Source organism: Nicotiana sylvestris, chromosome 8, assembly GCF_000393655.2.
Source record: "Nicotiana sylvestris chromosome 8, ASM39365v2, whole genome shotgun sequence".
NCBI classification, from domain to species: domain Eukaryota; kingdom Viridiplantae; phylum Streptophyta; class Magnoliopsida; order Solanales; family Solanaceae; genus Nicotiana; species Nicotiana sylvestris.
Genome location: NC_091064.1, coordinates 101,702,749 through 101,829,476, shown reverse-complemented (window position 1 = coordinate 101,829,476; position 126,728 = coordinate 101,702,749). Strand labels below are relative to the sequence as shown.

Sequence of the window (126,728 nt, the reverse complement as noted above, 5' to 3'; positions counted from 1 at the left end):
CTTTAGTACACCTATAGATGCCTAGAGGGACATCTTGTCATAGTCCTGTATACATTCACAAAGTGAGGCCTAGAGATTGGCTAAAAGCTGGAGGGAAAAGGAGAGAAGAGTCGCGTAGTCACACATACAAGTACATGGTTGTACATGATGCATGACAGAAGGTAACAACAGTTACGAGATTGGAAGAATTCTTTCCACAAGTCATGGTATGAGAAAGAGGCCTAAAAGGGGGAATACCCTAGCCCATGGATTTATTTATAGAATAGTTTCCTAGATGTCAAGGACAATATTAAAGTATTCATAAAAGCTACAAGTTATGAGACTGATAAATGCATCAGTCAACATTCAAGGACGAATGTTCCAAAGGAGGGAATGATGTTACATCCCATATTTTCGTACGTGAGAATACGTCGTAAGCCAATTGATGTAAGTTCGGAAATGAGATCATTTTTGAAGGTACATAATGTAAGTTCATCATTTTATCTTGGAGGTTACAAATCTTTAAGATCATGAATAACAAGTACCAAAAGGCTTGAAAAGCTTAGACGCTAAACGAATTGAAGAAAATAAGTTTAGTCGAAAATTGACAAGTTTGGAATGTTATAACATATACTTTTGGTGTGAAATTAGGGTGATTAACATGATGAGGATGTTATGTTATGAGTTATTTTAGTCGTATGATATTCGTGTGTTATGTTTTTACATCAAGCGAGTTGTGGAACAAAAAGTTGGCAAAGGTCATCACAAGTTGCATTCATAATGTGCTGAAATTTAGGTCAAATATAGCTGCACTTTTCTCCCAATATGCTTGGAATCTAGGGATGATCTACATATCAAATTGAATATCTATAAGTCTAGTTTCCAATACATTAAACCGTTTGTCAATACGATCTTGGAGTATAGAGATATTCACATTTTTGCGAGACTACGCAGATTGGTAGGTGACAAGTAGGTGCATCACCTACTTGCCAAAATGAAATTAAAAGCCCCAAAGTCGAACAAGAGGGGACTTTTAAGGGATTATAAACTTATTTATTTCACCCATATTTCAGACCATGAAAACCTAATTGAACCCCTGCAACTCCTCCCCAAAAATCCCACACAAACCCTAGGGTATTTCGGGTGTTACGACGTGATTCTAGTGTTGAAAAGTCCGGACAGCATGCTAGTTTCTCTTTCTCCTTCTTGTAGCCGCATTGAGGAACTGATTTTTGATGAAGAAGGACCAGGTTTTGTGGGTTATACTCAGTACAAGGTAAGGTTATGCTTCTCCTTCCATTATCTATGCGTTTGCGAGTTGTAATTCGATCGTAAAGAAAAGACTTATCGAGTTTTGAAAGAATGGTATATTGTTTGTTCTTATGTCATGGTTGGCTGGTTGTGAACTTATTTTTAAGTTGAATTCATGGCTGTTTTATTGGATAAGAGGTATAATTATGTACTTTTGGTTTTGCTTCTCAATTTGAAAGAAAAGACAAGTCGAAACGCGTTTAAGTAAACTGAAAAAAATTAATTTTGAGTTGCTGAACTTGTGGGACTGTTTTGTGGGTTGTTTCGTATTGCTATTGGGTTGTCTATTTTGCTACTATTTTTATGGAGTTGAGAGGATGAAGGATGTGGATAAACACCACATAATGGCAGGATTGTTTGTTGGTCGTTCGTCGTAACATTTTCGGATTGTTTGACACTATTATTGTGGTCATGTTATGTATGAAGTGATAGTATGTTGGGCTTTTTGGTGATTGTTTTGACTTGTGTGAAGTCATATATATAGGGGAGGTGTTGTCCGTTTCATCGTAAAATAGGTTGTGGTTGATACATAATAGTTACGACGCTTAAACGATAATGATAGTGTCATTTCTCTTACTGTAGACTAAGGAGTCGTGACATTTGCATAGCTTGAGGTTGGGCAGTACATATACAAGGTATGTGAGGCTATCCCTTTCCTTCTTTTGCATGACTTCGATTGTACATAATGCAATGAACGAGCTTCCAAAGGTACTCTACTCTTAGAAGCTACCAGTACTTACATTGTTTCCCTTCTTGTGGAACAATTGATGTTGAGGTTGCTTCTCTTATCCTTATGTTATCAATGTTGTTGGTACTTCCTGATTCTTATAAGATTCTTGATGAAGAGTTATTCCTATCAAGGTGTACGGAGAATATCGACCTTACGTCACTCCGAAAGGTTCAGAATATGATTCCAATGAGTCATACATGCATTATATATATGTATCTATTTTACTCTACCGAGCCACGCTATAGTCGGCCGGGTACGACACTTATTGTGCAACTACTGATCAGTTGGGATTACTGAGCTCCACGTGACCGGGTACGATTCTACCGAGCCTTATGATGGCCGTGTACGTTTTTACCGAGTCCTCTTTGAGGCCGGGTACGATATGATGATGATGATGTCCACAGAGGCGTATGCTTTTTAAAAGTTTGCATATATATATATGTATTATGCATTTCATGCCAGTATCCCCCGGAGGCACTCAGATGTTACAGGTTGTATCTTTTCTATCTCTCTTTACAATACTGTTCTTGTTTATGTTTTTCTGCCTTACATACTCGGTACTTTATTCGTACTAACATCCCTTTTGCATGGGGACGTCGTGTTTCATGCCTGCACGTCCCGATTGATAGGTGGATAGTCCAACAAGTAGGCTATCAGCTCAGCAGAAGGTGTTGGTGCACTCCACTTTCTCCGGAGTTGCCTATTTGGTCAGTATGCTTTGGATATGTATTGATTGGTATGGCGGGGCCCTGTCCCGAACTTTAAGATATTATGTACTCTTAGAGGCTTGTAGACAAATGTCAGGTGTATGGATACTTGTATGGCCTTGTCGTCTTATGTTTTGAGTTTACAAAGGGTCATGTCGGCCTTATAGGCCCATAAGTCACATGTATAAGTTTGCATATCATGTTGGGTCGTCATATGTTGAGTATTCCCTAATGTTTCATTCTTGTTATCTCATGACGGGTTTTCTGGCTCATTTATCCATGATAGTATGATCAGAAAGATATGTTACATTGGTACTCGGTTGAGTAAGGCTCCGGGTGCCCGTCGCGGCCCCTTCGGTTTGGGTCGTGACACCAAATCATAAACTAGATATTTCTTCTCATGAATCTTCAACTGTCGCGAAGCATACACAATGACCTTGTCATTCTGCATCAACACCGCACCAAGTCCAATACGAGATGCATCACAATAAACTATATATGGCCCTGAACCTGTGGGCAAAACCAACACCATCGTCATAGTCAAAGCTGTCTTGAGCTTCTGAAAGCTCTCCTCACACTCGTCCGACCACCTGAACTGGGCACCCTTCTGGGTCAACCTGGTCATCGGGGCTGCAATAGATGAAAACCCCTCCACAAACCAACGGTAATAGCCTGCCAAACCCAAGAAACTCCGGATCTCTGTAGCTAACGCGAGTCTAGGCCAGTTCTTGACTGCCTCTATCTTCTTTGGATCCACGTGAATACCCTCTGTTGATACAACGTGACCCAAGAATGCAACCTAACTCAAACAGAACTCACACTTCGAAAACTTAGCATACAACTGACTATCTCTCAAAGTCTAAAGAACAACTCTCAGATGTTACTCATGCTCCTCCCGGTTGCGGGAATAGATAAAAATATCATCAATGAAGACTATCACGAACAAATCCAAGTAAGGCTTGAACACTCGGTTCATCAAATCCATAAAAGCTGTTGGGGCATTTGTCAACTCGAATGACATCACCAAGAACTCATAATGCCTATACCGAGTGCGGAAAGTTATCTTAGGGACATCTGATGCCCTAATCCTCAACTGATGGTAGCCCGACCTCAAGTCAATCTTCAAAAATACTTTAGCACCCTGAAGCTGATCAAACAAATCATCAATCCTCGGCAGTGGATACTTATTCTTGATTGTCACCTTGTTCAACTACCGATAATCTATACACATCCTCATCGATCCATCCTTCTTCTTAACAAACAACACCGACGCACCTCACGGCGAGATACTAGGTCTAATAAAGCCTTTATCAAGCAAGTATTGCAACTGCTCCTTCAATTCTTTCAACTCAGGCGGGGTCATACGATACGGCGGAATAGAAATAGGCTGAGTGTCCGGAGCCAAATCAATGCAGAAGTTAATATCCTTGTCGGGTGGCATACCCGGCAAGTCTGAAGAAAATACCTCAGGAAACTCACGAACAATAGGCATAGAATCCATAGAAGAAACCTCAGCACTAGAATCACGAACATATGTCAAATAGGCCAAACACCCCTTCTCGACCATACGCCGAGCCTTCATATATGAGATAACCCTATGGGTAGAATGTCCAGGAGTCCCTCTCCACTCTAAACGAGGTAAACCCAGCAAGGCTAAGGTTACCGTCTTGGCATGACAGTCCAAGATAGCATGGTAAGGTTATAACCAGTCCATCCCCAATATGACATTAAAATCAACCATGTCCAAAAGCAACAAATCTACCCGAGTCTCAAAACCCCCAATTACAACTATACATGAACAATGGACACGATCTACCACAATAGAATCAATCATCGGTGTATACACATATACAGGAGCACTTAAAGAATCACTAGGCATGACCAGATACGGTGCAAAATAAGATTACACATAGGAGTACGTAGATCCTGGATCAAATAGAACTGAAGCATCTCTACTACAAACCAGAACAGTACCTGTGATAACTGCATCGAAAGTCTCAGCCTTAGGCCTGGCTGGAAGAGCATAACATCGAGGCTGGGTCCCACCACTCTGAACTACGTCTCTAGGATGGCCTCCTACTGGCTGGCCTCCACCTCTAGTGGCCTGACCTCCACTTCTAATACCTCTACTTCCACCTATAGCACCTCTACCTCCACCTCTAGCTGGCTGAATGGGCGGGGTAACCCTTGGTGCCTAAACCATGGCAAGGGAACCCTGATGCTGAGAGCTACTCGGTGCTCGAGGACAAAATCTAGCAATATGCCTCGTATTGCCACAAGTGTAACAAGCCCTCGACTGCTGAGACTACTGACCCGGACGGCCTGAATAACCACTCTAAAAACTCTGGAGCGAAGGTGTACTAATAGGAGCTGGCGGTGCACTGTAGGGCAGCTGATCAGAATACTGCATATGAGAACCACGACCACCTGGCGCACCGTGAGAAGCCTAAAGTGCTGAATGAAACGGCCTGGGGGGATGGCCCCTACCGAAAGAATTTCTACCACCAGATGAGGCACCACTGAACCTTCCCAGATGACGAGGCCTCTTGTCAGACCCCTGACCACTCCCCTGCGATAGAACCATCTCAACTCTCCTGGCCACATTAGTCGCATCCTGAAGAGAAATCTCGTTCCCCGTCTCCCTACCCATCTACAATCAAATAGGCTAAACGAGTCCCTCAATGAACCTCCTCACACACACTCCCTATCTCTCAGTGGGAAGTATAAGAAGAGCATGACGGGCCAAGTCAATGAATCTGGTCTCGTACTAAGTGACGGTCATAGAACCCTGCTGGAGACGCTCAAACTGCCTCCGATAGGTCTCCCTCTGAGTGATAGGAAGAAACTTCTCCAGAAATAGCTGAGAGAACTAATCCCAAGTCAAAGTTGGTGACCCAGTTGGTCTAGCCAAACAATAATCTCTCTACCAAGTCTTAGCGGATCCAAACAAACGAAAAGCAGCAAAGTCGACCCCATTGGTCTCCATTATCCCCATGTTCCGTAGAACCTCATGACAGTTGTCCATATAAACCTGGGGATCCTCAGAAGATGTACCACCAAAAGTAATAGTGAAGAGCTTGGTGAACCTGTCCAATCTCCACAAGGCATCAACAGACATAGCTGGCCTCTCACCGGTCTATGCCATAACACCAAGCTGAACTACCCCAACTAGCTGAGCTGTTGGAGTCTCAAATTGGGGAGCCATCGTCTCTGGAGTGCGAGTAGCAGGAGTCTAGGCTCCTCCTCGAGCCTGAGAGACGGCTGGTGCTACAGGAAGCAAGTCTGCCTGAGTGACACTCTCCATAAGGCCCATAGACGGATTAGAGCATCCTAAAGTACCGGGATGGCGATGAACCCCTCTGGGACCTGAGCTGATCCTGCTGGAACTGTCTGGGCTGGAACCTCATCGTCAAACTCAACATGAGGCTCCACCACTGGTGTTGCTGCTCGAGCTCTAGGCTGAGCCCTGCCTCTGCCTCAAGCCCTAGCACGGCCTCGACCTCTGCCCCTCGCAGGAGCTACTACTGGGGGCTCGGGCTGCTAGTCAGCTGATGAAGCGGTACGTGTTCTCACCATCTGCAAAAGAACAGAGTGGAAGTTCAATTAGCATTGAGAAATCAAGTCGCACGGCAGAAAAGAATAGATGTGAAGTTTTTTCTAACTCTGTAGCCTCTGGGGAATAAATACAGACATTTCTGTACCGATACCTCAAACTCTACTAAGCTTGTCCGTGAATTATGAGAACTAAGTAACCTAGAGCTCTGATACCAACTTGTCACGACTCGGATTTCCCACCCTCGGGAGTCGTGATGGCGCCTACTAGTGAAAGCTAGGCAAGCCAATTATTCTAATTATTTAACCCTTTTTATTTTTTTCCCTTAACAATTTTGAGTTAACATTTTATAAACAGCGGAAATAATAAAGCGGGAGAATGAAATGTAACAATTTAAAATAATACCAATACAAATTCATAGAGCACGAGCTACCTAGAACTGGTGTCACAATCTCACAGACTATCTAAGAATACTACAAATAGGGGTCTGAAAGGTAATTACAAAGCTGTTTCTGAAATACATAAAAGAAAAAGAAGGGAAAGATAGAAGGAGACGCCAAGGCTTGCGGACGCCTGCAGGACTACCTTGGTTCGCCTGATGGACTAAAGTCAGCAACCTCACTATGGTCCAAAAGCTGCAGCACCGGGATTTGCATACAGTGTAGAGCGTAGTATCAGTATAACCGATCCCATGTGTTGGGAAGTGCCTAGCCTAACCTCGGCGAACTAGTGACGAGGCTAGGACAAAACTACCAAATAAACCTGTGTAGTTATATCATATACAGCAAGTAATAATGATAGAAACTAGCAGTTAAAGATGGGAAGGGGAAACATGCTGCGGGGAATATCATGTACAAACAAATCTCAGTAAAGAAGTGAAAGGAACACGAAAATTCAACTATAAGCAAGATTAAGGAAATCAAAGACAAGTGCACGGCATCACCCTTCGTGTTTTTACCTTACATAATCATGACACGGAATTATCCTTCGTGCATTGTCACTCATATCATGGCACGACATTTTACATCGTGCGGCACGGCATCATCCTTCGTGCTTTTACCTCACAATATCGGCACGACATCACCCTTAGTGCATTAACACTCTCAAAATCATGCACGACATCACCCTTCATACTTTACACTCTTCCTCACTCAAGCAACAATCACAAAACAATTTGGGCAAATGAATCAATAATATCACAATAAAATCCTGGCAAGGGAACAATAGCATAACAACAAAATCCCGACAAGAGAAATAATATCATGAGTAATAACATCCCGGCAAGGGAGATAATATCAAAAGCAATAACATCCCGGCAAGGGAGACAATATCATAAACCTCTTCTCTCTTCCACAATTACTTCCCAACTCAATTATCAACTTGAGCCAACGCTCTACAATGTTCAATTACCAATAATACTTCCACAAGCCTTGTTCAACAATAGAAATCATCATATAAAGCATGAACAATACGAAATGGAGTCGCATTAATCATAGTATAAGACTCACGGCCATGCTTGACACCGACGTATAGATACTCGTCACCACACGTATACGTCGTACTCAACAGTTAACATATAGAAAATAAGACACAACTCCTAATCCCTCAAGATAAGGTTAGACCAAACACTTACCTCAAGCCACGAACACAATTCAAGCCTCTACTACCGTTTTACCTCTTGTTTCCACCACCAATTTGCATGTATCTAGCCACAATTTACTTAACGATATCAATAAATGTTAAATGAATCAATTCTAATGCATGAAAATAGGTTTTCTAATGTTTTCCCCAAAAAGTCAAAAATCGACTCCGGGCCCATGTGGTCAAAATTCGAGGTTCGAACCAAAACTCGATTACCCATTCACCCACAAACTCAAATATATAATTTGTTTTGAAATCGGACCTCAAATCGAGGTCCAAATTCCCAAAATTTGAAAATTCTAAGTTCTACCCAAAACACCCAATTTCCTCCATGAAAACCCTTGCTTTTGAATTGAAATCATGTGAAAATATGTTATATATTAAAGAAAATGACTTAGAAATGACTTACAATCGATTTGGAGAAGAACTTTTCTTTGGAAAATCGCCCAAGAGAGCTTGGGGTTTGAGGGACTTTGAAAAATGAAGAATTTTCGTCTAAGTTTGATTTTACACAGGCGCAGATATCGCATTTGCGATGTCATGTTCACAAATGCGAACTCGCAATTGTGTCCAAACCTTCGCAATTGCGAAGGAAGACATGCCTCTGCTTTCTTCGCAAATGCGAACAACTATTCGCAATTACGGTGCCTGCTAAGGTCGCATTTGCGACATAAGCCTCGCAAATGCGAAGGTTCCTTTCCCCAGCCCATCATCGCAATTGCGATGTTTCTTCGCAAATGCGAGCTCGCATTTGTGAGCCAGGCTTCGCAATTGCGAAGCCTGCAGACCTGCAACACAACATCAGTTTTCCAAAGTCAAATTTCACTCAGTGGCCTATCCAAAACTCACCCGAGCCCTCGGGGCTGCAAACCAAATATGCACGCAAGTCTAAAAATATCATACGAACTTGCTCGTACGATCAAATCATCAAAATAACATCAATAAATATGAGTTGTACCTCAAATTCATGAAATCACTCAAGAACATCAAAATTACCAATTTCTCAAATAAAGGTCCGATTTATACTAAACGAACTCCGATTCTTACCAAACTTCACAGATTCAACTTAATTATTATTTCAAACTTGTACCGGGCTCCGAAATCAAGATACAAGCCCGATAACATCAAGAATTTACATTAATAAAAGCCTTTATATTTTTCAGAAAACAATTTTCTTTAAAAAATTTATTTCTCGGGCTTGGGATCTTGGAATTCGATTCCGGACATACGCCCAAGTCCCATATTTTACTACGGACCCTACGAGACCGCCGGATCACGGGTCTGGGTCCGTTTACCAAGAATATTGACCAAAGTCAACTTTATTTAATTTTAAAAGTCAATTTCCTTATTTTACTTAGTTTTCACATAAAAGCTTTTTGGAAATGCGCCCGGACTGCACACGCAAATCGAGGTGAGACAAAAGGAGGTTTTTAAGGCCTCGAAACACAGAATTTTCTTCCAAAACGAGTGATGAAAAGGTCATCACAAGAGGCCCCAGTCCATCATCGCAATTGCGATGTTTCTTCACAAATGCGAGCTGCAGACCTGCAACACAACAGCAGTTTTCCTAAGTCAAATTTCACTCCGTGGCCTATTCAAAACACACCCGAGCTCTGGGGCTCCAAACCAAACATGCACGCAAGTCTAAAAATATCATACGGACTTGCTCGTGCGATCAAATCATCAAAATAATATCAATAAATATGAATTAAACCTCAAATTCATGAAATCACTCAAGAATGTCAAAATTTCCAATATCTCAAATAAAGGTCCGACTTATACTAAACGAACCCCGATTCTTACCAAACTTCACAGATTCAACTTAATTATTATTTCAAACTTGTACCAGGCTCCGGAATCAAGATACAAGCCCGATAACATCAAGAATTTACATCAATTCACTTCTAAAAGCCTTTATATTTTTCAGAAAATAATTTTCTTTAAAAAATTTATTTCTCGAGCTTGGGATCTCGGAATTCGATTCCGGACATACGCCCAAGTCCCATATTTTACTATGGACCTTACGAGACTGTCGGATCACGGGTCTGGGTCCATTTACCAAGAATATTGACCAAAGTTAACTTTATTTAATTTTAAAATCCAATTTCCTTATTTTACTTAGTTTTCACATAAAAGCTTTTTGGAAATGCGCCCGGACTGCGTACGCAAATTAAGGTGAGACAAAAAGAGATTGTATTTCCAATAATTGTGGAGTGGGAGGGACTACCAAAATTTCTACCGCAGACGTTGGACATAGGAGTGGCATATTGTTGTAGAAATGAAGCAAGTGATCTTATTGATGATAGTGATGAAATACGAGAAATGTGTGACAAATGGGGCTAGATTATGATGCCCTCGGTGCGGACGGATGCGAACAACACAATGACGAAGAAGATGAAGAAAATGACAATAAAGAGACTAACAAAAGCAACGATGAATTAGTGCCCGATAGTGAAGATAATGCCGAATGAAAATCCTTATTTTTTTTCTTCAAGTTTTTTTAAGTATTCTATTGAATCTTCAATGCTAAGTGTCAAATAGAGTTAACACTATTTGAAATATAATTTTGTTCATTAATATCGCAAGCACACACCATTACAAACACTTATTCCTACTAAATATACTATTACAAAAAACTAATCTTATGCTTGAAAATTGTCAATATTGGATGAACTGCCACCAGGAGCTAAATTGCCACCGCTTCCCAAATCGACTGTAGGAAATTTATGGTGATTGTGTCCTGTTTGAGAACATATACCCCATTTACGCACATATACGGTATCACTAACATCTATTTGGTTCCATATCTGCGTTCTTTTCTGCACTTTCTTACGATGCAAGAAATATTTGTTACAAACCATTTTAAATGATTCTGACGGCCAATAATGCTCCGAACTTACTGGTTGGAAGTGGCCACTATAGGTATTTGCATATGCAGCCACACTATATTCTTTATCAACATACCTGTAGACATGTGATTTGACCCTCCCCAAGATTTTTCACATTTTAGCGTAAAATATTTAATTTAGGCCTAATATAGCTATTTCAACTCATTTTTACTTTTTTACTTTATTTTATTACAAGAAAACGAAAATTACAAAAAAATAGGTTCATTAATGTTTTGTAGTCATTTTTAATTTTGGAAAAATACCAAAAAAATGGTTTTGTTTTAATGGTCAGTCTTATTTTAATAATTATTTTTACTTAAGTAGAGCTAATTAATATTTTTGATAATACTTTTAGTTAATTAAGCTAATTTTAAACATAGCTAGTCACAAAGGCCCAAGTTTCTAGCCCATTCCTTAAGCTCAATATCCAATACCCATTAAGCTAATCCTAGGGACCCTTCTAGACTCTTCTTTGGAACAAAAATAAAAAAAAAAAGACCCTAAGGACCTAATACACAAAAAACCTAGGGACTAATTGGCAAAATACACAAAAAATAACCTAAAACCCTAAACCTATAAAAGGAGGCTAATGCTAGAGACCAAGAGTCAGCCATCTTCTTCTTCAAAACACATAATAACTCATCCTAGTATCCCAAGGACACCAGCACAAACAACACTAGTAGTCCCCACACCAAATGACCCCATCTCCGCCAGCAACAGAACCAACATCGACCCCTGAACCGCACACCAACCATGCGAACGACACACCTCTCACACCACCTGGAACTCACCGGAGACAGCAGCAGCCGCTGCTATTTCTTTACTGCCGGAATCCAGCGAGAACAAACCCAGTCGTTGCTTCTGCTTCTTCCCATTCACAACAGCTCGTCAGAACACGCACACACAGTAGAGAACACGGACAAAACTTGGACAGAAGCTAAAAATGGAGTTTGCCGGAGGTTGAGGTGTTCGAGCTTTCCGGTTGATATTTGCGGTCCGCATTGCTGTTCGAGATTTTCTATTTTTCATTGTTTAGCTCTAAAATTTTGGCAGTTAAAAGGTCCGTTCTTTCATCATTTTAGCAATAATGTTTACAATAGTCCAATTTGGTCTTCTATCATTGATGTCGTAGGATGATTGTCGCCTAAATTTGGTCTTTATTGGCCTTTCCACTCTTATTCTGATTTCAATTATATCTTGGCATATGACCCAATGATGAGAGTGTTTATGTTACAATGTTGGAAAATTTAACATAGAGGTTTTACGTCATTTTAATATCTCTCTCATTTAATACTACATGTTATGTTTACTATTTAAAGAGTTAATTAAATAGGTTAAAATAATTCATAAACCATCGTAGCTTGCTTTAGGCACGTAATAAAATCATCACAACTACAGGTACGGTTCCCGTGGTGTAGTTGTGAGGCTTAATTTCGAATTAGTTTTAAATATTAATATACGTAGTTCATTTAGTTGAATAGTTTTGAGGCGTGCCATTCAAACATTTGAATCATATAACCTATGGCCCTCGTTTAATTAATTTTGTTTATCCTTAGAAATCGAGGTGTGCCATTTAGAGAATTTTCATGGCCCTCGCAAAGTTGCAAATTCGTAGTTGCTTTAGGTGCGTTATTTTAACAATTTACCTCCCTAAACTCGGGTGCGCATTTATGTGACCCAAATCCAAATCTCAACAATGTTATATAAAATGCGTTGCGGACTACGGGTGCATTTATGTGACGTGGTTCAAGACATATTTTAAATGACATTGCAATCTTCCTAAAATGAATAAAAACGGTTGAAAAGTTTAAAATTACACATAGGTTTAAGAATGTTCTAAAATCAGATAATTAGGCCAATAATAACAGTTGAGCGACCGTGCTAGAACCATGGAACTCGGGAATGCCTAACACCTTCTCCCGGGTTAACAGAATTCCTTATCCGGATTTTTGTGTTCGCAGACTGTAATACAGAGTCAATCTTTCCTCGATTCGGGATTTGAACCGGTGACTTGGGACACCATAAATTATCCCAAGTGGAGACTCTAAATCTTTAAATAAATAAATCCCATTTCGATTGTCACTTTAAGTTGGAAAAAGCTCCCCTTACATCCCTTTACGCCGGTATAGGTAAAAAGGAGGTGTGACAATACCTCATCGCTGCAAACCCAGCACGTTGAAATCATTTTATGGCAAGTGATAAATCGACCATTTCCCACATGAACATAATCGCGTGGATTCATTAATTGTGTGGGTATTATTACCACGGTTTTGATGCAAACCGGTGCAAACTTCACAAATATTTTGATCGCTGCAACATTGCAAATATATATGCCACTGTGCCCGCTTCCTATATAGATCAAATCATTTCATCATTGTGGAATAAATTGAATGCCCCTTTCCAACAAGGACGATACACTGCAGAATCTTTCAACAAACCTCTCTGCCAGCTGCTTGAATGACATTCGCACAATGGTAGTGACATGCAAACCACGGGAAGACTTCAAAATCCCGTTGAAAGACTCTGACACATTTGTCGTCAAAATTCTCCATCTTCTATAATCATCTTCATGCAAAGTCCACTTATCAAGCTCATGTTGCATCAACTAATGATAAGCTTCTTCGTCTTCTTGCCTAATCAATTCTATTCGTATCCTGAATTTATACTGTTGATGGTCTGTTGTAGTCATCCACATTAAATCATGTAAGCTCTTGTTCAGATAAGTCCGCTGGAAGTTGGCCTTCAAGTGCCTAACACAGTAACGATGGTAGGTGTACGACTCTTTTCATGCATCCAAAGTATACGCAAAACTTAAAATCCACCGTGCCGATCAGATATTAGACAAATACCTTAACACTGTCTCACAACGTGCTCCTTCAAGTGGTTTAAAAATCATGTCCAAGTCTTTTGACTTTTATTGGCACAAATAGCAAATGCAAGAGGAATTATGCTTCCACTAGTATCTACTGCAACGACAATCAACATCTTTATATCATACTTCCCATATACATATGTACCGTCTTTGGAGATTACCGGTCGACAATGAACAAAATCATTAATGGATGGTTTAGATGCCCAGAACACATATCTGAATATATATTCTAGTAAATTGGGACTCGGATCATGCTTCCATTCAATAATTGTCCCGGGGTAAAGTATTGCAAAGCAGACATGTACCTCGGTAGAGCCGCACATGACTTATCCCAATTACCACAAACAATCGCAAACGCACGTTTACGCCCGAGAAATGCCTTTCTTTTGATAATGGTACACACATATACTTACGCAACTAATGTTATACATTCTTTCATCTTGTACCTTATGGACGTCAATGTGTGGAATCAAAACAAGGGAATTCAAGTTAAAATAATTCTCATTGAATGTGTCCATATCACAAGTGTGCTTGCTAATGTATTTCCCCACGATCCACATATTAGTTTTTAACTTTCTTGCACGTCCGCTTATAACCTTGGTCCCATCTACGACAAACAAACATATATATTTTCTTAGATGACTCAACAACCTCGATCTCATGGAAATTTTTTATGTTGTAAATTTGCACCGCCCTGCTAAAGCGCGACTTGTCACCAAAAAACATATTCTTATAGAGCTCTGTTGGTCTAGATTTATCCCATATTGCTGTACAAATATCATCAAGATCCCTTGTGAGGGCATCCACATCCGGCATAATGGCAAGTGATCAAGGTAGGGAATCTCCCTTAAATAAAAGGGCATACGGGACTCGTACACTGTGGGTCTAATGGTATGTGGAGTCTGTATATATGGATCATGCTCAGTTGTGGCATCACGCTCCTCATCAAATCGGATTGCTCATTCTCACTCTTATCTGCGAAGTGTGGTTCCTCATGGTCGTTCTTATCAGGGAAGGGTGTATCATCTCCAGACTCATCAACGTTGTTGTCATAATCACTGTCATCTTCCTCACTCTGTGCATTTTCCATAGCCTGGTTCAATATATCGTGATCGTGCAACTAAGCTAGGACAAGATCATCATATGCTCGTTTTCACTACATGGCCAATAAAATAATGAGTTTCTCAGAGTCAACCCAACATAATATATTAACTTTGTCTCTTAACTTATAATTCATGATCTATAAATGGCTCATGATGCACATTATCGAGTTATTGATGACTCGCGGATGGACCAACATGATCCAAACCTCCAAGATTAGGTATGTTCCAACTATTAGTTGGTTCATAACTTATAAAATTCATATCAGACCGGTAACCCCTTTGAAAGATATAAGTGTTAGTACGGTTATGATATGTAAAAGAAATCATTATACTACAACAAGGAAAGTTAAAATTTACCACTCGGCGTGTGAATTATGTAAACTTAGCGAGCATCTATGCTGCTGCATTGGGGAGAAATTATGTCCTTGCTCCTCATTCGCCCGTGGAGATAAGTTTGGATCTGTCCAGACTCTTTCATACGGAACTTGTTTAGATAAAACTGCTCCAAGAACACCACCAGATGATTGAGTGTTATCCATATTTTGTGGAACATCAATATTGTTGACGTTTTCAGACCTGACGTACATTTCCAACATTTTTAACACAAAGAACATCCTAGAGTTCATCTGGAGTCCTCAAAAAATCTTGTAGAGTTTCATCGTCTTCGATGTTAAAGTCGGCGTAACAAGCAACCCCTTGCGGAGTAAGCGAATAAAGATATATTTCGATTACCTTAATATTAACTGAACGTTTACTGACACTCATTATTTTACAAATCAAAGATACCAATATGTCGTACTCCAATGTGAGTAGAAACTTAACAATACTCTGTGCAAAACAACTAGTGTACCCAGTTATTCTGCACCACAAACTCACCACCCTAATATAATACAATCCTAATTTTTCACTCTTCAGACATTGTAGCAAAATTCAAAAAATATTGATGAATATGAAGTGATACGACGGATACTGAAGAATGAATTTTTCAAAATGATTTTTTGAAGAACGAGTGTTGGAACTTAAGTAAGCAAATATCCAATGCGAGGGGATGGCAATTTGTATGGATAGTGCATGTGATATATGCTATGTATGTATACCGCATATAATACAAGCGCTTTACTCATCAATTATTATGGGTCAGCAAATAGTAAGCAAAACGCATGTATTTCATGCGCTATATGTTAATGGGGTAACTGGCAGTTAAGGTATAGCGCATTAAAAACATGCGCTATATACAAAAAAGTCATCAATAGTTTTTTTCACCTATTTTTGTGTCTTGAGTCCAAAGATGCATAATTTTGGTTCCGGACTCCAAACTTTTCTATCTTGAACTAATATCCCTTTGTGACCATGTGAATGAGTTAACCTTTGACAAAAAAGATGGAAAATCAGTGTTCTAAAAAAGCGTAGAAAATATGTATTTAAGAAAAAAACGATAACTAGTAATTCAAGTTATACTAGTAACGCAACTAGGAATTTACTCAAGTGTATTCAAATTTGAAAGAAGTGGGAAAAAATGGGATAAAGAGTGTTCAATATATGTTGTTGTAACGACCCGACTGGTCGTTCTGAGCAATTGCATCCGGTTTGGCAGTTTGAAGTCACAAGTAGCTTCTTATTATGTGTATCGACTTGCAAGCATGATTGGATTCTGTTTCCGAATGAATCGGAGTTGAATTGGAGAAGGAATCTAGTTTTGGAAGCTTGAGCGGTGAGAATTTGATTGGAATGTTAAGTAAACGGCTCCGAAATGAGTTTTGGATGATGCCAATAGCTTCGTATGGTGATTTTAGACTTAGGCGTACGTTCAGATTTGGATTTGGAGGCCCGTGAGGTAATTTGAGGTATTTCGACGAAAGTTGGAAAAGTTGAAGTTTGGAAAATGAAGAGGTTTGACCCATCGTTGACTTTTGTGTTATCGAGGTCGGAATACGATTCTGAAAGTTGAAACAGCTCTGTTATATCATTTGGGACTTGCCTGCACAATTTGGTGTCGTTTGGAGTTGATTTGATATGGTCCGGACGCTTGGTTGCAATTCTACAAGTTCTTGAAGTTCGTGGTGATTTTCATGCGTTTTGGCATTTGATTCATGGTTCTAGATATTATTTTGGTGTTCTGATCGCGCAAGCGAATTTGTATTATGTATTCAGACTTGTGTGGGCGCTTGGTTTGGAGCCCCGAGGGCTCGGGTGAGTTTTGAAGTGGTTTCGGAATAGCTCTCATGAATTTTGATTTTTCTGGTTCTGGTTTCTTTGCATTTGCGATGTTCTGGTTGCAAATGTGGCCATCGCATTTGTGAAGAACCATCGCATTTGCGATGCCTGCGCGGCTGGGCATTTTTCGCATTTGCGATGAGGCTACCGCATTTGCGAAAGCCGACCTTCGCATTTGCAAAGATTCTGTCGCAAATGCGACCTTAGCAGGGTAAGTCTAAGCTTCGCATTTGCGAAGCTTTCTTCGCTTTTGCGAACCCAGTGTCGCAAATGCGACATCTGCAGCCTGCTAAAAGCTGGGTATTCCGAGTTTTTGCTTCATTTTTCATATTTTTGAACCCTAGAGTCGAGGTGAGGCGATTTTCTGAAGAGATTTTCATAACAAATTATTGGGTAAGTATCTCTAATTAATTTCTAACTATATTTTGTGATTATATCTTATTTTTAACATCAAATTCAAGAGAATCTAAAGGAAAAATTGGGAAAAATTGTAAAATCTTTCAAAAATGTAAAATGATGATTTGAAGGACCAAATGGTATCGGAATTTGATAATTTTTGTATGGGTGAACTCGTATCGGAATGGGTATTCGATTTTTATAAATTTTGTCGGGTTCCGACGTGCGAGCCTAGGGGGTTGACTTTTGTTGACTTCTTGCAAATTGTATAAAAATCATAGCTTTGTTAACTAAAATTATTTTCTCTTGCATTGTTTGATGTATTCAAGTTGTTTTTTGCTTGATTGAGCCGAGCACTGATGAATTGGTAAAGGAAAAGCTAAATTGAGTGTTGAATTGGCCGGATTGAGGTAAGTATCTTGCCTAACCTTGTGTGGGAGACTCCCCCTATTTAAGTCTTCTATGCTAATTGTAGTCCGTGCACGCGAGGTGACGAGTGTGTGCTCGGACTTATTTGTGGAAAATTTATCTTTAGGGTTCGTAGGTCCTTATGTTCATTAAGTGGGAAGTATTCCGATATGATTGAGTTTCCTAATTGCTTGATTTACCCCTATATGCTCCATACGACGTTGTTAGCTTTCCTTTAACTCTTACTTGTTACTTGGCCCTTATTTGCCTTAATTGAAGTGATTGTCCTCATTATCGTTTTGTTATTTCTTAAATTGTGAATTCCTCCGTGACCCCGTGCATATATGTTATGTGTCCAAATTGTTGTGGTTGCCGGTGTAGTTATCATGTGCCTTATATGTCTTGTTATTTTTGTAAAGGTTGTTGTGCTTCTTGGTTTTTTCGTGATTCTCTTGTTGTCGTGTACTCATACTCTTAGTGGTAGAAATTCTTATGATTGGGTTGTTGAATTGTTGTTGTTGTCAATTTTTAAACTATGTTTGGTTGTTGATATGTTGAGGAGGAATAAGGGAGAATTGTTGTTGTCTGGTGGGATCGGGTTGCACACCGCAACAAGGAATAATAAGGGTGGACAGGTGGGATCGGGTTGCACGTTGCAACAGGAGGAATAAGGGTGATATATATTGAGGAGTAATAAGGGTGGACTGATGGGATCGGGTTGCACGCCACAACAAGGAATAATAAGGGTGAATGATCATTTTGTTATGGATATGGTGATGTATATATACTATTTGCTTTTATTGTAATTGTTACGGAGGAATAAGGGAGGATTGGTGGGATTGGGATGCGTGTCGTATCAATATAAATATGCTTATGTATTCCCCTTGACTGTACAAGTTATTTGGTGGTTTTACATTTTATTTAGGATTTGGTTATAGTTGAATACTGAGAAGACTCTAGTTCATTTATTTAAGACTTGACAATTTATATTTCGGGTTTCATTGAGTTGTGAGGATCGGGTTATTGGCATTGAGTTGTTGACTTGCCATTGTTCCTTGAATTCTTTCCCTGAAACTATTACTCTGGTAAATTAATTTTCAAAGTAAATTTACTACGTTGAATCATTTCCTCCTGTCCTGTTAAGTTATTAGTAATATCGTGATTTTAAAATAAAGGAACTAGTATTACGCTGCTATAAATGACTTTTAAATTTGAACTCGTCATGTATATATACACCTTTCAGTAATTCAAATTCCTATAAATGTTATGTTCTATTTCAATTAGTTTCTCAATTAAATTTCCTTAACCCGATGATATTGAATCTTACTTAAAAAGGAATTTCTACAAGTTTTAATTTATTAAATCCTATATTAAAGGTAATAATTCATTCGGTGTTGTATTTTAATTGAAAAGGGTATTTTCTTTATTCAAATAATTTCTAAAAATAACTCCATCTTTTCTTGCTGATTTCCTAATTGGTTTAGAAGTTGTACTCTACTTTATGTTATATATATGAGACTCCTTAAACATCTTAATTACATTGGTTATGGACCATACGTACTGAGTAGCATGAGGATGACGTTATACAAAGTGAGCTAGAAATATGTGGGCACAAGGTGTCGTGTGTGCTAAAAGTTTGGAATTGAGGTTATGATATGAGACATCGAGTTTTGAGATGGTTGGAATTGTGCATCAGAAATGATATGATTGATTGAGTTAATAATGTCTTCCTTATTTGAGTACATTTTACTTGCCTGTGTCCCAGCTATGTTGGTGTTAATTTACTTGGCTATCTTGCGTTACCATTCAGGTTCCCTTTTATTGTCTCCACTGTTTGTAGTTTGATTTCTCCCCGTTATTGGCATTATTTTGTTACCTTTACCATTGTTAGTTTATTACTATATCATGTTCAATTTATTAGACCAGTAGGTGTCTTGACTGTCCCTCGATCCCACCGAGGTTAGTCTTGATACTTACTGGACACCGCTGTGGTGTGCTCATACTACATTTCTGTACATTTTTTGTGTACAGATCTAGGCATTTGATCGGTGGTAGATGTGCAGATCGTCGCGGTGGAGACTCAAGGTAAACTTGTTGCTGCGTTCGCAGGCCTCAGAGTCACCTTCGTTTGTACTTATTTTCATTGGTTCCTTTTTGTTCTGGAACCGTGACGTATTTATTTTGTATAACTACTCTTAGAAAGGCTTATGACTTGTATCACTGGTTTTGAGAAACTATAATTGTTTAGAGTTATTTAATTTAAAGTTAGTGAATATCAATGTTATTCTGTTAATGTTAAGCTTACCTAGTTTAGAGATTAGGTGTCATCACGACTCCTTCGGAGGGATTTTGGGTTGTGACATTCATATAAAGTAAGACTTAATTTTTTTTCTATATATAAAATGTATTTTTTCGGTAAAGAGTGATCAATTGACCAATGTTTAAGACATGTAGTTTCGCCTGTTATATTCAATTTCTCGCTTATCAAGTAATAGTAGTAGTAGTAGTAATTCAAGTTATTACTCGACATATTAATTTGTGAACTTAGTATTGTTTCAATTATTTCAAAAATATCAAGAAGGACATGCAAATACTCAGCTTACGGTACTAAGTAGGCGTTTGGACAAAAAAACTAGTATTTGGAGTTAAATTGAAAAATAGTATTTAAAATTTGAAATTATGTTTGGACATGTATTTTACTTAAAAAAATATTACAGTTTTGTGAGTGGGGAATTTTTTTTTTTTCTGAAAAGAGTGATTGAAAACTCATTTTTGATTTTTTTCCAAAAAACTTACAAAATTTTATGGACAAACGCATTAGTTTGGAAAAATAAAAAAAATAATTGGTGGACAAACGGGGCCTAATATTAGTCGGTCATGTATTTGTTTTACTGAAAATTGATTATAATATACCGTGAGTTGAGTGTTTCTACTTTTAGATGGAATTTTTTTATCACATACATTGATAATTTTTTCCATATTATTCCAATTTTCTTCCACTATGTTGGTGTTTGTTTAACTTTTTATTCTGTGGTTCGTTTGCTTCTCTCTAGCTGTCCTTGATTTTGCTTCTCGAGTACCAGGTGTTCCTTTGAATGTCCTTTGTTTCTTCTCCTTTTAGTACCTACCGGTGAATGATTTTGTTTTAGCCGTTAAACTCTTGCAACTCTTTGCCATCTCCTATACTATTTTTTGAGAAATTATATTCTCAGAACTTGGTAATAAAGAGATGACTCATTCTTGAATCTAATTGGAACTCTACAAAGATTTAAAAAAATGGTACGGTGAGGCTCTAGAGTTTTCAATGCATTGAGACATGATGAATTTAGAATTTTCTCTGTTTCTTCTTAGAGACCATGTCAATCTTTTGTTCTATTTCTTTAGAGACTATCCATTTAAAATTTCATTTTGCCTATGAAATTCTTTGCCTTTCTGCTTTATTTTCTATTTTTAAAGTGTTTTTGGATAATTTGATGTATATTTATATTTGTTTTTTTTCTCGTTATTCATGTTTTATTGGTGAGTTTGGACATGAATTTGGTTATTTGTTCAAATGCCTTTATGAAAACTTCTTTCTTAGTTGCACACGTTGCTAAATTACTTAACACACAAATAACCAAAAACAACAATGGAAAAAGGAAGAACTTTTACGTTACCAAGTTATTCGGCGAAATGTCCAAAACAACTAAGTAGTTTTTTTGTTCCATTTTTCCCCTTAAGGTTTCTATTCATAAACATATGTCATTAAGCACTTCTTAGGGTATATTATTGACAACTAAAAAGAATTATGGATTATATGTATCATATTTATTGTAGAAATATTTGTATGAAGCATTTACGTAGATACAAGTTGGGTCAAGTGATGATTGCATAATTTTTAAAGGAAAAAAAGAATGTAACTTTTGGAAACTATACAAAATAAAAAACTTTCCCAGCTTCAAATGCCTCCCTAAAAATTTTCTTATTAGGTGCACAAACTACTACATCACTAAATATATTAAATTTTCATGTGAAGATAAATATTAATGATAAGGGAAGAACTTTGACACTACAAAGCTCTTTGACAAAATCTCCAAAATAACTAAGCAGTTTTTCTCTTTCCAGTTCCATAACATAGACATCTTCCAAGGCCCAAGGGTACATTTTTAACATTCACGAGAAAGAATTATTAAACAATATATTATGCGTTATATGTCATTTTTGTTAAACAAGTATTTGTTTAAAATGCATTTACCTAGATATGAAATTGATCATTGACGTTCAAGTTGGATCAAGTGATGATATTAGTAGATCGAAATGTAACGACTGACTTCGACAAGTAAGATTTATTATGCAGAGTTGTATAATAAGCAACTTGTGTGAACAAAGTTTTGTAAATCCTTGGATATTCTGCAACTTTGTAATGTTTTTGGTTAGCTGCATTATTTTATTTGTAAAAAAGAAAAAGTCGTTCCTTATAGTTCATAATTTTTTGAATAAATGGTGGAACTTTATTTTTTTAGTAACTGCAGTTCATAGATAAAAACTAGTACAATTTAATTGCTACTATGTGAACTTCGCTTTTCGTACAATACTGAATTCTTTTAATTCCATATTGTAGAACTTGACAGTTAAATAATGTGGTATTCACATTTATCTGTATACCTTTCAAACTTACACTTTATTTTTTCCGTCACCAAAAGTTGCCCATCTGTCGGAACATTGCAAACTTTTAGATTGTGTATGTGCTAATTGTTTGTGATACAACTTGTTCTTTCTTACAATTTTCCTTGTAGCTTCATATTGTTGGTAAGGTTAGTCTCTGACTAGGGATAACCCTACTGCATAACATGTCCTTCATCCCTATTTTCATTCATCGGTCTTCCACTCTTTATTCTATATTGAAAAGCGCCATTTAATGACAACTTTATATTGATGAGTATGCCTTCTTTTTGGTGCAGACAACCAAATATTGATTCATGTTTCCAGATTCTTAACATATGAACAATATATTCATCTCAATCTATAGCCTTCAAATTTTTCGATTCCAACAAGATTTTTTTTCTTCGGGAAATGTGGTTCTCAGTTCTCAGTTCTCTGTTTAATTAAGCTCTTAAATTATGTAAAGTATCATTCCATATATTTATTTGTATATGTTGAATGTCCTAGATTTCCTGGGATTTTAATTCTTTATGGTAAAATTAGTTCATAAATTAGGATGCTCCAGTGTAATTTTAACACATTTAGCCATGAAGTAATGCCTTAATGGGAAGATTCTGTGTCATATTCGTGAGTTATCTCAAGAGAGACCGGTTGTTTCATGTATTGTAGATATATTTTTATGGTATCGAGCTTCATTTAGCTTTATGTCAAAGATCCTTTCATTGGTGTTTCGTTCAAGAGAGAGCATGTATTGCAAAAAGAGGGTGGTTGAGGCTGGGTTAAGCTATCAAGTTTTTAATGTTCGTAAAGCAGGAAAAGTTGATCAGAGCAAAAAAGATCTTGAAAATCCTATTGTTGGTTTAAGAGTTCTTTACCTTTCTCAGTGAAGAAATAATAGATACTTACACCTCTTAATTAAGATCCAAACTTAGGATCGAGTTTGCACGTGTAATGCTCTCTGCTGAATTCTACAGCAAAAATAAGTAGGGCATGATGCTATGTTTAACATGTAAAAGAGAACGTTATCACAGCTTCAAAGAATAAAAACAAAATTTTAGAACAACATGCTAATACTAAGGTGTCGGGCCGGGGCTTAATCCGAGCCTATCTTTCTAGTTTAATATAAGTTGGGAGTGTTCTCCATATTTAAGTTTTTATACTAATTTATTTCTTTGTTATTCTTAATATTTTAATTTTAATTCTATAAAGATTATTTCATTAGTACAATGAGGCTTTTTACCATTGCGCAAGCAAATTTAACAAGTAATTCAAATTATACTCAATTCCTGCTGACCAAATAGTAGTAGCAATTAGTTGGGTAAACGCAACAAACTAAAATTTGTTATGAAATAAAGACTATAAAGTAAAGACAAGTATAGAGAGAAACTGATATATTATTCGAATTCAAACTGTTGTACATAATGAACTGAAATCTCTTCTATTTATAGAAGAAAGGAAACTGTTCTGTAAGCTGTTACTACAAGCTGCTGTGTAAGCTGCTACAAGCTGTTGTGTAAGTTGTTGATGTACCAGATATGGATAATCTTCTACTGAGAGCAATATTTATCCATAACGGAGTACTGAATGGATAAGCTTATTATATCCGGTATGGATAATCTTCTACCGGGGTAATGTTTATCCATAATCGGGTACTGAAAAGATAAGCTCATTATACCCGGTATGGATAATCTTCTACCGGGGGTAATGTTTATCCATAACTGGGTACCGAAGTGATAAGCTTCTTCAGGAAGCTTATTTCCAATATAGTACTAAATAGATAAACATATTTACGGTGGATTCCCATATGGATAAGTTTCTTCAGGAAGCTTATTTACAACGGAGTACTAAATGAACATCCATAATATAATATATTTATAACATTCCCCCTTGGATGTTCATTAAAAAGATAATGTGCCTCATTAAAACCTTACTGGTAAAAACCACGTGGGAAAAAAATCCCAGTGAAGGAAAAAGAGTACACATATTTAGTAAGACGCATTGTTAGGTGCCTCATTAAAACCTTATAAGGAAAACCCCATGGGAAAAAACCTTAGTAAGGGAAAAAGAGTGCATCGCGTATTTTACTCCCCCTGATGAAAACCTTGTTTCAAATATTTGAGTATCCGCATTCAAATCTTGTATACCATCTTCTCAAAAGTTGAAGTTGGCAAAGATTTAGTGAATAAATCTGCTGGATTATTACTTGAACGGATTTGTTGCACATCAATGTCACCACTTTTCTGAAGATCGTGTGTGTAGAATAATTTTGGTGAAATGTGCTTCGTTCTATCTCCTTTTATCAATTTTCCCTTCAATTGGGCTATGCATGCAGCATTGTCTTCGTATAAAATTGTGGGTCTTTTCTCACATTCCAACCCACATATTTCTCGAATGAATCACTGATCTCAATCATATTCACTCCCTGCTTGCCGGTTTGAGATCGAGCTTTATGGGTATCGGATAAATAATCTGCATCTGCATTATCAATACGATCTGCACCACTTTTGTTAGCATTAGCAAGATAAATAAGTGCAACATCTACACCGAGATAGAGTACTTCAGGACCAAGGAGCTCCTCATCCTCTTCTAGAGGTTGGAACAGATCCTTATTCACTTCAAGTGATTGAATATCCAATGGTGTACTTAATGGGTACACTTTGTCCATGTAAAAGCATTTTTAAGACCCTCTTGGAGCTCTTCTGGAGTTCCAATTTATGTCACCAACATAAACAGCAAGTGTAACAAAGTCTGATGACATTTTCTTTATAAAAATACATAGACAAATAACATAATTTATGTAACCTTCTTTCAGCAAATATTCACTAAGGCGATTATACCACATGCGCCCAGATTGCTTTAAACCGTACAAAGATCTTTATAATTTGATCGAGTACATTTCTCAAGACTTTGAATTATATGCTTCGGGCATTTTCAATCCTTCAAGGATCTTCATATAGATTTAGCCAAATAAGTCATATAGGTTAAGACTTGTATCTAAATGGTACGACATCTTCAAGTGTCTGGACTGCTAGTCCGATCCTCACAATCGTTTACAATATTGTGCACTATATTGTATTAAATGTATCGTCGACGATCATTTTGTGTCAGTTCCGAAGCGACATAACTTGTGGAGATCTCATCACTTTCTTTATTTTCAGGTACCTGAACTTTTCCGGGAGTTTCATGAAATGTTATGTCGTGGGCTCTTCTAGAGCATATTTCCTCCTCATTATGATCATTTTGATCATTAGCTCCTACTATTTTTCAAGGATTGTTACCTTTGGAACCGATTGGTCTACCACGCTTCATGCGTACAGTAAACTCTATCCTTCAGGGACTTTAATTTTAATAGGAGCATTTGCAGCTGAAATATGATATTTAATTTTAGATCAGCAAATGCTTCTGACATTCGACTTGAATTATCTTCTAAGTGAGGATCATGATAATTCGATTCATATAGCATATTTTTCAACTGCTTATTCCATCCCCCAAATGTTAGAAAAACTAACATATATCCCCAATCATCTTTGGGAAACATATCTTTGTGTATTATGGTAGAGAAATTAATCATATACCACGCAACAAAAGATAGTAAAAATATTTGGTTTCTGATCCTAAACCAATTGTGAAGGGAGGACTTATCATATATTGTTGATCTGATGCATACAAGTGCTGCTATATGCAATTTAGAAAATCTTAGACCAACACATGAAGCTTTGTTCTCATAAGCAATGGTTTAGACATTAATAGGAGGTATTCAATGCTAAACCAGCTTGGATATAAACCAGCATTATCAAGATGAACTGTCTTGATTTCATAATCTGAAAATTATGCTCTTAATCGAGAAAAGCAATTCCAAATGCCAAACTGCAGGTTGACAATAATTACACATGTAACCATCTCATATATGCACCTATAAGTGGTTCACATGATAGGTGAACGGGCCCATATTCACCTTTTATATATTTCAGAATCAGGGGTCTTAGTCCCAACTTTAGCTGGTATAATCAATTCATTATGAGAACAAGCAACACATGAGAATTCCTGAAGAATCTTCTAGTTATTTAGTATATGCTTATTTGAATTCTCAAATAGCTCATTTAAAAATGGCAAATGAAAACTTCAAGTTTATCATGTCATGTGCTATCTCTTAGTAAATTTCTGGTTTACTATGGCATAAACTTTTGCTTTAGTAAACTTCTGGTTTACTGTGATACATGATATAGTACAAATTAAAGAATAAGGCAGGTAACTTCTCACATACATATTATTTTACCCCCTATGATTGTGGAAACATGAAGATTATCAATCTTCCAATCATTTGTAGTCTCAATATGATAGCCATTTGTATTAGTAAACTTCAGGTTTACTACAACATATGTTTTGACCATAATCATATAATATGAATGACATATTTGTATATAAGCTCTTCGAGAGCCTTAATTTATTATCCACAATCTAATATTTATCTGGCACTACTGGTGTCATGTATTCTTTAGGCAAACATTTAGCTCTTCAGGAGTTATTGATACATTTTGTACTATCAAATATTGCTCAGACACTGCTGGTGTCATGAGAGAAAATCACAATCAAATAAACAATGTAAAACAATTGTTTAAGCACACGAAAACTCTTCTTCATAATATTTTTCCACTTCAGGAGGCAATTTCAACTATGTTACTTCTTCAGGAGCAAATTTAAAATACGAAATATTGAGTATATATTCTCTCGATTATATTAACTCTTCTGGAGGTGAATTGTAATGTATTCACATCAAGAGCGCGTTCATATTTACCCGACTTATTAGTATTGTCACATTCACTTCAGGGAATGGATTAATGTTATCAAAAGTTCTCATCCTTCAGGAAATCGAACATAATTATCTGAATGCGCATTAATCACATCAAATTGTGATGCCTCAACCTCTTTTAAAATATTTACTACTTCAGGAGCAAATCGAGGCGTGCATTTAATATAGAGAATATTTATGTAGCTTATCTTCAATTGTAACTATAGAAAGCCTAAATTATCACTTCTGGTGATCATAGACATATACCACTTCTGGTGGTTAACAAAATATAATTACAATGAGATATATGAAATATAACTACTTCTGGTGGTTGTATATTTCTTGCAAACTCTGCTAGAGTTTAAGTTGATCTAATAATATTATCCATATTCTTTAAAATGACATAAATAAGATATATTATAGTAAACATCATTATCAAATCATAATTTTTCTTTATGTACAACAATTACATAACCATACTATCTATTACAAATAACAAAAATTAAAATATTTACATTTCTACAGATTCACCACCGATTACATGACTTGTTTCTCCTTCTGGGAGTGCAAAGTAATCAGCTACATCCAAATGCATGAAGTCTAAATTATCTTCAGAAATAAAATTTGCTTCAGCATTTTTCTCTGTCTTCTTCAGGGAGGCTTGATAAAGCTCAACCAGGTGCTTTGGCGTACGACAAGTACGTGACCAGTGCCCTTTTCCTCCACATCTATAGCATGCATTTTCTGCATTTGGCGCTTGCACCGCTTCATGCTTTTGTTCCTTCCTTTTCCACTGCTGGTGGTGAGGAGGCTTCTTTGGTGCATTATTATTACCATGATTGGGGTTTCTTCCCCGACCACGGCCATGACCACGACTGGGGCCACGACCTCTTCCACGTTTAGCTTGGTGGAAGTTCGTCTCATTCACTTCAGGGAATGGACAAGAACCAATAGGTCGGCTTTCATGATTTTTCATTAATAGCCCATTATGTTGCTCTGCTATAAGAAGATGTGAGATAAGTTCAGAATACTTTTTAAATCCCATCTCTCGATATTGCTGCTGCAGGAGCATATTCGAGGCATGAAAAGTGGTGAAAGTTTTCTCCAACATATCATGATCAGTAATATTATCACCACATAATTTTAATTGGGAAATAATTCTGAACATAGCAGAATTATACTCACTGATAGATTTAAAATCTTGTAGCCTTAGATGAGTCCAATCATAACGTGCCTGTGGAAGAACGACCATCTTCAGGTGGTCATATCTATCTTTCAAATTATTCCACAGTATGACTGGATCTTTAATAGTGAGATATTCCATTTTCAGGCCCTCATCAAGGTGATGGCGTAGGAATATCATTGCTTTGGCACGGTCTTGGTTTGATGCCTGATTTTTATCCTTGATGGTGTCTGCCAGACCCATCGCATCAAGATGAATTTCAGCATCAAGCACCCAAGACATGTAGCTTTTGCCCGATATATCCAGGGCTACAAATTCAAGTTTAGAAAGATTTGACATTATTTAGGAAAAGAAAGTTCTTACCTCAGATACTTTCAAAATATTTGCTCGAGATGGTAGAGCTTCGTGCTGATAACGTGTTATGAAATAAAGACTATAAAGTAAAGACAAGTATAGAGAGAAACTGATATATTATTCGAATTCAAACTGTTGTACATAATGAACTGAAATCTCTTGTATTTATAGAAGAAAGGAAGCTGCTCTGTAAGCTGCTACTACAAGCTGCTGTGTAAGCTGCTACAAGCTGCTGTGTAAGCTGTTGCTGTACCAGATATGGATAATCTTCTACTGAGAGCAATATTTATCCATAACGGAGTACTGAATGGATAAGCTTATTATATCCGGTATGGATAATCTTCTACCGGGGTAATGTTTATCCATAACCGGGTACTGAAAAGATAAGCTCATTATACCCGGTATGGATAATCTTCTACCGGGGGTAATATTTATCCATAACTGGGTACCGAAGTGATAAGCTTCTTCAGGAAGCTTATTTCCAATATAGTACTAAATAGATAAACATATTTACGGTGGATTCCCATATGGATAAGTTTCTTCAGGAAGCTTATTTACAACGGAGTACTAAATGAACATCCATAATATAATATATTTATAACAAAATTATAGTAGTACTAGTAGGAGTATTTTCTTTTTTTGTTAATACACCGAAATCATATAATTAGAGTATTAGACACAAATCCAATTTCATTCCAAAGTGGCTAAGGTTTTGTACGGCATTATCACCTTTTAACAAAGTAATCTCCTTCAAATCACATTCACATCAATCATTCTCGGGTTTTGGATATCGGCAAATTCGCCGACGTTGAAGTTTGGGATCGCCGACTCCGGTTCCAGCGACAATGAAGCTATCGTTTTCTCTCTCTTCAAAGCCATCTTCAAACCTAAAAAAGAATCTACCGTCTTCTTCTCAGACCTTTTCCGCCGACGATCCCCGCAGCTCCACCAACCCCACCGATAAAGAGTACGTCACCGAATTTGACCCGTCCAAACCTCCGGCGAGTTCCACCAAAGACGCACTCATAATACCTCCAAAACCCAACGAATGGCGCCCTATCAAACGGATGAAAAATCTTGAACTCCCTCTCCAACCCGATTCCACCTCTTCCGCCGATCAACCGCTCCAATTCGAACTTGACACTGGCGGCACTGCTGTCGATCCGTCGTCAGATTCCATCTCTTACGGCCTCAATCTCCGCCAATACGAAAACTCTAACCCTAACCCTAACACTAACCCTAACCCCAGCCAAATGATTGATCCGATGGCGCGTCAGTTTAAAGAAGATATGAAGAGGTTACCAGATCATAACGGGATAGATGAATTTACTGATATGCCGGTGGAGGAATTTGGGGCTGCTTTGTTGAAAGGTTATGGGTGGGTTGAAGGTAGAGGGATAGGTAGGAATGCTAAAGAAGATGTTAAAGCTGTTGAGTATAAAAGGTGGACAGCAAAAGAAGGTATTGGATTCACACCTGAAATACCAGAACCAAAACAAAGTAGTAAGAAGGGTGAAGGAGGTGTTAAGGGAGATCATAGTGATGTTAATGGTGGGAAGAAAGATAGGGAAAAAGGAGGGAAAGGATTATATGTAGGGAAGGAAGTGAGGGTAGTGAGAGGAAAAGAAATGGGAATGAAAGGAAGAGTTTTGGAGGTGAAAAGCTGTGGGGATTTAGTAATTTTAAAGCTTGCGAAACGAGACGAAGAGGTGAAACTTCAGGCACGGGACGTGGCTGAATTGGGTTCAGTGGAAGAGGAGAGGTGTTTGAAAAAGTTGAAAGAATTGAAGATTAAAGAAGAAAAGAGTAATAGTAGTGATGGGGTTAGAAAGCAGTTTTTTGATGGTAGAAGTAGAGATGAAGCGACAACGGAGCGGAAAAAGGACAGCAGAAGAAGTAGAGATGAAAGGCGAGATAAAGTATCTTGGCTTGCTAGTCACATTAGAGTTAGGATTATAAGTAGGGATTTGAAAAGGGGAAGGTTGTATCTAAAGAAAGGGAAAATTATGGATGTGGTTGGGCCGACGACTTGTGATATATGGATGGATGAAACTAGGGAGTTGATACAAAGTGTGGATCAGGACTTGCTTGAGACAGCTCTGCCAAAGCGTGGTGGTCCTGTTCTGGTTCTGTATGGCAGGCACAAAGGTGTTTATGGACACTTGGTTGATAAGGATAGTGAGGATGAGACTGCAACTGTCCGAGATGGCGATACGAAGGAGTTACTCAAAGTGCGACTTGAACAAATTGCTGAGTATACTGGAGACCCAAGCTATATTGGTTATTGATCCAGTCCTTGTGAGTAGAATTTCGCATTGGCATGATTAGGAATTACTATTCAAATCAACGGTATTGAAAGTTTTACTTCCCTTTTCTCTCATTTTATATGAAAGTACACATTATATTTTCGTTGTTATTCGTATAAGTGAATTGAAGGCTGTGTTCTCTCCATTGAATTACTTGTAATTTTGATGCATGTATAAGCTGCTGCTGATATGTTTTCTTTTAACCACTTTTAGTTATTAATAATTCAGTCATTTCATTTTTTTCGTCATCCTTAAAGCTGTAACTCTTCTGTGTTTGTTCTACACTATTGCTTTAAATCTAATAAATCATTGATTATAGCAACTCTTTTTGAACCAAACTAGCCTCCATAAGTTTTTTGATTCTTAGGTGAAACAATTGATGCACAAGTGTGTTCCAACTTTATTCGCTAGTTGGACATTTAAGAGAATCCTCAGAATCAGTATTAGAGATGATAGTGGTAGCAATGTTGGATCTCCTAGACTGTTCTTATCCTCCATCTTATATGGAGTCACTGACTGCAGCGGCGGTACTTATCCGGTTATCCCCAATCTTGGCGACAAAATCGAAAAAAATAAAAAACCAAGTGGAGAGGACTCAGTTTATGCTGTGGGTCAAAGCATAGGAAATGTAACAACTATATCCTACTGGAAATCTCATAGGATTGCATTGCAGCACTGCTGATAACTTCTTCAAACCCGGGAACAATCAGCATGCATCTTTACTTCCGAAAAAAAATTTCTTTACTAACCAGTGTTTACCCATTAAACGACATGGTATCTTGTTGCTATAAATTGACCGAATGTGTCTCTTATGGAAGCTTAATTCAATTTTTTTTTATCCCAGTCAAATACAGGTCTTTGCTACGATGTACTTCACGTCTAGCAAACCACAGAAAGATCTGATAGTTTTAATGTGCAGGGACTTTCTTAGTCAGTATGCTGATATTTGTAAAGCATGCTTGGATACGGCATGCAGCTGATTAATTAAGTGAACTCGCTCAGCATACATCAGTATCTTATTTTCCCATCGTCTGGTTCTGCTAATGATATCCTCAACTAGTTCATGTAGGCTTAGTTGTTCAGCTTGCTAGAAGTAGAGGTACTCTGATGGTAGTTGCTATAAGCAAACTAATCAATCCAACCAAGTCTTCCTTCCTCATTTGATTATTGTGAAAGATAAGCACAATTCTTTTGCAAGTTTCAACATAAGTCTTAAAGTTCTTGAAAATCATGCAGCAAGTCTTGATGAAAGAAATTGACAGCTCAGTGGTTCCAATATGTGTAATAGACTAATAGCTGTCTCTCTTGACATCTCTGATGAAAATCAAAAGTATGAGCATGGAAACTTATGTTGGTACATGCCTATGAATACCTCCATTCCTAGTAGCAGTGGGTCGGGAGGGATATGCTCCCCTGTCCAGGTCCTCAACCACAGCCAAATATCCCACTGGAGCACCATCTAGACACACTGAGAATCGTGTATTAGCTGAGAATCGTGTATCAATGCAATTGACAAACAATTGGAAAAATTCAAATACGCCGAGTATAGCAGCAGAATTGCCCAATTTATTATGTCATGTAGCTGCATGATGTCAATCCTTAGAGCGCATTGTCCCACACTCATTTGTTATTTTCTCAGCTAGTTTCTCTGGCTATTGCTTAGCAGATCAGTGTAAATCTTTTTGCAGTCTATCATTAGTAACTTTAGACATAACATTATAGAGCTCATTGGCTATAGTTCTAAAGGTACCATGTGTGCACCACTGGCTAGGAGAGGAGTTAACAACATGTAACAGGTACGTATAAATAAGAAGTTAACATTAGCGGAAATGAAATCGGAAGCCCAATATCCCAATTTGCTGTGAAAAAATTCATACGTACACACTTCTGTTTCCGTCCTTACCTTTCTTCAAGTTGAAGAGAACTACTTTGATTTCATATGTTTGATATATTGTGCAGCTTAACCTGTTCTTCAATATTCAATCTATTATGAATGAAATTCTGAAGGATGACAACCTATGTATCTAGTTTGTCTTTTAGATATCAGATCGTAGAACCCAATGCCTTCTTTCTGAAAACCATTATTTTTTTTCTTCTCAAAAAAATTATCATCCTTCTGTTGAAGCCATCTAACCCTTGCATTTGATTTATAAGGTTGTTTTTAGTATGAAATAAATCTGCACTGGGAAGATAGCTTGCCAAAAAATACTCTGGACCTCCTTTGCACAAGGTGGACATGCTTAAATCATCCCGGGACACTTCGATGTCTATTTCAGAAGTGGTATGGTGGGTTAGATGAAAGGAAAGAAATTCTAAAGTTTGTGAAGATATGAAGGACAATGTAGTTAATCTACAATTCAAGTGTATATTTTTGCATAGTGTTTGGTGCAATAGGGTGGCAGAAATGAGAATGAAGGTGGCAGAAATAAGGATGTTGAGATGGATGTGTGGGCATATCAGGATTAGTTAAGATTAAGAATGAAGATATTCGGGACAAGGTGCATGTGGCCTCCGTGAAGGACAAGATGCGGGAAGCGAGACTTAGATTGTTCGGGCATGTGAAGAAGAGAGATAATGATGCCCTAGCAAGGAGGTGTGAGATGTTGGCCTTGGTTGGTCTTAAGAGAGGTAGAGGTTAGGCCACAAAAGTGTTGGGAGAGGTGATTAGGCAAGACATGTTGTTGCTTTAGCTTACCGAGGACATGACTCTTGATAGGAGGGTGTGGAAGTTGAGAATTAGGGTAGAATGTTAGTGGGTAGTCGTGTGTTTTCCTTATCCATGGCAGTAGTATTAGTATTAGTCTTGTACTTTCTTATTTTTAGATTTCTGTTATTACTTGTTGTTTCTTTTGCTTCGGTTTTTTTGCTATGTTGCTGATATTACTGCTGGTTGTTACTGCATCCTTTTTTCATCATTCTTTGAGTCGGGGGTCTATCTGAAACGTCTCTACCTTTTCAGCGTAGGTGTGAGGTCCGCATACACTATCCTCCTCCGACCCCACTAGTGGAATTACACTTGGTTTGTTGTTGTTGTTTTGGTGCAATAGTGCTACAACAAGTGTATTAGAGCCGGATGCCACGATTGACTTTGTCAGTTCTTTTTTACACACTATAAAGTTCCCTTTGGATGTACTGTTCGACGGCATTCCCGTAGTGCTGGCTTTTTACATCAATAATTTCCTTACATTACCTATAAAAAAAACTTGCCCCTCCTGCTGAATAGTGTTCCAGTCTAAAGACTTTTCGCAAAGCTGCTTTTGCAATTTGCAGTAGCTCCATCTGGGCTCTTGCTTATGTGACTCTTGATGCTGTACAATTGGGTCTCTTAGAAATCTTTGAACACCTTTCTGCCTTAAATTTTCTCTATCGTTTCAATAAAGCTTTCCAAGACTTATTTGATACCATGGATTCCAGTTTTATTGGTGATTCTTCCTTTTCCTCTTCTTGGGATCCAGGTATATTAAAAGTCCTAGCAAGATCCTTCACGTCAGTATCCTCTAAGCAATTGTTAAAAACTTGCAAAGTTTGATAATGAAAAAATAGCACCACCTCTTTTCCCCTATACACTTATGATTTTAGATCCCTTAGCAAGATCCAAAAGAGAGACCAGTTGGCCGATGTGAGGTATTGCCTTAAAACTCTCCTTCCCAGTCATTTTTGGAGCCTTATATGATATGCAGTCATAAATGACATGGTGCATCCATTCTTCAGATGAAATGGCTTGCAAAGACTAGCAATAATTGTATTATCCTCCTAATGATCCAGTAGCTTAAATTATTGATGACACCCCTTCACCGTATGACTCAATTGGAGTAAAAGAAAATTTTCTTGCCCTCCTTAAGCATTTGAGAAAAGCGAAAGAAGAAAAAATTGAAGTTGATAAAAAAAAATGTTGCGAACAAGGAATTCAAGTAAACATTCCGAGAGAGATGGAAAATACGTACGGATTGGAAAAAGAAGGGTTAATCTAATAATCAAACTAACATTCAATTACTAGATTAAAATCAAGGGGGAAGAGAATTGAATTCATGCATGAAATTCCTTACATAGGAAAATCAAACAGAGTTTCAATGAAGAGATACAAGGGTTCTTCCCTTGACACTCACAAGGAGCCTCAATATTTCAATCAACAAAAACTAATGAACTATAACCCTACTGCAACTATTTATGCTAGGGATTACATTTTATTTAAGTAATTTACCAAAATACCCTTAGAATTCATCTTAATTAAAATATGCTAGAGAGGCTAAGTCTTGGTTTCCTCCTTGTAAATAACCACTTAAGCATATTGTAGACCTTCAAATCCTCTTAAATGGCTCTCTTAAGGTTTCTCAAGCACTTAAAAGATGTTAGAACTCTCCAAATTCATGAGTGCCAACTCGGGAGTTATCAGAAGTCCTAGCAGTTGTTCACAATTGGAATATATTTTTTAGATCAGTCGGCTCTTCCGTTTACATTTGAGGTTCTTGGATTTGATTGTATGTGATATGTAGGATTTCAAGTGATTAGGGGAAAAAGTTGGAGTATGTCCTTTGGGTTAGATTGATTTACTTTTTGATGAAGGATGTACTACTAGTCCAAGAGGAGTCAGATGATTATATTGCATGTCACATAACTGCTTTTGCTTGGTGTTTTTAAAGGGGGATGTTGTCATATGCAGATCCAAATGTAATCTTATTTTCTACATTTGATCTTGGATCAGATGATTATATTGCATGTCACATAACTGCTTTTGCTTGGTGTTTTTAAAGGGGGATGTTGTCATATGCAGATCCAAATGTAATCTTATTTTCTACATTTGAAATTGTTCTAATGTAGTTTGATGTTCTGAAAAGCCCTTCGATGAGGCCTCTTGGATATATTTTCATTTAAATTAATGAAGTTGTGATGGAATACGCAGGAAATACTGAATCATGGATGTTCATTAATGAAGGGGTGCGCAAGAAGTCATAGTTGCTGAAGAGGACTCCCATGTTTGCTTATACTCCATATAACTCACGTCAATTGTACATTTGTTGAACCTTTGAATTTCTTAACTTGAATTTTGTGGTGCGCGAGATGTCATAGTTGCCAAAGAGGGGTCTCATGTTGCGCAAGAATTCATAGTTGCCTAAGAGGACTCCCATGTTGCTAATACTCCATATATTTTAGCTCATCTGCATTGTACATTTGTTGAAAATCCTTACAGACATTGAATTTCTCAACTCTGAATTTCGTATTGATATGAGGCTTTTAATTTGTATTGCTCCAGTGTTACAGTGAGATAACGTGCTCTTGTTACGGAGAAGCTGCAGTTGTTCTATTCAGTATCCTTTGCCGTGTCTGTGTCTCCTCAATTCGGAGAAAGGTACATGTCTATTTGGACTTCTTTAGAGAGTCTTACAAGTGGAGGCGACGGAATTCTTATTCTAATTGGATCGTTGATAAATTGAAGTATATCAGTGAAAAGAACGTTATTAAAAGCTTTTGGAATAAAATTGCAGGATAGACTTGGGAGGCTTCTTTCGGACCTCCATAAATGCAACAAACTCGGATTGTAATAAGCTACATAGTTGAGGCAGTACCCTGAATTAAAGCCGTTCTTTTAGCTGTTTCAACCAAAGATCGCAATGATCACCACTGAGAATTCATACAACGATTATACAGCTATATGATAATTCAAAAGTCCAAGCTTCCACACTGCTTGCTCTGTAAATTTTGTGTTCCATTAGCTTGTCTCATATTAGTATTACGTTTGTTATCAAGATCTCGACTCCGCCCAATGCCTAACTTCGGTAAGCCACGATTGAGGCCCTCAAGCAAGACACATGCTTTGCACCATTTCTGCAGATTTACACAAGGAATGTACCAGTGAGGACTCAATTCAGTTAAATGCAAGTACTAACAAGCAGTCCTTTCTGTAAAATTTAACCAGTCAAGTTTGCTAGTGCATAGGAGATTGATGTCCAATGACAGCACTTACGAGTTACATCTTGAAGAAGTAATAACCAGTAAAGGGAAAGCATACTGATCATCTGAACAAATTATACTTCAAGATAGATGCTAGAACTCGAGTATTGCAAAATGCAAGGCACTAGAAGAATCGTCTTTACCTGGCTGGATATATAACCACATCTTTCACAATTTCCTTGTTCTGGCATCTTTGTAGAGGTGGAGATCCGAAAGTCCTCGCCTGATCTGATAATGTCGAGAATGGCTCTTGGTCTGTCATCATGATTACATAGTTATTTGTCAAGAAGAAAAGCATTTTGCATCCACAGAAAGACTAATTTATACACCACAGAAAGCACTTTAAAAGAAATTTTCTTTTCTGGAAGACTTTCAACTGGGAACTACCTTATCCTTTCTAAATCTTTAATGAACTCACGAGCAAAGCCACGGTAAGCATTAGGGGAATAAATACCTGCATTTCATAACAGCTAACCTTTTTAGGATGATGCACAAGGATATGACAAAGCTAAAACAAATTAGTAAGATGACTTCAGTATTGGATCATATGGCATCTAAAGGAAACAAGCACTTGTCGCTGCCACTTATTCCAGACAATTATATTGAAAATATGTTTCACGCGTGCAGTAGAGATGAAGCCTCAACGACATTGAGTGCTCGGACGTTCACAATACATACGTAAAAGAAATGTCCCACAACCAGGAATGAATGTAAAACCATAATCAATAGATGGGCAAAGGGCTGGCAATGGTAAAAAATTCAAATATTATAATATAGACATTATATGCATGTCATACAAGAAAATTATTACCAATAGATGATCATTAAATGTTCCCAAGTGCAACAAGGACATATAATGGAGGTAGTTGCAGATTCAAAAACATCCAAATTACTACTTCCTCCGTCACTCTCAGAGCTTAAGAGTAAAATCTTGTCGATAATTATTATAATGAGATTGATAAAGAAGAGCTCTGTAGTTTGAAGAAGTGAAGCAGTTGGCCGAAAAATATCACTATATGGAACAATACAAGGTAGCATTAGGTCTATACTGGTAGATCTTCAGACAGAAAAATGTTAAGATAGAGGTCAACTTTTTGCTACAGACAGCGCTAAAAAGTAGATCAATCATAATGTGGTTGGGGAAGTACTTGAGTAGTTCAGATGTTGCTACTTTCATATATTCTAGACAAAATATATTTGAAATGTATTTTTGCAATGTAGATAGTATATGGTACATGACTATCATTTTGTTCAGTAAAGGGCATATAGAATGACCAGATGTGGGGAGAAATTTTTAGTACTGAGCTATTCTAAGATGTAGCAATTTTAAGACATGTTCATACTGTCACTTTCTCTCAAAAACCTCTTTAACAACATATGCGCCTCTTTCTATTGTAAAGGAGGGAAAGAGAGAGAATAAGGTGGACCAGCATGCACACGGCACACAATAAAGAGCTTCAACAAAGAGAACAGAAATAATAACAGCAAATAAAGAAAACCAGAAGTCCTAGTACTAGAACTGAAAGTGACGGAAAGAGAATACACTTACACTCTGTAGAGAAGTAGTCCAGCTTTTTAAAGTATGCGTACGTAAACAGCAAGTTAAGATAAGACAGGCATAAGTGACCACAATCAGAAAACTAAGATTTTACTGAGGAAGAAGCAGCTCCTTGGGGGTTATAGTAAGGGGTACCAATAAACCCTAGAAAAGGATATATGACAATTTCCTTCTCATATGTGTATTTGAAAGGCTTGCATCTTGGTATTGGCCCGTCTTCTCCAGTAATTATAGATGCGCATCTACTCAACCTGGTTTGTTAGAGGTAAAAAGCCTATCAATAATTTGGGGAAGGAAAAGAGTAAGAGAATCTTAAAAGAGAACTAAATTGCATTTTTTCTTTTACCTTGCAATATCACCTCGTAAAATATTTAAAAGGACTGTTTCAGCAATATCATCCGCATTATGTCCAGTAACAAGCTTGTCTACCTTTAGCAATGCAGAACCTCGATCAAGAGCCTTACAAACAAAAAATAATCACTGTGATATCCATATTACCAGTTTCGAAGAAGAAGTTTCAAGAAACTGCAACTTCCAGGGGAATGTAAAGCATTCCAAACATTACTACAAGAAGAATGCCAAGAAAGCAACTTCAGGAGATTGCTAAGTGAAAAACAGAAAACTATGTCAGCCACAGAATAGAACTCCCCATATTTCAAAACTTAGTTTGTACTCTTGCATGTACCTTTTATGCAATGACATATATTACATAGAAATTGCTGGGAAGGTGCGAATTGTGTGTACAGACGTTGGAGACATTTATGAAAAATATAATCCTTAAACCCAAATGCAAGTATGTCAAATTACCTGACGACGAAAAACACCACAAAATGTGCAATTATTCTTCAAGCCTATCAATTTCACTATTTCATCCATTGTCCAACCATACAATTCGCTGTAGGAAACTACTTTTAGAGGAAGTCCATACTGAAAAGAGAAGACAACAATAACACTGTCACAATACAATTGAGTAGATATAGAGGTTAAAAATTAGTCAAAATTTCAAACTCGTAATGTAGAAACTCTAGATGCTGCAACACCATCTTAACACCCGGAAAATGACAACTACAGATGCTAATTTGATGCTAAAGTAGCAATTTAAAATTATACTGGACGAACACCATCATTAGAGGAGAAAAAAGCTATAGTTAGAGAACCAAGAGATATTGGTGGACGATGTGAGCTCCTCAATTAGAATAAACAACTACACCCCCAAAACCAAGTTAGTGGGATCGACTATATGAATCCTCACTATCCTAAGCCAGAGAATGTTTGGACATAGCAAGTTCCTACTGAATGTTTGCTGACCCTGGAAGTATAAAAGAGTCGCGATCATATACTTTTACATTGTCCTTCTCTCATGAAAGTGCAGATGAAATTGTCTGTTACCATGCAAGATACCATTCTTGACTTAGCTGCTTTGAATGAGATGGTTCAAGCTAAGATGCTGGTAAAGGAAGAGAGGAAAAACTTTGGGATTTTTCCGCTGTTTGACAATAATATAGGAAAAATGGCTGCAACAACTGCAATATTTCATATTCAAAGTTCGTTATGACTAGTTTAGGCACTATGGTTTACAAAAGACAAGGTTCCATTCACCTCCATCAAAGGATTGGAACATCTAGCACAAGATGGCTAAAAACAAGCTATGCCCTAAGACATACACAGACTATGTTGGTCAAGTTAAGAAAAACAAGTGAGATAAGCTTGGCTTCATGCAGTTTTGCTCTCATAGGTTAGCGAGAAAAGTCAAAGATAAAGATGAAGCATATGATAGATTTCAGAGTTAGTAGTTATTTAACGAGATCTATGATTCAAACTGACAGCTTTAAAAGATTTTCCCTGCCTGTAATTCATTTCTTTTGACTGTTTCAAGAGAGTCATCTCTGTAACCAGTTATGCCTTCATCCACTGATAGTAAGAAGAGATCCAATCCATAGTTGTGTCTACGGTTCAACTCTGACATTACATATGCAAGCACTGTTGAATCTGCAAACAACCAGATTACCATCACAATTGAGGCTAATTCATCAAGTATGAAAGAAGGCATGCTTAAAAGGAACCAGCAACTTTCACATATGGAAAATATTTTGTGCAGCAACCAAGGGTGTGGCTAGCGGTCAATGAAGCGGGAGGAGAACCATGAGTTCTCATGTTCAAGTCCTAGTGGAGACAAAAACACAAGGTGAATTCATCCTATCTGCCTAAGCCTTGATCGGCAGAGTTACTTGGTAACTGTGATGTTGGGAGATAGCAGATATCTGATGGAATAGTCGAGTTGCGCGCAAGCTGGACGAACACCATCATCATTAAAAAAGAAAAACATTCTACCCAATTCCAATTAAAAAAGCAGCTCTCCACTATGGGGCAATTTACAACAACAGATTAACCAGGGTGAAGATATACCAATTTCGACAAGCTTAACGAGGCTTGCAGTATACAGTAAAGATCCATGCTTAGTAGTAGGTGATAGTGGATTTAGAACATTCACAAGAGAGTAAAGAAGGGTAATACTACTCTCTCCATTTCAATTTATGTGACATTATTTGAATCGGCATGAAGTTCATGAAAAAAATGACGACTTTTTTAAACTTGTGTCTAAATCATGCCATAATATTTGTGTAGTTCTAAAGCCTTTAATTAAGTATAAAACGGGAAGTGTAATGTTAATTATTTCTAGCTATAGAAATGTGTCATTCCTTTTGGAACATACTAATACGGAAATAGTGTCACTATATGTTAGCAATTTTTTGTCCATGATGGCATAAAAAATTTAAAGTTTTGGTCGAAGGTATCGACTAGAGAGGCACAGATTCTGTGAAACACATATTAACTGACCTTTTCCACCGGAAGCTCCAATAGCTATACGTTCCCCAGGCTTGAAAAGCTGGTTATCCACAATAACCCTATGAATCTCATCTTCAAACACTGCGTAAAAGCACTCCCTGCATATCTATTCAGAAAAAGAGAATAAAACTTTAGCTCTTCAAAATGAGAAAAGGAAAAAAAAAAAAAAAAAAAAGTGAAGAGGAGGGAGCGTGAGAATACTTGTTCAAGGGTTTTAGGACGTTTCAGGGCGGCGCGTTTTTCGTTACAGAGGGTACACAGTCGGCCCCTTGGCTTCGCCGCCTTCTCCATCTTTCACGCTAACTAACCACCAATCTGATCTCAGGCCGTCACCGGTGAAAGCATCTAGCCATCTATATTCAGTTGTCTAAGTTTTTGGCCAATATTGTACTTTGTTATAAATATATTATATTAGGTATGCTCATTTAGTACTCCGTTCGATACCTGATTATGGATAAATATTACTTTCGGTAAAAAAGATTATTCATATCGGGTATAATAAGTTTATACTTTCAGTACCCAGTTATGAATAAATATTATTCCCAGTAGAAGATTATCTATACCGGATATAATAAGTTTATCCTTTCAGTACCCAGTTATGGATAAACATTACCCACGGTAGAAGATTATCCATACCGGGTATAATAAGCTTATCCTTTCAATACCCAGTTATGGATAAACATTACCCCGATAGAAGATTATCCATACCGGTTATAATAGCAGTTTACACAGCAGCTTCCTTTCTTATATAAATAGAAGAGATTTCAGTTCATTATGTACATCAGTTTGAATTCGAATAATATATCAGTTTCTCTCTATACTTGTCTTTACTTTATAATCTTTATTTTTATAACACGTTATCAGCACGAGACTCTGCCATCTCGAGAAAATATTTTGAAAGTATCTGAGGTAAGAACTTTCTTTTCCTAAATAATGTCAAATCTTTCTAAACTTGAATTTGTAGCCCCGGATATATCGGGCAAAAGCTACATGACTTGGGTGCTTGATGCTGAAATTCACCTTGATGCGATGGGTCTGCCAGACACCATCAAAGACAAAAATCAAGCATCAAACCAAGACCGTGCAAAAGCAATGATATTCCTACGCCATCACCTTGATGAGGGCCTGAAAATGGAATATCTTACTGTTAAAAATCCAGTCATGTTGTGGAATAATTTGAAAGATAGATATGACCACCTGAAGATGGTCGTTCTTCCACAGGCACGATATGATTGGACTCATCTAAGGCTACAAGATTTTAAATCTATCAGTGAGTATAATTCTGCTATGTTCAGAATTATTTCCCAATTGAAGTTATGTGGTGATAATATTACTGATCATGATATGTTGGAGAAAACTTTCACCACTTTTCATGCCTCGAATATGCTCCTGCAGCAGCAATATCGAGAGATGGGATTTAAAAAGTATTCTGAACTTATCTCACATCTTCTTATAGCCGAGCAACATAATGGGCTATTAATGAAAAATCATGAAAGCCGACCTACTGGTTCTTGTCCATTCCCTGAAGTGAATGAGACGAACTTCCACCAAGCTAAACATGGAAAAGGTCGTGGCCTCAGTCGTAGTCATGGTCGTGGTCGGGAAAGAAATTCTAATCATGGTAATAATAATGCACCAAAGAACACTCCTCACCACCAGCAGTGGAAAAGAAAGGAACAAAAGCATGAAGTGATGCAACCACCAAATGCAGAAAATGCATGCTATAGATGTGGAGGAAAAGGGCACTGGTCACGTACTTGTCGTACGCCAAAGCACCTGGTTGAGCTTTATCAAGCCTCCCTGAAGAAGACAGAGAAAAATGCTGAAGCAAATTTTATTTCTGAAGATAATTTAGACTTCATGCATTTGGATGTAGCTGATTACTTTGCACTCCCAGAAGGAGAAACAAGTCATGTAATCGGTGGTGAATCTGTAGAAATGTAAATATTTTAATTTTTGTTATTTGTAATAGATAGTATGGTTATGTAATTGTTGTACATAAAGAAAAATTATGATTTGATAATGATGTTTACTATAATATATCTTGTTTATGTCATTTTGAAGAATATGGATAACATTATTAGATCAACTTAAACTCTAGCAGAGTTTGCAAGAAATATACAACCACAAGAAGTGGTTATATTTCGTATATCTCATTGTAATTATATTTTGTTAACTACCAGAAGTGGTATATGCCTATGATCACCAGAAGTGATAATTTAGGCTTTCTATGGTTACAATTGAAGATAAGCTACATAAATATTCTCTATATTAAATGCACGCCTCGATTTGCTCCTGAAGTAGTAAATATTTTAAAAGAGGTTGAGGCATCACAATTTGATGTGATTAATGCGCATTCAGATAATTATGTTCGATTTCCTGAAGGATGAGAACTTTTGATAATATTAATCCATTCCCTGAAGTGAATGTGACAATACTAATAAGTCGGGTAAATATGAACGCGCTCTTGATGTGAATACATTACAATTCACCTCCAGAAGAGTTAATATAATTGAGAGAATATATACTCAATATTTCGTATTTTAAATTTGCTCCTGAAGAAGTAACACAATTGAAATTGCCTCCTGAAGTGGAAAAATATTATGAAAAGGAGTTTTCGTGTGCTTAAACAATTGTTTTACATTGTTTATTTGATTGTGATTTTCTCTCATGACACCAGCAGTGTCTGAGCAATTTTTGATAGTACAAAATGTATCAACAACTCCTGAAGAGCTAAATGTTTGCCTAAAGAATACATGATACCAGTAGTGCCAGATAAATATTAGATTGTGGATAATAAATGAAGGCTCTCGAAGAGCTTATATACAAATATGTCATTCATATTATATGATTATGGTCAAAACATATATTGTAGTAAATCTGAAGTTTACTAATACAAATGGTTATCATATTGAGACTACAAATGATTGGAAGATTGATAATCTTCATGTTTCCACAATCATAGGGGTAAAATAATATGTATGTGAGAAGTTACCCGCCTTATTCTTTAATTTGTACTATATCATGTATCACAGTAAACCAAAAGTTTACTAAAGCAAAAGTTTATGCCATAGTAAACCAGAAGTTTACTAAGTGATAGCACATGACATGATAAACTTGAAGTTTTCATTTGCCATTTTTAAATGAGCTATTTGAGAATTCAGATAAGCATATACTAAAGAACTAGAAGATTCTTCAGGAATTCTCATGTGTTGCTTGTTCTCATAATGAATTGATTATACCAGCTAAAGTTGGGACTAAGACCCCTGATTCTGAAATATATAAAAGGTGAATATGGGCCCGTTCACCTATCATGTGAACCACTTATAGGTGCATATATGAGATGGTTACATGTGTAATTATTGTCAACCTGCAGTTTGGCATTTGGAATTGTTTTTCTCGATTAAGAGCATAATTTTCAGATTATGAAATCAAGACAGTTCATCTTGATAATGCTGGTTTATATCCAAGCTGGTTTAGCATTGAATACCTCCTATTAATGTCTAAACCATTGCTTATGAGAACAAAGTTTCATGTGTTGGTCTAAGATTTTCTAAATTACATATAGCAACACTTGTATGCATCAGATCAACAATATATGATAAGTCCTCCCTTCACAATTGGTTTAGGATCAGAAACCAAATATTTTTACTATATTTTGTTGCGTGGTATATGATTAATTTTTCTACCATAATACACAAAGATATGTTTCCCAAAGATGATTGGGGATATATGTTAGTTTTTCTAACATTTGGGGGATGGAATAAACAGTTGAAAAATATGTTATATGAATCGAATTATCATGATCCTCACTTAGAAGATAATTCAAGTCGAATGCCAGAAGTATTTGCTGATCCAAAATTAAATATCATATTTCAGCTGCAAATGCTCCTATTAAAATTAAAGTCCCTGAAGGATAGAGTTTACTGTACGCATGAAGCGTGGTAGACCAATCGGTTCCAAAGGTAACAATCCTTGAAAAATAGTAGGAGCTAATGATCAAAATGAGGAGGAAATAAGCTCTAGAAGAGCCCACGACATAACATTTCATGAAACTCCCGAAAAAGTTCAGGTACCTGAAAATAAAGAAAGTGATGAGATCTCCACAAGTTATGTCGCTTCGGAACTGACACAAAATGATCGTCGACGATATATTTAATACAATATAGTGCACAATATTGTAAAAGATTGTGAGGATCGGACTAGCAGTCCAGACACTTGAAGATGTCATACCATTTAGATACAAGTCTTAACCTATATGACTTATTTGGCTAAATCTATATGAAGATCCTTGAAGGATTGAAAATGCCCGAAGCATATAATTCAAAGTCTTGAGAAATGTACTCGATCAAATTATAAAGATCTTTGTACGGTTTAAAGCAATCTGTGCGCGTGTGGTATAATCGCCTCAGTAAATATTTGCTGAAAGAAAGTTACATAAATTATGTTATTTGTCCATGTATTTTTATAAAGAAAATGTCATCAAAATTTGTTACACTTGTTGTTTATGTTGGTGACATAAATCTTATTGGAACTCCATAAGAGCTCCAAGAGGGTCTTAAAAATACTTTTACATGGACAAAGTGTACCTATTAAGTATACCAACGAATATTCAATCAGTTGAAGTGAATAAGGATCCGTTCCAACCTCTAGAAGAGGATGATGAGCTCCTTGGTCCTGAAATACTCTATCTCGGTGTAGATGATGCACTTATTTATCTTGCTAATGCTAACAAAAGTGGTGCAGATCGTATTGGTAATGCAGATGCAGGTTATTTATCTGATACCCATAAAGCTCGATTTCAAACCAGCAAGTAGGGAGTGCATATGATTGAGATCAGTGATTCATTCGAGAAACATGTGAGTTAGAATGTGATAAAGGACCCACCAATCTGATCTCAGGCCATCACCGGTGAAAGCATCTAGCCATCTATATTCAGTTGTCTGAGTTTTTGGCCAATATTGTACTTTGTTATAAATATATTATATTAGGTATGTTCATTTAGTACTCCGTTGTAAATAAGCTTACTGAAGAAGCTTATCCATATGGAACTCCACCGTAAATATATTTATCTATTTAAGTACTCTATTGGAAATAAGCTTCCTGAAGAAGCTTATCACTTCGATACCCGATTATGGATAAATATCATTCCCGGTAGAAGATTATCTATACCGGGTATAATAAGCTTATCCTTTCAATACCCAGTTATGGATAAACATTACCCACGGTAGAAGATTATCCATACCGGGTATAATAAGCTTATCCTTTCAGTACCCAGTTATGGATAAATATTACCCCCGATAGAAGATTATCCATACCGGGTATAATAGCAGCTTACACATCAGCTTCATTTCTTCTATAAATATAAGAGATTTCAGTTCATTATGTACATCAGTTTGAATTCGAATAATATATCAGTTTCTTTCTATACGTGTCTTTACTTTATAGTCTTTATTTTATAACATCCTTCAATTTTTTAGCTAGTTTTATTTTAGTCCCTTAAATATAACCCTCAGCATATTTAATCCCTTAAAATGGAGTATATTTAGCTTGTGAGACCCCATGCATTTTTTTCTCTTCTCTTACGTAATATGCGTAACGTGGCGTGGTTATATTAGGTATATACGATTGGGTATAGCACATTGGGAGAATAATACTGAAAATATGTGGTAATATCAAGGAACTAACTAAAACTTTAGGTCAAAGGAATCCCTTAAACAAAGGTTCGTGGTTAAAAAAATGGCTCGGGTAGCACCCCGCGCGTTCGGAAGGTTTAAGTTAACTTGCACCTGTGGGATAAGACTAAGAGTATCTAATTTGCTAAGAATAGTGTATTATGAGGTATTATAATATCACACGGGTCACATGTTAAGTTTTGGAGTCAAGCAAGTTGCAAATAAAAGTCGGCAAAGGTTATCGTAAATTTCTAATAATTTTTCTAAACTTTGGGTCAAATGTATCAGATCATTTCTCCCAATATATAATGAGTTATAGGACCCACAACCTATCGAATTGAAGGTCTACAAGTCTACTACGCAACAAAAAACCTCACATCAAACGGACATTGGAGTAAAAAGTTATGACTGTTTTACCCCGAATTGTCCAGGCTAAAACCGGGTCACGAACCGAGTCGGGTCAAACAAGTGGTATAAGTTGGAAAATCTGACTTGTAAGACCCCAAAACATTTTATTTTCGTCCCAAAACAGTGAGGGAGCTGAAGAGAGGGTTCCATGGTGTTCTTGAGTGATTAAGGTACGTTTTTAACGATTTCTACCGTTAAAGTTTGTCCTCGTGCCTAGAAACTCAATCTCTACGCTTTGCAATCGTTTCCCCCTTCTATTAGCTGTGTTTGGAGCTATTTTTGGAAGATAGGAATTTGTTGTTCTTACTGGTTCTTCAGGCTTTATACTTGATTTTCCAAGGTAATCATCTTGGGACTTTTTTATGATCGTTTTTACAAAGTTCTACGGACGTTTCGTCAAGTTAGGGCCATATGGCAAATATGTCGATTTAAACTCAATTATGAACTATTTATAGGTGCGTATAAGCTGTATATATAGTGTTTGTGAAGCTTAGGACATAAGGAACAACTTTCGTGAAGGAACTACAAGCATTCGGACGTTCGTTGGGAAGGTATGTTAAGGCTAAGCTCCGTCCTTCCTTTTTGCACGAATTATTGGAAATTCCTAGGACGTCAAATATGATATTTTACTATTATATTGCTAGAAAGACCTTATGTGAAAGACAATGGGATCGTAGCTAAAGTATTTTCATGATGCTATTAGGTTGATATTCCACTCGTTCGGTTAATTAGGGTATTCGACATCTATAGATGTCATTTTGTCTGTTTTCTTATCCATATGTTTATATATATGAATTCTTATTCGTCTTTGGGTTGCGTGACTAAACAAAATAAAGGCATATAGTATTTATGATCAGTCCTTCTTCCTTGTTAAAGTATATTTTAAAATCTCTAAAGTGACACATCGATTTCCAAAAATCTCAAATATAAATTTTACGTTTAAACTATTAAAACACTTGATTTTTGATATACTTTCCTTTACTAATTATCAAGAAATCAGGTATAAGGACTAAGTGAAGCACCTTAAGCTTTTTATGAACATCTTTAGAGTTAAGTTATCTTTCTAAAAGTGGAGTTAAGTTTTCAAGCTTATTTATTCAAAGAAAACATATGAGGTTCCACGAGACAATTGTATGCGATACGAAGGTGATTATGCGATCATGAGGATAAGAGTACCTATGAGCCAAGATTGGCTAAGTTCTTGTTATGGCCTATTATGTGCATTCAAAGTTCATATCATACATGGCATATTATGTATGTACTTCGAGCTATAATCGGAGGTAAGGGGCCTATTTGCCCGAAAAACTATATATATTGTACAGATGGCCACAAGTTGGCAATATAATACCGGTTAGCTACCGGGAGAGACCACCATTGCTAGCATTTGGTTGGGTATGTCATGCATTTGCATCAATATATATGTATTCACGACATACGCTTACACAAGTATACCATGCATAATTGATTACTATGAGGTCGGATGTCGGTCATGGAGGCTATAAGAGTTTCAGTGTCAGGTGATTTCAGTATTATTTTTTTTACATCAGCTATGTATGATTCTACTTTCTGCCTTACATACGAGTACATTTTTATTCATACTGATGTCCCGTTGCCTGGGGACACTGCATTTTTGTTTCGTGCATGCATGTCCAGGTAGAGACTCTAATCGACCCCTCTGCTAGGATTTCGGGGTTCAGTTGTGAGTTGGTAAGCTCTACCTCTTCCTGGAGCTTTCATAGGATGGTTACTTTTGTGTACAGTTTGGGTATAGTCGGGGCCTTGTTCCGACAGTGCTTATGACACTCTTAGAGGCTATTGTGGACACAGTATTCTGGGTTTCTTTTTGTAGCTTTTAGTCTCCAGCCCATAGGCTTGGCATGCATATATATGTGTGTAGGCATGTATGTCTCCAATCGCGGCCTCGTCGGCCAGCTAGTACTTTATTATTTTGGCTCGTCTACCTTTGTTTATATGGCTTATTGTTATTCAGGTCATGACCTTAATGGTCCAGGCTTAGTATTTCAGATGTTGTGCTGCCCGATCTGTTGGGCCCCTAGTTTAGTTAGCTAGTATGTTTAGTGGATAACTCGATCGAATACAGTATCGAGTGCCAGTCGTGCCTCCCCTAGTTTGGGGCGTGACAAATCTGTCCAAGATTAATTACGAGATTGGTTTCGGCACTCATCATCTTTTTAATTTACTTATCGAAAATATTTTATAAACCAACACCCACTAATAGTACAGAGCTGATAAGTTTAAAATTTTAATGTTAAAACTTTTACTTTTAAAAATTTCGGTTGATTTTTCCAAAAAGAAAAGTTAAATATTGAAAAAAATAAAGCTGCCAAGATCACTTCTAGGCGTATTATTGAAGCAAACAATAACCAGATCAGCATTATCACTTAGCCCGCGCCAGAAACTATTTACATCTGCTAGCCGAAAAAGTATATAAAATTTGTATAATTTATATTAACACACATACACACACACAAATAATATACAAATTTTATACGTTTTTTCGGCTATTATTTTTACAGAAGCTATACAGTGTTATTTTCTCATTGAAAACCGGCACATAAGGAATATTTTCAAGGTCAAAATTTTAGAAGAAATTATTTAAAAATGAGGAATTAAAGCGATATTTTGTGTTATTCAATAAAAGGAGAGGACACGTTTTTCTTCAGAACAAAAGATTTGATTCATGAATCAGAGTTGGTTAATACCGTTAGTTTTTGAACACATTCTGTCAGTGAGACTAAATGTGATCCACTTTAACATACTTAAGAGACTAAATATACTCAGGGTTATATTTGATGGACCAAAATAAACCTACCCTCAAAGATAAAGGACAATATTGGTAAAAAATTCTTCAGTTGTCCCGCTATTTCAATGGCTAATTGCCCGAAAAAAAAAACATACAAGAAAAAATGACAAAAAAGGCCTCCTATGTTTGAAGTAGATTCAAAATAGTCCTTTAAACAACGTCATAGCATTTTTTTAGTCCTTGAAGTTTGTGACATTGCACTTTTTATTTCCGTCAAATATTTAACAAACTCTTGATTGATAATTTTAATAAGAAAACAAATCAACGAGAACTCATATTTGGATGCTCATTTTGTATCGTTTCTACTATTTTTTGTATCTATCTTCAAGTGTCAAGTGTAGTGTAGTGTTGCAGTTTCTAGGATTTGGCAATACTTTCTCCATGCTAATAGTTGAATGTTTTTTTAACAGTTTCAGTTAAATCTAACAGTTATGCTTGTTAAATATTAAACGAAGACTAAAAATACTTTTAGCAAACTTACAAGGCTATTTGTACAAGAATATTTTAAGAGACTATTTAAACCTACCTAAAAGGGACCATTTGTGTCATTTGATCCACCCACAACAACAAAAATGGTATTCCGTTGGTTCCAATTTATGTGACACTCTTTTTCAGTCAGTACCAAGAGAATATAATATTTTCTTATTTAGAAATAATTTATCTTTAAAATTTCTATTTTTTCCTTAATAAAGTCACACACACGTACATGCGCACACACATATAAAATAATATTTTAGACTATAAGTTTACCGTCTTTCTTTTTTCTTAAATTTCGCATGGAGTCAAATAGCACCATATAGACGAAGGGAGTACAATAACATGTACAATGGTCTATAACTTAAAAAATTACCCCTTTTACTTTCTACGTGGCACTAGGAAAGTTGAGCTTTGCACAATTAAATGATTTTTTTTTTTTTAATTTATTTATTACAATTGATGAGGTTTGAACTCTCCACCTCAACTATGGATAGTTGTGAGCTATCCAAGTGAGCTAGCACTCAATTCCAATTAATTAAAATGACTGGTCCAATACAAAGCATAGGCCTGTTTTGAATCTCACAAGCCCAATTTTGATTAAATTCTTCAACTAATTTTCTCATTCTCTATGTAGCGAAGTGCAGAACAGAGGAGGCGAATATTAATTTTATTTCTTCAAGAAAATCATATGCTGAAGAAGAACACTACAAACTCATAGGTATTTTCTGGGTTTCTTTTACTTTTTAGTACTATTTCTTAATATTGTTTTTATATAAAGATGCACAAGATAGTGAATTCATTGATTTTCTGGGCTCTTTTTTTTGTCTTTAGTAAAATGGGAAGAACTGAAGAACTCTTTGAGGAGCTTATGAATGTTGAAGTAGAGCTTCACGACGTCCAAGGTAAGCTTAGTATACTGTTTTTTCATCTTTTTTTCCTCTTTACCTCATCTTTTTCTTTTATATTCGTTCGTCAGTAACATTGATTGAAAGGTTATTCTTTGTTTAATTCTACTAAGAACCAAGATACATTGTTCTATATTTGGTCATGCTCTCTCTGATGTTTATATTTGTTTGTCAAATGTTTAATCTGTAACATTGTGTTAGAATATGTCATAATGCTAACATAAAGTTTTTTTTTTTTTTTTTTGTATTAATTGCTTCTTGTATAGTGTGATATGTCATTTTTTTTAATGACGGTGGTGTCCGGGCTAGTTTGCGTGCAACTGGACCATTTCAGGTGCCAACTAACTCCTACTACATAGTTAGTGGGTAACTCTGGCTACCAAGGCTTGGGCTGATGGGAATAAATCATCTAGTAGTGACATATGGGCTTATGATTGTATTTTGGAATTTTCTAGTGTAAATGGAGAATTTTTATTATTGTAGAAAACATTTGAGGCTCTCTTTGTGTCTAAAGTTAAAGCCTTTTAGCACTTTTGACCACCTCAGATCTTAGAATAAGTGTATACTCTACTGTGTCTATAGCAACAAGAATAACTATTCGTTTGTAGTTGTTAACTAGGTCTAAGTGTCTTGGGAAAATGGAAAAGAAAGAGAAAGAATGTTGCGACATGTGATGGTGAGATCATAATATGATCTTATCATTGTTAACAAAGTCGGGGAGCATTTTTGTGAATCACGGTACTTGTTGGCGACAATTAGAAAAGATTGAGATTTTGTTAGTTTACTCTAGGTCTCCTACTTTTGAACTTGATAATGGGTTTCAATATGTTGACTTGATCACCAAAGTCTTAAATTGTTTCAGTTACATATAGGGTCATTAGTGGAAAAGATGTTGAGTACAAATATTGGATTTCATATTCTAATTCATGAAAAATATAGACAAGCAGAGAGAGAGAAAGTAGTTGGACTATGATGGTTGAGATGCTTTTTCAGAATGAGTAATCGCTTCTGATTTTGGCATCTGGAATCTGACAATATTAGCTACTATGTGCTACCTGGTTAGTATTTGTTACGACTAGGCTAGAAGGGAAGCTGGATGAGGTTTTAATATATACAGATATGAGTTTATTGAGTTGGTTTGAGCTTATGCTTCTTCCGTCGTTGTGAATACCCAACTTAATGCTATGATATAAGAGCATGATATTTTTCCTTTGATAGTTAATAAGAGTATACTATAGATGTGTGGCTGTGTTCCAGTAAAAAGTGGTGAAATTATATCCATAAGAAGAGCTTTACAAAGAGCTTATGGGGCTAAGAAAATCAATCATGATTCATGGCCTCTGGCTCTAAAACATTAGCTAAGCACATGTTGCAGTTGCACTAAACTAAGCAAAAAGTTACATTTGTGTTTGAGAGGATTTAGATAAGCCCCTCTCGTGCCAAGTTGAGGAGGAAATCAACTGTGAATCTTGGAAAGCACCATCTAATGCCCAATATATTGATGAAAAAGCACCAGATTTGTATGGTGAAATTTGTATAATAGCATGGTATTGTCCGATCAAACACATCAAACAACCTTGCCAATTGGAAGCTCCGGAAAGGCAGAATCTTATCCATTGATTTAGTATCACCTCAAGTGAAAGTGTTGGTTTACGTTTAGTCAACAATGGCATGCCAATTGGAAGAGTTGGTGGAAAGAGTTGGAGTGAATGCTAGGAGGAAGCTTCCTCCTTTTATGTCACCCATGACATCAAGAGAAGGTAGTTTGATGTCACCAATGACATCAAGAGGAGGTCTTTACCTCTATAAATAGATGCACTCCTTCATTTGTAGAAACCATCCCAAAAATAATACAATACATTGTAGTGAGTAGAGAGTTAAGAGAGAAATTCTCTTAAGTGTAATTGGGAACTCTCCCCTTCCTTTGTTAATAATAAAAAGGCAACTATAAGGATTATTTTGATCCGAACCACGTTAAATCTTGTGTTCTTTCTTTTACGTTTCCGCTAACAATTGGTATCAGAGCAACATGATTCTTTAACGATCCAAGGAGGAAGAACAAGCAAAGATGAGTTCCATGAAGTTTGAAATTGATAGATTCAGTGGACGCAACAACTTCAATATCTGGAAGATCCAGATGATGGCGTTACTGCGGAGGGAAGGTTCAATCCATGCTATTGACGGAAAGTATCCTAAGGATATATCAGCTCCCGACAAGGAGAAGATTGAAGGGGATGCATTGAGTGCAATCCAACTATCCCTTGCACCTAACGTGCTTTGTGAAGTGAGTACGGGTACCGAAGAGACGGCCAAACAGTTATGGGAAAAGCTAGAAGGGCTATACCAAGACCGATCAGTGACAACAAGGATGTTGTTACAACGGCGTCTTCACACATTTAAGATGGGGTCAGGTACTTCGTTACAAGATCATTTAGATGCGTTCAATAAACTTGTCATGGACTTACAGATTGCAGGAATTAAAAAGGAGGAGGAGACGCTTGCATGTGCTTTGCTATTTTCATTGACTTTAGGATATTGTGATATTGAGAATTCAATGATGTATAGCAAGGAGCCTATCAAGCTTGAGCAAGTGCGGCAAACACTTAACTCTAGTGATGTGCGGAGACACATTGAAGGAGATAGAGATAACCAGGCAAGTGGGCTCTTTGTGAGAGGCCGGACTAGCCAACAGGGAAAGAGCAAATTAAAGCACAGATCAAAGTCTCATGTGAACAAGAAGAATACAGAGTGTTGGGGTTGTGGCAAGAAGGGGCACTTTGAACGAGATTGCCCAATGTCAAAGTCCAAAGAAAAGGCGAGTGCATCTACAGTTGAACAGGTACATGATTTTGATAATGATTATGTACTAACAACATCGTGTAATAATAATAGTAGTTATGGAAACAAATGGGTGTTAGACTCTGCTTGCACTCTGCATATGACGTTCCGAAAAGACTGGTTTAGCAGCTATGAGAAAAGTGGAGGAACCGTAGTAATGGGCAATAATGCAACTTGTGCAATAGTTGGCATTGGCTCAGTTCGGGTTCGCTGCCATGATGGAGTCGTGAGGACTATTACACAAGTCCGTCATGTTCCTGATCTGAAGAAGAATTTGATCTCCCTGAGTACTCTGGATGAACAAGGCTACAGGTACATGAGCGAAGCAGGAACTATAAAGGTGACTAAAGGTTCTTTAGTCATGCTGAAAGGCAAGCTGGAGAACGGCCTTTACACATTGGCCGGAAGCACCATTGTTGGCTCTGCAAATGCATCTACAGTGCAGTTATCTAATGATGACAAGGCAAGACTATGGCACATGAGACTGGGTCATATGAGCGCACGTGGACTGGAGATGTTGAGCAATCGTAAACTTTTGGAAGGTGAGAAGATCAGCACGCTTGACTTCTGTGAGCACTGCGTTCTAGGGAAGCAGAAGAAGGTCAGCTTCAGCACTGGCAAACACAAGACAAGAGGAGTGCTAGACTACATCCATTCAGATTTATGGGGTCCTTCTAAACTTCCATCGAAGGGCGGAAAGAGGTATCTTCTCATTTTTATTGATGATTTCTCACGAAAGGTTTGGGTGTATTTTTTGAAGGCAAAAAGTGATGCTTTTGAAGCATTTAAAGAGTGGAAGATTTTGGTTGAAAATCAAATGGAGCGGAAAATCAAGTATCTTCGCACAGACAATGGCTTGGAGTTTTGCAATGAAGAGTTTAATGAATTCTGCAAGGTTCATGGGATCTCAAGACATAGGACTGTCAGGCATACCCCACAGCAGAATGGAGTTGCCGAGAGAATGAACAGAACTCTTCTTGAAAAGGCTCGTTGTATGCTCCTACAAGCCAAAATGTCCAAAGTATTTTGGGCTGAAGCAGTTCACACTGCTGCTCATATTGTCAATCGATCTCCAGCATCGGCAATTGACTTTAAGACTCCGAATGAGGTATGGTCAGGTGAACCCTCTAACTATTCATACTTACGAGTATTTGGGTGTCCAGCTTATTATCACGTTAATGAAGGAAAGCTTGAACCAAGGGCTAAGAAGGCCATATTCGTAGGGTATGTGGATGGAGTAAAAGGGTACAAACTTTGGTGTTTGTCTTTACTCAAATTTATAGTTAGTAGAGATGTCACCTTCGATGAATCCTCTATACTTGATCCCCGTAAAGTTTCCGTGGAGTTTTCAGGAAACAAGAACAACGAGCAGGTGGAGCTTCCGGTGGAGCTTGCCAAGGAAAAGGATCAAGAGACTCAGGTTAAAGATGAGTCAGAAGATGTAGGCGTTGAAGAACTTGCTGTCAATGAACCATACACAATTGCGAAGGGGAGGGAGAAGAGGCAGACACGAGAACCGGAACGCCTTATAAATCAAGCAAACTTGATTGCATATGCGTTCGTAGCTGCACAAGAAGAGATTAAAGATCTGGAGCCCTCCTCGTATATTGAAGCAACTTCTTGCAAGGATGCCGCACAATGGCGGTTAGCCATGACTGAAGAGATGGAGTCTCTTCACAAGAATCAGACATGGGTCTTAGTGAAAAGACAAAAGGGGAAGAGGACAGTTGGATGCAAGTGGGTCTACCGAAAGAAAGAGGGAATTCCTGAAGTGGAAGATGCTAGGTTCAAGGCGAGATTGGTTGCAAAAGGTTTCAGTCAGAAGGAGGGAATTGACTACAATGAGATTTTCTCTCCAGTCGTGAAGCATAGCTCAATTCGCGTGCTACTAGCATTGGTTGCCCAATTTGACTTGGAGCTTCAACAGCTTGATGTCAAAACTGCTTTCTTACACGGTGATCTAGAAGAGACAATCTATATGGATCAACCTGAAGGTTTCCTAGCTGAGGGAAAAGAAGATCACGTATGCCAACTAAAGAAGTCTTTGTATGGTTTGAAGCAATCCCCTAGACAGTGGTACAAGAGGTTTGATGCATTCATGACTACACATGAATTCTCAAGGAGTGCATTTGATAGCTGTGTGTATCACAAGAAGATGTCTGGTAACTCAATGATTTATTTACTGTTGTATGTTGATGATATGCTTATTGCTGCTAACAACATTACAGAGATAAATGCTTTGAAGAAACTGTTGAGTAAGGAATTTGACATGAAGGATTTAGGAGCTGCAAAGAAAATCCTTGGTATGGAGATTTCAAGAGAAGACGGTGTTGTACATCTTTCTCGGAAGAGGTGTATTGAAAGGGTTCTCGAGAGATTCAATATGCATACGTGCAAGCCTGTAAGTACACCATTAGCTCCCCATTTTAAACTTTCAGAGTTACAAATACCTCAGTCCGAGGATGAGGTGGAGCATATGTCAAAGATTCCTTATGCCAGTGCAGTTGGTAGCATTATGTATGCTATGGTATGCAGACGTCCAGATATTGCTCAATCTGTAAGTGTGGTAAGTAGATACATGTCCAGCCCAGGAAAGAGGCATTGGGAAGCTGTCAAGTGGATATTGAGATATCTCAAAGGAGCTTCTGGTGTTGGTCTTACCTTTCGAAAAAGTGGTACAGGTATTTCAATTCTCGGTTATGTGGATTCTGACTATGCAGGAGATCTTGACAGAAGAAGGTCCACAACTGGATACATCTTTACCCTCGTTGGCAGTGCCGTCAGTTGGAAGTCGACTTTGCAGTCGATTGTCGCTTTGTCTACGACAGAAGCAGAATACATGGCAGCAGCGGAGGCGGTAAAGGAAGCTATCTGGTTGAAAAGTTTAGTAGCGGAATTGAGTTTGGTTCAGCTGGAATCAACTCTTAGATGTGATAGTCAGAGTGCTATTCATCTAATGAAAAATCAGAGATTTCATGAGCGCACTAAACACATTGATGTCAGATTTCATTTTATTCGAGATGTTGTTGAAGAGGGAACTATCAAGGTCGTGAAGGTTATCACAGACGATAATGCTGCAGATATGTTGACCAAGATAGTCCCACTCGCTAAGTTTGCACACTGCAAGGACTTGGCGGGGGTGTGCATCAACTGATGCAACTCCGAAGAGAACAGTTGTTAGGTGGAGGTGGTATGTTCAACAATGGTTTGATTCTTCTTGTTTCTTACAACGGGGTTGCCCAGTAAGCTTAGAAGTTTTGGCCAGAGTTGTTCACACGCACGCTCGAAACGCAAACCAAGGTGGAGATTGAAAGTGTTGGTTTATGTTTAGTCAACAATGACATGCCAATTGGAAGAGTTGGTGGAGAGAGTTGGTTGGATGCTAGGAGGAAGCTTCCTCCTTTGATGTCACCCATGACATCAAGAGGAGGTAGTTTGATGTCACTAATGACATCAAGAGGAGGCCTTTACCTCTATAAATAGATGCACTCCTTCATTTGTAGAAACCATCCCAAAAATAATACAATACATTGTAGTGAGTAGAGAATTAAGAGAGAAATTCTCTTAAGTGTAATTGGGAACTCTCCCCTTCCTTTGTTAATAATAAAAAGGCAACTGTTCTCTGGTGGACGTAGGATTATTTTGATCTAAACCACGTTAAATCTTGTGTTCTTTCTTTTACGTTTCCGCTAACATCAAGGGTAATGAATTTGTCGGTACAATGACTAGTTAGGAGCTTGAGTCCCAAAAATTGTTCCTTTCCTCGTCCCCATCCAACTACCTACCTTTTACCATGAGATTTTATCTTACAGGTAGATTTTATCATTAATGACTTTCTTGCAGAATTTTGTTTCCACACTCTTTCGAGAGGTGATTTATCCATCTTATGGTAAAATTGATGTGTGCAGTTAAGAAATATTTTTGGTTCTATGTCTTAAATGTCATCAATAATAGTTAAGAGATATGTCATCAGTGTATAAAGTACGAGCCTTGTCTTTTCCCAAACTATATGACATGCCTGGAATGGACAAAATAAAGGCAACAACTTGGAATTAATAGATCGCCACAAGATACTACCTAACTGAGTATCGATCTTTTCCCACTGTGCTTTGGCTTTTTCATCTCCCTTACTAGCCTTTTTGTTAAGTGATCTTAAACACCTTGATCTTTACACCACAACTCCACAGACGAAGCCCAAGATAAATAATTTGAACTCCCAAGTAGGGGTTCAGAAGTATTCATAAAGGCTGAATTTTCAACTCACTATTTTTGGAACCAAAAGCATCAAGTCCGAGAGACATGGTTGGATTGAAGTGAGGGCTAGCAAAATATCAACAAATAATAAAAAGCAAGTCGAAATCTGGATACTGTTGCCGGGAAAACCAGAAATTGTCGCCGGAATCTGGAATTTTTCGCCGAAAAATAAAAAGGCCATCAGATTTTGGTGAAACTTGGATAGGTAGGCTCGGAAAAGCCTCGCGAACAAGCTTTCCAAAAGATTTTTTTTGAAATTTGGACGGAAAAAGGCACAGGCGCCGGCGCGTAAGTTGAACCTCCGCCGGAAAAAAAAACTGCTAACGACGCATGAGAGCACGTGAAACACTTTCTACCGGAGAAATTTTGGGGTTTGGTCGTCGGAGGCTGATCTACCTTGTGGTGGTATTGGTTTCTAGACAAAATCGTTGGAAAATAACTTTCTTGCGGACACCCCTAATTTGCCGGAAAAAGGACTGTATTTTTCCTTCCCGAAAACGCTGGAATTTATACACAACGATAAATCTCTCACGATTGCTCTGATACCATGTGAGAAATCACGGAAGAAAAATATATTATATTGATTTTTAACAATGATTTAATGAGCCCTATATATAATACATGTTCTACTACTACATATGGGACTAGGATTATTTACGCATAACTATTTAATAACATTTAGATAGGCAGATAGAAAGCAGACTATGTTTAATTTTGACATTTTTGGTCATATGTACTTGAAGGTCATCCTCACTTTTACCTTTCTTTACCAATAAAAGTTTCTTCCTTTATGCTAAGAAACCTTTATATATTTTCATTATTTTTTAGGTATTCCTGTACTGAAGAATTGTACTATTTTTTTTTTGATAAGGTAAATAAGTTTATTAATGTTGGAAAATTATATACAAGAAATATACCAAAAGCAGAGAAACCTACACCAAAATATGGTTCTCTGCAAAAGTCACCCACTCACCTACACAAATAAGGACCTCATCATCATGGGTGCACAAAAAGAAACTAGAGACAAGAGGCTATTCCTCAAATGTACAAAATCATTCTCGATCCTTTCAAATGCTTTTCTATTCCTCTCCCTCCACACAAACCACATAAGAGATAGTGGGGCTACATCCCATGCCTTGTGTCTTCTCTTTCTCCTATTGAAATTCCAGCTATACAATGCCTCCTTTACTTAACTCCGCATAACCCACTGTATTATACTATTTCATAAGAAAATTTTGGAGGCTGGCATTTGGCACACCTCTTATTAGAAAATAATCAAATATCCATGGGGTAGCCAACAAAATAACTTGAATGTTTAAAGAATAACATTAATCAAGCAAACTAGATTGAAGGCCAACATGATGTTTTCTTAATAAATTAAGGGATTGCATATTCTTCTGTCCGGCAGTGTAATACAGAAATCATATATTTTTATTTTGTGTTGATCGACAAGTTTATATATTTTGCATTGTTACTTGTTGACTACTATGTTGCTCGGACTCTCCGAAAATGCTGCCGGGTGCGTGTCGGATCCTCCAAAAATAGTGTTATTTTTGGAGGATCCGACACGGGTGCGGCATCATTTTGGAGAGTCCGCGCAACATAGGTTGACTATGGTAGATGAGGGTCATCTTAGTTTAGCTATTAATGTTTGATTCTCCTCCTCTTCTCTTAGCTAATGGAACAAATGTCATAAAAATTCTAAAATGTCCTTATCCATTTTTTTTGGTTTATTTGGTGTAGCAACTCGCATCAAAGTGTTCACTTTTTTTAAAGCACCAACATGTCAAGGTTGTGTGACGTTTTCACCGAACAAAAAAACTCAAGACAATCTATTGCACGTCTGAGTTGTGACTCATTTCTCCAGCTTGTCTTTATGAACATGGTTCCAAACATGGATTACTTCCTTTTGGAAGTGTCTTTTTACATAAATTTAGTCAATGTAATTTGTATCATGCTGATAAGATGTTATTCTGGACAAGTCAATCCTCACCCATCTACCATTTTGATTAACAAAGAGTTTAGGAACCTCGTTACAGCTAATCTTTTATGATTTTATCTGTTGATTTTAAATTTCCTTTTTTCATTTTGTTGTCTCTATTGTTGTTGCGATGGAGTTCCTTCCTTAAATGCTTGAAGTTTCTGTTCTTCTGCATTGTAAATTATTCATCCATCTGAAATCATTGTCTTCAATGTCTTCTTGTCCAGACCAAATAAAATTATTGCTAGATCGACAAGAGAAATTGCATGAGAGACAATCTGAACTTAAAGCTTTGTTGGAAAGTTGTGAATCATCTAGTGGCCCGGGTGACGATAATGCTGCTGTTTCAGTAGACGACTGGTCAAGGCCGTTCGTATGGGACTCTCAAGCTGATGACATTAGGTTTAATGTTTTTGGCATATCAAAATATCGTGCAAACCAGCGGGAGGTTGGTCCATCCTGTCTACATTTACTTTTTACTGGACTTATATTGCAAGGTTTTGCATGCTTACAGAAACTTTACAATTCATCTTTAAGAATAAGTGTGGCACAGAGTTGTCAACATAAAACAAGAGGTCTGAGTATGACCTAGATCTGTTCTTTTCTAACTTCTTTTTAGTATAGGTGAACCTATCAAAAAGGATTTCAGAATAAAAGGTGGAAGGGGGAGGGGATTGGGGTATTTAATCTTTGGTGATAGTCACTGCAAGAGTTTAGAATTGTTTCTACTTGCACGGTATCCATTATCCTAACAGTCTTGCTCATTCAAGATGAATTGTTTATTGTTGTTTCACTTTTGGTGTAAAGAGGAGCTATTAAAAGATGCTGAATGATGAACTAGGACTTTTGTTTCTTATGAACTGTAAATGTGGCTATCAGCACAACCTTTGCTGAAGGTCTATAATACTCGTACCTGTTTAAAAAATTTATAGATAAGAATATTCCAATGGATAGTAAGCCATGTGACGGATGTACGGATGAACTAAAGAAGTTTCAGCCTATCAAAGCTCTACCAGGTCATAATCAATTGTATAATAGACATAAGCCTTGGTGGGAGGTAGCAGGTATCCACTCTAATAGTCGAGGTGTGTGCAAGCTGGCATGGAATGGATTCAAGATTGGCAGAGAAGAAAATAGCGGGATTCAGTGTCTTATAGGGATGCCTGTACAATAAAATAATTAACGTTGCTTGAGGAATATTTGCCTTAACCTGCAGAATAGGTTCCGTTTCTGGAAATTTTTATTTGGGAGTAATTTAATGGTTGATTTTCGAATCATTAATCATCTCAATTGATCTGTCTGTGCGTTTCTTTTCCTCGTTCTGTAGATTATAGATAGATATAATAGTCCCTGTTTGGATATTACTGAATCCAAAATGCACAGAACTCATAAGTAAAGATTTACATTAAATTGTCTAGTGCCAAATTTTGCAAATTTAATAGTGATTCTTCAAATTAGAGATTTTCTGATGTACAGTAATCTGTTTGTAGATAATAAATGCAATAATGAGTGGAAGGGATGTTCTAGTAATTATGGCTGCTGGTGGGGGCAAGAGTCTCTGCTACCAGCTTCCAGCAGTTCTTCGTGATGGGGTGGCTCTTGTTGTCAGTCCTTTGCTTTCTCTTATTCAAGATCAGGTATCTAAGCACCTATTTCCATCTTCCTCGAAATGGAACAACTGCTGACAAAAGTTATTGCCTCAGGTCATGGGGTTGGCTGCTTTAGGCATCCCAGCTTTCATGTTAACCTCAACAACTAGCAAGGAAAATGAGAAGTTCATATACAAGGCATTGGAGAAGGGCGATGATGAGCTTAAAATATTGTATGTTACCCCAGAAAAGATATCCAAGAGCAAGAGATTTATGTCAAAACTTGAAAAGTGTCACCATGCTGGTCGTCTTTCTTTAATTTCAATTGATGTAAGTCCACAATTTCGTATTTTTCCACTCCTGTATACTGTATTTGAACCTTTAAGGATATCTCTTCTTTTTCATTCTCTCATCTCTGTCTTTGAGGGGCTAGCAGTCTATCCTGTGCATAACATTTATTTCATGTCTTTTTCATTACTTTATTTTCTTTGCTTTGTTGTTGCAACTATGTTGAGGGGGGAGGGGGTCTATTGGCAACATTCTCTTTATCCCTACAAGGTAGGGATAAGGTCTGCGTACACACTACCCTCCCAAGACCTCACTTGTGGGGTTCCACTAGGTTTGTTTTTGTTGTATTGGCTTAATTGTGGGATTAGACTGATGTACTTTCAAGGTTTTGCACCTCTCAAGTACAAAGAAGAGGGAAAAACAAAAGCACCCTGCTAAAGTTTTTCACAAATCTAGCGAAAGCGTTCTTCAAACTCACGTTAGAAGAATGTAAGATGGAAAGAAACCTCACTCACACGTTCCTCAATCTCGTAAGATTGCAAGAAGCGTTGAATAAAGGAAGAAGAATGAAATAAATGATCAATCACGTTTTTAAAGCAAAAGCTTAGAGAAACTAATCATCCCTCTTTATTTTCAGTATATTGAGCCCTTTAAATAGGCCTTATAATGAGTAACATTGATGAGATTAAGGAAAACTAATCCTAATTAAACTAGAATAAGAATAAAATTAAGAAAAACCTATTCTAACTAAAATAGGAAATGGAATTCTTGTAGGAATGGAATACCAACTAATAATCCTATTTGACTAGAACTACAAATATAATCCTACTAAAAGAGGAAATTAGAAATCCTAACCTTTATGGAAAAGAAATCCTAATCTTAAATAGATTCTTGAATTTCTTGGATCCTAGGCCTTCTTGATCTTGCATCATAAACTAAAGTTCCCGGTTTAAAAGAGAGAAAAACCGGGGGTTTGCTCCCTTTCAAGGTCTCAAGTTCGAAACCCACTGGGTGCAAACAATTTCTGAGGGCCATCGGACTGGGTAAAGCCTGAATTAACCATGGTGCACTTGCGAGAAACTCCACGCCGAGGGCCTGTGCACCCCCGGGATTAGTCGGGGCTCTTAGAGACTCGGACACCCGGTGCAAATCAAAAAAAAAAGAGAGAAAAATAAAACATTTGACCTAAGTTGCTCGGATTCTTCACTATTACTGCCGTACCCGTGTCGACACGGCGTGGGTCTGGGCGTGGAATTCGTACCGGATCTGGTCAACCAAGTTTGGATACATTGACCAACATCGACAGAGAAATTTGGGACAAATACAATAATGTTTGAAATCAAAATAAAAGTTAGGGTGAAATTGAAGAAAATTGAATACCTTGTATATATAATTTCTATGTTAGTCCTTTCCTTTTATCTCCTTTTAGGATTCTCCTCTTGACCAATATTTTTCTTTCTCAGAATACCTTGTAAGTTTTCCGAAGTATTTAGCTAAAATTGTCCCTTATCTTTGAGGGTAGGTCTAACTTTGTCCTTTAAATATACTCCTGAGCATCTTTAATCCCTCAAGTTTGCTAAAATGAAGCTGCTCTGGTCCTACTAACGAAATCTGCTTGAAGACTAACAGTGACTACCAACTTGATCCTCATTCTTTTCTATCTTCTAGTATCTCCATTTAGCCTTCACTTTTGAAACTTGAGCGATGCATAGCTTTTGGTAAAAAACTTCATCATCTTTCCAATGCCAGAATTTGCAAGATCTCTCGTAAGCAAAAGAAATTGTGAACAAATGAAGAGATAAGCTAGAAGAACTCACCAGTTTATATAAAGATAGCCTTTTGTTCAAAACCAGATCTTCAACAAAATAGCTAGAGTTGAAAATTACTCATCTAGCTCTGAGTATATAAAATAACAGTGTCACTCCTCATCTGCATAAAGCTTTGAAATCTACAAATCTGTCTGTACCCAAACTTATAAAAAATGGAAGGCCTCATAATATTAATTGTAACTATGTCAGTTTCAATTTTCATCTAACTTGAGACCGCAAATAACTCTAAAATTTTCGATAGTTTATATAACTGTTTCGTGAATTTAATGAATAACTTTTTCAACTAGTGGGATAAATGAAAAAAATATTTAAGAGTTAGAATTTTTTAAAAAAGCTAAGGTAAGTTCTGATTCACAAGGGAAAAAAGTTTCCAGGTAATATAAAATCAAATCCCACTCTGAAGTAAATAAACAAAGAAAATTAAAATTTCACCTTGAGTTTTTCTTCTTGTCTTTCTCCGTAGTAAAAGCTTTTCAATGGCCATTGTAGTATTGGGGAAATCGGGAATGGGTTTAGGTTTTTTTATTGTTAGGTTTTCTTCTTTACCGTGAAACGTGAGTTTTTAACTGGCATGGGCTGTTACCGTTAGTCTTCAACCAGATTCTGTCAGTAGGACCAAAGCTGCTTCACTTGAGCAAACTTAAAGGACTAAAGATGCTTAGGAGTATATTTAAAGGACAAAGTCTGACCTACCCTCAAAGATAAGAGACAATTTTGACCAGAAACTCAAGTTTTCCACATAATGTCTCATAATTTAGATATATTTTTATAACTCTATTTCTAGACATTTAAATTATTTTTAGCTGAATCCTCACACCTGTATCCGTACCTGGATCCGTACCCACGAATCTTAAAATTTAGATCATGAAGGATCCGACCTCTAAATCCGCACCCGTATCAGACACCCGCACGCGAGTCCGAGCAACTTAGCATTTGACTAGTACATGTATGTGTACAAGAAGCAAGGACAAGATATCCACAAATAAAAGAAAGTTTGATCATGAACATATAATATCTTTATTGATCTCACATAAGCTTTTTATCATTCGCGTATGAGCTTTAGCTCCTCTACATGGATCCTTTTTTTACCCTTTTGGATTTTTTTGAATGGAGCATTGCACTTCAAATAGGAAATGCAGACCCCGCATGTTTAAATCTTGTTAACCTATTAGCTTTGCTTGAGTATTTTAATTTCTCCTCAAAGCCTTATTATCTTGACCAAAGAAATGAAAATGGTACTGTTAGATAGTTATGTGTAAATAGTCCTAGTCCCATATGTAGTAGGAGTAGAATATGTATTATATATATGGCTCATTGTATTATTGTTAAAAATAAATTTTTCTCTCGTGCATTCTCACATGGTATCAGAGCTTCAGTGAGAAAATTATCGTTGTGCGTCATTGCAGCGACATCCGAGAAGAAATATCTCTTCGCCTTGCAATTTTCCGGCAACTTTATCTTGTTCCTAGGGTTCATCACTGCTACAATAATACTGTGCATATACCAGTACCACCATCAGATCTGAGACCCTTGTGCGATCAAACCCTAGAAATCCTAATCCCATCGGAACAGAAAAGTCAGTCATCGTGCGTCTTTCCGGTTGACGACTCAAGATTGATTTGCGTTATCTCCTCATCGGTAAGTGTTGTGCAAAAACCAACACTACCATCTTGTTCGGAAAAGTCAGGCGACAAAACCCCAGTCAATCGCTCCGGTAGAAAGTCCCTCACGCGCCTCCACGCGCCACCAGAACTAGGGTTCCGGCGAGCTACAATAACTTTTCCGGTGCATGTGAGCCATCCCGGTCACTTTTTGACAAAACTTCTTCAAGACAACTTACTCGTCTAGTGATTCCGAGCCTACCGATATAAATTACATCAAATTTTGATAACTTTATTTTTTTCGGGGTGAATAGTAAATTCCTGAAAAGTTTTTGTTTTTTGGTGGTGTTTTAAAACATATTTTGTAGTGTGGAATTCGACTTAGTCTCACTATTTTCAAAATTTTCCGGCGACCTTTCGGCCAACTTTTATTTATCAACAACCACCTGCTTTTATTGCTCAAGGGGAGTCTAGTGGCCCTATATATCGAATGATCAGCTTGCAGATATTTTCACCAAGTCCTTCACTGGTCCTCGTATTAGTTACATACGTAACAAGCTCGGTACATATGATTTGTATGCACCGGCTTGAGAGGGAGTGTTAGATAATTATGTGTAAATAGTCCTAGTCCCATATGTAGTAGGAGTAGAATTTATCCTAGTCTCATATATAGTAAGAGTAGAATATGTCCTAGTCTCATATGTAGTAGGAGTAGGATATGTATTATATATAAGGCTCATTGTATCATTGTTAAAAATAAATTTTTCTCCCGTGCATTCTAACAAGTACAAGTGAGTCAAAGCATAATACAAAAAATGCCATTGAATCATGATAGTTGCATTCTGAAAGATATCACGGGGATTAGGTACTCTGATTTATAATGTCACAGAGACACGGAGTATAAACTCTCTTTGTACTGCTTGATGAACGTGGAAAGAATCAAGTGTTGCTAGATCTATTTTTCCCTTCCTTTTTCTGTTATGGGATAAAAGATAATTTGAGTAAAAGACAAAAGCTCGTCTCCAATCTCTATGGTTTTGTCACACGCTATCCATAGGGTATGTCCTGCTTATCCAAGCAGGCGAGGATGCTACAATTCCCACATAATATTTCAAGTTCTCACTTTTTTGCTTGTTGAAGGTCAAGAAAATTAATCAAGTTGTATGCAACAATTTTCTAGATTTAATGTATGTTTAAAGGTATAGACTATACTTCCTAATTGTGTCATAATTAGGAATGTCCGTATCCTAGAGAGTTGAATCATTGAAAGTTGTTGCAAATCTTGTAAATCTTATGGTTTCATAGATAGTTATTTTGGTTTGCAATAGAAAGCTGCTATCAACTGTGAAATAAAACTTTGATATTTGGAATACTGTGAAGAGTAACTCTATTTCTTTATTTCTTCATTTGGAATTTTCCCCGTGCTGACTGAATATAATCTGTAGCAGCAGTAGTGAAGTAATATGCCATTGCTTTGATCTACATGTCAACTTACGCCAATTACTTTGCTCAAATTGCTTGCAGGAGGCACATTGCTGTAGCCAGTGGGGCCATGATTTCCGTCCAGATTACAAAAATCTTGGTATTTTAAAGACTCAGTTTCCTAATGTTCCTGTGGTTGCTCTTACAGTATGTATTTTCTTATAGCTTGAAGAGAACAAATTTCCTCCTTTATTCATTTAACTTTGTTGATTAACAATTCCTGAGCAGCAGCTGGACTTGAATATTTATTTCCAGGCAACCGCAACAAAGAAAGTACAGGATGATTTGATGGAGATGCTTCATATTCCTAGATGTGTTAAGTTTGTTAGTTCAGTGAACAGACCCAATCTTTATTACATGGTATAGCTGTACTCAAAGTAAAGTACAATTATAAATTTTGCAGCAATGGGCATCTTATGTTTCAAATTTATTTGATTCATTTTTGCAGGTGCGTGAGAAGTCATCTGTAGGGAAGACAGTGGTTGATGAAATTGCTGAATATATTCGAACATCATATCCAAATAATGAATCTGGGATAGTTTATTGCTTCTCCAGGAAGGAGTGTGAACAGGTACTAGCACTAGCTATGTTGTGTAAGACTCCATCTCGTGCTTTAGTTGTATCTGAAAACATGGTGTTGCACTGTGCTCGGGCACATACGAGTGATGGTGCTTGATTGGATGTGGATAGTTTTACAAGGCATTCAGGTGCTAGAAGTTCACTGCTTGGGTGCCTAACGGGAACTCTTGATATCTTGATATTGCTTAGTTGAACTAATTACACAGCATGTAAACCACCCTGTAAAAACTCTTATTGTTTCTCCCTTGGACTGGGTTGGCAGATTGTGTGTGATCAATTATTGGTGGTTCAAGTTGGGTGAGATTTCTTGTTCAGAATCTCTAATGGTTGTGCAAAAAGGATGCAGCTCATGCATGATTTTCTTTTGATCAGTAGGATGAGGTGTGAAAGGATCATGTTATTAACTGCTTATCAAAAAAAGAATAATGTATTTAATCTTGAACTTGTGATTCATCCTTGGTGGAGGTGGTTTAGCTCGGTTTATATTTTGTGTCCAACGCCTAATATGCAAGACATTAAAGTTCTTCATCCTCTTTTGATACCTTTTTCTTGTAAGACGAGGAAATGGTGCATGCTTTGAGTCTGAGAAGAATTGGGTTTGTGATGTTCTTTTCTCGTGATGTACTTGCATCTAAATTGGCTTTCCTCCTTTGAAATGCTTATGATTATCCTGTTTATATTAATTAAGTACATTCCCTGGAATTTTATCCTGTTTGGTTGGGGGCTTAGCTCATAGAAAATCAAATAATTATACAACCTGCTTAAGCTTGTAATTTAACTCGTTCTAGCTGTCCACACTCTAGCACTTGCTTTTGGAACTTACTTCCTTTGGATCTTCACTTGCAAATCCTTCTTCTTATACCTAATTTGGTTACAATCTTTCCCCAGCAGTCCTCTTTTATGTGGAAATGGCAAAAAGTTTAAAAGAAGTAAAGAAGTTTACTTCAGTTTTTTAATTTATGAGAAGCTAAAGAGGGATGTTATTCACAAAAACATAGTTATGCAAAAAGGCACAACAAGTTCCATTCTCATTGTGTTTAGATAGACTGTACGGTAGATTAATGAGGCTAAGTTTGGAATATTCTGTTCTGTTTTCACTTGGTGAGACATTGTGGTTTTGGTCACACAACGAACTGTAAAATTCTACGGAGGTGCATCACTGGTTCAGAAGGTCTATTGGTTCGAGTATAAGGCCGGAAACCTGGAACATTCTGAGCTCATTATCTTTTTGATTGGTCTGGCAGCTCTTATTGTTTTACATCTCAAACTTTTGTTTCACCTTCTTATTTGGTCACAAACTGTAGGTTGCACAAGAATTGCGGGAGAGGGGAATTTCAACTGATCACTATCACGCCGATATGGATGTAAATGCTCGTGAGAAAGTACATCTAAGGTATGGAAAATTTTCCTTTGATATTTCTGTCGGCTCATTCTATATATACAACTAGCTTTTTACTGTAATTATTCATGAATAGTGTCTTCGCAAACAGATGCTTTATTGTACCTTTTTAGAGATTTTCCTTTTCCTTTTTTTTTTCTATCATGTCATGGACTCTTGTGCTGTGTGAATCAGCAAATTAAATAAATAAAAATGTGTTCTCTTCAACAACTTAAGCTTTTAGATGAGATGGTCGTACACTTCAACATGGTATCGGAGCAAACAAAGGTCCTGGGTTCGAATCTCACTGTCAATTATTACCAAAATGAATTCCATGTGCTTGGCCATGAGACCTGCACGTGAGGGAGCGTGTTGCATGCAAAATTAAGTAATAATAGTGTGTTCTCTGTAACAGATTAGGCTTTCGACGAGATGGCCGCACACTTCAACAAGTCAAAAGATTTGATTAAGAAAACACCAAGTAGGTGTCTTTCTCAAAAAAAAAAAAAAAAAAACACCAAGTAGGTGTTAAAAAAGTTATGTACAAGCTGTGTATGACTCAATCTCAGTCATCTACAGCCATATATCAAGTATGTCCAGCAAGATATGACTGCTCCTCTCATTATATGAGATGTATATGTCTATGGGCACGTATTATTCGAAGACAGTTCTTTTAACTGGAGTTCCTTTAATTGGCAGATTATGTCGTATTACATTTGATGTCCCACATTGGAAGAAAGTATTATACTTTGTCAGTTATCTATAAAGCCTCACAAGGATAAGACATTTGTCCATGCATTCTCTCAATCTTTTCTATTATTTTATCACATGGTATCAGAGCCTTTATAGTGTTGGTGGAGATTTAATTGTTCACTTATGCCGGGTGGCTTACTAGCCAAAAGTTCTTATTCAAGATTCCATTTGCTATCCTAAATCTCTTCCTGCTGACCATCCAACACCATCCAACACCATCCAACAGCTAGGTGTCTATTTTCAGTATTTGTTTGGTGGCTGTTGCAGCAGCACCTTGTCTCTTTCTAAGGATTGTTCTTGCAGCACCATTCCTCCTTTTCATGGCTGTTAAAGCCGATTGTTCCGCTACTATGCCTCTTTCTGGTGATCATTCTGGCAGTAACATACCTCTCTCTCCTGTCTCGCTGTTTCTCACTACTCTAATATTGTTTTATAGTTTCAGCAATATTAAACTACTGTTAATCATAAGTTGTAGCATATTAAACCATTACTTCCACTTAAGATTCTATGCTTCATTTTTCTTTTTTCTTTTCTTTGCAAAGGTAAATTCTCATTTTTGGGATTTTAGGAGAGTTTTGGAATGTTAGAATATGCTAAATTAAACATATTGATCCCCCCCTCAAAGATAATTATTTTTCTTTTTTTAAACTTATCTGTAAGCTCCTAAGACACTTGTATAAGGAATTCTCCCAATCTTACTTCTTATATTTTCACATGGTTCTACTTAATAGCAAAGCTAAATAAGCACTTATAACCACTAAGAATATTTTTATTACTGTTAGCATAATATCAGGTGCTTGTAAAGGCAGGATAGACATATTTCTTAGAGTTGGTGTCATTTCTTCAAGATGGATATTGTAATACTGTAGAAATAGTTAAGTAAATAAAAATGCACCCTCTCTGACAGCTTAAGCTTTTAGATGAGATGATCATACACTTTAACATGGTATCAACAATTCAACATGATATCAGAGAAGGCAGAGGTCTTGAGTTCGAGTTTCACTACCACCATGATCAAAAAGAACTTCCATGTGTTTGCCCATTAAAACAGGCCACGTAAGGGGAGATGCTGAAGATGTAATTAAGTAAATAAAGTTCTACTATCTCTAACAGCTTAAGCTTTTGGATTAGATGATTATACACTTCAACAGTTAAGTATCCACATTAGTTGAGGGAATGCGTTATATGGTCTTGTGCAATCTCACCCGATGATTTTTAAGGTTTAGGTAGGCCCAAAGTTCATTTACTTAACATGTATCAGAGCTAGGCCTATCCATATTTTCGGTTTACGTAATGTTGGGCCTAATGTTATGTTATCCACGCTTCAGATGTCTAGTTCTAGGTGTGCAGAGGTGTTAAGTGTCGCATGTTGATTCAGAGCATAGTTGAGCATAGTTTTGTTGTCTCCTCATATGGTCTCGGGTAATCTCTCACCTCATGAGCCTTAAAGTTGAGCTAGGACAAAGTCCATTTTCTTTACATTGTTAGAATGTCCCACATTGGCTGAAGGAATGGGCTATTGTCTCCTTATATGATGTTCGGTAATTCTCACCTTATAAGCTAGTTTATGAATTTGAACTAGGCTAAAGGGTCCATTCTCGTAACATAGTATAACATGATATTAAAGTCAGACCTATGCTTGTTCTTGGGTTATGCAATGTTGGACCGTTGTGTTATACTATCTATGCTCTAGATGTCCAACCCTGAGCATGCGAGAGAAGAATAAGAGGTTAGAATGTCTACAATGACTTAGAGAATGGGTTATTGTCTCCTTATATCATCTTGGCAATCGTCATATCAGCTAACTTTTCGAGTTGAGTTAGACTCAATGTCACAGATGTCACATGTTGTAATAGACTAGTCACCTCATAGACTTCCTCCCACATTATAAGAATCCTTTCTGAGTTGAATAAGAATCCTCTTCGCCTCCAAATTAGGTGAAGTTTGCAACAACAACAAACCCAGTGTAATCCGACAAGTGGGGTCTGGAGAGGGTAGTGTGTACGCAGACCTTACCCCTACCTTGCATTTCGGGTAATTAGTACAGTTGGTGACTATTGATTTGCTTTTTCTTGTTGAAAAACTTCCTGCTCAAAGTTATCTTTTGGAATTTGGACATGTTCTTAAGCTAATGCCTTTAGATATCTAATTTACATTTTACTCCCATGGCATCTAAAAGCACATCATGCATGTCCAAACTCTAAAAAGGCACAGCACTAGTTTGTATCTTGTTCACCATGGAAGTGTGCTCCGAGTGAGTGAGTTCTCACTTCTCACAAAGTTCTGCGTCTTTGTAGTCCTAACGTAGGTGACATTTGATGTTAATGTGCTTTCTGTGCATTCGATAGTTATTTTGCTCGAGAGCTGGCTGTTGGATTATTTTGTGGTAAAGTAAGCTTCTAGTTTCTGTTCATGACATTTAGGCTTTGCTATGGGGATCACGAAGCACTACTTGTTAAGAGTTTTTTATTTATTTTTATTGTTAAGAGTTTCTTTTTTGTTCTTTATGTTTTGACTTTGTCGCTTAAGGACATCTTGTCAGTCCTTTGTGTGCTCTTCATGTCTTACTTAAAAATCTTGTTTCTTTTTTTCCTCTTATGATGTGTATAGTTTGTTGTAAAATGTTTTGCTTGATGAGATCATTTTTTGTTTAATGCCTTCTATCATTGTGAACATTTAGGGGAAAATAACTTACCTCGTAGATGGTTTATGTCATTTTCCTTTATAAATATCTCAATTGTTACTCTATTTCATTTGTTTCAAATAACACATAAAACACTGTTGTTATTCTTAGTATTCAGAATTATCACCGAGACTTCATGCCATGTTACACCCCCACTTTCTACTGTTATTTCAAATAATACATGGCTTTTAGTACACAAAATTATCACGAAGAGATCACCTCATGCCCATCCCCACCTTCTGCTATTACCATCAGTTACCTACCTTTACACCCAACCAATCTCTGGAAAATGATCTACCAAATAGTTTTCCCAAAATTACTACACATTGAAGATATTTCTTATTATTAGCTGCCAAATAGTGATTTTATTCTACTATTTTAGCTGCATGGTTATAGTTCATGGTATCAATTTCTTAATTGTAAAATCTTATTCTAATTCAATAAGTATTATATGTGATGTCATAGGTGGAGTAGTGGAAAGTTGCAGGTGATTGTTGGTACGGTATGTATCATGAAGTTCCCTGATTTCTTCTAATTTTCAAATGACAATCATCATATGTAGAAGTTCTTTTCTTTTTCAGGTGGCATTTGGTATGGGAATTAACAAACCAGATGGTTAGTACTTACCTGGTTATATCCTTTTGACATGTCTTATCATATAAGTTCATACATTAGTGAGGATATTATTCTTCTCTGCCTCCGTTCCTGAGTGCTTAGAAACGGTTCATTTGATTTCTTTAAGCAAGCTTGTGAATCTACTCTATAAACAAAGGGTTTGTTTGATAGAAAATGCGATATCTGAGGATTGCTATCACTCAAGATTGGATAATATGGAACGGATTAAGAGTCAAATAGGGAACCTTTTCTCGGGCACATGGTTTTCATTGTCCTTATAATAATCTAGTTATTATATATCCAAAAAGAATAATGATCTTGTCTATTGTCTGATATGCGACGTGATTAATTTCTTCCTTCCAATATCTTAGGCATTAAGATTTTCTTTCCTTCCTCGGACCCTGCGTGAATGCAGGATGCTTTGTGCATCGGACTGCCCTTTTAAAAAAGTTATTAACAAGTGATTGCCTAACCCCAACTCTATCTTTGTCGACTTTTTTTGTTTCTTTTTCAGAACCAAGTCACCAACATTCTTTTTCTCAATCGAGATACGATGTAAAACAACAACAACAACCCAGTATGATCCCACTAGTGGGGTCTGGGAAGGGTAAAGTGTACGCAAACCTTACCCCTAAAAAAAATAGTAGCACAATATTTTCAAACCAGGAAAAGATTTATCAATAAAGAAAATCCTACCGATTCTTCTTCAGGAACTAGTTAACATAAATTGCAAGCAAAATATAAATAAGGGGAAAACTACAAAAATGAAATAATTGCAAGTTGAAAAAAATTTAGACAGAACAAATCTGTATCCTTCTAGCAATCTGGAAATAGCCCCTGTCAGATATGCGGAGGAAGGAGGGATGGGCATATGGTAGTCATCCCTGACGCCAAATAGAACAATGATAGAGCAGCTGCAGCCAGGGAAGATAGGACGTGGGACTAGATCATGGGAATGGGTTGCATAGAAGCAACATCGACAGCAATGACAACAGAGAAGGGTTGGTTTGAGGCTGGAAAAATGGCAAACTGCAGCCATGGGATATTTCGTTAGAACCTGCTTAACAAGAACAACAACAACAAAAAACCCAGTGTAATCCCACAAAGTTGGGTTTTGGGAGGGTATAGTGTACGCCGACCTTACCCCCTACCTTACGAAGGTAGAGAGGTTGTTTCCAATAGACCCCTGGCTCAAGGAAAATAACTAAAAAGAAGCAGAAACAACAAATAGTGGTCATAGCAAGCAAATGTGATATAAAATCGAAGAGATAGAGGCAACATATAGTTAAAGAAATCTGCGGATACGAAGAAACGAAAATGCAAGACTAATACTAATGTTATCGGCATGAAAATGAGACACGCCCGCGTAACCACTACCCTTCTACCCTAATTCTCAACCTCCATACCCTCCTATCAAAGGTCATGTCCTCAGTAAGTTGGAGTAGTGTCATGTCATGCCTAATCATCTCTCCTCAATACTTTTTAAGCCTACCTCTACCTCTCATCAACCCTCCCCCACATTGCCAACCTCTCACACCTCCTCATTGGGCATCAATGCACCTCCTCTTCACATGCCTGCATCATCTCAACCTAGCTTCCCTCATCTTGTCCTCCACGAGGGCCACTCCCACCTTGTCCCGAATATCAACATTACTTATCTTATCTAACCTGGCATGCGCACACATCCATCTCAGCATCCTCATTTCTGCTACTCTCATCTTCTGGACGTGGATGTTCCTAACAGGCCAACACTCTACCCCATATAACAGATAGGTCTAAATCCAGCCTGACTTCCACATCCGCATCATGAGTCACGTCGCTAAACTTGCATTCTAAGTATTCTGTTTTGGCCCTGCTCATTTTGAAACCTTTTGACACCAAGGTCTATCTCCAAACCACCAGCCTCGTGTTAACACCACCCCGCGTCTCATCAATCAGTACTGTGTCGTCCGCAAAGCACCTGCTCTTGAATGTGCCCCGTCAGAACATCCATCACCAAGACAAATAAAAACGGGTTAAGCACGGATCCTTGATGCAAGCCCATCCTAACAGGGAAGTGTTCCGAGCTCCTCCCACCGTCCTAACCCGAGTCTTAACGCCATCATACATATCCTGGATCACCCTAGTATTTGCGACGGGCACACCTCTAACCTCCAAGAATCTCCAAAGAACCTCCCTCGAAACTTTGCCGTACTAGGTCAGTGAACACCATTTGTAAGTCCTTCCTTTCCCTATGCTGCTCCACCAGTCTCCTAATAAGGTGAATGGCTTCACCCAGATGAAGTTCTGACCATGTATCAGAGAAAAAAGAACGAATGAATCTTGTAGGATTCCCACGAAATTCTTCGATTTCTTCCGAAAATAGATGATTAATCATCTGCTTCTCACGTTTCGTGAATATCCAGGATATTGATGAATATTCAGAAAGGCATTTTAGGAATCGGCCTTTCGTTAGAACCTGCTATAGTAGGGAAAATAGGTGATTCACACGTTGTAGCAGGATTAAGAAAATATAATGTTGTTAAGAGATGATTAGCATCTCCTGGGGAGCATCGGGTAAAATTGGAACATACACGAACAAAAGGAAGAAGAAAGAGAGAGTTGATGGTGTAGCAAAGCTAGTTGCTGACTATCTATCTACCAGCATTAGTAGAGTAATGCAGTGTAGACTCTTCACTAGGATGACTACAATTCAAATAGCTTTATGTGAGAAAAATCAAACATTTACGATTCACTGGAATCTTGTTTCCCCAGTCCTATCACTCAATAGAGATGGAAAAAGATGGCATTTGCTGGAAAGTTGTCTTAAAGACATGTATGATGGAGCTAAGACTCGTGTTAGGACTATGGGGGCAACTCGGAGCATTTTTCGGTTGTTATGGGGTTACACCAAGGATCTGCGCTCAGCCCGCTCTTATTTGCTCTAGCGATGACACACCATATTCAAAGGGAGGTGCCATGGTGTATGTTATTCGCCAATGATATAGTTCTGATCGATGAGACGCGATGCGGTATTAACGAGAGGTTGGAGGTTTGTAGACAGACCCTCGAGTCTTAGCGGAATACGTGGAGTGCAAGTTCAGCAGCGTATCGGTAGAAGCGGGCATGGACGTGAGGCTGCGTCTCAAGTCATCCCCAAGAAAGAGAGCTTTAGGTACCCGAGGTCGGTTATCCAAGGGGATGGGGAGATTGATGAGTATGTCACGCACCGTATAAGGGTAGGGTGGATGAAATGGAGGCTAGCGTCTGGTGTCTTGTGTGATAGGAAGGTGCCTCCGAAACTTAAAGGTAAGTTCTTCAAAGCGGTGGTTAGACCGTCCATGTTGTATGGTACAGAGTGTTGACCAGTCAAGAACTCTCATATCCAGAAGATGAAAGTTGTAGAAATGAGGATGTTGAGATGAATGGAGGGGCACTAGGCTGGATAGGATTAGGAATGAAGATATCCGGGTGAAGGTAGGCGTGGCTTCCATTGAAGAAGACAAGATGCGGGAAGCTAGGTTTAGATGGTTCGGGCACGTGCAGAGGAGAAGCTTGGATGTCCCGGTAAGGAGGTGTGAACGGCAGGCCTTGACAGGCATGAGAAAAGGTAGAGGGCGGCCTAAGAAGTATTGGGGAGAGATGATCAGGCAGGACATGACGCGACTTCAGATTTCCGAGGACATGACCCTTGATAGGAAACTGTGGAGGTCGAGCATTAAGGTTGTAGGTTAGGAGGTAGGTAGCTAGTCTGATAGTGTTTTGTCTTAGGCTGCTAGTAGCTCCTGTGGTGTCCATACTACTTCATTAGGGTCGCAGTTAGGTTGTAGGAGGCTATTTGATAGTGTTTTGTGTTAGGATGTTAGTGGCTTTTGTTGTGTCCTTATTTCTTCCGTTGTGTTTGTAGTACGGTGCCATTGTTACTGCTTATTGTTATTGCTTTTCTTTCTATTTTTTGGTTATTACGTTGCTAGTGTTATCTTTCTGGCTTCCTTTGGTGTTAATGCTCCACTGTCTCTTTTCATCGTCATGAGCCGAGGGTCTATCGGAAACAGCCTCTCTACTCCTACGGAGTAGGGGTAAGGTCTCATACACATTACCCTCCCCAGACCCCATAAATTTCTTATCCATCTAAGACATTTAGAAGCAGCTATTGGAGATGGTCTTTCCGTTCTTTAACAGTATCCTCATAAGATTGAGGGACCATGGGTGGAATTCTGTGTCTGTTTCTCACCTAGTTCTCTTCTTTCAAGAAACAGGAGGAGTTCTTTTCTAGTAGTGCCCTAATAATATTTTTAAGCCTCTTTACTTGTGAAACAAAATTATCCCTAAACTTCTTAGATCAATTTCCTTTTCTACTTTATGGCGAGCAGAACATAATAGTAAATATTGCTTGTTCTATTAGTTTGTTATTTCATAGAGGTATTCTGCTCTGATATGGTAAACTCAGTCCTACTAATTCATAGTCAGATTTGTCGTCCATCACAGCTTGAGCAAATCAATGGAGACTTACTACCAGGTCCTAATTCCCTACCCCAAGCTTATGTTGCATGATATAGGCTTTCTTTGTCTAACTGTCTTTCTACAGGAAAGTGGTCGAGCTGGTAGGGATGGACTTCCTTCTGAATGTGTTCTTTTCTTTAGACCTGCTGATGTTCCTAGGCAGGTAGAATTTGTTTGGACTGATGCTGTTAATGTTTCAGTGCAAGATGATGTAATTTGTGGCTGTTGTGGTTTTTGGGCAGAGTTCTATGGTCTTCTACGAGAATTCTGGATTGAAAAATCTGTATGACATAGTACGTTATTGTCAGGTATGGCTCCTCAACTCTTCGCTTTGATGTTTTCTGTGCCATTTTTACTTCGTTGGCTATAATGTTGGCTGTTGAGAATTTTTTCATATTAGTGGTTGTGTTGTCTATATTGATGTCATTCTGATTCCATGCAAATGCAATAATGCATAGCTTTTAGTTATCTTATCTGCTTGCGATTAAAAAGAATCCATTAGTAAGATAATCTCACTCAAGGGATATAGCAACAGCTTATTCCTGCTTAGAATATTATCAGTAGTTTCTTCTCCAAAAACAACTAATGTACGTGGATAAGCCTATATAAATTGAGAATTATACAATTATAAACAATCAATATGCCGTGTAAAATGTGCAAATAAGCAGAAGATTTTGCTGGTATGGAAAGGAAAAGTGATGTAATTTCTTAGTAATGTTTGAAGGTCACCTTACGATATCATCTGATTACCTAAAGGCTAAAACCCTCACCATGTCCAAATATGAGGAGGACATTTTAGATGATAAACATCTTTTGTGCCTTCTCTTGTACTGCTTTAGTTTCTGTATGGCTTCCTCCTAAGTTGACTGTTGAAGAATTGCCAGTAGGATTCATGTGACAAAACTTAATACCTCTTTTCTGTTTCAGGACTTCTAGTCACAATCATGTATTTGCACATTTAATGTGAAAATTTCCATCATAATAGAACTACCCAGCTAACCTTTTTTTTTTTAAATCTAGGGAACTTTACTTAGAGCCTGTTTGGCCAAGCTTCTGGAAGGCCAAAAGTACTTTTTTCCCCCAAAAAAGTACTTTTTTAAAAATTTAAGTTGTTTGGCCAAGATAAATAAGTACTTTTGGCCAGCAACAGAAGCAGTTTTTCTGCTTTTGGGAAGAAGCAGAAAATTCTAGCTTCTTCCAAAAAGCAGAAGCAAAAAATTAATTTATTCAAGACAAAACTATCCTCACCTTAAAATTTATACTTTTTAGATTATCCCTTACTAATTTAAGCTTTTTTTTTCATATTTGTTTCTGATTTTTATCATTCTCTTAAATTTAAAGATATCATATACATGAATCACATTGTAACTTTTCAAATTTTCATTGACTTTTCTTGTTTTTGATTTTTTTTGGGTGTAATGTCTTGTAACTTTTCGAATTATCTTCTTCTTTCTTCACACTACAACAAATTATCTACCTCCTACTTTGGATTATCAATTATCTTCCTACAAATAATCATTTATAATTGCTTCTGTTATAGGCTATTAGTTCTTGAATCTTTAAAACAGTTATCAAATCTAATTTGTGAAAATTACCTACAAATAGGTAATTAATTTACAATTTCATTGCATAATCTATCAATATATTATTAAAAGATGAAGAAAAAAACATCCACATTATGCCAAGTGGCAGTCTCACAATAGGTCGCTAGGCAATTTACGACAAAGTTGGTTAGATTAGGTAATAATTAGTTTCTAATTTAAATTTTAAAAAAGTTAAATTACACATTATGTGTTGCTAATAATTAGTTACTCTTTAAAATTATTTTTATTTTACGCTTAATGCCATATTTCAAGTTTGTCTGTAACAGCCCAGCCCGCTAGTGATATTGTCCGCTTTGGGCCTAGGCCCTCACGGATTTAAAACGCGTCACTAGGGTCTCAGGCTTGTTAACTTATATACCCAGCATCCCTCTTGTGTTTTGCCGATGTGAGACTCTGTCTATAGTCTGGGGTGTTACATTGTCACTCAGAATCATCTAGTTACAACTACCATGGCTATACATAATTTCATCAGACGATATTCTTCTACCGATAAGGAATTCAACTATTATGCTATGAAGACATTACTGCAAAGATTGAGGAAGGAGATGGGTATTCTGATATCCCTTTAGAAATGCAAGGCATGTCTTCTACTAATATGGAAGCATTATGTGATAGAAGCAGAGATGAAATTGTTGAAAAATATTATCATGTGAGAGTTACTTTATTTATTATTTCATGGTAGATTATCAATATATAGTAATTTGTGGAATAGACTTCTAATTCATGCTAAATGATGTATTTTGATTTCAAATCATTGTGTAACAATAAGTAATTATACTAGATAATATCATATAATTTGGTATAACTATATATATATATAATTGAATCTTTATTATGTTTGTTTACTTTATATTTTATATTTTAATTAAATAAAATAAAAAACAATTAAAGTCTCTTAGAATAAATATTTAAATTTATTTTTCTCTTTAAAATAATTATAAGACCTTGGTACTATCCTTTTTGGTAATTTGACACTCAAAAGCACTTTTTAGGAAGATTGGCCAAACACAATTTGTTTACCAAATGTTGCAAAAGGTACTTCTTAAATGAATTGGCCAAACACAGATTATTTTTTTTCAAAAGTACTTCCGAAAAAAGTACTTTTGAAAAAAGTACTTTTGAAAAAAGTACTTTTTAAAATAAGCAGATTTTGGCAGCTTGGCCAAACGGGCTCTTATATTGCTTTTTGTTATTCGTGAGCACTCAAGGCTAATACGAAATCTCTAGATACTTCTAAATTCACATAGTATTCCTTTTTTTTTTAGAAGGTAACATAATTGTATATTAATATAAAACTTCACTAAAATTGTGAAGCCACCCATAATTACAATGAAAGTGCCCTAGCAAAAAAAAAGGAAAGACACTTCTAGTCCTTGGTCTTCCTATAAGGACTCTAGTACATCTAAAATGGATTCATGATCCTCAAAAAACTTTCCTTTACACCAAAAATAGAAAAGAGCTAAACATTTCATCTTTATCTTCTGAATATTGCTTGACTTATCTTCAAAACATTTTTGATTCTTCTCTTCCCAAACTGTCCACCATATGCAGGCTGGGACAATCCTCCATCTCTCTTTCTCTAGATAGTGTGCCCTCTTTACTCCAGCTGGCTAGAATATCAAGGACTCTTCCTGGCATTGCCTATTGAATTCCCCTCAAACTGATGAAAATTCTCCATATCTATATAGTGAACTTGCAATGCAGAAAAAGATGGTTAATTGTCTCTGCCTTCTCTCCACATAAGTAGCATTTGGAACATAATTGGAATCCTCTTCTAGTTAAATTGTCCTGTGTTAGAACTGCTTCTCTTGCCAGTAACCATGGGAAGCAGGCCACCTTGTATGGGATTTTAACTTTCCAATTCATCTTTCATGGCCGGCAATCCACCTGATTATTGGATACATTAAACTCCTTGTAGGCAGCCTTAACAGAAAACTTCCCTTGACTATTGCCTTGCCACTTGATTAGGTCTTGATCTTGGTTTGAGTTGATACCACTGAACTGCTTCAAAGAACTGTAGATCTCCACAACTCTGTCAATCTCCCAGTCATTTAACATCCTTCTGAATGTGAGGTTCTAGCCTTGGTCTGTCCATATCTCTTTTATTGTTGCATTCTGTTGTTGACACAAAATATAAATGTCAAGAAAGAGCCCCTTCAGAGGTCCTTGTCCTAGCCAGTTGTCCTCCCATAGTGAGATCTTCCTACCATTTCCAACTTTGAATTTTGCTTTGTTGATCAATTTTGGCCATAGATTTCTAATTGATCTCCACAGATTGACTCCATATGACCTTCTTACACTTTTAGTTGTCCAGTTTCCTTCCATTCCATATTTTTCCCTAACCCCTTCTGTCCACAGTTTCCACAGCCACTTCATCATCAAGCTCTGATTCTGGACTCTCAAACTTTTGATCCCCAAACCACCTGACTTCTTGCTTGTAATTAGATCACCCCGCTTGACCAAGTGAAACTTCTTTTTCTCACAGTTACCTTCCCATAGGAAGTTTCTTCTTAGGGCATCAATTTTGTTCACTACACTGGCTGGAATTGGAAATAATGACATCATATATGTAGGCATGGCATCAAGTACAGAGTTAATCAAGATCAACCTTCCCCCCGTTGACAGATATTGTTTCTTCCGGTTAGCTAGTTTCTTTTCACATTTCTCCGGTACATCATTCCATATTCCTTTTGATTTGCTCTTGGCACCCAATGGCATCCCCAGATACACTGTAGGCAATTCCCCTACCTTCCCCCAAGAACTTTCCTTCCACATAGTATTCCTTTTGAACATTCAATCTAATAATATATTAGCTATGCCCATTCAAACAATATTTTGAAAGAAGTAATGCCATTTACTATTTTCAACTATGTTTTTAGCTTAATTCGTTTTGTCATCTTCTGAAATATACCATACTGGTCATGCTGAATTCTTCCCTTCTCAAGAAGACATAAGCTTTTGAAAATGTTGGTTTATGTTTAGTTAACAATGGCATGCTGAAAATGTTGGTTTATGTTTAGTCAACAATGGCATGCCAATTGGAAGAGTTGGTGGAAAGAGTTGGTGTGGATGCTAGGAGGAAGCTTCCTCCTTTGATGTCACCCATGACATCAAGAGGAGGTAGTTTGATGTCAGCAATGACATCAAGAGGAGGTCTTTACCTCTATAAATAGATGCACTCCTTCACTTGTAGAAATCATCCCAAAATAATACAATACATTGTAGTGAGTAGAGAGTTAAGAGAGAAATTCTCTTAAGTGTAATTGGGAAATCTCCCCTTCCTTTGTTAATATTAAAAGGGCAATTGTTCTCTGGTGGACGTAGGATTATTTTGATCCGAACCACGTTAAATCTTGTGTTCTTTCTTTTACGTTTCCGCTAACAATTGGTATCAGAGCGACAGGATTCTTTAACGATCCAAGGAGAAAGAACAAGCAAATATGAGTTCCATGAAGTTTGAAATTGATAGATTCAATGGACGCAACAACTTCAATATCTGGAAGATCCAGATGATGGCGTTACTGCGGAGGGAAGGTTCAATCCATGCTATTGACGGAAAGTATCCTACGGATATATCAGCTCCCGACAAGGAGAAGATTGAAGGGGATGCATTGAGTGCAATCCAACTATCCCTTGCACCTAACGTGCTTTGTGAAGTGAGTACGGGTACCGAAGAGACGGCCAAACAGTTGTGGGAAAAGCTAGAAGGGCTATACCAAGACCGATCAGTGACAACAAGAATGTTGTTACAACGGCGTCTTCACACATTTAAGATGGGGCCAGGTACTTCGTTACAAGATCATTTAGATGCGTTTAATAAACTTGTCATGGACTTACAGATTGCAGGAATTAAAAGGGAGGAGGAGACGCTTGCATGTGCTTTGCTATTTTCATTGACTTCAGGATATCGTGATATTGAGAATTCAATGATGTATAGCAAGGAGCCTATCAAGCTTGAGCAAGTGCGGCAGGCACTTAACTCTAGTGATGTGCGGAGGCACATTGAAGGAGATAGAGATGACCAGGCAAGTGGCCTCTTTGTAAGAGGCCGGACTAGCCAACAGGGAAAGACCAAATCAAAGCACAGATCAAAGTCTCGTGTGAACAAGAAGAATACAGAGTGTTGGGGTTGTGGCAAGAAGGGGCACTTTGAACGAGATTGCCCAATGTCAAAGTCCAAGGAAAAGGCGAGTGCATCTACAGTTGAACAGGTACATAATTTTGATAATGATTATGTACTAACAACATCGTGTAATAATAATAGTAGTTATGAAAACAAATGGGTGTTAGACTCTGCTTGTACTCTGCATATGACGTTCCGAAAAGACTGGTTTAGCAGCTACGAGAAAAGTGGAGGAACCGTAGTAATGGGCAATAATGCAACTTGTGCAATAGTTGGCATTGGCTCAGTTCGGGTTCGCTGCCATGATGGAATCGTGAGGACTATTACACAAGTCCGTCATGTTCCTGATCTGAAGAAGAATTTGATCTCCTTGGGTACTCTGGATGAACAAGGCTACAGGTACATGAGCGAAGCAGGAACTATGAAGGTGACTAAAGGTTCTTTAGTCATGCTGAAAGGCAAGCTGGAGAACGGCCTTTACACATTGGCCGGAAGCACCATTGTTGGCTCTGCAAATGCATCTACAGTGCAGTTATCTAATGATGACAAGGCAAGACTATGGCACATGAGACTGGGTCATATGAGCGCACGTGGACTGGAGATGTTGAGCAATCGTAAACTTTTGGAAGGTGAGAAGATCAGCACGCTTGACTTCTGTGAGCACTGCGTTCTAGGGAAGCAGAAGAAGGTCAGCTTCAGCACTGGCAAACACAAGACAAGAGGAGTGCTAGACTACATCCATTCAGATTTATGGGGTCCTTCTAAACTTCCATCGAAGGGCGGAAAGAGGTATCTTCTCATTTTTATTGATGATTTCTCACGAAAGGTTTGGGTGTATTTTTTGAAGGCAAAAAGTGATGCTTTTGAAGCATGTAAAGAGTGGAAGATTTTGGTTGAAAATCAAATGGAGCGGAAAATCAAGTATCTTCGCACAGACAATGGCTTGGAGTTTTGCAATGAAGAGTTTAATGAATTCTGCAAGGTTCATGGGATCTCAAGACATAGGACTGTCAGGCATACCCCACAGCAGAATGGAGTTGCCGAGAGAATGAACAGAACTCTTCTTGAAAAGGCTCGTTGTATGCTCCTACAAGCCAAAATGTCCAAAGTATTTTGGGCTGAAGCAGTTCACACTGCTGCTCATATTGTCAATCGATCTCCAGCATCGGCAATTGACTTTAAGACTCCGAATGAGGTATGGTCAGGTGAACCCTCTAACTATTCATACTTACGAGTATTTGGGTGTCCAGCTTATTATCACGTTAATGAAGGAAAGCTTGAACCAAGGGCTAAGAAGGCCATATTCGTAGGGTATGTGGATGGAGTAAAAGGGTACAAACTTTGGTGTTTGTCTTTACTCAAATTTATAGTTAGTAGAGATGTCACCTTCGATGAATCCTCTATACTTGATCCCCGTAAAGTTTCCGTGGAGTTTTCAGGAAACAAGAACAACGAGCAGGTGGAGCTTCCGGTGGAGCTTGCCAAGGAAAAGGATCAAGAGACTCAGGTTAAAGATGAGTCAGAAGATGTAGGCGTTGAAGAACTTGCTGTCAATGAACCATACACAATTGCGAAGGGGAGGGAGAAGAGGCAGACACGAGAACCGGAACGCCTTATAAATCAAGCAAACTTGATTGCATATGCGTTCGTAGCTGCACAAGAAGAGATTAAAGATCTGGAGCCCTCCTCGTATATTGAAGCAACTTCTTGCAAGGATGCCGCACAATGGCGGTTAGCCATGACTGAAGAGATGGAGTCTCTTCACAAGAATCAGACATGGGTCTTAGTGAAAAGACAAAAGGGGAAGAGGACAGTTGGATGCAAGTGGGTCTACCGAAAGAAAGAGGGAATTCCTGAAGTGGAAGATGCTAGGTTCAAGGCGAGATTGGTTGCAAAAGGTTTCAGCCAAAAGGAGGGAATTGACTACAATGAGATTTTCTCTCCGGTCGTGAAGCATAGCTCAATTCGCGTGCTACTAGCATTGGTTGCACAATTTGACTTGGAGCTTCAACAGCTTGATGTCAAAACTGCTTTCTTACACGGTGATCTAGAAGAGACAATCTATATGGATCAACCTGAAGGTTTCCTAGCTGAGGGAAAAGAAGATCACGTATGCCAACTAAAGAAGTCTTTGTATGGTTTGAAGCAATCCCCTAGACAGTGGTACAAGAGGTTTGATGCATTCATGACTACACATGAATTCTCAAGGAGTGCATTTGATAGTTGTGTGTATCACAAGAAGATGTCTGGTAACTCAATGATTTATTTACTGTTGTATGTTGATGATATGCTTATTGCTGCTAACAACATTACAGAGATAAATGCTTTGAAGAAACTATTGAGTAAGGAATTTGACATGAAGGATTTAGGAGCTGCAAAGAAAATCCTTGGTATGGAGATTTCAAGAGAAGACGATGTTGTACATCTTTCTCAGAAGAGGTATATTGAAAGGGTTCTCGAAAGATTCAATATGCAAACGTGCAAGCCTGTAAGTACACCATTAGCTCCTCATTTTAAACTTTCAGAGTCACAAATGCCTCAGTCCGAGGATGAGGTGGAGCATATGTCAAAGATTCCTTATGCCAGTGCAGTTGGTAGTATTATGTATGCTATGGTATGCACACGTCCAGATATTGCTCAATCTGTAAGTGTGGTAAGTAGATACATGTCCAACCCAGGAAAGAGGCATTGGGAAGCTGTCAAGTGGATATTGAGATATCTCAAAGGAGCTTCTGGTGTTGGTCTTACCTTTCGAAAAAGTGGTACAGGTATTTCAATTCTCGGTTATGTGGATTCTGACTATGCAGGAGATCTTGACAGAAGAAGGTCCACAACTGGATACATCTTTACCCTCGTTGGCAGTGCCGTCAGTTGGAAGTCGACTTTGCAGTCGATTGTCGCTTTGTCTACGACAGAAGCAGAATACATGGCAGCAGCGGAGGCGGTAAAGGAAGCTATCTGGTTGAAAAGTTTAGTAGCGGAATTGAGTTTGGTTCAGCTGGAATCAACTCTTAGATGTGATAGTCAGAGTGCTATTCATCTAATGAAAAATCAGAGATTTCATGAGCGCACTAAACACATTGATGTCAGATTTCATTTTATTCGAGATGTTATTGATGAGGGAACTATCAAGGTCGTGAAGGTTATCACAGACGATAATGCTGCAGACATGTTGACCAAGATAGTCCCGCTCGCTAAGTTTGCACACTGCAAGGACTTGGCGGGGGTGTGCATCAACTGATGCAACTCCGAAGAGAACAGTTGCTAGGTGGAGGTGGTATGTTCAACAATGGTTTGATTCTTCTTGTTTCTTACAACGGGGTTGCCCAGTAAGCTTAGAAGTTTTGGCCAGAGTTGTTCACACGCTCGAAACGCAAACCAAGGTGGAGATTGAAAATGTTGGTTTATGTTTAGTTAACAATGGCATGCTGAAAATGTTGGTTTATGTTTAGTCAACAATGGCATGCCAATTGGAAGAGTTGGTGGAAAGAGTTGGTGTGGATGCTAGGAGGAAGCTTCCTCCTTTGATGTCACCCATGACATCAAGAGGAGGTAGTTTGATGTCAGCAATGACATCAAGAGGAGGTCTTTACCTCTATAAATAGATGCACTCCTTCACTTGTAGAAATCATCCCAAAATAATACAATACATTGTAGTGAGTAGAGAGTTAAGAGAGAAATTCTCTTAAGTGTAATTGGGAAATCTCCCCTTCCTTTGTTAATATTAAAAGGGCAATTGTTCTCTGGTGGACGAAGGATTATTTTGATCCGAACCACGTTAAATCTTGTGTTCTTTCTTTTACGTTTCCGCTAACAGCTTTATATAGATTGATGCAGTCTCTTCCTTTTGTTTCTGCTACTATGCATGGATGGACCTCCTTTGTGCCAGTTTATTGATCTCCTACAATCATTAACCAATAAAAAGCTCGGTGTCAAACTTAGAATATGATGGGGAGAAAAACTTAGAATATGATGGGGAGAAAAACTTAGAATATGAAAAAGGCTCCATATTGAAGCAATATTTTTTGATGAAAAGATTTATAAATGGCATCAAGAAGATGCAAAAAAGAAATACAAAACAGTTTGCTAGCTCCAGTACTAACAAAGTCCAAAAATTGTCAGGGAAGTTTACAGGGGTAAGAGTACTTCAGCTGTACAAAAATAAAAGACATTTAGCGCTAGGGGAAAGTTTTGGAGTTGCTATTCCATCTAAATATCTCCTATCCCTCTCATTCCATCAAAATAAGGGAGTGATACTCCATATTGAAGCATAAATAAAGCCCTGTAGAGAAGGGTAAACGGTTATAATTAATCAAATCAGTTTGTTTATGCTATACACTCAAACTGAGAGCTACAAAGTTTGTACAAATTTCATGAACAATTTCCATTCCAAGCCACTATAGTATAATCAGGATAAGTACAAACTTTGTAAATGAATGAGAAAGATTATTCCTGCCAGCTTTCCAGCTTCTGCTATAAACTTGCATACCATTTTGATGTGAGATGCTCTTAGAGTACCTGGCTCCTGAATACATCTTTTTTAAGCTGTAATTGAATACTCCCTCCGTCCCAATTTGTTTGATGCAGTTAGGATTTCGAGAGCCAAACTTCTCAATTTTGACCGCAAATTTGGCCATAGAAAATCATTAAGTTTTTTGAAATAAAACTTACATATTTGGAAACTACATAAAAGTACTATAAATCTCAAAATATTTAAAAGGTAAATGCAAAAATCTGGTCAAAGAAAAACTCGTTTGACTCTCGAAATTCGAAAGTTGCTGACTAGTTGGTTTGGGAAAGCAAGAGAGTTTGCTCTGATATTATGCTGGTTTTCCATTCCTGTCAAAATAGGAATGACGGTTCTTGATTGCTTAATCCGTAGTTGTATGTACTGACATTATTTAACCAGTAAGTGACAGTTGCTATAACAAGTACACCGGTTTTATAATTTTGCTCGATAAGAGCCATTGCTCCCAAGTTATAGGGAACCCGGAACTCAATTTCTACTAGTGCTCATGAGTAAACAGTTTATTGTTTACAATCAGCTAGAGGAATAAATATCTTTTTGTTGCAGTCTAAAAGAGAGTGCCGTCGAAGTGCTTTCTTCCGACATTTTGCTGAGTCTTTACAAGAATGTAACGGTATGGTTCACTAACTTCGTAAGTGGATTCTGATGTTAACTTGTCACAATAGCCAGAAGAGCACCACAACTTCACTTGACCTTCATCTTGCTCAGGAATGTGTGACAACTGTGCCTTTTCAAATGAGGTGAAAGAGCTGGATGTCTCAAGTACGTTGTGTTGACTTTAATAGTCATACCAATCTTCTTTTTATGTTTATGAGTTCTCTAAAGGCATGGCTTTACCTTAGTCTGTCTTTCGTAGTCTTCGGTAAGTTATGTTAGTTTTAGTTATCAACCATTTTCTTGGATTTAAGATATGTTCATTTTGATCTGACAATAAAAATGTTGATATATATATATATATATATATATATATATATATATATTAGCAATAACAGATGTTCTCTTTCTACAGTCTCCAACAAATTAACGAATATCCTAGTAGTGAATGTTTTCTGAAAAAAGCAGCTTTACTGAGTAATATACAAGCTCGCGAAACGTGAATTCTTATTTTAAATGTCCATATTTCACTTGGCTTTAGTTTTTCTTTTTTCTAGTGGACCTTAATCTGGGCATATATATGATGCAAATATTCGAGCTAAGGAAGCCTTTTCTTGTTTTTGTAAAAGGAGTTATGTTGGCTTCTTATCTAAGTCTGAATTTTATAGTAGATATACAAGGACAAAACTACATTGTTGATGCAAATCAAGAAGCTATATTAGCCTTTTGTTATTTAGCTCGTCAAAAACAAGTTCTTATATGCCCGCGGATAGGTGTGTGGACGTGTCTTCAAGTTCAAAAGGCCCAAGATTGATTTCAAGAAGTCAATGCCCTTTCCTTCTTAAAATAGGATTTAATTTATTCCTTTTAGAATAAGGATTTTCCTTTAGTAGGATTCTAGTTTCTTTTCCTTATAAAATAGGGATTTTACTTTCCTTGTCTAGTTATTTTATTTCCTTATTAGAATAGGAATTGTAGTCATCAAAGAAGAGACTCTAGGCCTATATAAAGGGTTCTCTTGCCTTGTAGAATGCAATTCACGCTTTTAAGGTTTGCCTAGCTTTACAATACAGTGTTTTTCTCTATTTTGTCTTCTTTATCCTTGTTTTTGGTTTCAAGCAAGGTGGTGATTGTCTTTATCTTGTTTTCAATTGCGTGTGGTGTTTCTTTATCACGTTAATTGATTCCAAGTAGTGACTGTAGGAACTTGTTTAGTTCTTGATCTTTCAAGAACACGTTTCTTGATCTAAATTCATTCTTTTGATGTCATATAATCTTATCTCTCATTAAATTGGTGCAGCATCGTTATTTACTTGTTTTGAACGAGTAAATAGTCTTTTTTATAGTTCAGATCGTCATCTTTCACCTCGTTTTTGAATCATTAGATTCTGAGTCCTAAAACTTGAGATACGTTGTTATTTGAAACCAGCCCACAAACCACTTTTCAATTCAAGATCTTGATCCTGGTCGGTTGTTTCTTTGTTAACTCGAAGAATCACATCAATTTGGTATCAGAGCAGCAGGTGGTGAACCTAATATGCAAGCAAGAAACGGTCGTTGGGTTCAAGAAGGTGAAAGAAGAACATCCGATCGTGACATGGAGATGGAAGAGATGAGAAGGACAATTGAACAACTACAGAGGCAACTCCAACACTACGAAAGGCAAGAACGACGTAGAAGGCCCAAGGAAGATGATGAAGGGGACTCTGATATTAACCCTTTTCATATGGCTGATGGAGATGACTCTAGTGAAAATTCGGATCCTTCTAGGAGACAACGAGACGATGAATCTGATCGCCCAAGGAGAAGGAGGAACCATACTCGAGAGAAAAGGGATGATGTGAAGGTTGATGTTCCTGATTTTGATGGAAAAGCACAAGGGGATGCGTTTATGGAGTGGTTATTGACCGTTGAACGAATCTTTGAGTTCAAGGATTATTTGAGGAGAAAAAGGTTAAGATCGTTGCCATCAAGTTTAAGGGATATGCTTCACTTTGGTGGGACAATTTGAAGCGAGAAAGAGAAAGAGAAGGTTGTGGTAAGATTCGAACTTGGGAGAAGATGAAGAGAGAACTTTGAAGACGTTTTCTTCCTTATACGTACAAACAAGAGAATTATCTTAAATTTCATAACTTTCGCCAAGGAAACCAGACCGTAGAAGACTATACTCGAGAGTTTGAATACCTCATGATTAAGTGTGATACCCGAGAACCTGAGGAACAGACTAAAGCAAGATATATTGGTGGCTTAAGGCGTGCCATCTCCGATGTTATTCCCTTACAACCTTATTGGACATTCATTGATGTACGAAAGTTTGCCATCAACATCGAGCAACAACAAAAGGAGCCAAAGAAATTATACTCCAAGAAGAATTACCCCAACCAAGGGAGTACCAGTAGTGGTAGTGGTGGAAATTCCAAGGCCATTTATAGAGGTAATTCTTCTAATTCATCTTCAAAGGGTGATGAAAAGAAACCTCAGGGGATATGACTAGGAGAAGATGTTTTAAGTGCCAAGGTTTTGGTCATGTGCAAGCTGATTGTCCCAACCGAAAGGCTGTTATGTTAGTTGATGAAGAAAATGATTCCAGTCACGAAGACAACCAGCTAATTGAGGAAGATGAGGATGCCTATGTAGAACCTGATGAAGGTGATATGCTTGTTATTCAGAGGATCTTACATGCTGAACATAAAGATGAAGAATCATCGCAACGAGAGGCCCTTCTCCACACTAGGTGTACATCACATGGCAAGGTATGTTCAGTGATAATCGATGGTGGAAGTTGCACTAATGTTGTTTCAGAAGAAATGGTGACTAAATTGGATTTGGAAACTGAGGTACACCCCAAACCTTACAAAGTCGGGTGGCTGCAATATGGTGGAGGTATGAAAGTCACTAAAAGATGATTGGTCTCTTTTTCTATTGGTAAGATCTATAAAAGCCAAATTTGGTGTGATGCGGTAAAGATGAATGCTTGCCTTTTATTACTTGGAAGACCATGGCAATATGATAAGCGTGCTTTTTATGATGGATACCGTAACACCTATTCATTCATAATTGATGGACATAAGATCATTTTGACACCATTGCACCCAAAAGAACTTTCAAAGAAGGCAAAAACCATGTCTGATACGCTAATGACCACATCACAGATTATTGGCCACATCAATAAAGGAGAGCCATTGTACATAGCAGTAGCCATGGAAGACTCACAAGATGAGGAGCATGAGTTAGATACACGAGCCAAGAAGTTACTTGCTAAGTTTAAGTGTGATCTCGGTAGATGTTCCATTAGAACTTCCACCCATGCGCGATATTCAACATCAAATTGACCTTATACCCGGAGCATTGTTGCCAAACAAAGCAGCTTATAGGATAAATCCTACACAACAAGCTGAACTCTAAAGGCAAGTCGAAGAGCTATTTGAGAGGGGTTTAATAAGGGAGAGCCTTAGTTCATGTGTCGTGCCTGCTTTGCTTGTTCCTAAGAAAAATGGCACTTGGAGGATGTGTGTTGACAGTCGAGCAATCAACAAAATCACTATCAAGTATCGCTTCCCAATCCCAAGGTTAGATGATCTATTTGACCAATTACATGGTTCTAAGATCTTTTCAAAGATTGATTTGAAGAGTGGGTACCACCAGATTCGTATGAGAGAAGGTGATGAATGGAAGACTGCCTTCAAGACTAGCCAAGGCTTGTATGAATGGTTGGTAATGTCTTTTGGTTTGTCGAATGCTTTTAGTACATTCATGAGGCTTATGACTCATGTGTTTAGACCATTCATTGGGAAGTTTGTTGTTGTCTACTTTGATGATATCCTAATTTATAGCAAAGAGGAAGTTGAACATGGAAAGCATTTGGAGAAGGTTTTTGAAACCTTAAGGAGAGAGAAGCTATATGCACAACTCAAGAAGTGCATCTTTTATACTAACAATGTTTGCTTTCTTGGTTACATTGTAACTAGGTGTTGGTGTCGGAGGAGTTCTTAGCCAGGAAGGTAAACTCGTGGCTTATTTTAACGAGAAGCTAAGTGGATCTAAATTGAAGTACTCCACCTATGAAAAAGAGTTCTATGCTATTGTTCGTGTGTTGCAGCATTGGAGTCATTATTTATTACCAAGTGATTTTGTGCTATATGTCATGGGCTGCTTTCCAGACACGCCCCATGACCCCTTGGCTGCGCCCCATGGCGGCCTAGCAAGCCTCACAATGCCTAGCGCCATGGTCGGCCCCGTGGTCTTGGTTGCGCCAAGTGACAAGCGCGCATGCGCCTCTGTCGCCCCACCGATGCCTCTCGCCAGTGCCCAGCGGCTGGCCAATGACAACAGCGCCGCGCGCACTGACAATGCCGCGCGCGCAGATCCTGATGCCTCGCCAGCGCCCAGCTGCAGGCCCATTCCAGCAGCGCCTCGCGCACAGACCCTGATGCCAAGCACCAGCGCCCAGCCTCAGGCCAACACAACAAGTGTCGAGCGTGCCCACAGCACCGCGCGCGCAGACCCTGACCCGCAAAACAAAGTTGCTGCCATCGGACTTGGTTCTACATTGTAATAAACTAAGTCCTTTTCATTGTAATTATAGGCTAGTTTACATCATTTTCATTCAGTGTGCTTCTACAGCTTTATTAGGACTAGTCATGTAACTTTGGTTTATTTTTTTTAAGTATTATTAGGGGGATCAAACAATCAAACATTTTTCTGTACTGGTGTCTCTCCCCCTCGACACCGCATCTTTTGTAATCAGCATTTCATTCATCAATAAAATCATCATCATCATTCAAAACCCAATTCTCTCTCAGCTTCCGCAATTGCTCGTGACATTGGTTTTCCCGCACGACACTGACAATCTAGTGTAGCGTGCGGAGGGAACCTCATTGGTGGACAGCAATCGCACTGATATCGGTTGCTTAACCTTACGTTGCCCTTCCAAAGAACATCAGGAAGGTGTTGCGTAACAATTGGTATCAGAGCGTAGGCTCGACATCGGATGAGGGAACACATTTGCCATCATCACCATTTCTGACCATGGTGAATCATGGGGAGCGCCTAGCATCCCTAGAAGAGACGGTTGACCGATTACGACCCATCGTGGATACGGTGCCTGATCAAAACAACAACCTAGTGCAAAGGTTGGACGACCTGGACCGCCGAATGCGGCAGACAGAAAATGACATTGCAAACATCAGTCGTGACTCTGAGGATGACCGACAAACGGCAGCCATTGAAACTGCCAATATTCATGGCAAATTTGAGGACCTCCAACAGGAGCGTGCCGACGATTTAGCCCATCGGCAACAAGAGGCAGACAGACTAACTGCCATGCAGCAAACCATAGACGACTTGACAGGCAAGCTCAATGTTGTCAATGCTGCCCTACAGAGCCTACTTCGAGGAGGTGACAACCACATCAGGGGTGCAGCAAACCTCACCCCCATTCCGCAAAAGCTTAAGATACCGGAGCCAAAGCCATACGACGGATCCCGAGATGCTAAAGAAGTGAAAAATTTCATCTTCGACATCGAACAATACTTTGATGACGTGGGCCATTTGGAAGAATCCAAAAGGGTAGCAACTGCTGCCATGTATCTTCAGGGCGATGCCAAATTTTGGTGGCGGGTCAAATATGAAGCCATCAAGGCCGGTGAAGATACTCTCTAGACATGGGATGAATTGAAGGTAGCACTATGCCTGCAGTTCTTCTCCGAAAATGTGGAATACAACGCAAGGAGAAAGCTACGGGAGCTCCGCCACACCAGATCAGTGCGGGAGTACGTGCGGTAATTCTCCGCACTCATGCTAAACAAACGCGACATGGGGGACAAAGACAAACTCTTCACATTCATAGAAGGTTTGAAACGTCATGCCCGTATGGAACTACAGAGACAACGGGTAGACACCCTGCCCAAGGCCATTCAAGTTGCAGAATGTCTTGGCGATTATCATTTGGGAACTCAGAACGATAGACCCCAGCCGTCTGTCCGAGGGGGATTCAACGGGAACCATCCCAGCAATGGTGGCCCAAGCAAAAGTGGGGGAGATCGGAGCGCATCCAAAACTAAGACTCCTCCCTCCAGCAGCAACAGTGTTGCATCCATCAACAACAATCAGGGGAGAAAGCCTCCCTCAGAATGCCGTCATTGCGGCGGGGCACATTGGAACAATGAATGCCCAAACATAAAGGTCAATGCTCATCAGACTGTCGAGGACGAGTCAGATGCATCAGAATCAGACCAGGTAGGCGCCTTCAATGCAATTGTTGGCTCTTTCCCACATGCCTTAGCGGGGACCAGTGCATGTCCTCCTAAGAAAATCTCAACCCCAATCACCAAGAAAGGGAAGGAAAAGATGGACGAGAGGCCTCCTAAAATGGCGAGGACCCTAATGTTCGTCGAATTGAAAGTGAACGGCAAGCCCCTTCACGCATTGATAGACACGGGTGCTACCCACAACTACTTGGCTTCAACTCAAGTAGAGCGCCTGGGTCTTGTTGTGCAAAAGAGCAAAGGTCGCGTTAAGGCCATCAACTCGCCACCCCAGGCATTGGGTGGAACAACTACAGATGTCCCAGTGTAACTTGGCCCATACAAAGGAAGCATCGACCTGCGCATCGCAATCATAGATGACTTCGACATGATAGTGGGTTTGGAGTTCATGAGGCAGACCAACATCATACCAGTACCATATGCCAACATGCTCCTGATGTTGGGAGAAGACGGGGCCAAACCCTGCACCATACCATGCTTTCCCATAAAGATGGCCGCTGAAAACATCTCGGCCATGCAGTTGGAGAAGGTAGTCAACAGACCCGAACCATTGGTTCCGGCTACCCTTCGCAGCAACAATCAGCCATCATGTCATCGGCCTCAAAAGACTGGTGACGCTCCTCAGCGTGTGAAGACTTGTCAGCCATGCCACAAGGACAAGTCGGATCACTCATCACAGACGGGACCCTTGCAGCCATTACATGTCCCTCAGAGACCATGGGAAAGTGTTTCCCTCAGGTTCATCACGGGATTGCCCCAAGTCGGTAATCTTGCATCCATCTTGGTTGTCATAGATCAATTTTCAAACTATGCAACCTTTATTGCAGCCCCGCAGAACATCTCAACAGAAGATACAGCTCGACTCTTCTTCTCGCACATTGTCAAACATTGGGGCCTGCCCAAAGACATTGTTAGTAGGCGCGACTCACGCTTCACTAGCAACTTTTGGACCCATCTCTTCAGGTGCTTTGGGTCGACATTGAGTCACAACTCAGACATCCATCCACCATCAGATGGCCAGACAGACCGGTTCGATGACATGCTGGAGGAATATCTCCGCAACTTTGCAACCGGATCACAGAAGCATTGAGTGAAGCTCTTGGATGCTGCTCAACTGTGTTTCAATTCTCAAAAGAGCCATCATACAAACAAAAGCCCTTTTGAAATTGTTACCGGACAGCAACCGCTTCTCCTGCAAACGGTGAATGCATCAACCAGGCCGAAATCTCCTCGAGCTGCCAACTTCTCGAGCGAATGGGAGCGCAACATGGGGATAGTGCGGAGCTATCTCGTCAAAGCCCAAGAGCGGGCAAAAAGATTCACCGAACAAAATCTTTGCTTTGCCCAACATCAAACAGGGGACAAAGTAATGCTATGCATCCCAAAGCGATACTTGTTTGCAGAGAGGACCCATGACCCTCGCCTGCAACAAAAATACATCGGGCCCCTGCCCATTGAAAAACGCATTGGGAAGTCCACATACCAGGTGAAAACTCCATCCTGGTGGAAGATCCATCCAGTCTTCCATGTCAGCCGCATGAAATCATTGCATCGCTACAACAACAAGCTCAAAGAACAGAGGGGCGCAGACCTCCCATCCAACAACCACCAGAATCATCATCATCATCATCATCATAAGGCTCCGAGGACGGTGCCAACTCAGGTGGGGGAGAATGTCATGGGCCGCTTTCCAGACACGCCCCATGACCCCTGGCCGCGCCCCATGGCGGCCTAGCAAGCCTCACAATGCCTAGCGCCATGGTCAGCCCCGTGGTCTTGGCTGCGCCAAGTGACAAGCGCGCATGCGCCTCTGTCCCCCACCGATGCCTCTCGCCGGCGCCCAGTGGCTGGCCAATGACAACAGCGCCGCGCGCACTGACAATGTCGCGCGCGCAGATCCTGATGCCTCGCCAGCGCCCAGCTGCTGGCCCATTCCAGCAGCGCCTCGCGCACAGACCCTGATGCCAAGCACCGGCGCCCAGCCTTAGGCCAACACAACAAGTGTCGCGCGTGCCCACAGCACCGTGCGCGCAGACCCTGACCCGCAAGACAAAGTTGCTGCCATCGGACTTGGTTCTACATTGTAATAAACTAAGTCCTTTTCATTGTAATTATAGGCTAGTTTACATCATTTTCATTCAGTGTGCTTCTACAGCTTTATTAGGACTAGTCATGTAACTTTGGTTTATTTTTTTAAGCATTATTAGGGGGGATCAATCAATCAAACAATTTTCTGTACTGGTGTCTCTCCCCCTCGACACCGCATCTTTTGTAATCAGCATTTCATTCATCAATAAAATCATCATCATCATTCAAAACCCAATTCTCTCTCAGCTTCCGCAATTGCTCGTGACATTGGTTTTCCTGCACGACACTGACAATCTAGTGTAGCGTGCGGAGGGGATCTCATTGGCGGACAACAACCGCACTGACATCGGTTGCTTAGCCTTACGTTGCCCTTCCAAAGAACATCAGGAAGGCGTTGCGTAACATATACTCTGATCATGAGGCACTAAAGTATCGTAGTCACCAACAAAAGCTCAATGCAAGGCATGCAAAATGGGTAAAGTTCCTTCAGAATTTTCAGTTCGTAATTAAGCACAAAGCTGGAAACCTCAATCAAGTGGCTGATGCTCTTAGTAGAAGACCATGTTTACTTTCTGTGATGCAAACTAATGTATTTGGGTTCGACCATATCAAGGAGCTTTATGAAGCTGATCCAGACTTTGGAGATATTTGGAAGAGATGCTTGGAGGGTCCACAAAGAATGTTTGTAATTCGTGATGGGTTTCTTTACTATGGAAAGCAGCTTTGCATACCACAAAGCTCTTTAAGGGAGTCCATTGTGAGGGAAGCACATGAGGGTGGATTAGCTGGTCATTTTGGCCATTCTAAAACATTGAAGATGATTCAAGAAAATTTCTACTGGCCTAAATTGAACAAAGATGTGTTGAGGCTGATTGAGCGTTGTGAAACATGTAGAAAAGCAAAAATGCATGGGAGCAATAAGGGATTATATGAGCCTTTGCCAATTCCTACAACACCGTGGGAACATATTAGCATGGATTTTGTGCTTGGATTGCCAAGGAATCAAGGAGGCAAGGATGCTATCTTCGTTGTTGTTGACAGATTCTCTAAGATTGTACACTTTATCCCATGTAACAAGACAAGTGATGCAACTCATGTGGCTGTTTTGTTCTTTAACAATATTGTCAAGTTACACGGCATTCCAAGAAGCATTGTTTCTGATCGCGACACTAAGTTTCTCAGTCATTTTTGGCGTACTTTATGGGCTAAGCTTGGTACGGAGTTGAAGTATAGCTCATCTTATCACCCTCAAACAGATGGACAAACAGTGGTAGTCAATCGAAGTTTAGGTGCATTGCTAAGAAGTTTGATCAAGAAGAACATAAGAGAGTGGGAATCCTTGCTACCACATGCTGAGTTTGCTTTCAACAAGTCTGTGAATCGAACAACTGGAAAAAGTCCTTTTGAAGTGGTTTACGGTAAGAATCCTCTTGTTCCATTAGACTTGTCTCTCTTCTTAAAACCCATTATTTTAGTGGAGATGCTGATGAGAGGGTTAAGCAATTAAAAAAGTTGCATGAGAAAGTAATACAAGAGATTAAGAGACAAACAAAGGCATATAAGAAACAAGTTGATAAGAAGAGAAAACAACAATTCTTTAACGTGGGAGACTTAGTCTGGGTATACTTGAGGAAAGAAAGATTTCCTAACTAAAAGTTTCCAAAGAGTTGATGGTCCATTTCGAGTTGTTCAAAAGTTAGGTGACAATGCTTACAGATTGGATCTACCGGACGATTATGGGGTTTCACCAATATTTAATGTTGTTGACCTTGCGCCATTTATAGAGCCTTTAGACTCGAGGACGAGTCCTTTTCAACCAGGGGAGAATGATGCAAATCAAGAAGCTATGTTAGCCTTTTATTATTAGCTCGCCAAAAACAAGTTCTTGTATGCCCGCGGATAGGTGTGTGGACGTGTCTTCAAGTTCAAAAGGCCCAAGATTGATTTCAAGAAGCCAATGCCCTTTCCTTCTTAAAATAGGATTTAGTTTATTCCTTTTAGAATAAGGATTTTCCTTTAGTAGGATTCTAGTTTCTTTTCCTTATAGAATAGGGTTTTACTTTCCTTGTCTAGTTATTTTATTTCCTTATTAGAATAGGAATTGTAGTCATCAAAGAAGAGACTCTAGGCCTATATAAAGGGTTCTCTTGCCTTGTAGAATGCAATCCATGTTTTTAAGGTTTGCCTAGCTTTACAATAGAGTGTTTTTCCCTATTTTGTCTTCTTTATCCTTGTTTTTGGTTCCAAGCAAGGTGGTGATAGTCTTTATCTTGTTTTCAATTGTGTGTGGTGTTTCTTTATCACATTAATTGATTCCAAGTAGTGACTTTAGGAACTTGTTTAGTTCTTGATTCTGATCTAAATTCATTCTTTTGATATCATAGAATCCTATCTATCATTAAATTGGTGCAGCATCGTTATTTACTTGTTTTGAACGAGTAAATAGTCTTTCTTATAGTTTAGATCGTCATCTTTCACCTCGTTTTTGAATCGTTAGATTCCGAGTCCTAAAACTTGAGATACGTTGTTATTTGAAACCAGCCCACAAACCACGTTTTCGATTCAAGATCTTGATCCTGGTCGGTTGGTTCTTTGTTAACTCGAAGAATTACATCAATTGTTCTCTTCGCTCCTCTTTTTTTTTTCTTGAAATAGAAGGAGAACGGTCTTACTTACTCGAGGGGGATGAAAGATAAATAAAGGGATAGGGAGCTTTATAATAGGAGAAAGAGACGGATTGTGGTTGGTGTGTCACTAGGCTGGTAGGGAACCCGTAAGAAGGGGGATGATTGCCCTAACTCACATTAAGATCTTTGACATATCGAGTAACGCCTCTTTCTATTAGTTTTTTATTAAGCGGAAAGGGAAAAGTTATTTTCTGACCAAAAAAAAAAAAAGAAGAATCGACAACTCCAGATTCTTATTTTTAATTGTAATTTTTTATTTTTGTAGCAGTCCAATCAAGATGGATCGCCTCACATAGATCTATATTTACTTGTATTAGTAATAAATTTCCACATTGATTAAGGGAATCTAAAGTGGTGTATAAAGATTATTCGGCTATCCACTCATTACCTTACGTGTGGTTTGGTGCTCATATTTTCATATGGCATCAGATCTAAACTATGATAAGCTGGTTCATTGTCTAGTATTCATTTGGTTCTCCTTCCTTTCTAATAGGGCTAATTCTAGTTATTTTCTTCTCAGTTCATTCTTACGATTTTGGACTTCTCTATCACAATTCACAAATATTCCTGCTTATTGAATCATCGTCTAGTTATTCTCTTCTCAACTCATTCTTACGATTTTGGACTTCTCTATCATAATTCACAAATATTCAAGCTTATTGAATCATTGCCTCTACTGTTTTGGACTTTTCTCAATTAACTCCTAGCTCATTTGAGTCATCTGTTCCAAGCGTACTCTTTTTCTTGAGTCACTACGGCCTATCTCCTTTAAAAGAAATTCATGTTTGAAAGATATAAAGTCACCCGATGATTAAGGGCACTTTATCAAAAAATTAAAGAATGGTTTATAAAATCTACTCCACCAATTGACTTAGGGTTGGGTTGGATGGTCAAATTCTTTGACAACTAGCTGCACTGAAAGAAATCATAATATTTAGGATTTCTAAGCTCCATTTCTCTCTCTCTATTCTTCTTTTTTTTGTTGGAGGGTGCACAACTATTGTTGCGATTGTTCTGTACTCCAATTAAAAAAATATCATCCTTTTCAGATTTTATCATATCTACAATGCGATGTTTCAAATTTAATCTTGTTTCCCATTGGGAAGTATCTTTCTGCTTATGCTTTATTTGTGTGCAGGTCATGCAAAACTCATTGTCTCTATGCTGAAAGATATACAAGAGAATGCTCAGAGGGTCACAATGTTGCAACTGGTGGAAAAGCTAAAGGTTAACCAGAAGAACCTAGGTAAGATTCACAAAATCATGGCATTGCGAAAAATATGCTTTTCTTAGAGAAAAAGGAAGTCCAAAACAGAGTCTTGAGCAAAAGCAGTCTCAAGTATCATTAGGCCAAATCAATGCTTTATGTCAAGGGGGAAATATGGCTACTAAAAGCAGCTTTTACATGGATATACATGGATATAGATTCTGTGTCTTGTCTCCAAAGTTGGATTGTCTTCCCCCTTAGCATGAGCGTGTTCCCCTTTCGTTCATTGTCTTGGTCAATGCTTAATTGCTTATATTGGGAGCTTAATGTCGGTCTAACTGAGCAGCTTCTTTCCAAATGCAGTATTTTATTATCACTCTGCTACTTTTTGCTTTTAGTTCTCTTATTTTATTTCTGACTTTAGGGATAGCAGACAGAGAATAAAAAATTTAGCGTTCTTGGTATTTACCCAGGTTCGGATCTGAAAAAAGATGAATTGGAGCAACTTGTCATCAAGCTTATTTTGGATCATGTTCTTGTAAGGACTCTTTTTTTTTATTTTGATTTTCTTAAGTTACTCTCTTACTTTACTAACATATCAGAATAGGAACTTAACACTTCAGCGACAAATTAAATTTGAGGTAACAAATTTTCAAGTATTAAGCTGTGATCCAAGTTTTGGACAAGGGTGTAACAGATTCTAGTTTAGAGGGAAAATAGAATTAATGACGTGACCAGAAGTACAAAGCATATAAATAAAACGTTCCCTTTTCCCCTTTTGCCTTGGCAGCAGAAACAAGACAGGGAATAATGGATATGATTATATGAAAAGTGTATCCACTTCTGTCTCCTTTCCCTTTTCCTAAGTTTGAACTAACATCTTTGTGCCTTTTCCTCCATGCAGAAAGAAGAATATCAGCATACTGCCTATGCAACAAATGCTTATGTCACAGTCGGACCTCTGGCAATGCAAGTATTGCAAGGTAACTACCCTTCTTTCCAGATACGCAAATATGCAGCATCTCAACCTTCAAATAACATCCTCGTCCTACTTCTCGGGATGCACAGTATTCAACTTTATCATTTTGGTTTCTCCCTTCAGAAGTCAAGTTGATGAGAAACAGTCTCCCCCATCCCCCCCCCCTTCCCAAATTCTCTGTTGGTTCCACCTTCAATATGTGATGCGAAGTTATTGCTGATGTGTGCTACTTTGAAGTTGTGAAGTCGGTGCCTTGCACCACCACTTAGTCCAGTTTGAGGGTTTGTTCTTCTGTCAATCAATCAACCATAAGGACAACCACCTCATCTTGCACCCACTTTGTAGAAATGAATTTTTTATTTTTATTTTCTTTTTCCTAGTTGGATGCTTTCTTAATACTTAAAGGGATTGTCCTGGTTGTGAAATTTAGAAGAGTTCTGCTGATTTTTAGCCAATACAATTAGTATTGGACAATTTCTTCATTCTTTGCTTTAGCACTTGGACAATTTCATTGTTCTAGAGATGAGCAAAATGCGAATCCGATCTTTTCAGTGTTTTGGTCTGTCAAGTTTTTAGCAAAGTTTTTGCCTCATTTAGTGTTCAAGCTGAGTTTGAGCTTGGCTTGAAAGAATGCTAAGTCAAGCCCAGGCACAAAGAATTCGGCTAAGCCAGCTCTTTATCATCTCTAATTACATACACATCAAAGAAAGGAAAAGGGCTTCAAGTCATCATAGAGTCCTATAGTCATCTAACTTCCTTTTCTGGTTAACTTTCAGGTAAGAAAATTATTACGGTTGAGATGTCGACTAGACAATCAAGGACCTCGAGCAGTACGAGATCATCCAAACGAGAAAGATCATCAGGATTGGATGATAAGCTTGACGAGCTGCGAAAAGAACTCGCATCCATCCATGGGGGAATATTCGCTCATTCTGTATTATCTATGCAACAAATCAGTACCTTGACTTCAAAGAAACCAAAATCAATTGAAGAGGTACACTCCTACTGTTTTTTTCTTACAGAGTAGATGCTTTAACTTCTGACTTTCGGTGTTTCATTACTTGATTGTCTGTTATAGTTACTAAAATCTTCAGGAAAGAGGAAATTTACATTTGTTACCTCCAATTGTCTGGTTTCTCCTTTCCATTCATGTCAAAGTAATATCTATGTTGCTAAAAGGAAAATGTAGTGATTGGTACTGTTATCCACTAAACATTTATGGACCCCGCTTTTACTTCTCTCACAAAATGTTTTCTCTTACATTACTCCAAAAATTTAAGAAAAGTAGGTAATGACTTCCACAGTTTTCAACTCTTGCCATAATAATAGTGCCAAATCAAGTACAGACAAGTGTAGGAAAAATTTACTTTCTCAAAATGGATATGTATGCGGTGAAATCAGGGGAATCCATTTCCCGCCATTAAGGTATATTCGGAATGTCATGTCAGCACCACGAGGCTGTGGGATCATGATCGGGCTCCTTATCTCGAGGATCATCCGCGGCCCTGCAGAGGCTCCGAGGTTAAGGGATCTGTCCGCGACCCAGCAAAGGTTACGAAGACGGGGGACTCCCGAGCCAAGCAGCTAGAATCAATAGGCTCTAGTGTCATGTCTAGCCGTCCCATCCCCGTATCTTTACATTTAATGCACTTTGTACCTACCGTGTTCCCTCGCTTATATAAGGGGAACCCATACCACTTTGTAAAGGGCTGATGTTGCTCCATTTTCTCCACAAGTGCAATAATATCTCTCTTTTCTCCTATTTTGCTCGTTCCCACTGGCCCGAGGCCGATTTAATATTTATTGTCTTCTTACTTATTTAATGCCATATTGTGCAACATTGCCCGCAAAGAGCCTTGCTTGATCGTATCCTTAATTGTTATCCTATTCCCGGTTGCCCTCGATAGCTTGAGCTCGATCTGAATCCCGACCCCGAGGTCCTTATCGACCGGTTCTGCGCCCGGGCAACATGCCCCTTTCGGTTTGGTTACTACCTTGTTTTAGCTCGCATTCCATCGTCAAACTTCACGTTCTTAGCATCAACTGCTCTAGCAACTAGCTCAAGAATAGATCACGTATTTTTAGAATTCCATTTACAAATTTAGTTGTTGTTACCATTTTCACGGTAAACAGTTTGGCGCCCTGGGGCTAAAAATAATAGTGATTATTTTCTTGCTAGTTTCGTCACACAAACGCACGTTACCTTTCACACTTTTCTCGTCCAAAATCCTTTGATTTCAGGTTGAGATGTTCGGCTCAGTGAACAGAGTCGAGAACGACGACCTCGAAAATCATGGAGAGAACGGCGTGGCTGTCCCGGTCGCTAGAGCACCCCCGGTCCTAAAAGGTTTGGATTCGAAGAAGTTCGTACAGAGGCCCTTCCCCGAGGAAGCAGTCCCAAAGCCTATTCCTAAAATTCAGAATGCGGAACTCCCTAAGTACGACGGTACTGCTGACCCCAACGAGCACGTTACCGCTTATACCTGCGCAGTGAAAGGTAATGACATGAGGAATGATGGGATCAAGTCCGTATTGCTGAAGAAATTCGGAGAAATGCTTTCGAAGGGGGCCATGATGTGGTACCATAACTTGGCTCCCAAATCCATGGATTCGTTCGCCCTGCTAGCAGACTCTTTCGTAAGAGCGCACGCCGGCGCCATCAAGGTAGCGACAAGGCAGTCCGACGTGTGCAAGATTAAGCAAAGGGAGAATGAGATGCTGCGAGAATTCGTGTCTCGCTTCCAGATGGAACGGATGGAGCTATCGTCGGTCGCCGATAACTGGGCAGTTCAGGCCTTCACCCAAGGCCTGAACGAGCGAAGTTCGGTGGCCTCGAAGCGGCTGAAGCAGAACCTGATCGAATATCCGGCCGCGACCTGGTCGGATGTCCACAACCGGTATCAATCGAAGATCAGGGCCGATGACGGCCAGTTGGGAGCCCCTTCGGGTTCGGTGTGCCCTAACAGACTCCGGTGAAATAATCGAAACCAAACAAACGAAGATACTAGTCGTACCTCGAAGATAGAAGGAACACCCCGGGGCACAAGCTACCTCGCAATAATAGATTGAAGGCAGGACCCTCGAGGGTTCGTCAACAGAACCAGGCTTGATCGAAGCGTAGCGCTAACAAACGCGCCCCACCTATCGGAGTACAGCTTCAGCGTCGACATACCGGGCATCGTGTTTGTCATTAGCAGGATCGGAGACGCTAGGTGGCCCAGGCCGTTATATTCAGATCCTTCCCACAGGAACTACAATTTGATTTGCGAGTTTCACAACTCGCACGGGCACCGAACCGAGGATTGCAGGCAGCTCCGAGAGGAAGTGGCCCGAATGCTTGACAACGGGCACCTTCGGGAACTTCTCAGTAACCGCGCTAGAAGTCAATCGCGAGGAGGAGAGATGGCGAGGGGAAACAAAGCAGACGAGCCTCAACACGTTGCGCACACGATCTTCTGACGATCGCCCCGAACGCATTTAAATAAAGGACCATTCGACGACCACCAAATAGGCGCCAGAACTCAAGAAGCGTCGTCGCCACCGAGGTATAAGCGCCCATCCCTCTTCCCATCTCCTACTTCACGGTTACCCTTGTGCAGGACAATAACCAAGATAGTCGGGACGATACCCCAGCTCGAAGATTCCGAGGCTTCAAAACGTTCGCTGCACTATTTCCCTTTGATTGGATTTTTTTATCCCAAAACGGGTTTTCTACCAGCAGGGGGTGTGTAACGAGGCAACGCGGACACACTTCCCATGAAGGATCTTACAAGCCTACGGAACTTTCTCTACAACCGGCTCTCGCGCCGTAAAATGATGAACGAGCCCCCAGTTGGGAATAATACAACGGACCAAACGGTCCAAGGAGTCGCACCCATGCGGGCCGAGCTCACAACAACGAGAACATGTATTTGCAGCATATATTTACGCCAAGCAATAAATAATATCTTTTCGGCATTTCGTACTTCGGAAAGGGCGATTTCAACATACTCGCAGCAAATGCTTCTCCATCGAATGCGTCCCGATATACTCGAGACTTAGCATCATCAATTCGACACTCGCGCGACCCCAGGGTCGAAACTCCGGGCTTATCAAACCCCTATAAGGCAACTCCGAGCTCACGAGAAGCGGTCTTCAAGCTTAAACAAACTCGATGACTCGGAAACTATTGTTAATCGCCATATGCTGGAAAACCCGAAACTGTATGACCCCTAGCGGGCAACCTCGGCATAACCAGATCTATTCTACGTTACACAAATTGTAAGACCTCAACAAGCATGACAAACTGTAAGACCTCAACATGCATGAAAATCCCGAAGTTTAGGCTATACGTCGCATTTGTAAGAATCCTTAAAGGGCATACCCTTGATGTAGACGCCTAAACTATCACTTGGGATAAAAAATGGCTACAGCCAAACGCATATGACTACGGTCAAAACGGCTGATACAGCCAAAATAACGCGACTCGGGGACGCCCGACTGTCGCTAAAAATCGCAGGCCACTACTTCGAATATACTTCGGAAAGAACCGGTTAAAACATGCTTCCCTCAATAGGCAAAAACAAGCTCCGACCATGTCGGCTCCAAATCGCAAGAGTGTCGATCTACTCGACCTATGAGCTATGAACCTTACGAGGTGCTCGAAACATCGCCGACAACGACTTGAAATCAAGGTTCCTCTAGAACCGACGACGGGTCAGGCAAAAATACTCTAAAAGACCTTAACGAGCGGAAACAAAGCCTACAAAAAAGCCCACGGGCAAAAACAACGTAAAAGCCATTGTCGCCAGCTAAGCAAGCCTACGGGCCTCCTATTGAAAGGTCTCTACGGCCAAACAGCGTAAGAGCCATTGTTGCCAGCTAAAATTTTTTAACAACTTGAGGATTAAAATGAGCTCGAATCGTAACCCGATTCGAAGACCGGATCTAAAATAGTTAACTATGCAAGCCTCCGGGCCACATACTGAAAGGTCTCAACGACCAAGCGGCATAAGTGCCACTGTCGCCAGTCCGAAGATACTTTGGGGTCAATTAAAGCTCGAGTCGCAACACGACTCGGAGACTGGACCCGAAGCTGTTGAAACAACCAAACGCCCAAGGGCAGGAAATAAAAACCATCATCTCCAGCCCGAACAAACGCAAAACTCGAGGGTATATTAAGCTCGAGTCGGACCCCGACTCGGAGACTAAACCCGAAGACAGTTAAAGCATGCAAGCCTAAGGGCAAATACGGGATCGAATCGACCCAATGGAAACTCCAACAAGCAGAAATACAGAAGATACAAGTTGCAGGGTTTCCCCTCTTATTACTACATATTGATGACGAAGCGCAATCTCGGCCTGCGTCGTATGATGAAAGCTATATATATACACAACAAAGAAGGCAGGGAATATTCATTCCCCCTTTTTTCCGGTAGCTACGGTCCGACGGTCTCCTCCTCATCATTCTCATCATCGGACGTCAGGAACTTGGCATCGAACTCCTCTTCTTTGGCTTGTTCGATCTCCTCCGAAAGATCAAAGCCTCTGGCATGAATCTCCTCAAGGGTCTCCCTCCGGGATCTGCACCTCTCGTACTCCCTGCTATTGTTTGCACGATCGAGGGTCTTCTTCAGCTCAGCCTTAGCGGCAGCGGCACTCCTTGAATGAGCCGCCATTTTTTGCCCCGCCCTGGTATTATTCATTACAACCTCGGCCAGGACATTCACCACCTCGGTTTTTGCCCTTGATAGCTCGGATGAGAGTCTCGCGATCATCTTCGCCCGAGCGGAATCATTCACACGGGCGGCCTGAATTTGCTTCTCAATAACGGATGCCACGGCCTGAGCCCTCTCTTTGGCCTCAGAATGGGCACTAACACGCGCTTGCAGCTCAGTGAATTCACGTTTAGCTTCGCCGACCTCGCCCCAGAGTTGTTCCATCTCATCCGCCTAGTCTTTCAACTGAAACAACAACACGTCAAAGATGGCAAGACAAAAAAGGGAATACAGGCCAGCGCGAAATGCAGAATACCTGTTTCTCCAAAAGGGCCTCCCGGGCACGGCTTCGGTCCACCCCACGCCGTAAAGAAACGAGCTCACTTTCGTTTGCCGCACAGAGAAGTTTGAGGGATATTTCCCTTTCTCGAGCCTCCCGCAACGGGGCCTCGCAACGAAGCGGTTCGGCTTTGAGCCTATCAAAAGCCTGAAGAAGAAAAGCCAGGTGAGTAAAGGGAAGAGAAAGGAGCACGGGGCCAAAACATCCCTATCGCGGCCGAAAACTCACCACAAGGCCAAAACGATGAGCCTCGTCGAGGGCCGAAGCAACGTCCGATGGTGCATCAATCCCGGAAGCTTGCCGGCCGACCGAATCACTTCCCCTCAACCGCTGCGGAGAAGGCGCCTCACCACAAGCCTTCTCGCACCACGGAGCACCTTTCCTTTTGCCAACGCTCCTTGATCCCTGGGCCAGCAATCTCTCCTCCTCCCTCGGGGAACCCAGTCTCGCCTCGAATGAACTCCCAGCACCTGCGACAGAGGAATCAGGCGAATCAGCAAAAAGGAAGCCGTCCCTAAAAGGGGGGGGGGGGGAACGCCAGACACCCACCATAATGCTTCGCCTCCCATCTCCCTTTTGAAAGATCTCGCCATCGGCGCCTATCGTGAGCCCAGCAAGCTGCCAGCCTACGAGACCATTCGGCTAAATCAGGGACCTCACCGGGCAACCAATGAGTTGCTATAAACAAAGGATAGGAAGACATCATTATGGGGCCAACCTCATATGAAGAGAAAGACAGTTCGAATAGAGTGCTTACGTGCGGAGTTCCATTTCTCAGGAAACGGTAAAAATTCTTCGGGGATAATGTCGGTCGTCCGGACTCGACGAACTGACTCATCCATCCACGGTCCTCATCCTCCTCGCTGCCGATCACAGAAGCTCGAGTGGACCTATGCTGAAGAGCAACTAGGCCCCGGTAACGTAATGGCCGGTACAACCTTATAAAGTGACTGAGGGTAAACTCTATCTCGGCCTTATCAGCAAAATATCTCATCGACTGCACTATCCTCCAGAGAAAGGGATGAACCTGCGCCAACGTTACTTGATACCTTCTACAGAAATCAAGCACGACCCGGTCCGGGGAACCCGGCGCGAGAACATGGGTATACACGCTCAAGAAACCCTCAACATACGTCATGACACTCTCCGTGGGGGAAGGTACTTGCAGAATCATGCCTTCCCCCCATCCGCACTCTCTCCTGATCACCCTGAGGTTCTCCTCCCTCACCGATGAAAAAATCCTCGACACGTGCTCCTGATGGCCTAGAACATTGGGAGGCTTCCCCGGTGTGGCGACCCCCTTTGAGGCAGCGCACCCCGGGCCTCGCTCTCCCGGCATCGGGGGAGAGCCGCTGGCACCAACCAAAGGTGCAACACGGGAAGGTATCCCCTTCGTCTGTGGATCAGGTGTCGAAGCAGCGGCCATGACTACGACAGAATAAGGAGAAGAAGAGGAGGATCCAGGCAAAAAACTTCCTGAAGCAAAGAAGGAGGGACTCGCACAAAGCGCCAGGCTCTACAGAGGAGATAGGCTTATCAAAGACCACAAAATCGCCGCTTGAAGGGCGGATAGACAAATATATAGGGGCCAGGCAACAACTGCTCAATTGCCCAAGAAGGCCAATTAATTCTGGCCGCGTTAACGTCACCTTCTCCTTGGGGAGTGCACTGGTAGAATCATCCCAGGCTCCCACATAATTCATAAAACCAAGGGACCTCGGGAGATCCCCAACGTCGCAAATATCGGTTCGGAGGAGCTACCGACTCAACCTCGGGACGTGGCTAGTCTTGGGGCCCTTGGTCCGTCCTACGAAAAGGCTCCAAAGGGTCGATGCTCGATGCTCGAAAGCAAAAAAAAAAAAAGAAGAGAGGGAAAACAGCAAGAAGGACTAGCAGAATAAAAGCTCCTTTCGTACATTGACAAAAAGGAAAAACACCTTTACACTATTCTCCTAGGAGGGAGAACACATGGAACAAAAAAGGGCTAGAAGACTACTCCTCGCCGCTATCATCTTCACCCCCATCGGGGGCAATCAAGAGCGCCAGTCTTCCCTCCGTCGCACGAGCCTCCTCCAGGTCGGCAGACAGCTCGAAGCCTCTGGCCTCGAGTTTTTCCAGGACCTCCCTCTTTGCCTTCGCTTTAGCATGTTCGACAGCTCGAACCAGTTTCTGCTCAGCCGCCAGGGATATGTCACGAACCATTGCATGCGCTGTGGCCGCGTCCTCCTTATAAGCGGCAGCATCTCATTCGGCCTCAGACTTAGCCGCGGCCAAAGTAGCAATCTCCCTACGAGTGTCCGAGAGAAGGCCCCGGGATGTCGCCAATTCCCCGGTCATAGTCTCGCTCCGCTCCTTCAGCCCGGAGATCTCCGCTTCCAATTGACTAATCCGCGAGCTGCTCTGCTCGACCTACAATGAAGGGCAAGACGGTGAATATGTGAACGCAGAACATGTGTGGATACAGAGTAAAAGGGCAGGTATGAGCAAGGCAGAATACCTGAGCAGCAAGGGCGGCTTTCTCCCGGAGCACCGCCTCTAAAGAGGTCCGAAGCTCCCCCAACTCTTTATCTCCCCGGGCGCCACGAGCCTCCGAGTCTTGTAGCTTCGAAGCAATGTTATTACGCTCCTTCTCGTGGCAAGAAAGTTCCTCACGAAGCCGAAGGATGGCATGATCATACATCTCTTTACGCTGCGGCACAATGAGAAAGTTAAGAAAGATGACGGATAATGCCCGAGAGCGAAAAGAAATGCGCAAGGAAAAGTTGTCACCTGCTGCAGGGACTTCTTCGCCGCTTTAACGGCCAGAGACGTCGAGATCAGCTCTGTCGATTACGCCATCAAAAATGTTGGCAATGAAGCCTCCTCCTCTGAAAGGAGTACCAACCGTGGCGCCGATCATCCTTTCGGCATCCCTCAGCTCTCCTGATGAGACTGGAAAGTTCTGAATAAGATCGTTCGGGTCGCCGATTTCTCCAAATAGCAACCCATGTTCTTGGAAAGCCCCGAACCTCGATCCATCAGGACCAACGGTCCTGCTTGCGGAAGCTACATCAAATCCGGCCGCACGATTCGAAGCTACATCAGTGTCCTCTTCGAGGACCCCCGACTCCTTAGCCATGCCGGACCCAGCCGTCCCAGACTCAGCAGCCTCCAATCGGGGCGCCTGTAAATCTCTCACGCCAGACCTCGTTCTCCTCCTCAACGGACTTCCATCATCGTCCTCCCCCTCGACATCGGGGTTCAACCCGGAGGTTAGAGCAGCAGTTTCATCAGGACAAGCAATGGCCGCCCTGTCTTTCCTTTTCTTGTTCATATCAGGCTACAAGGCCTCCGCTTCACCGTCGTAGGGCGGCCTCATCTGCATATTCTCGCCAAGGCCTGCACTAACACAATAAACGCGATACGTTGTTGCTTAGAGCTCGGAAGGAAACACGAAATGCGGAGCACGGGCGGTAAAGAAACCTCACCGTGATTCTTAGCCACCCAACGCTCCTTGGCCATGACGGTCCAAGACCGAATACGATACGGGAACTTTTCATCCAAATGCCTGATCCATCCCGCCAAATGTGGGACCACTTCGGGATGCCAAGCAGCGGCCGGAGAGAGCACAAAGAGGTTATCATGACAAACAAAAGAGTAATTAAGAAGTGGCTAAAGGGAAGTTCACTTACGTCGATCGTTCCACCGCTCTGGAAAAGGCATCCTCCGGGCCGGGATGATATCCGAGGTCCTCACTCAAATAAACCTGCTCATCCATCTCCGGTCCTTCCCCTCATCAACACTCGTGAAGAAAGACTTTTTGGACCGATGTCGAAGCTTGATTAAGCCTCGATACAGTCAAGGGCGATACAATCTGATCAAATGGCTAAGGGTAAAAACCTCGCCTGTAACCCCTTCGGTGAAGTGCCTGAGCATTAACACGATCCTCCAAAAGGACGGGTAGATCTGACCGAGGGTCACCCGATATCGGGCGTAGAAGTCAAGCATAACCGGGTCGATTTCCAAAGGAGGAGATTCGACAGGTTTATCAGGACCCAGGGTGAATGGGTAAGTATATATGTAAAGAAAGCCAGCCTTGAAGTCGGTAATGTTGTCGCTGGGGTTGGGAATCTCTTCCTCCACTGCCTCGCTCCATCGGCAGTCCTCCTTCACTTTGTCATCATCGATCACGACGCTAACATATCGAGATACGTGCTCACATCGACCCGGTGTAGACGAGGGAGTCTCGACGTCGAAATCCTTCGGCGTGTCAATATCGGGAGGAGTCCTTTGCTCTAAAGTGGGAACCGATTTGTTTTCCCCCTCAGGTAATCGGGACGATGGCACAGTATCATTCCGTCGAGGGATCCTGGCCATGAAAAATGGTAAAACCTTTCTGTAAGGAGAGGGAAAGATGTAAAAATGTCAAATAGCAAAATTCTGATTCACGGGCCTGAAGGAAGGGTGAAGATGGGGAGTATCTAGCAACCAGTGCATTTATAGGAATCGCTGGGGAAGCAGAAGAGACGAGCCTACGACAGTTCGTGGGTTTCTCGATTACCGCGTTTCACAACGGTCCTGCACGGTTCCCTGGGGCATGGCATTTAATGCTCTTAATTGGTTGGCGTCATGGCAATAATGACCTCGAGACGACGATTCAATACCGTTTCCTATTACTTCGTTCTAGGAAACGCGAAGACTATCTGTATGCGGTGAAATCAGGGGAATCCATTTCCCGCCATTAAGGTATATTCGGAATGTCATGTCAGCACCTCGAGGCTGTGGGATCATGATCGGGTTCCTTATCTCGAGGATCATCCGCGGCCCTGCAGAGGCTCCAAGGTTAAGGGATCTGTCCGCGACCCAGCAAAGGTTACGAAGACGGGGGACTCCCGAGCCAAGCAGCTAGAATCAATAGGCTCTAGTGTCATGTCTAGCCGTCCCATCCCCGTATCTTTACATTTAATGCACTCTGTACCATACCGTGTTCCCTCGCTTATATAAGGGGAACCCATACCACTTTGTAAAGGGCTGATGTTGTTTCATTTTCTCCACACGTGCAATAATATCTCTCTTTTCTCCTATTTTGCTCGTTCGCACTGGCCCGAGGCCGCTTTAATATTTATTGTCTTCTTACTTATTTCATGCCATATTGTGCAACATTGGCCGCAAAGAGCCTTGCTTGATCATATCTTTAATTTTTATTGTTTACCGTGAAAATGGTAACAACAATTAAATTTGTAAATGAGATTCTAAAAATATGTGATCTATTCTCTAGCTAGTTGTTAAGGCAGTTTGTGTTAAGAATACGTAGTATAACGACAAATACGAACTAAATCGAGGCAGTAAGCAAACCGAAGGGGCCTTTTGGCTAGATGCAGAGTAGGTCGATGGAGGCCTCGGGGCCGAAACTCGGGTCGAGTTTGAACTATCGGGGACAGTCGGGAAGGGGATAACAAGCAGAAATATGATCAAGTAAGGCTCTTTACGGCCAATATTGAGCTATGTAACGAAGAACAGGTTAAGAGATAATGAATATAAGGGTGGCCTCGAGCCAATACCGAATGATAAAAAGAACGATCGAATATAAATGACTTTGAACCAAAGAGAATGAGCAAATTAGAGAGACAGAAGATATCATTGCTTTAATGGAGAAGTGGAGCTCTGTCTTACAAGGTGTTAGTGACCCCTCTTTTATAGAAAAGGGGATGCCCAAACTTAGCACAGAATCTTGACATGACAAAAGGGGCGAGATGTGACAGTCCGTTAGCTTTACGTCGTGTAAGGGCTGGCGTCGAACCGCTTGAATAGATCTGGTCGACCCCAGGTACATTCCTCGGGGGATTCTTGCGTTCGTCGGGCCTTCAGTAGATGTTTATTCTCGGTAAGGCATCAACGGGTTTTGAGGGAGACGACCGACCCGAGATTCTCTTCCGGGGTCATTCCCCGAAGTATCACGTCGGAGGAAAATCGGTTCCCCGATTTTTACCGCACACAGTTATCTTATTCCCGGTTGCCCCCGATAGCTCGAGCTCGATCTGAATCCCGACCCCGAGGTCCTTATCGACCGGTTTTGCGCCCGGGCAACAGGCCCCTTTCGGTTTGGTTACTGCTTTGTTTTAGCTAGCATTTCATCGTCAAGCTTCACGTTCTTAGCATCAACTGCTCTAGCAACTAGCTCGAGAATAGATCACGTATTTTTAGAATCTCATTTACAAATTTAATTGTTGTTACCATTTTCACGGTAAACAGGATAGTCTTTGGGTATGACCGAAGAAAGGAAGTAAGACAAGTAATTTTGAGAAAGAGAGTTCAAATTTTTAATGAGGACTTTGCATAGTAATTGTACTTACTGTATGCTTTGTGTGCATGCAACATAGTTATTCCAAAGCATGCTAATTTTTGGCCTCTTAAGTAGTGAGATGTAGAGATGCAATGTTTGTTTGGTATGAAAATGTGAAAATCCTTCTAGCTAAGACTGCTATAGTTTAGACGATTGTATCAGTGGCATGGCCAGGAATTTCGTGAAGGGTGTTCAAACTTTGAATAGATAAATAATTATTTTATGAATAAGTGCACCAAAACTTTAAAATCAAACTACGCAATGTTCAGCACTAAAAATCCATTATTTGCACCAAAAAGGACCACAATTTGTTAGTGAACGGACATGCCCAAAAAGAGAGGGAAAGAGAAGTGAATTCAACCTAGAATCAAACCACTTTTAGGATTTTCTTACTAAGTCAATAGCTTTTAATTAAAACGATTAGTTTTAAGATTTATTTATTTTAAAAAGAATAGAAGAAAAAGGGAAAGTCAAGGACACACCAGTTGCAAATCCAATTGGGTTAGTGTATTAGTGTAGTTCTGTCAAAATTAAAGAGTAGGCCCCTTTAGCCAATGTTAATAAAGCTACTGAGAATCGAACCTAAAAATGCTAAAAAAAAAAAACTACAAATGAAGCGCTACTGAGAATCGGACCAGTGCCCGACTACACTATTTGAGACTTCATGAACACCCTTTAACTGCTGGACTAAGTCGACTAGTTGTGTGAAGGGTGTTCAAAACATATTATATCTCCATATAGAGCAGTATGTTACCTACATATACAGTATATTTCCGGCGAAGAGTGCTCGCCTGACCACCCTTGGTACACTGTAGCTCCGCCACTGGATTATATTGATCGCACAGCCTTACAGCTTCTCATGTGATGCAATCATCTGAAAACTACTCTATGTTTTATGCAGTTGGAGAAGATTATTGGCAAGTTGAAGACTGAAAAATATGGGAGCAGAATTCTTGAAGAGATTGCTAGTTATAAGTCTGACCCCCAACAAGATGCAGATGGAAGCAAAGAGAGCAAAGGCAATGCTGTTAAGAAGTTGAAAACCAAGAAAGCTCTTGTAGTCCTTGAAAGTAGTGAAGATGAAGCATGAAAATTAGGAAGGTTTTGGAAATTCTCATTTTTCTGGAAATATGATGATATTACTTGTGCATAATATCTAATATGCAATGAATGGTGAATGAAATTTTGTATGAAGTGCGCTTAGATTGTAGTTTGATTTTATGGTAATGGCTCTTCTAGTGATGCAAGGTGCAGAGCCATTTTGCACAAAGAGTTCGAATACTTAAAGCCGGAAATATTGACACATTCTAAGGGTCGTTTGGTTCATAAATTCGGAATGAGATAATGGGGGATAAATGTTATCAACTGTTTGTATTCTAGTATTCTAGATTAGTCGGGCCAGTGGTTCTGGCAGCATAGGTAAACATGAGAAATCATTTTGGATCAATTTCTAATGTTTGATGGATATTAAAATATAATAGTTGTATATGGTGGAGTGTAAGGTATGAGACAATGTTTTGCTGGTTTGAATATTAAAGACTAATAATAATGTTTATGTTAATGCACGTGAATAAATTAATAGTCGAGATTCTTGTAAAAAAATGGGGAAAAGACAGGACTACCTATAAAAGTGAAACTATTTACCCTCCCCTACCTATTAAAGAATTCTACCCACTAAATAATTACAACTCCTATCCATTTAATAAATAAACGACAATAACAAAATAACTACCTACACTTTTAATGCCCTACGTATAAAAACGCAGAAGCTGCTCCAAATTTCAGAAAATTAGCGCACAAACGTGGAAAAACGCAGAAGCTCTTCAAAATTTCAGAAAATTAGCGCACAAAATTGAGATTTCCACTGATCGAAGAGCAGTAAGTATGAAAAAACAGATTGAAGATGCTGATTCGGATTTTAATTTCGTTGTTCTCTTCAGATTTTGATTTTGCTGTTGGTTTGATTTTGATTTCGGAGCTAAACTTCTGAATTTTAGCTGAAAATTCTAATCTAGGTTTGGAGATCTGGAGATCTAGAGGTTTGATTTCGTTGTTGTTTTGTTGAAATTTCGAACACTGTTGATTTCGAACACTGTTGAAATTTGCATTGTTGAGATTCAATTTTGGACATAAAAGTGATTATAACTTTAGAATCATGGAAAATATTCCAATTCTGCTGCAACATAGTGGAGAATGGGATGATAACAATAATTTCATAAATTTTCATGTTGATGCAATTCTAATAAAGACCTATTGGAAATTTGAACAACTTCTCAGAGAAATTGCAAAGCAACTGCAAAAGGACAGTAAAACAATAGTTATTCAGTATGCTATTGCTCAAGGATATCCACCAATTACAATTTGCAGCGATATGAGTGTTAGTGTTTATATGGAATTGAAAAAATCAAGTGCAGGGATGACAACACTTCCCCTGTGTGTGTCGTTTGCTAAAAACACTATAGCTGCAAGCACCTCCAGTTTCGATGTTGCTCCAATTTACCAGAAATTGCACAATTTGAAAGCACTGATATGATTACTACGTTTGATGTGCAAGAAGGAGATGACGCCATTTTAGAACTTGATGATGCAAACATCATAACTGATCAATTTCATCAAAGTGTTGAAAAAGGACAAATTTACGAAGACAAGAAAACATTATACATAACTGTATTTGTATTATAAATAGGTATATCCTTGAATGCGTGGATGAAAGATGCATTTGGAGACTTAAAGCATCAAGCCTGCGAGCACCAAATCTTTTCAAAGTGACAGATTTCAATTCTGTCCACAGTTGTTTAACTGATAAGAGATTTTGTTCACAAAAGCAAGCTGTCTCAGCTTTTGTTGCAGCTGTGGTACAAGATAAACTTGTTGACCCGAAAACCATATATACACCAACAGATATCCAGAGAGACATCCAAAAAGCATATGGTATGGACTTAAGCTACATGCAAGCATGGAGATCAAAAGAAAAAGCAATGCAATTATTGAGACGATCACCAAGTGAATCATACAAGAAAATGCCAACATATCTTTATATGTTAGAATACGCTAACCCAGGATCAGTGACACGACTACACACTGAAGGAGATGAGAGCTTCTTGTATGCATTCATAGCTATATATGCATCGATTAGAGGATGAGTCTATTGTAGGCCAACAATTGTAGTTGATGGAAGTTTTTTAAAGTCAACATATAGAGGGACCATACTCACGGCTTCCACGCAAGACGCAGAGGGTAAGAATACAATCCAATTACATTCAGTTAAAGAAACAAAAAATATTTTCAAATATTTATGATACAAGTATACCAACAGAGTATATAGTTGTTTTGCTACACACCTGCACGTACCTATAACTATACTACTATATGAAATACTAAATTAATATTTTGTGTACAATCCAATTACATTCAGTTAAAGAAACAAAAAAAATATTTTCAAATATTATATGATACCAGTATGGTATACAAGTATACCAACAGAGTATATAGTTGTTTTGCTACACACCTGCACCTACCTATGACTATACTACTATATGAAATGCTAAATTAATACAATGTGTTGTAATTGATATTTTGTTCTTTGGGTTTACAGGACAAATTCTACCCCTCGCATATGCAATTGTTGATTCGGAAAATGATGCATCGTGGGAATGGTTCTTCGTGCAGTTGAGAGAAACTTATGGACAAAGAGAGGGAATATGCATTGTATCAGACAGGCATGATGCTATATGGAAAGCAACTTCAATTGTCTATCCAGAAGTCCCTCATTGTGCATGTATGTTCCATCTGTGGAACAACATAAAGACAAACTTCAGGAAGAGCCAAAAACAAATCAAAGAAGTATATTTTGCTTTAGCAAGAGCATACACTGTTGAAGAATTCAACAGGCATATGGCAGAGTTAGAAGCTATTGATAGTAGAGTGAAAACATACCTGATGGATATTGGATATGATAAATGGTCCCGGGCGCATTCCAAGGCAAATAGAACCATGACCATGACATCGAATATTGCGGAATCAGTAAATGCAGCAAACAAGCACGCAAGAGACCTCCCAGTTGTGAATTTGCTTGACTTTATGACAACATTGATTCAAAAATGGAATTACACCAATCGGAAGGATGCAGTGGAATCATTTATGAAGATTGGTGCAAAGTATGAAAAAATATTGGCAGATAATACTATCTTATCACAGGCGATGACGGTATGCATTTTCAAAATCATAAAAACACTGCATGTACTATATTTTTACTTTTTTACCTTAGTGATTTCACTAAACAAATGAATATTGTTATTTAAAAAATACTATTACTTCATATAGCTAATGACTTTTCTTAATTAAAATTATACTAGGTGTTGCCATCAACTGAATTCTTACATTTAATAATTGATGGCCAAACAAGAAATGTGGTACGCCTACATGAAAGGAACTGCAGTTGTGGGAGGTTTCAGCTAGACGATATTCCATGTCCACATGCAATGGCAGCTATACAAAAATTCCATATGGATTCATACAAGTATTGCTCGGATTACTACAGCATAGACTACTTGCTGAAAACATATGAGATACCAGTAAATCCATTGCCTGATGAAACAACGTGGCAAATTCCAGAACATGTCTCTTCGCAGGTGGTACTGCCACCAAAAGGAAAAATCAAACCAGGAAGACTTAAAAAGAAGAGAGGCATAGGAGGCTGGGAAGGAAATACAGTTACATGTGCACTATGCGGGTGAAAAGGACACAACTAGAGAACATGCCGAAATATTCCAAAGAGAGATTGATATAATGCTTCAATGTTTTTGTACAACTCATATATTGTAGAATCATAGCATTTGAATAGCAAAAAATAAAATGCTTTTCTTGCACTGGACATATATTTGGTATGATGATTCTTTGCGAAATTACTTTTTGGCAACAAATTTATATGGCTACTTGTATTTTCAATAAGAATCTGTTTATTTTCTATTTTAGTATATAAAAGTGGGATGCATTTACATCTAGTTGCTGCAGGAAAAAAGATGCTAAAATATATCTGTGATACCCAAGTAGTATATCTGTATACCTTATTAGTATCAAAATATGTGCAGAAATAGAAGTGGTGCACGCTTTGCAGCTCATGTCTGTATTGAACTATAACAAATTGGAAGCCATTTACATGCAGTTATTTGTGCATCATCAGGTACATTAATACAAGGTGATACCCAATGTTATATTTGTATACCTCGCTGGTATATAGTGGTATTGCACTAATATGGCTAAAAAAAAATATGCGCAGAAATATAAATGGTGCACCAGATACAACGTGATACCTAAAATGCGCACACTTTGCAACTCATGTCAGTACTTACATCTAGTTGCTGCAGGAAAAAAAATTAGTCAAATACAACGTGATACCCAAATGGTATATCATTATACCTGATTGGTATATAGTTCTACTACACTAATACACCATCTATGCTAAAACTACAGATGAACATTAAAGCTTAGACCATCATCACATTCGAAAGCAGATAATTTAACTTCTGTCACAACTACTTTGTATGTTGCTGGAAGTGTTCACTTCATCTGCCCCTAATTTTCACTTGCTGAATCCATTAAACCTTACCCTCTGGCAAATGAATGGACCTCGACATCCTAATAACCAACAACTTTATGGAAGAAGCCTAAGAAAAGCCTAATAAAACAAGCTGAAATCAGAAACAAAATCAGCAAATTTTCAGCATCAAGAGACATAACTATACTGATAACCCCCATGTACTTGAAGAAATCTATTACCACATATTTTGAACCAGAATAATTAAATATGACAAGAAACATTAGCAGCTGGAAATATTTTATAAAGACACAAGTTTCCTACAGTCTTGAATCAGCAGAAGGTCATTTACTACTAATAATACCATACTTCACCAAAAACTATTAAAATCCTGCAAAGTTTTCATGATACAATTAACTAAAACCAAAAAGAGACCTATACTACTTCTTGCGTTTCTTTCCACGAGTCTTTTTAGGTGCTACTGGAGCCTCAGATTCACTTGATTCGCCATGCAACTGCTTGTTCCTCCCATAGTGCCACAACAGTATACCAAACCTAGCTCGAAGACCATCCACATCAAAATTGGCAACAGGGATTGGAAGATCTTCAATAATATACTCTGCAAAGCAAGCAACATATACTCCACAATCTCTGAAATAAAACAAATGAATAGAATATAAAAATCAATTAGAAGTGAAAATGTTAATATGAATGAGGAAAACAAAGTAAAAAAAAGTAACTATTCTTACGAATTTTGCTGTGTTGGCAGATTTGTAATCAGTTCAATATCAAAAGGATCAGTCAACTTCTTTCCCATGTGCAGACCATTTTCTACTACAATGTCACTTCTTTGGTTATAAAATTCAATACTAACTAGAAATAGGGGATCAACACAGCATAAGCCTTTGCCACTTTCTGAATAGCTTTTTTGTGCTTTCGACTACGTAGCGAGTCATATACATAAAAACATCTCTTGTGGAATGACACACACCCCAATATCCAATGCCAAATTTCTGCCAAATTAATTGGAAAAAGGACATGATCAACCTGGTGCCATGGAGTGTTGCAATGCATCCTAAATCCTTTCATGTACTCCATGATATCGTCTGATCTATCAATCAAATGATCTTGTTTCCCACCTTTTACAAATTCTGTGAAAACCCTTTGAATGATATTATTAAAAAGAGTATCTGTAGTTGTGACTTTGATTGACATATTAATTCCATATTTCGCCTTCTTCCTAAGATAGTAGAATATAATATTCAAGTGCTGCAAAAAAGAGAGGAAGAAAACATGACTACCACTAACAATATGAATGAACTACTACAACAACAAAAATAAAAAGCAGTACACATACCGAACTAGAGAGTGGCCTGCCAGAATAGTTTAAGGTATGGAAAAACGTCTTATCATCAATCTGTTCAACTTCAAAGTCAAAACAAGGCTCTAGCTTTTGATCACCAGGTAAATACACTTCCCTATTTCATATAAAAGAAGATATGGATAAGAAATATAACAACAAACATTAAGAAAAAATGAAAACAAAAGTACATGGAAACGAATACGCACTCTCCCAATTGCATATTTGCTTCAACAAAGTTTGAGAATGCAGTCGTAAGCTTAAAATCAACCGTCTCTGAAATGTCATTTACAAATGGAAATCTTCCTTTGATAACCTTCGAGGATCCCCCAACTGCACTAATACCAGATTGCCAGTCATTCCTATACGGTGACTGTTTTACAGCTGCGGGGCGCCTTTTCCGTGTTAAAACTACAGGAGTAGTTTCAACATCTGTTTGTATCTGAACAATATTTCTTGATACCGACTGATCAGGTTTAGACTTATTTACAGCACGAGTTGTCAGATCATTTCCAGATTGATTTACATTACGTCTCCCTCCTTGTGTAATGGTAGCAATTAGATCAAGTTGAGAATCAGTATATTCAAAATCAGAATCCAAGTGAAGATCACCCCCGTGTCGACATGGAGCTTAAATTAGAAAATGCTAGTGAATAAATAAATATACAAAGTTAAGAAATTTAGAAAAAAGAATGAAAAGTTATATATAGAAGACATTACCAGAAGGCAAATTCACATTACTTCCACGAACATCCACTTGACCAACACCATCAACCCGACATGCTAAACACATAAAAGCATTATCATCATCACTACTTAAATAAAAAATAAAAAACTATCAAGAACCTATCATTTACATACTAACTATAGAATTAGTAACATCAACATCGTACCCTGTGGAGCAGTATTAGACTCAATAACAACATCTGCTCGTGTCTGTACAGGGATTCCTGATGGCAGCGGAGCAGGACCCGACTTTTTAACATCATGAGATGACTGCTTATATGTTGCTTGTTGTGTAATAGCGGTGATTTGATCAATTGCAGATGCAGATAGTTCAAAGTTAGAATCCAAGCCAAAATCATGCTCATTTACGAAGGGGGCTGAAAAAAGTTTTTTAAAAAAAGGCTAGTCAATGAACAAATACATAGAGTTAAATAAATAAAAAAATAATCAAAAATTACATATACAACATTTTACCAGAACGCAAATCATCATCCTGTTGCTTGTGCTGAAAATGAGAAACTAACAATTTTAGTCTTATGTATATTACAAGAATACTATGTGCACTAAAAGTAAAGAATGTAATAGTATCCTATAAGCATATATTGCATCTTTGAACAATATACTATAGCATTATATTATATAAAAGATGAATACCGCTGAATTTTTCTCTGGTTTCACTGACTGCCTACCAATAGCTGCAAGCACCTCCTCAAACTTGTTCTCTACAAAAAGCTTCAAAGCTTGTAACTCCTTCATTACCTCAGCATTGGTAGGTTGGGAATCACCTCCAGTACTTTCAGGCATACTTTGTGTCTTTGGTAATTGAGTGCCAAAAACCTGAAAGCTATCGGGCTGGCTGGGTTGGCTGTCAGTGCACTCAACTTCAATTTCAAAGCTTAGACCACGCACATCAAATTGTTTCTTCTCATCATCAGTTGGGGTGATGTTCTTTAGCTGCAATTATTAAGCACACTAGTTAGAAATAGAAATGATAATAAAGTATGAAAGAAAAAAGATCCATATTACCATATGATACCAATATAGTATACATGTATACCAACAGAGTATATCACTGAACTGAGATATAGTATACATGATACCAATATAGTATACATGTATACCAACAGAGTATATCACTAAACTGGGATATTGCTACAACTGTGACTAAACTGGTGTACCAAAACATTAAGAGAGGCAATAAAACTATAGGAAAATTACCTGTTTGCGTTGCAAGCTACACATTTGCAAAGCAACTCGCTCATTCGGGATTTGACCCATGACTGCCCATTTCAAAATTCGTGGAAGTTTGTTGTTTCCAAGATGATCAGCAAAGTGACCATCCAAACTTGGGCAACATTCATACAACCAAGTCTGTAAAGCCAACGGGAAGCCACCAAGTCTATAAAAAGAAGGCTTATCTTGAAACTTGTTGGAACACGAGTCAATTGTAGCTTTATAAACATCTATACCCCAGGGATAATTATTAAAATCACCAGACTCAACCAAGTCAATGTAAGACCGTGAAATAGCCTTTGTTTTGAGTTGAGAAAATAAGAAGCTGTTGACAAAATACAGAACTGCTATCTTCAACGCATCATCATCCGTTTCCCATTTCTTCTTCTTAAAACAGTCTGCTAGTTGGGCAAATGTCACGGATGCAGTCCCAAAATATTTTGAAATCAACCTATTCTCTGCTATGCTCTCTATACTTGTACCACCCTTACATTTCAACCCAGTAACAAGTGCAAATTCACCCAAGCCAAACCGCAACCTAGAATCATTCACTACAAACCGCATCTCATTTTTAACCTCATGATGTACTTCTCTCATAAGCAAATGGTGCATAACACGAATCTGCACAATCACTGGTGGCAGATCCAAAAAATAGCCAAAGCATGTTTTCTTAAACAGTCGAAGTTGCCGCTTTGATAAATTCGCTTTCAATTGATGAATAACGTGGCAATTGGTATCCCAATCAACCTTTGGTTTATAATCTAAGTCAATAGGTACAAGGAAATCCCAACACTGCAAAACATGTTCATATAAAATAATTTTAGAAATAGAATTCACTTAAAATGCAACTAAACCAACTAAAAATATCACAACTACCATACGATACCAACACGACATATAATTATACCAGCAGGGTATACAATTATACTGACTAATTTCCGGCAACTACAAATGACTATACTACTATTACATAACAGATAAGAATAAAGAGAAAAAGCAAAAAGGAATGCAACTATAAAGTATTTTCAAGATAATGTACGATACTACTATTATTAAAGGAAAAACAAATAGCGAAGACAGCTAAAAAAAGATCCAGAAGCATATGATAGTATATAACTATACTAACAGGATAAATAGTTGTACGGGGTTGTTCCAACAACTGTCTATAACTATAAAAACTATCACATAACACACATACACTATGTCTATTGGCACAAAACTTCTATGGGAAACATCATGCGTGCCATTTCCACTGCAACAAAACACCAGTTACGCAACAATCGGATAAAGAACATAAATGCAATTTTTTAGAAGAACTACGTCAAATAGCATTGCCTCCCCCTTCCAGACTCAAGTACTATGTCAATCATGTAACTGAGTACCTGACATCTTTTTTGTATACTACTTAGAACCTATTCAACAAATCATTTTCATTAGAAAATAAGTCAATCATGTCCTAACTTATTACTTAAGGTTAAGAGATTCTTCAGATGTTTCAAAATGGACAATGGGTGTTATTCAGAAAATGCCCCATACATGATCACTCTACCCCGATGCCTGCCTATAATCAATGCCAGTGGTGATCACCAGCCAAGGCCGTGGGGCTTCTGCACATTGACCCCATCCACACCATGCCACCTATAAAGAAAAGCTCATTGTGCACACATAACTTACACGGTCCCATTCCTTCCATACTTGCTTCTCCCTACCACTATCAACTGGCCTAAACACTAGATCACGTACAAAATCATCTAATGCAAAGCTGAAAATCAGAAATCACACAGAGCAGCTCTGGCTTCAATAAATTTGGTTGACAACAACAGCTACTGATTGACAGCACTAGTGAATCAGCGACCATTTTTTTAAACCTCAAGCAGAACATTAATTTAATCTGTCTATTTAATTCAAAAAATTAACACAACTGACTATAACTATAATATAATACAAAAGCATAATAAGAAATCAGAAAATAACAATGTACTATACATTAAAAATCACAAAGATCATAATTGTAAGAAAATTACTTTCTTGGGTGCGACACCAGTTTTTCTCTTCTTTAACTGAGAATCATCGCTACAATCAACATCTACTGGTTGAGTCTCTGTTTCAGGCACGGATTCACGCCGGCTTCCCCGTAACTCAGAATCCTCAACAACTTTACCTTTTCCCTTATCAGTCACTGGAACATCTCCTATGACTGATTCGGAATTTGTGTCGGGTAATGACAGGTAGGGAGTTTCATCGACTGACGCGACACTAATATTTTTGCCTTTTCCACCCTCTAATTCTACATTTTCAGTTGTGTTTTCAATATGACTACTGCTAGGGTTACGACTAAGTGGAGACTGAGAATCAGAAAATAAGGAAAAACTAGGCCCAGACATGGCTGAGGCAACAGATTCAGCAGCTACTTCTTTTGAAGAATGATATTGTCCAAAGCGCCACCATCTACGCGCACAACTCTTCCGACCCATAGAGAAAACAACAACCCATAGACATTGATTCACAAAAGTACAAAGGAAAACATAAAAATCCTATGATTTTGAAAACCCACTTTCACTAAAATGTACTTTCAGAAGCAAAAAATTCACCCAAAGCAAAAATGTCACCCAAAATTAGGTACTAGACGAAGAGATAGAACGGAATCGGATGAAAAAAATTACAACTCGAATGTGTTTCACTTTTGCGTTCTCATCGGTTGGCTATGGAGTTATGGAAAGTGTACTCTGTTAACTGATAGAGAAAGAAGGAAAACTTGGGAATAATGAGCAGAATGGGCTGGATCGAAGATAAGGGAGAGATGAGTAGATTGGGCCGGGGCCGGGTAAATAGATTGGGCCGACTAGGTAGGCAGGGTAAATAGTTTGGGGATGGGTATTAAAAGGTAAATATTTTGGGCCTAATAGGTATAAAGTGAGATTTTCCCTAAAAAATGACTGTTGAGTCTTGCCTACACTGATGTCATTTTTTCTTTTTTATAATTTTTTTCCATAATTCAGATAAACTAAACATTATAAGATAATTTATTTTTCAAGAAAATAATTTTTCAGTACTTTAGGAAAATATTTTCGTTCTTACTAAAAACACTTAGCTCTTTCAAAAGGCAGTATTACAAAACTACAATTAGTAGTTTGTGCGGTAATCCAAAAACATCTTTGCATTATGTTTCCTTTTTTTTTTTTTTTTTTGTAAATAAGCATTGAAAATCTTTTCTCTAAATGGAATTTATTTGAACATCAAAAAAGGTTTAAAGAAGTTAACGTGCAAAAATATCACAAATGAGCTTCAATGGGCAAAACCTTTGACCTGGGAAGGTTACTTGAATGGCCAAAATTTTAAGTTTGGGCAATTCTTTTTGACTTCTGGCGA

The 126,728-nt window shown here is 38.8% G+C and overlaps 5 protein-coding genes across 6 annotated transcripts; 3 read left to right on the top strand and 2 right to left on the bottom strand.

Annotated features, from left to right (window-relative positions):
• Positions 1 to 29,462: 29,462 nt before the first annotated feature.
• Positions 29,463 to 36,317, top strand: LOC104240180 (protein MOS2). Its single transcript, XM_009794955.2, has 2 exons — positions 29,463 to 31,118; positions 35,976 to 36,317. Exon 1 carries the CDS (start codon positions 29,615 to 29,617, stop codon positions 31,055 to 31,057), a length of 1,443 nt encoding a protein of 480 aa, XP_009793257.1. The 5' UTR covers positions 29,463 to 29,614; the 3' UTR covers positions 31,058 to 31,118; positions 35,976 to 36,317.
• A 324-nt stretch (positions 36,318 to 36,641) lies between these two features.
• On the bottom strand, positions 36,642 to 41,807 carry LOC104240182 (cytoplasmic tRNA 2-thiolation protein 1-like). Its single transcript, XM_009794958.2, has 10 exons — positions 41,631 to 41,807; positions 41,421 to 41,535; positions 40,429 to 40,571; positions 39,390 to 39,509; positions 38,929 to 39,041; positions 38,741 to 38,833; positions 38,574 to 38,614; positions 37,412 to 37,478; positions 37,168 to 37,279; positions 36,642 to 36,898 (listed from the first exon to the last, which is right to left on the bottom strand). The coding sequence occupies exons 1-10, from the start codon at positions 41,718 to 41,720 to the stop codon at positions 36,734 to 36,736; spliced, it is 1,059 nt and encodes a 352-aa protein (XP_009793260.1). The 5' UTR covers positions 41,721 to 41,807; the 3' UTR covers positions 36,642 to 36,733.
• Positions 41,808 to 51,138: 9,331 nt separating this feature from the next.
• LOC104239632 (ATP-dependent DNA helicase Q-like 2) lies at positions 51,139 to 116,007 on the top strand. Of its 2 annotated transcripts, XM_070155415.1 has the most exons (22): positions 51,139 to 51,157; positions 51,448 to 51,531; positions 51,645 to 51,715; positions 61,019 to 61,239; positions 62,282 to 62,428; positions 62,495 to 62,710; positions 67,623 to 67,727; positions 67,836 to 67,940; positions 68,029 to 68,151; positions 69,464 to 69,552; positions 73,439 to 73,475; positions 73,555 to 73,588; positions 78,034 to 78,086; positions 78,156 to 78,233; positions 78,313 to 78,378; positions 88,872 to 88,938; positions 89,034 to 89,087; positions 101,099 to 101,206; positions 101,641 to 101,705; positions 102,072 to 102,150; positions 102,923 to 103,140; positions 115,406 to 116,007. In XM_070155415.1, the coding sequence occupies exons 3-22, from the start codon at positions 51,649 to 51,651 to the stop codon at positions 115,592 to 115,594; spliced, it is 2,121 nt and encodes a 706-aa protein (XP_070011516.1). In that variant the 5' UTR covers positions 51,139 to 51,157; positions 51,448 to 51,531; positions 51,645 to 51,648; the 3' UTR covers positions 115,595 to 116,007. The 2 variants fall into 2 exon arrangements, with proteins under 2 accessions (XP_070011516.1, XP_070011515.1); XM_070155414.1 differs by lacking the exon at positions 51,139 to 51,157 and having other exon boundaries at positions 51,313 to 51,531.
• A 652-nt stretch (positions 116,008 to 116,659) lies between these two features.
• LOC104222701 (uncharacterized) lies at positions 116,660 to 119,240 on the top strand. The gene is made up of 4 exons (XM_070154291.1): positions 116,660 to 116,937; positions 117,191 to 117,435; positions 118,100 to 118,710; positions 118,860 to 119,240. Exons 1-4 carry the CDS (start codon positions 116,660 to 116,662, stop codon positions 119,238 to 119,240), a joined length of 1,515 nt encoding a protein of 504 aa, XP_070010392.1.
• Positions 119,241 to 120,480: 1,240 nt separating this feature from the next.
• On the bottom strand, positions 120,481 to 125,833 carry LOC138875459 (uncharacterized). Its single transcript, XM_070154290.1, has 13 exons — positions 125,384 to 125,833; positions 125,195 to 125,250; positions 125,034 to 125,121; positions 123,345 to 124,151; positions 122,781 to 123,080; positions 122,601 to 122,631; positions 122,294 to 122,503; positions 122,121 to 122,183; positions 121,610 to 122,030; positions 121,398 to 121,518; positions 121,088 to 121,309; positions 120,790 to 120,980; positions 120,481 to 120,691 (listed from the first exon to the last, which is right to left on the bottom strand). The coding sequence occupies exons 1-13, from the start codon at positions 125,831 to 125,833 to the stop codon at positions 120,481 to 120,483; spliced, it is 3,171 nt and encodes a 1,056-aa protein (XP_070010391.1).
• Positions 125,834 to 126,728: the final 895 nt, after the last annotated feature.

Coding starts and splice junctions, on each gene's coding strand:
- LOC104240180 (XM_009794955.2), top strand. CDS start 29,615: ATGAAGCTATCGTTTTCTCTCTCTTCAAAGCCATCTTCAAACCTAAAA.
- LOC104240182 (XM_009794958.2), bottom strand. CDS start 41,720: ATGGAGAAGGCGGCGAAGCCAAGGGGCCGACTGTGTACCCTCTGTAAC. Junction 38,834..38,928: donor TTACGAGGTGATATTGCAAG/GTAAAAGAAAAA, acceptor CTAACAAACCAG/GTTGAGTAGATGCGCATCTA. Junction 37,280..37,411: donor AAAGATTTAGAAAGGATAAG/GTAGTTCCCAGT, acceptor TCATGATGACAG/ACCAAGAGCCATTCTCGACA.
- LOC104239632 (XM_070155415.1), top strand. CDS start 51,649: ATGGGAAGAACTGAAGAACTCTTTGAGGAGCTTATGAATGTTGAAGTA. Junction 73,589..78,033: donor GGGAATTAACAAACCAGATG/GTTAGTACTTAC, acceptor ACTAATTCATAG/TCAGATTTGTCGTCCATCAC. Junction 78,379..88,871: donor ACATAGTACGTTATTGTCAG/GTATGGCTCCTC, acceptor TTTTTGTTGCAG/TCTAAAAGAGAGTGCCGTCG.
- LOC104222701 (XM_070154291.1), top strand. CDS start 116,660: ATGGAAAATATTCCAATTCTGCTGCAACATAGTGGAGAATGGGATGAT. Junction 116,938..117,190: donor GGGATGACAACACTTCCCCT/GTGTGTGTCGTT, acceptor TATTATAAATAG/GTATATCCTTGAATGCGTGG. Junction 118,711..118,859: donor TCTTATCACAGGCGATGACG/GTATGCATTTTC, acceptor AAATTATACTAG/GTGTTGCCATCAACTGAATT.
- LOC138875459 (XM_070154290.1), bottom strand. CDS start 125,833: ATGGGTCGGAAGAGTTGTGCGCGTAGATGGTGGCGCTTTGGACAATAT. Junction 124,152..125,033: donor TATGGAAGGAATGGGACCGT/GTAAGTTATGTG, acceptor CATGTTTTGCAG/TGTTGGGATTTCCTTGTACC. Junction 120,692..120,789: donor CTGCCAACACAGCAAAATTC/GTAAGAATAGTT, acceptor GTTTTATTTCAG/AGATTGTGGAGTATATGTTG.